The 121,896-nt window shown below is 31.8% G+C and overlaps 6 protein-coding genes across 8 annotated transcripts in view; 3 read left to right on the plus strand and 3 right to left on the minus strand.

The window, feature by feature from the left end:
• LOC143085248 (uncharacterized) overlaps nt 1-7,280 on the minus strand; it is an 18,785-nt gene extending 11,505 nt beyond the window's left edge. Inside the window, exons 1-4 of the mRNA XM_076261490.1 lie at nt 7,156-7,280; nt 4,399-4,612; nt 3,333-3,568; nt 1,186-1,381 (exon numbers count right to left, since the gene is read on the minus strand). Of these exons, the coding sequence (XP_076117605.1) occupies nt 1,186-1,381; nt 3,333-3,568; nt 4,399-4,612 (646 nt within the window). The 5' untranslated portion in view covers nt 7,156-7,280. The remainder of the gene's footprint in view (nt 1-1,185; nt 1,382-3,332; nt 3,569-4,398; nt 4,613-7,155) is intronic.
• A 12,297-nt stretch (nt 7,281-19,577) lies between these two features.
• On the minus strand, nt 19,578-39,803 carry LOC143085250 (cytochrome c oxidase assembly factor 5-like). The gene is made up of 4 exons (XM_076261493.1): nt 39,669-39,803; nt 22,672-22,786; nt 20,823-20,930; nt 19,578-19,753 (listed from the first exon to the last, which is right to left on the minus strand). Exons 2-4 carry the CDS (start codon nt 22,762-22,764, stop codon nt 19,715-19,717), a joined length of 240 nt encoding a protein of 79 aa, XP_076117608.1. The 5' UTR covers nt 22,765-22,786; nt 39,669-39,803; the 3' UTR covers nt 19,578-19,714.
• Nucleotides 23,396-28,872, plus strand: LOC143042981 (uncharacterized). Its single transcript, XM_076215481.1, has 2 exons — nt 23,396-23,421; nt 27,264-28,872. The coding sequence occupies exons 1-2, from the start codon at nt 23,396-23,398 to the stop codon at nt 28,765-28,767; spliced, it is 1,530 nt and encodes a 509-aa protein (XP_076071596.1). The 3' UTR covers nt 28,768-28,872.
• Nucleotides 39,804-39,892: 89 nt separating the features above from the next.
• Nucleotides 39,893-61,575, plus strand: LOC143085249 (kinesin-like protein KIF3A). Of its 2 annotated transcripts, XM_076261492.1 has the most exons (18): nt 39,893-40,028; nt 45,088-45,177; nt 45,737-45,905; nt 46,204-46,348; nt 47,328-47,412; nt 47,920-48,025; nt 48,914-49,053; nt 49,811-50,008; nt 52,251-52,425; nt 53,203-53,307; nt 54,001-54,169; nt 54,950-55,130; nt 55,976-56,086; nt 56,331-56,456; nt 57,350-57,469; nt 58,463-58,602; nt 58,970-58,996; nt 61,493-61,575. In XM_076261492.1, the coding sequence occupies exons 1-17, from the start codon at nt 40,023-40,025 to the stop codon at nt 58,974-58,976; spliced, it is 2,073 nt and encodes a 690-aa protein (XP_076117607.1). In that variant the 5' UTR covers nt 39,893-40,022; the 3' UTR covers nt 58,977-58,996; nt 61,493-61,575. The 2 variants fall into 2 exon arrangements, with proteins under 2 accessions (XP_076117607.1, XP_076117606.1); XM_076261491.1 differs by lacking the exon at nt 58,970-58,996.
• Nucleotides 61,576-67,202: 5,627 nt separating this feature from the next.
• Nucleotides 67,203-119,854, plus strand: LOC143085253 (uncharacterized). 2 transcript variants are annotated; one of them, XM_076261497.1, is made up of 3 exons: nt 67,203-67,254; nt 70,716-70,780; nt 73,598-75,648. In XM_076261497.1, the coding sequence occupies exons 2-3, from the start codon at nt 70,722-70,724 to the stop codon at nt 75,537-75,539; spliced, it is 2,001 nt and encodes a 666-aa protein (XP_076117612.1). In that variant the 5' UTR covers nt 67,203-67,254; nt 70,716-70,721; the 3' UTR covers nt 75,540-75,648. The 2 variants fall into 2 exon arrangements, 1 of the variants encoding a protein (XP_076117612.1); XR_012981284.1 differs by lacking the exons at nt 70,716-70,780; nt 73,598-75,648 and adding exons at nt 113,680-113,742; nt 117,774-119,854 and having other exon boundaries at nt 67,204-67,254.
• Nucleotides 100,156-106,925, minus strand: LOC143085254 (bridge-like lipid transfer protein family member 1). The gene is made up of 7 exons (XM_076261498.1): nt 106,799-106,925; nt 104,965-105,219; nt 104,481-104,651; nt 103,720-103,893; nt 102,999-103,127; nt 102,151-102,271; nt 100,156-101,142 (listed from the first exon to the last, which is right to left on the minus strand). The coding sequence occupies exons 2-7, from the start codon at nt 105,170-105,172 to the stop codon at nt 100,932-100,934; spliced, it is 1,014 nt and encodes a 337-aa protein (XP_076117613.1). The 5' UTR covers nt 105,173-105,219; nt 106,799-106,925; the 3' UTR covers nt 100,156-100,931.
• Nucleotides 119,855-121,896: the final 2,042 nt, after the last annotated feature.

The raw sequence follows: 121,896 nt of genomic DNA on the forward strand, positions 1-121,896 counted from the left end.
CAGGTTAGGAGAGGGTTTTGATCCCGCAAACATGTTTAACCCCGCCACATTCTGTAAGTGCCTGTCCCAAGTCAGGTGCCTGTCATTCACTGGTTGTCGTTTGTTGATGGGTTATATATTTGTTTTCCATTCATTTTTGTATTTAAAATATGCCGTTATAATTCATTTTGTTTGTTGGAATTATTTTATGATTGTTATTTCAGAGCTATTTATAGCTGACTTTGTTGTATGGGCTTTGCTCATTGTTGAAGGCTGTATGGTAACCTATAGTTGTTAATTTCTGTGTCATTTGTGCTTTTGTGAAGAGTTGTCTCATTGACAATTATACAACATCTTATTTTTTATATGGAATGCATATTCGTATAAAAAGAAACACACAGCACACACGACATTAAACAATCATAGACATAAAATGTATTCCCTCCCCAACAAAAATTGAACCGGAATAGTCACATGAGTCAATTTGTTTACTGTACCAAATACATTATAATAAATATTTATACAGCAAAACATGATCTGAACACTTTCAATAGTTTTTTTTCAATGGCAAATAAGCGATATCCGATATTACATTATCATAAATTTGACATTAATACGAATATTCCAATTCAGATCCTTTTTTTATTATCCTACTCCAAAACAATTGTTAGAGCCATTTTTAACATTAGTATAAATTAAGTCATCAAGGATGCCATGACTAAAACTATGTATGCCAGACATGTTTTATGGCTACAAAACACTCACCAGTAACACTTAAATAAACAAAGTTAAAGAACAAAGTCGAAGAGCATTAAAGGCAGACCAGATATTCCAGAAAACATTAATGTTGCCGAATACAGATCTATTCCAGCAATAGAAAATGATTGGTGTTTCGAAACAAATCATCTATAATTATGAACCAATTAATAATAACTCTCTTTAACACAGAAGTGCTTAACACAATTATTCAAATAATAAAAATAACTTTATGTGTATTTACACATTTTTGTCATTGAAATGTTGAAGAGCACTCAGCTTTGTAGTATTGCTAAATCGATGGTATTTTAAACTCTGATTTTCTAAGATACTGAAACATCGCAACTATACAAAGTGTTCTTCATACAAAATAATCCCACGTTTTCTAAAGAATATGAAAATATATAGATAGAGGAATTTGTAATAAGTTTAGAGTACTGAATCATCTACCTCTCTTGTGCACAGGCACAGGATCGACTACAACTGCTTCTACGTTTTGAACTTTGTCAGTAAGTTCCTTAAATCTGTCTTCATTGATTTGCTTCAGGTTGATTATCAAATCTTCCAATGACTCTCTGTCCAAACTGGCAATTTTTAAATCGGCACACTTCTGTTGAAACGGTGATCCACCAAGTCTTGTTGTCGCCTTTATCAGATAATAATATGTTTAACGTCAACAGATTTGAGATTTTGTTTTTTCTTGAAATGATGATAAAATAGTTTCTTAATGTGTTCTCATCAATAAGAACAGGTGTCTGTCAAAATCAAAACTAACGTTTGTGGTTTTTCTTACGTTTAGCTGTCCTTACTCCTAAACAGCATTGCCATAAATTATTAAACTGCATATCAAAATTTGAAAAGACGTGAACATACGCTATTTATCGTAATGTGACATAATAAAATGGAATTTATCAATCTAAGACCAAAATTTAAGAACTGCAAAACTGGAAAATTGTTATATTGAAAATTCATTGTCGTGTTCAGAAACAGCATCTCAAATTTTAAAAAGAATTGGTATTATCGATCTAAAGTCATTGCACTGACTAGAGAAAAGGTGTTATTTTTATCAATCAATGACTATTACTATGAACAACAGTAATGAAAGGTGTCCGAATAAAACTTCATCCAATTTTTTTAATCAGAACCAAGGTCTTAAAACTTGAAAATATTTCGTTAAAAGCTTTAAAAGGACTTTAAGAGTTCTTATAACGAATTCGAAGGAAAATTAGTCGGATCACATACTCAATCGGTACAGAATGAGAACAACAGACTCTATTGTGGATAGATGTTTCATTGACAATCATACCACATCTTCTTTTTTAACATCATAGATATTAGGATTGAAATTTATTTTTGCGCCAGACGCGTGTTTCGTCTATAAAAGACTCATCAGTGACGCTCGAATAAAACAATATTAAAATATAGAACGAGGTTAAAGAGGATTGAGGTAGAAAAGCCTTAGTATTTATTAAAGAGAGGCGAAATATACCAAAGGGCCATTAAAATTCTCATCTTGAAAATGGATTGACAACACCATGGATAAACGAGAAAAAACATTTCAGACAAACAATATTACACAAATTACAAAATAAAAGACTAAAGATTGTGTAAAAGAAACCCACCAAAAAAAAATGGGTGCAATATCAGGTGCTCCAGAAGGGTAAACGGATCTGGCCTTTACATTCGGTGGTACCCGTTCTTCTCCTCGTGTTAGTACAAACCCAGTTATACGTACGGTTCGGTAGGTCACAATTGGGGGAAAAGGGTGGGATTGTAGTTACGACATTTGGAATATATCCACAATCAACTATGAAACGGAAATTCCATAACGGGCAACAATCTCGCGACGGTTTCCGTCAAAAATACGAAGATTATTTCTACATCACCACTAGAAACTCTTGGTTTAGCTCCTTTATTAGAAGCAATCCTCTATCAAGGGAATCATGATAGGAGATACAAGCCCTTTAGTATCGTATGAACTGGGATATATATACTACGTATAAAGACACTGCTGGAGATTAGCTGCAATGAAATGTAAAGTTCACAATTGGAAAGCTGAAATCGTCTCGTTTGTCGTAAAGTTTTGTTTTTTACCCGGCCCTTATTGTAAATTTCTAGATGTATATGAAAAAAAAACAGCTTTAAATGATGTATTCTTTCTCTATTCTTCGATGACATAGATTGATTCACACTAGTCTCCAAAGTTAACATCACACGCATTCATTCAGATTTGCAGAATGACAACAGCGTTCGGACCGATGTCACAGTTTCAATGGCTGGATTATATGTATAGTAAACTTTAAAAAAAAAAATATATCTGAATTGAAGATGCTCAACAATCTAATAAATTTACTACTTTCCGGATGTGTAATAAATCTCAATTTTCATTGAGCAACATGTATGACAACTAGATTTCAAAGGAGGTTTTGAAAACAAAACAAGTATATAAATCATCACCACTCTCACGAATGATATATATGTCTATTGATATTGCAGTAATTGAGGTGTTCAACAAATTATATCACTGTGTCTTATACATGATAAACCAATCATTATTGAATAAATAACATAAATAAAAAGAATAACGATGGTTATACCTCAACAACATCGATCCAAGCGTCATGAAAAGTTTGATTCGACATTTTGCTGTCATCTGAATGTGCAATCATATTCCTGTAATACTTTATCCTTGCAAGATCGTCTGCTGGACTAACATCTGTTATGGCGGGAAGGACATCAAAACCTCTGGAGGGTTTGCCTATTTTTGAAATGTTCCTTAACAGGCATATCAGTAGCGTCAAGTCGAAGTTGATAGAAGTTACGTTTGTGGAACCTGTAAAATTGTATTTCAGAGAAAAATATTAATTCTTTAGCGATTTTTTTTAAAACGAAATCTAATATTTTTCCATCAGATTAAAAAAATGCTTCATTCAAATTTAGCTCGTACCTACATTTGTACTCTGTTTAAGATAAAGCAAATCAAATTGTTGGAAACTACTACAAATGGTTGTATTAACCTCATAATAAATAAGATGTGCCTAAATTACAAAGTATCAGATAAAGGCCGAATAATATGCAAATCTACTTTTTTCAAATGTATTCTACCCCTTGAGATGCTAAATCTGACACCCCAAGCGACACATTATATTTTGATGAAAAATTAGCTTTATAAACAAAAAGTGTTTTCTTAGAAGATGGATGGCATTTGGTTAAATTCCATGATAGGAATTCATTTTTGTATCAATCATACGGAAGAAAATCGTCAAAAGTAGGGTTTTTTTTATCTTGAAACTTACATATGAAACCTCAAAACTGCAACAAGAAAAAATTAGAGAGAGGTTTTTGAGAAAACAGAGCACTGAAACGAATGCTTTTACTTGATGGAAATAGAATATATTTCGGTTCTTGTCGTGCAATACATTAGATAGCATTGACAATTCTCAACAAATAAAATTTAAAACTTTAATTTTCCTTAATCGTTTCTCTCTGCAGCAAACGCGCCATCTCCTATTAAACATAGCCGACACCCCTGTATGTTAAGTTCTTCACGATGTGCACGAGTATGGTATATCATCATCATTACTCCGTGTATATTCTATTGATATTGCAACAAAACTTGATCTAGTGTATGACAATTTTATGTATTTTGCATACTATAATTACCTGTAGGAAATAAAAGTGCCCATTGAGACGAAGTCAATACGTTCTTCTTTTTTATCTTCATTAGTGCTGGGGTATGCGTATGTAAATCAGCAGCCAGATTTGCCGGAGGGAATATACCATCAAAATAGGTGCGCACTGCTTTTGGACAAACGCCAATTATCAATGCCACCATTCGAAGATAATTCGTTTCCTCTTCTGTCGAAAAGGTAGCCATCTATTAAGAAAAAGAAACTAAATTAAAAACAAAGTGTTCATAGAACATGAAGGTTTTTCAACATTAAATTTCTACTTAATTGATAAAAAGCTTAGCTGCACTTTACTCAAATATGCTACAATTGGTGTCGAATCATCGGTTTCTTCATATAAAATTAACTATGTGGTTTCAATGTTCTTTTGTCTGAAATAAGGGAGATAATTTGCGAGTACCGATTTAGAAAATGTCCCTTTTAGTCTCATATGACAGATTAAGTCACACTTTTCGCTTGAAATAAGTTAGAAAGATAACCAATACAGCTTAGTATGAGTATAAGAGGGGAAGGAACTCCCATCAAATGACAAGGCACCCTTTGAACCAAATTATGTATGCTACGACATGTCGAAAATATATTTTTAGTAAATAATTTTTTTTCGATATACAGTTAAAAGAAACAATATTAAGACAAAAAGAAATCTGAACCTTACCTTGATCTTTGACCTTAACCCCATTTTCGTTTTTGGTGGACCACTTATGGTTTACCAGTTGGCATTTACAATTACATATTGCTTATTTGAAATATTAAAGGAAAAAAACTCTCATTCGGAGACTCCGGACCGCTTCGGTCGAATGTTTTTTAGATCCTTAGGATATAACGAGCAAATTAGTGAAATAACTTTTCCGTAGTATTTAACGGTTACGAAGGACATCCGCCCACGTACACGAAATATAGTGCTTTTGGGTGATTACTTTTTAAAAGCGTTTGCCTTCAGTTTTAAAAGCCTAATAAATGTTCGATATCATATGCAACAGTCTAAGCGACATCTTGCAAAACCACAATATATGTGATGTTTTGATTATTGCACAAATGTGGCAACACTTGCACTTTTAATTAATGAATGGTTTCTAAAGAAAAACCAGGTGTAAATTGTATTCAAGAAATAGGTTTCCATTGAACAAGAAGAATGTTTGTTGAATTTACCACTTCAAATTTTGAATGAAAAGATCAAATGAACTCCGAGGAACATTCAAAAATGAAAGTTCATAATCAAATAGTAAAATCAAAAGTTCAAACACATCAAACGAATTGATAATTAGTGTATTTCTTATGTAGAAAATGGTGGATTGAACCTGGTAATATAGCTAGATAAACCTCTCACTCGTATGAAAGTTGCATCATATTCCATTATATAAACAACCATGCGTGAACAAAACAAACAGACATAATAGAAAAAAATGTCAAATATACAGCAGTCAACATTGTGTTATAATGTCAATCACTAAAATAACAAACCAAATATTTAACAAAGAAGCATACAATAGTATAAACAAAAATTAAAGATTAAAATACGCAAATTTGCCATTGTACATTTACACGTCATATATGTAACAACGAAACATAAAATGGCATATAGACAAAAAATAAAGCAAAAGACAAGTAACAAATAAGTTTTGCATTTGCATAATAAGGGGATGTATAAGCGATTATGCATCGTATATGCTTTTTAAAAGATCCAATTACACGACGAATTATTCACTTACCCTGCGTGTGCCTCTTAACCTACTTAACAATGGATACTTACACAATGATGACTCAAAATTATGACTAAGAAAGTGTCAGAATATATCTGTTTCCTCTTTAGATTAAACACATTTATTTTAGTGAATAAGGAAACCCTGCGTGTGCCTCTTCGCCTACCTATACAATGGGTACTTACACAATGATGTCTCAAAAGTAAGAATAGGAACCTGTTAGAATACATCTTGTTGCGTTGGGTGATAAATTTTAAGTGTCTTGTATTATCACTAGTAACCCGAATTTAACTTGAACGGACAAAAACGTGTTAACGCTATTTAAATGAGATTGATCGTTATTTGATAAAGATTGACAAAAATTAAAAATTATATTTAATTCATATCAATACATGTATATTGTTTTTGTTGTTTTAAAACTTCTCCCTGGTGCTAGTACGTATATACCAGTTTAATGGTAGTATACACTTAAACTCATTCTTATCATACACAATGAAAATTTTCCAGACCTAAACTATCTAATTCAGAATAGCCATAATTGTTTTGATATTTTACTTTTAATTTGTCAGGGCGTTTCCATTCTGATTAAATAATGTCCGTACTTGTACATTTATCTGAAGATGATTAAAAACAATAAGTATCGATCACCATATATCATTTACTAAATTAACAACAAAAGAGTTATTAATTTTTTTACTTTTGCAATCATTTACCATATTTGTTCTCATGCCAGGAACTCAGCAAGATATTATTATGCTCCTTTTAGGAATTTTAGGTTCTTTCTATTGTAATTTTTCCAAACACTTTATAGCAATATTTTTCATTTGCCAGAAACATTAAGGACATTTCAGGTCAAAGTTTACTTACCTAAACGACTGGTTAGAGCATTTTTAGCTCTACTAAAAATTGCTCATCAATATTTGTTTCTGCCTTTAAAACATATCAATGAATGATAGAGGAGATATTCTTACCGGATATATCATTTGTTACGATTTTTGTTATGCTTTGTATATTTTTGACAGCGTTCTTACCTTGTATAGTTACTTTTATTTTCTTTAATCCGTTCTGGATAAATATTTTCCTGTTGTCAGTTGGGAAGGCATATACAAAAACAAATAAGGAGATGTCGTTTATATTTGTTTATTATTACCGGAAAAGTTTTATTACATTGACATAAATTTAAAAGTGTTTATATCCTGATTGTCTGAATTTATTATTTTTGAAAGATAAGATATACGAAAGAGACAGTTCAATATTGAATGTCATAAAAAAAAACGAAAACATCATGGTAGAAACGGAAATCGGCGTAAAGACAAACAATAATCTACCAAACACTTACTAAGAATATTAAAGACTGAACAACACGGACTGCATAAAAAATATGTTGTAACTGCAAGTGTTCCGGAATGGTAGCAAATCCTGGTCCACTGAAGACATCTGTTAAAGGTTTTTAAAGATGTTCAAGAATAAACAAATAAATAATGTTGCGTGTTTAATATATAATGTACATCAATAGTAAGCATCATCAGAACATATTTGAACAAATCGAAGTGAAAATCTGGAATAAAAGGGGGGATAATTTAATGATGAGTCTTATTTATGTAGACGAAACGCGCGTCTGGCATATTAAAATATAGTCCCTGGTACCTTTGATAACTATTTACCTATAACTCCAAAATATTATTCGCTTTTGGTAATAAGATGAGATCAAATCTAAGCATATTTCAAGGTACATCTTAAACATTATTATTTTATTTTGCTTGAAACAAATTAGAGGTAATCAAAACAAAATGCATCCATTTTAGGAATAACAGTACCATTAACCAACTGCTTGCGACATAAAACAACATTCAACACCACCTCTAGAACTATCATAGAACAAAGGGCACGATATTTAGATTATAAATCAGCCAATAACATCTGTACAAAATTACAGCACCCATTTTGTTAGGATCTATTGTTATCAAAAGTACCAGGATAATAATTTAGTACGCCAGACGCGCTTTTCGTCTACATAAGACTCATCAGTGACGCTCGTACACTTTTTGGACTGACATGAATTATCATTGATATGGTTATATTTATAAATTAAGGCTCTTCTACCTCAGGCATAGATTACCTTAGCTGTATTTGGCAAAATGTTTAGGAATTTTGGTCCTCAATGGTCTTCAAATTCGTACTTTATTTGGCCTTTTTAACTTTTTCGGATTCAAGCGTCACTGATGAGTCTTTTGTAGACGAAACGCGCGTCTGGCGTATATACAAAATTTAGTCCTGGTATCTATGATGAGTTTATTCATATCAAAATAGTTATAAAGCCAAACAAGTACAAAGTAAAATATGGAACGTCTACACAACCACAAAACATGGGACAACAGACTACATACGAGGTTAAGAAGAATGACAAAATTTAAGTTTAATTTGCTCAGCCAAAACAAATATTATTTAGTTTAATTGGAATTTTGAAATTTGAATGTGAGGGTCATTATCCAGTACAGTAAAGCATATCTTGATAAATATGTTAATATTTTTGTGACTCAAAAGGCGAACCGAATGAAACAAATAGTTTATAGTGAAGTAATAGTTTATAATATTTGTTCACCTAAAAACGAAGGAAAGAAAGATAAGCTTCGGGAAAAAGTAATGAAAAGTATTGCTATTTGCTTTAAATAAAGTGTTCTATTGTGAATACTCCTTTTTTCTTTGGTTGGTTGGGGGGTGAGTTATTCATTGATCTCTTTTATCAGGTCAGATCAAAATCTCTCAACTAAATATCTAAATGCATTCTTATGCAACGCCTATTTTTTTCCTTTCTTGCTGTTCTTCATCTCATAGTGACCGTGGGATATAACGACCGCAGTTTTGAAACTTTGATTAATATAGTTTTATCATATAAAGGTAAACTAGTTTAATTCAAGTGAAAACCAATTATTTTCCTGATCAATGACTAGCAATAACCATTTAGTCTTTGGTAAAATTCTGAATTATCCAAAAATAAAACAAGTAACTTATTCCAATTTTTGTTATGTCACAGTAAGTGGTCATCAACCGATTTAGTTGGGTGTCCCTGTCTGCCAAAACTTAGTGTTTTTAAAGACAATAACATCCTAGTTGAGTGTTTAACCTATATTTAAAGTGTGTGTTATGTTAACATTTGAACGTATAAGGAGCCATATAAGTGATGCATTTCACGTGTTTCTATAGAAACCCATTGAGGTATAATCGCTGTACGTTCAATGAGGGAACATTATACTGTAAAATCGGTTTTATTTCCATTTTGACTATATGTGTAATAATTTATGGTTATAATCTCATTTTAATATTTTGAGAAGTTGTCCAATGGACCAAGTTCACCTAAATATGAGATTAAAATATTGCAACAATAAAATCATTAACATATGTTTATCTTAATGTGGTTTATGTAGATTTTCTGAAATTTCAATAGGATTATATTTGGGATAAATCATAACCAGGCCGACATTAATTTTATTTCATATGTACAATAATATTAAATTTAAAGTAATTGAAAATGGAATTAAGTTTAGTATTCTACTGAAAACTAAACATATAGTTAACACAAAAAGATGATCACATGTGGATTTTGATGAATATTAAGGATTCGTAGAGAACATGTTATTAAATTAATGCAGTAATAGAAAGAAACAAGAACTATCTTTAAAAAGATATCCGACGTATTTAAATTTGAGTATATGTTTAAAACTATCCTTTCGATAACATTCAGGAGCACAAAGATACCATTTAAATAACGTTTTCTCTGTTTGTGTTCAGTATTCTCGGTCCTCGTATCTTTCTGTTTACATTCACCAAAACCCCGCGGAAATCTCACATGCGTAGATGCGTTCTTAAAGTCATGAACGTTCGTACAACAAAGTTTACATCAAAAATTATATAATTGTCCCGAATAAACAGCTGTCACGGATGCAAAGAGCTATTGGAGAAACAATTATTTTAATAAAAATATAAATATTTGTATTAAAGATCTAGTTCAAATATTTATAGTTTTTCACTTCCTTTCCATCACGATATAATTAACGAGACGTTTTTTCAAACACAACCAAATCACCCACCATGACAGCATTTTGTCCAATCACAGAAAGGATTTTCGAGCATGCGTATTATGTTGCCATAGTTTAGCGTCCTTAAGTTCAAAGGGCACAAACCGAAACTATACCGACTACGTCGGAAAAAAAATATGTTTCAACGGAACCTCAAGCCTTTGTCTTTTGTTAATTTTCCGACCTATTTAAGAAACCATTTCCAATTTTATGACAATACCGATTGCAAGAAAATGATACATTACGTACAGTCAAGTCTATCTCAGAATTGTTTTACATGTCAAAATTGATAGTGGGGATCAGTTCAGTTACCGCTGAGGATATAACTTTTTGACAAAATCGATAATTTTATTTTTTCCATTTGTAAAATTTAATTTTTATTTTGCTAGTTTTAGTTAACAATCCCTTTTTTTGGAATATTACATTTGATACATTGTTCCAGTTCCTTGGCAATATATTTTTGAACGCTTATTGCAGCTTACAAAGTATCAAATGAGTCCAGTGTTCTTAAAAAATGGTAGCATTAAATGTCATGCTTACGTACGTTCATACAGAATAAAGGCGTCATCCAGATAACCTATATCATCTAATTGTCCTCTTATCCTCGTGCTCGTCCTAATAGGTAACTACGTGTTCCTTCTTGACATAAAGAAATAGTTGGTTATCTCTTAGAAGTCTGGCTCAAGTTTTAGTTAAGAGGTAATAAAGCCACTGCCCTAATCTAATTTATCAGTGTATTACTTTGAAAATTATCCATGTCATTTTTTAATTTTATTTTGGTGTGTGTTTTAATTCTAGCTTACTCGTCGTTTTCATGGTACTGTGATTGATGTTCGTCTTGTTTTTGAAATAATCAAACATGAACATTGTTTTTAAATATCAAAACATCTTACAGAACACGTCTTTATGTAAAAGATCTACATATCTATATACATGGTTATTTGTTTTGCCTTGGACCTGTTCTATTAGAGCAACACTGATGATACTTGTGTAGACGAAACGTACTTCTAGTTTATCACATGATATCCTGGTATCTTTGATGATTGTTTGTCACTGTTCTTCTACTTGGTATAACTGTACATGTGGTAAATGTCAGTCAAAAGCTTTCTTTTAACGACACAAAACAACAGAAAAGTTAATAATATGGGCTGGAACCTTTTTTACAAACGGGCGACATCATGAATATATATAAGATTATCCGTCCGCTGATAGTTAATGTGCATGAATATGAAAATAAAAAGAAGTGATATGGTAAACATAAAACAACTATCAACTTGTTATAAAATAAGATGTGGTATGATTGCCAGTAAGACTCCACAAGAGACCAAATGACACAGAAATTAACGAAGACCCTAATGACGTAGGTGTGAGTAAGATAAATGACCGTGCGTGGCCCTATCAACCAAACCAACCGCCTGATTATGACAAAAACGAATAACAAATATGACAATCAACAACAACCACTGAATTACAGGTTCCTGTAATGGGACAGACAAATTAAAATGTGTTTGGGTAAGCTATTTACAGTATTGGCATATGTGCATCGAGTTTTATAATATAGATAGCAAAGAGTGAAAGATAAGAAATTTGCTTCTTATGGAGAGAAAACACAACCAATTCTGCAAAGTTTATTAAACAGTAATGATATTTTAAATAGTTTATATTTTCATGTAGTTCAAAATAGATGTATCAGCTCTAACTCAATTTTATGTTAAGGGGATCTATAATTCAGCTTCAGACATGCAAACTGTTGATCTTTTTCAACTGGAACAAATTTTAAAATTCGTGATAAAATTGAGAATGGAAATGGGGAATGTGTCAAAGAGACAACAACCCGACCAAATAAAAAACAACAGCAGAGGGTCACCAACAGGTCTTCAATGTAGCGAGAAATTCCCGCACCCGGAGGTGTCCTTCAGCTGGCATTTAAACATGTATAACCCATTGATATACTAACTCCGTGAAATTGCACCACATTAATATGTTGACATTCCAAAATAATAGTGACCCATACCAGAGGTAACTGTGTATTTACTAATTTACTAATGACAAAGTTTGGAGTTATGGTCTAATAATGATATATATTGCATGTCTTATAAATATCAAATATGAGTCCAGCTCTCAGACTGCTTTAAAAAAAACATTAATTGAAATTATATGCTTTAAAATTATCAATAAAATCACTTGTTAATCCCCAAATCGTCCTGATTAAATTTGATGATAAAAACTAAATGTGTGACGTAAGAGCTGTAAGGGAAGCAGACTATGGTAGTGACTATCACTTGATCCGTGGTAAAATTTGGATGAAGCTAAGAAAAAGCAGTAAAAAATAGAACCAACAAGAGGCAAATATTCGACAAAGTCAAACTAAAACAACCTGAAATTCTGAGAAATTTAAGATCGAGCTTAGAAACAGATTTAAGTCATTTAAGTGTTAGAAGTCATAGTCATACAATGAGCACGCACTGCAGAAAGTTTAGAAGAGGGATGTATGAGATCAAAACTGTGTTTAAAGAATCATCAAGAAACACCCTAGGATTAAAAAAAAGTGAAAACATGGACAAGTTATGACACCTGGATAAGCATTCAGCAGAGAAAAGATATGAAGGCAAAACTAAATAGCACAAAATCATGACGAATCCAAACTTCTTTAAGATAAGAATATTCAGTCAAAGACAAAGGGGTAGACGATTTGATCGACATTATATTTGTTGAGTTTGGAGGATTCACATTTCAACAGACAGTCGGTATTCCAATGGGTACTAATTGTGTCCTCCTACTAGCCGATTTGTTTTTGTACTCGTATGAAGCAGAATTCATTCAAAACCTTCTAAAAGACAAACAGAAAAAGCACCTTGCGAAATTCTTTAATTTTACTTTCCGATATGCTGATGATGTCCTATCATTGAATAACCCATATTTCAGCCAATACTTGCATCTCATATATCCCAGTGAACTTTCAACTAAAGATACTACTGATGCTAGAAGGACTGCTTCATACCTTGATCTTTTCCTCAATATTGACACAGATGGACGACTTAACACGAAAATCTATGATAAACGGGACGATTTCAACTTCCCAATTATCAATTTCCCATTTCTCAGCAGTAACATACCCTCTGCCCCTTCGTATGGTGTTTACATATCTCAATTGATATGTTATTCTCGTGCATGTTCACACTGTACGGACTTCAAATACAGGAGTGTGCTCCAACAAAGTTATGAGGACAGATTCAAAATGACACTCCGTAAATTTTACGGACACCATCACGAATTGTTTGAATCATACAATGTATATTTGTCCAAACTAACCATCATGGACATTTTTTCCACGTGCTAGATTGTGGGTTTTTATTACGTCGTCTGATCTTTTTATTACCGAACGTGGCTTGTTCCCGATTATGACTGTTTTGCTGAGTGTGGATTCGCATTGCTATAAGACGTGTCACGGTACTTTTCAATCCCAAATTCATTTATTTAGTTTTGATGTTATATATTTGTTATTGTCATCGGATTTTGTCAAATGTCTTAACGTTTGTAGTTATACATTTTATTTCTTTTCTGTTGTATTCGTGTGTTATGGTCAGTACAATTGATCTTCCAGTTCATTTATTAGATTTTAGTTTGGATCAACGAAATTTACATTATATATTTGGTTTAAAGTTTGATTCAGAAGAACACCAACATAGCTTAATAATACAATTAATTATCTTTTCACTACTATAAATTGATATTAATTAGTATTGTAATTTTCACTGTTTATAATTAACGTTAGATAAGTCATACAAATCTAATCTTGAACTTTATCTAAATTCTTTCTTGGTTTTGGGAACTCGTTTTAGAAATTCAAATGTGCTGTAAATTTTTGTAATTTATCCGTCTTTGTTGTGTATCTAGTCACCACTTCAATTTAATCATGTACATGTAAATCTATTATATAGTCATTTTATAAAATTTACTGTTTGCAAAAGTATGTATTATTCTAAATAATAAGGATGTTCTTGTCCCAGGTGGATAACCCTGGCCGTATTGGTTACAACATTTTGGAACTTTTGGTCCACAGTGCGTTACTTTGTACTTGTTTTGGCTTTCAAACTTTTTTTATCTGGGCGTCGCTGGTTAGTCTTGTGTGGACGTTGCGCGGGCCTGGTGTATTAAATTTTAACCAAGTTCCTGTTGTTGGCTATTAATCATTTCTCTGTCCTATATTTCCTCCAATTTATTTATATTGTAGTCCTGTCATGTAATATTGTCATTTCAATGTTATAACTAACATTGCAATTAAAGCGTTGGCATGCCACAAAACCAGGTTCAACCCACCATTTTTATCTTAAAATGCCTTGTACCAAGTCAGGGAAATGGCCATTGTTATATAATAGTTCGTTTCTGAATGTGTTACATTTTAATGTTGTGTTTCTGTTGTGTCGTAGTTCTCTTATATGTGATGCGTTTCCCTCATGTTTTAGTTTGCAACTCGGATTTGTTTTTTCTCTATCGATTTATGAATTTCGAACAGCGGTATACTACTGTTGCCTTTGTTTAAGCCAACTTTCAGCCAATTTTAAGCCTATAAGATAAGGCAATATACCTAGTAACTTACCAATTAAAGCAGAGACACCAGTTTCTAAATAGGGCAATTAGTGCTGTCTATAAAATCACAACAGAACCAAGTGGTAAACACACAAGCCCTAGTGTCCCATGTAAGTCCAAGGATGGTAAAGTACTAGCCTCAGAAAGTCAACAACTAGAAAAGTAGACTGAACACTTTAATAACCGAATTACCGTTTCACAGATGATATGTCGTATTTACTTGATTTATTTAACTTGACTGGGCGGGGTTTAAACGGTTCGCTCATAATAAACCAGTACATCTATAGATAGGTGTTTTAGGATAAACTCATCAATGAAATGTCCAGTCATTCTTTTAATTACCTTGGTGACACTGACAGGTGATTAGTAATCAATAATAATTATAACAGCAATCATCCTTATCGCACACATCATCAAATAGACTGTCCTAATGCAAATCAAAACGTAAGCTCCGCCCGATCAGTTGAAATAACATTGGTAATAACTACAATACCATTTCCTTTTCATGAATGTGACCTACCGAATTAGCACCTAGGATCATCACCTATTTTGGTTGGGTTCGTTTTGCTGTCTTTATTTTTTCTATGTTGCGTCTGTTGTACTATTATTTGTCTGTTTGACTTTTTATTTTTAGCCATGGCGTAGTCAGTTTATTTTCGATCTATGAGTTTGACTGTCCCTCTGGTATCTTTCGTCACTCTTCTAAAGAAGCACTGAACACTGAACACCAGGGAGCTGTTCCAATTTGAAGTTCGGAATAGAACTAGATATATATAAATTTGGGAAGAGATCAGGAAGGCAATACTGAAGAATATGAAATTACTTCGTTATAACAGCTGAAATGCTGATAATATCTCCTGTCTTATTCATCACAGCAAAAGATTGGTGTATGAAAACAGCATTGGGAAATGTAGTCACAGGCATCAGATGGACCACGAATTACTTTCTAGAGGATTTAGACTTTGTTGATGATATCGGTCTACTTTGCAGCAACAGGAACTACTTGTAGAACAAAACCCCAAGACTAAATAAAACAGCACAAGGTATAGGCCTGACTATAAATGAGAAGAAGACCAAGCAAAAAGGTCATTACCATATAGTTGAGTACAACAGTCATTTGGTCGCTGATGGATACTTGTCTTATAGATCGAAGACAAGAGATGAAATATCAATTTCTTTTTGGTTTTATGTACTATCTGACTAAAAATGCTTAATTTGTGTATCTAGAAAACTTTACAAGAGGAAGTCACAATGACAAAAACCCGAATTTTCCTGCAGAGGTCAAACCATCAACAGTTGATCAGGTATGGACACTACATTTAAGCCTGAAACAGCTCTGAAATTTGATTGTGATTAAATATTTGATACAGCAAAGGTTTGTGACACAAAATGAATGTGGTCAAAGAACTGAAAATTTGAAATTGAACATTCACCTTTAATGGTCCAGTATCCAAAATATTATTACATTGTTATTATCAGCATATGAAGAAACCCAAACTTCAATGTTTGATGAAAGCAAACAAAAATTTAATTAAGGACCCTTCTGACCTCAATATTGATCAAATTGATAAAAAGAGCCAAACATCCAAAATCTCTATATACATGGCTAGAGGTTAAATTCAGTATTAAAAAGAATCCCATACATGCAATTTGTGTTGAAATCAAAAAAATTTGAATTTTGGATTCTGATTTGACCCAATTTGAAAACAAGGCCCATAAACAAATATTTTAAATATAGGTTTAGATTTATCATTTGAAAGAACCTAATATATATTCAATTTATGTTGAAATGAGTTTTAGCCATATATAGATGACAATGGACACAATGAACACCAAGTGATGGCATGAGCCAGGTAAGATTAAAAAGGTAAGGGGGAGATGATTATAGCAAAGACAAATTAAACATAAATTACTATAAATATAAAGAGATGCAAGATATCACTCCATGAGAACAAACTCAATGACACATGATATGGAGACCCAATTTTAAAGTGTGTGTTTTGATCCAAGCTAGGATAGAACTCCTGACTTGCTGCAATTGAGAAAAAAAAAACAATTCTTATAAGGCCACCATAACGATGCTTCTTGGAAGATTGTGGAAGCTCACAGAAACGTTTTTGTAAAGCATAGGTCATTTATTCAAACATTGACTGAAAGACTTCCAGATATTGATCAAAACTTTTCGTTTGATCTGAACATTTCTATAAACAGTAACCAGATGCTCCGCAGGGCGTAGCCTTATACGACCTCAGAGGTTGAACTCTGAACGGTTGGGGCAAGTATGGACACAACATTCAAGCTGGATTCAGCTCTAAATTTGGATTATGATTAAATAGTTGACACAGCATAGGTTTCTGACACAGAATGAATGTGTTCTAATGAACTTAAAATTTTTGTTTTCTCTTAGAGCAATTCACTTTGCTGTTGAATATTAATCCTCTCAAAAAAATGTTTGAAGAAATTTTCTTTTTTATTTATGAAATTTCAAATGAGAAAAATTGAACCCAATTTTTTTAATCACATCCCCCTTTCCCTTATTCCAAAACTAATCTCAATTAAAATTTCTAATGGAGTTTGCAACAATAACTACTCATTTAAATACATCATAAAATATTAAGATGTAAAAAAACTGCTTGTTATCACTGAATGGTAAAGATTATTTTAATTTATCAGTTGGTAGTAAAAAGTGAATATACATTGTATATTGTATATAACAAAGATTTAAGTTGATTCTGGACAAAGAAAGATAACTCCAATTAAAAAAAAATCTTACTATTGCACAATATTTTGCAATTAGATATTTCTTGCTTACTATTCTGGACAAAGAAAGATAACTCTAATTAAAAAAAATTTTGCTATTTCACAATATTGTGCAATTAGATATTTCTTGCCATTGCGCAATACTGTGCAATTGAAAAGACTTGCTAACCAAGAAAATGCTTATTTGGGCCCTTTTTGGCCCCTAATTCCTAAAATATTGGGACCAAAACTCCCAAAATCAATACCAACCTTCCTTTTGTGGTCATAAACCTTGTGTTAAAATTTCATAGATTTCCATTCACTTTTACTAAAGTCAGAGTGCAAAAACTAAAAAGTATTCGGACGACGACGACGACGACAACAACGCAGACGACGACGACGCCGACGACGACGCCGACGACGACGCCGACGAGGACGCCAACGACACGCCAACGTGATAGCAATATACGACGAAAAATATTTTTCAAATTTTGCGGTCGTATAAAAATCTAAGTACATTTTTAAATTCAGCATATCAAAGAACCCCAAGGATTCAATTTTTGTTAAAATCAAACTAAGTTTAATTTTGGACCCTTTGGACCTTAATGTAGACCAATTTGAAAACGGGACCAAAAATTAAGAATCTACATACATAGTTAGATTCGGCATATCAAAGAACCCCAATTATTCAATTTTTGATGAAATCACACAAAGTTCAATTTTGGACCCTTTGGGCCCCTTATTCCTAAACTGTTAGGACCAAAACTCCCAAAATCATACCCAACCTTCCTTTTATGGTCATAAACCTTGGGTTTAAATTTCATAAATTTCTATTTACTTATACTAAAGTTATGGTGCAAAAACCAAAAATAATGCTTATTTGGGCCCCTTTTTGGTCCCTAATTCATAAACTGTTGTGACCTCAACTCCAAAAATCAATCCCAACCTTCCTTTTGTGGTCATAAACCTTGTGCTAAAATTTCATTGATTTCTATTAACTTATACTAAAGTTATTGTGCGAAAACCAAGAATAATGCTTATTTGGGCCCTTTTTTGGCCCTTAATTCCTAAACTGTTGGAACCAAAACCCCCAAAATCAATCCCAACCTTCCTTTTGTGGTCATAAACCTTGTGTCAAAATTTCATAGATTTCTATTCACTTAAACTAAAGTTATAGTGCGAAAACCAAGAAAATGCTTATTTGGGTCCTTTTTGGCCCCTAATTCCTAAAATGTTGGGACCATAACTCCCAAAATCAATCCCAACCTTCCTTTTGTGGTCATAAACCTTGTGTCAAAATTTCATAGATTTCTATTCACTTAAACTAAAGTTATAGTGCGAAAACCAAGAAAATGCTTATTTGGGTCCTTTTTGGCCCCTAATTCCTAAAATTTTGGGAATATAACTCCCAAAATCAATCCCAACCTTCCTTTTGTGGTCATAAACCTTGTGTTAAAATTTCATTGATTTCTATTTACTTTTACTAAAGTTAGAGTGCGAAAACTAAAAGTATTCGGACGACGACGACGACGACGACGACGACGCCAACGTGATAGCAATATACGACCAAAAAATTTTAATTTTTGCGGTCGTATAAAAATAAATGACAATTTCTCAATATTCTCTATCATATATATAGAGAATATCATATGGCTTTTTCAATATCGCATCCGTATCAACCAGAGACACCAATATAATCCCAAGAGCTCTGCTCGAGGGATTATATTAGTTGAGGGTTGATACAGTGTGTGATATTGATAAAGCCATATTATATACACTTTATTATATACATATACCTCAAGTAGATGTTTTTTATGTAACATGATGTCATACAGATTATAGGTTTGACATGACGTCATACAGATTAGGGATTTGAAAGCCTTTGCAACAGTGACTGCAATTGATGACGTGACGTCATACAGATTAAAGGTGTGATAAAGCTTTTGCAACCGTGCTGATATAGATATCATCACGGGTGGCTGATACAGCACGCTTGCCAATGATTGTATTACACATACAATTTATCTGTATTTACTACTAAGTATATAATAAACTTTTTTATTTATACATATGTATGTGTTCAATAATACAAAATCACAGAAAACACAACTATAATATCCTTATCCACTGCCATACACAGTCACACATTGTTAAACATTGTTAAAGTAAATATTCCATGATTGTGCTAATCTTTAATACCTCTGAATCTTGCCCTCATGTCAATCTGGAAAAAACATAGATCTATTTTTCACAAACATTTAAAACATATGTACTTTAAAACTGACTGAACAAGAAAGGTTCAATGATAAGTTAATGAAATTGGGTTTTTTATCAGACATAAGAAATTAATAAACATGCGATAAATATATATAACATGAAAATCATTATTCAAAAACAATTCAATTAATTTGTATATAAGCATTAGAAAACCAGAAGTACAAAGCTCATTCTTTTTTTATATATACAAGCTATCTCGGACAGATGTAAGTCCAACAAATTATTAAAAACAGCTACATGTATTTGTTTTTAGTACATTTCTGGTGTTTTAAAAATCATTTCACAATTTTTAAAAATTAAATTTAATCTAATACTATTTAAAATCATGCATTTTTCCTATGATTTGCCCTCATCATTATGTACTCAAAATTGTAATGAATGTACTGTAAATTCAGAAAATCTGAAATTATTGCCAGGTTTTTATTATTGCAAAAAAGGCAAGAGTTGTAAAAACAATAATTTAAACTTGCACTTTGGAAATATTCAATATCATAATGAATTATAGAGGATTTTTCTCAAAATCGTAAAAATTAAAATAGCATTTAAGTCTAAAATGACAAAATCGCAATAATAAATGCATGCAGTAGTTTCTGAATTTACTGTTCTGTTTTTTTTAAAACTATTATACATATAGTACACACTGTTCATACAAATGTATATGTTTCTTTGCATCATTGACCGGTTCAAGGAGCCCTAACTCCCAGTTTGGTGGAAGTTTTAATACAGGTATTATTAATATCATTATTACTATTTTAATAATTCCAACTATGCTTTAAACCAATATAAACTATCTATTTTGCACAATACATGACATATACTTTTCTTCATTTCACTACTCTACATTACAGCATCTGTAATTGGGTAATTTTACTTCAATGCCACAGGAAGGAACAAGTATGACATAAAAAAGTGCAAAATTAAATTCCTACAAATGAAGCATGATATAGTATTTGTATGATTTATTGAGTAGAATTTTCCATCTGTTTCCCAACAATGAATTAATCTAAGTTACTTACTATTGATCTTTTACATTGAAAAAATCTGTATCTGAGTTCATGACATTCCATTGGTACTGTAGGATTGTGTGTTCCTAATTTTAAACATTCCCTGGGTGTCCTTTTATCCTACAAAATTACAAACAAAAAACCTGACACATGCTTTTATCTTAGGTATTTTTAACTAGATTGATTGATAAAGCTTAATGTAGTATCAGAGCAAAGAGGATATGATACATCAAAAATTTAAAAAGTTCAATGGTGGACAAAACTATTTGTAAACATAGATCATGAACATAAACGAGTGAAAAATAACATTCCTTATCGTTTGATATATAGACAATAATAGTGCATTGACTTGACATATCAACGATATAAGGATGAGGCTTAGAAACGGGGAAATGCGAGGCTGTGCCGAGCATTTTCCCCGTGTCGGGCCGAATCCTTATATCGTTGATATGTCAAGTCAATGCACTATTATTGTCTTTATACTGCAATCTAAAAAAACATTTTCAATTGTTGTTTATTGTGTTAATGTTATTTATTTGATTTAAATATTGGGAAAAATCCCCCTTTAAAAAGGCCTCATATCACACAGACGGAGAAATATAAAACACGATGAAATGTACATCATTACCGCAATCAATGATGAACGAATTCGTTGCAGACTAAAATATCATCAATAAACATAAAACATAATGATTTATAGGTTGCACACAAAAAAATATTAATAAGTGAAATATAAAAATAGCAAAACTTTGAGTCGTTAAACGCAGCGTTGTTTACATTGGAAACAAGAACAGGTTGAAGAGGTCGTATGAATAATTAAATATAATTTCGACAATTTCTATTTAAATATTCATGAGGAAAAGTGATATCAGGTCAGTGACCGTATATGGCATAGAAATATACAGTCAACGCATTTTGACTGCTCAAATAGAACGAGTGCAGTATAAAAATACATATCTTCAATGAATACTGATAAAAATACTTTTGTTAACAACATAAATTAATAATATGAAACTGTTTTGTAGTTGGATATATATATATATATATATAAGAAAAAATTCATTGATAATATAAATGCACAAGTACCTATAAATTGTGTTAAAGCATGTGGAAGAATATCTCAAGAACGTTTTGCGACAATACCGACAAGGACCAGTAACTCTATAATTGTTTTTTGCGGGAATATATGAATGCCTACTCGCATCTAATCTTTTAGAAAAATCTAATTTTTACAGAAAAGTGTCTCCACCATGCACTTGCATTGCACTATTATTAGAATAGTAGAATGGAATGATATACAAATGGATGGAAATCATATATACATGTGATTGTAATTTTAATATAATATATAACAACAAATCAGTCTATACAGTATAATAGTTATTACGGTGAAGTTGAATTTCCTGTGATTTATTCATCATCCACGCACCAACTAGTCTCAGAAAAAAGTACATCTCTGTACATTAACCTCAGTTTCGGGTAAAGAAATATGTGATTTTTTTTCTGAGACAAGTACATTTGACCATCCACAAGAACTTGTGGTCATCTGATGTTCAGTACTTCAGTGCTTTGATTTCCAAATTGTTTTGTTAAAAAAATAGGCCTTTTGTTTTCTCTATAACCTTTAAAGTTGTTTCATATTTTTCATGTCAGGTCCTTTTATTGCCGACTACATTGTTTGGGTTTGTCTTATTGTTGCAGGTCATACTGTTGCCTATAATTGCTTACATTCACTTCATTTCAACTGTGTTGGATAGTTTTCGCATTTGCAATCATACCACATCACCTTCAATATTTTTATATCTACTAGTTCATTTGGAAATGCATAAAAAAAAAATTAAAATCTACAATATTTGTTTACCTTTTGTACACAGTCACTGTATATAAGACAATCTCTTAGTTCATGTCGTAATCTGTCACATGATTTCTTATATTTACCATCATCATCAGCCATTGAAGAATTATCTTCCAATCACCTAATAGAACAAATAAAAGGAAAAGGTTATATTTCACATAAACGTATACTTTACACCAATTTGTTGCTATATTAAATTGCAATTGAAGAGCATTCTCAAATTTGTTTGTTTAATGTGAATTCAAATTTATACATCATTTTGATTTTATGTGTGACATATAAAATCTTTACTTCTTCATCTGATGAGTTCACTATTCAATCTTAATGTTTTTAAACTAATTGATTAAAGAATGTATTCTTCTGAGGTTTCGTTCAAGAATTATTTCAAAAACATGTGATACATCTGGAAAATAGCGATGAATTTAAAAAATGTTATAACCATGATAACCAAACTGAACTCTGTGAAAAAATTGTGTACTTTCAATTGGTAGTTTATGGGTAAAAAAAAATTAAAATTTTTATCACTAATCAATTCAGTTTTTTTAGTCAAAATTTTGAGAAAATGGGTGAGGGGCACAAGAAATTATTTTACCAGAAACATTGTTACATGTAGGCCTATATCCCAATCCCCTATAACTTTCCTTATACTTTATATTTGTATTTTTTCAATCATTTATAACCAAGAAGTTAAAATAATATGCATTTTGTTCTTAAAACAGAGAAAATTGACATGAAAAAGAGAGCTGTGGTATCATGGTTAGTGCATCAGACTTCTAACACAAAGGTTCTGGTTCGATTCCCGTTTCTGGATGAAAATTTCAGAGACTGAATTTTCGGCTCTCCTTTGACACCATTTGCTAGTATGGTCTTGAGAAAATGATGATAGTCCATCAGAAGGGGACGATAAATGGCTGACTAATGTAAAGAGAGAGCTATATTTCAATGTATCTCTTGCACGTTAAAGACACCCAAGGCAGCACTCGCACCCTCAAAGTGAAAAGGGATTAATATATAAGATGCAAAACTTGTTTCCCAATCCACTATAAATAAATATGTTTAAACTTAACTAAGACATGAAAAAGCATCAAAATATTAACACCTACCTAAAGTGTTTTTTTAACTAGATGTGTCAAAGCGACACAAATGGCCCCGTCTCAAAAAGTTGAAAAATTTCAATGACACATGTGGACACAAACATGATGGTGCATTGTACTCTCACATATCAAAATTCAGCTCAAAATCTGGAGGTGTATAGGAAAATGTCCATATAACTGATTTTCAAAAATTTTCAAAGTTGTAAACTCTTAATTTTGGCAAAAATTAGCAGAGTGGAACAAAACTTGAACTTGATCTGTAACTCATCATGGTTAGCTCATCACATACCAAAAGTCACCCCAATATCTGACACCATTTAGAAAAAAAGGTCTGTATAACTGTGATTTTTAAAAATTTATCTAATTCCAAAGCCCGAAATTTCAGCAAAAATTAGCCGAGCGGAACAAAACTAAAACTTGATCTGTAACTCATCATGAGTAACGCACATACAAAATAACAGCCCAATATCTGAAAGCATTTAGAAAAACAGTCTGTATAATTGTGATTTTCAACAATTTATTAAAGTCCAAAGCCCGTAATTTCGGCAAAAATTATCGGGGCGGAACAAAACTTAAACTTGATCTGTAAACCATAATGGTTAACTCACATACCAAAAAAATCAGCCCAATATTTGAAGATGTTTAGAAAAAAACTCTGTATAATGGTTTGTTGCAGAATGACAGAATGACAGAATTTCCGATGGATGGAATTATGGAATGACGGACAAGGATAAAACTATATGGCACTGACAACTTTGTTGCAGGGCCATAAAAAGTTAAATTTATTCAGATTGATCCATTTCATCTATATTAAAAGTATGAAAAAAAGTTTAATTGTGGAACTGTGGTCTTTTGCACGATAAAAGCCCAAAAATGGTTAAAAATTGATGAAAATGTGAAAATCATCAAAATTGAGTACATTTTTGTACTTACAAAGGGCCGTAGCAAGAAAGGAAGTGCACCACGATATGATTTTTTCTTCACCAATTATTTTTTAACAGTCTTATAAACCCAAACATCAGGTTAAGAAAAAATTTTAGTTCTAGAAATTGTTGGCTCCTCAGACATTGTCAGAGGCATTGTGGAAATTGCTGTTCATCGGTATGGTATGTAAAGTAGTTTTGTTCTGCGTTTTTTTTCCATATTACAGTAATCTACCTTGGTCCTAGCTTGTTTGTTAATAGCTTTCTTTCTAGAATGGATTGGCAATCTTCGACTTGGAAAAGGGTTTGTAATGTTATCCATATTGTAATGTACAAAGAGAGATCATATGGATGAAAGGGTTCGCTTAAACAAATTTGGACATCTAGACGAGTGTCGCCTTAACAAATTAACAAATTAAGACATATAGAGGAGTGCCTAGAGATTGTTGCTACATTGTAATTAGTACGCCCAAAAAAAGAAAACAGCCTGCAAAGAACCATATATTATTTGCATATCAGTTGATCTGAAAGTAATGCTGCTTTTTAATTAATACTTTGTGCAAGTTGTCCATTTTCTACATTTGAAAATACCTGTACCAAGTCAGGAATATGACAGTTGTTGTCCATCCAATTGATGTTTTATCATTTGATTTTGCCATTTGATTACGGAAATCCATTTTGAATTTTGCTCATAGTCGATAGAGTTCAGTATTTTTACTTAACCTGAACATATGAATTTATACTGGTTTCAATTTTCGCCGTTTACTACAAACTTAAAATTATTCAAAGTCTTTGCTGTCACAGTTAAATCTGACAGGTTTTTCAACAGATCCACTACTCTAACTGAAAAAGTATTAAGTTTTCAATTCAAAATATTTTATTGTTCAAATATCAAATGTACATTTAAACAAAGGGATTGGACAAAAGGCAGTGCCTATACAAATCCTTTCCCATACAAGTATTAAGTCTATGTGTCGTTTTACACTGTTTTTAAAAAGTTTAAAGGAGTGACCTCTAGTATTTATCAGATGGTGTTTACCAAATAGGCTCATCCAGTTGATATCATCTTGACATCTATTTTATATATACATTGTTTAATAAATATACATTATATACATTTACAAATGTAGTGTGTCTTTCTTTTCTCTTCATTGTAATCATTGATTTAATTGTATTCAATAGAGGGATGAAATTATCTCTCAGGGATATTTTTTAGACTTGATTTAAAGAAGAAGAATGGCAAAATTGAATGTCTAGTTATATTGGCTTTAATCTATAGCTTTCGGGTCGATCCGTCCCACGTCGATCCGGCCCATATGTAAAGTCGATCCGGCACCAATAAAAAATATATTTCTATGAAATATATATATATGAATTGTAATTCATACAATTCATAAATGTTCATTATTTTTATTATAATGTTAAAGGTGTACGGTAAAAAAAATAATATTAAAGGCCTTTGAAAATATTTTCTTTAGATGAGTTCAAAACAACTAGGTTGATTATGTTTTTATTACAAGTTTTCAAGATCATTGGGTATAATTATATTACAGGGGCGGATGCAGGAATTTTCGAAAGGGGGGGGTGCTAACCCATGCTAACCCAGGGCAAAGGGGGGGTGCAAAACATATGTCCCGATACAAATGCATTGATCGGCAAAAATAAAGGGGGGGTGCGCACCCCCGGAACCCCCCCCCCCCCCCCCTGGATCCGCCACTGTATTAAAACGTATATAAAAAAATTCAGACATCAACATTAATTAATCAGCAACAGAGACATAAAATACAATATAATCTCTGTCAGCAGTAATTCAAAGCATTTTCTTTCAATTGACTGTGATCCTTACAAGTTTTACAAGGTCCATTGTGTGAACTTAATAAAATAAAAATCGCCATGAAATTCAAAGTAAAAGTTATCATGGAAAATAACTTCATAATTTAAAAATGTAGAAACTGCGATACAAACAGACACAATAACACTCATTTTCGTATCGATTTAAAATAGTTCTTTAACTGGCCACTCCAATACTTCACTGACCTGTTGTCATCCATCATTGGACACTTTTTTTTCAAATTCCATTCTGTTAAAATTTGTGACAAATTCCTCAAAAATCAATATAGTTAATTCATATTTTATTATGGGGCCGGATTGACTTGGGGACGGATCGACGTGGGCCGGATCGACTTGGGCCGGATCGACTTTGGGCCGGATTGACTTGGGGCCGGATCGGTATGTGGCCGGAACGACCGGATAGCAATCTATATGTATCAATTTATTAATTGTGTTAGTCAGTTACTGGCAGTAATACTGCACTTTAGTCAAGTGCTATAAATTGGGATGCCAACTTTTCTGCTAAAATGACAGAACTTTCAATCTATTGTGTACCTATCTGAACACATTTGACCCCCCCCCCTCCAAAAAAAAAAGAAGTAAGTTAAATTAATACAATGAAAAAAAAATTGATAAAAATTATTTTAAAATTCTAACTGTCTGACAACATATCCAATTATATTACATTGATTGTTTAGAAATAAAATAATAAAATGACCTTTTTTATCATGTTTATTTTTATATTTTTCAGCACTGGAAAGAAATATTGTTGTGTCCCAGGATGCAGTCATACATCTGACAAGATAGGACCAGATGGAACAAAATTTATACTTCACCGTATTCCCATGTCAGAAAAAAAAGCCCATATTAAAAAACTATGGATTCAGAGACTTAAAAATGTGAGGGCAAACTTAATTGTTAATGACAGTACAAGAGTTTGTAGTGCTCATTTTGATGGACCATTTACACATGAATCAATTCCAACTATCTTTCCTTCTAAGCCAATGAAGAAGGTGACTACACGTCGTCCACTTTTTAGAAAAGAAGTCCATTCAGAAAATACAAATACTGACACAGCGGAGTTAGACGAAAATGAAAATATAAAAATACCAAACATTAGTACATGTATCATGAAGGATCTTAATATTGCCTCTGACATTGACAAAGTAAATACGTGTTCATTCAGGACAAGCTGTACACAAACTGAAATTACTACATTTACAACCAATGCAAGTACATGTACAACAACAGACAATATTGAGACAGATATCAAGATCCATTCTGTGAGTGTAGGCATTCAGACAGACTTGCCACAAATAACAATTGAAAATGTGAAACATGATAATGCCAAAGTGAGATTTTACACTGGATTTGTTAATTTTAGTGTTTTTTGGATGTTCTTTTCAGTACTACTTAAACATGGAGCAGATAAGCTGAATTATTGGGAAGGAGAATCCCGATCCATGGGTGAAAAATCCTACCAACAAGAAGGAAATTTAAAACCAGGAAGAAAACGCTTTTTAAGACCAATTGATGAATTCTTTATGGTTATGATGCGATTGCGACTAGGACTTCTGCAGGAACATTTAGCTGATATTTTTAGAGTGTCTGAATCCACTGTTTCTCGTATAATGAACACTTGGATTAACTTTCTATTTGATAATTGCAAATCATTAGTAACCTGGCCAACACGAGAACAAATAGTTTGTAACTTGCCAAAACTTTTCACTGGGCATCCAGATACAAGAATTGTGGTAGATTGCACTGAATTTTACATTGAAAAACCTTCATCATTAAAGGCTCAATGGATGACTTGGTCTGAATACAAGCACTCTAACACCTTCAAGGTACTGATTGGTGTAACACCAAGTGGCATGGTAACTTTCATTTCTAGACTGTGGGGAGGAAATGTGTCAGATCGTCACATTGTGCAACATGATGAATTTTTGCCAAAACTTAGCAAAGGGGATGTAATTATGGCTGATAAGGGCTTCACCGTAGAAGACCTGCTTCCAGCCGATGTGGGACTAAATATGCCACCAAGAGTCTCAACGAAGAAACAGATGTCACACCTGGAATTTTTTAAGACCAATAGCATTGCTTCTGCAAGAATAGTTGTGGAAATGAAAATGGAGCAAATAAAAAACTATAATATACTTAACTCTCGTTTACCAATATCTGAGGCTCATTTATCAGAGCAAATGATTTTCATTTGTGCCGCATTTACAAATTTGTTGCCTCCACTTCTTAAATAAAACATGAAAAAAATTACCTAAATCATGTTCATGTATTTTGCTTGCTAATCATGCCAATTTAACTTCCAAAATTTAAAACTTATTAATTAAGACCAAATAATGGAAATTCCAAGATATTCATATCTTTTGTTTTTAATGGTTGTACATAAAACAGTGTCAGGGATGCAACATAATCAGTTGAAATTGTTGTATACTTTTTTGTATGCTTAAAAGCAGAATCGATAGAAAAATATGACTAAAATTATACATATAGTTATTTTCAGTATGTCTGTCATGTCTGTCATTAAAAATAAAAAAATTTAAATCATGGGAACTCTTTTAAAAAAAATTAAAACACAAATTTATTTTAACAAAATTAATATATACTTGGTGTATTTTTGTCAAAAGAATCAACACTTATATGAAAAAAATAACCTTTACTTTAATTATCAAATGATTATATTATTTAAAAACTTTAACCTACATTTTATAATTCATATAATTTCTTTCAACTGTTCTGTCTGTTGTAAATGGAAAGTGTCTACTGTCAGGATCCCCCCGGAGTGCAACAAAATCTGGTTAAACACGGTGTTGATATACTATTTTTTTAAATTTATTATTATTGATATTTGAATAATTTTTTTTTGGTGTACGCCTTCTAAAAGGGTTACTCTTACATGGAAAGTAATTTATCTTCATTTCCTTATCATTTGTTATATCATTATAAAATCTTTTTTGAACCTGAGCCTCCAAAAAAAATGTAAAACAAACTGTATTTATGACAGAAACTAATAACTATATTTCCTGCAATTATTTGCAGAGCAAAAAAAACTGTCAATCTCGGTTTTGAATTCTTTTCAAAAGGTAGTAAGCAATGTGTTCATGTTATGTTTTTTTTGGTTATATCCTGTTAATAAAAATGATGAAACTTTTTTAATCATTTCTTGATTTTATTGGCCTCTTGGATTTTACAAACTTTAATTAACATAGAACCTAAAATTACCAAAGAAAAAGTATTTCAACTCGATTGACAAAAACATTCAGTTCCTGCCTCATTTATTTTGAATTCACTTTCATCCGCCATGTCCATCCTCAACATGCTCAACAGATGTGTATTTTGGAGAGAAATTTTAGGTGTAAACAGTTTGTCTGTCCATCTGTCAGTCCGACTTATCAGTTTCTCACTCTTTTTTATTTATTTGTTCATGAAGATATTGATTTGATATTTGGTAATGTATATAATTTTATAATGACTCGATTCCTTTCAATTTCGAATTTTGTCTTAAGTCTGATGATTTTGTCCAGAGTTATGGTTCTTGGATTTATGTTTTGGCATGACTTCTTTTATTTTTGTTTGTTTTCTTTATTTTGTACATAAATCAGGTCATTAGTTTTCTGGTTTCAATTGTTTTACATTTGTCAGTTAGCATGGTTATGGCCTTTTATATCCTACTATGCAATATGGGTTTCACTCACTATTGAAGATCATACAGGTCTTTGTAAATTTCTGTGACATTTAAATTTAGTCTCATGTGGAAAATTGTCTCATTGGCAATCATGTACCACATCTTTTTATTAATATTTATTTCATTTATACTAACCATGAAAACTTAACTTTGACTATTGAACCCTGCAACTGAGATGAACCGACCAGGCAGTCATGTATCATACAATCATTTCATTCAACAAATATAATAAGATAAGAAGAGGGGCTAAATAGTATGTACATGTACATTGTACCTGAACAAAGGGACAAGAGGTCAGTATCATGAGTCTATAGCTAGACTCAATGTTCTGATAGGCATACATAATCTGATGTACAGTAGTTGTCGTTTGTTTATGTAATTTATACATGTTTCTCGGTTTTTTATATACATGTAGATTAGACCGTTGGTTTTCCCGTTTGAATGGTTCTACACGTCTAGTAATTTTGGGGCCCTTTAAAGCTTTTTGTTCAGTGTGAGCCAAGGCTCCGTGTTGAAGGCTGTACATTGACCTATAATGGTTTACTTTTATAAATTGTTATTTGGATGGAGAGTTGTCTCATTGGCACTCATACCACATCTTCCGACATCTATGATAAACATGATAAAACACCAAGAAGGTTTAAATAATTTAATTAACAATAACACCTTTGATGAATGATGATAACCATGATAACAAATCAATTAATAAACAATGTCATACAGCAATAATAAGATTCTCATTTAAGTACAAAAATATGGGGGGAAAAAATATTTCTTACAATTTACAATAATTTGATTTTGGATGTAACGCATCTTCTGATTGGCTGACGTCGTTTTGTTTATCAGCCCATAGACATAATATAGTCATGTGACCGTGACATTTTTACATGATTTACTCCGGTTTAAAATGAAATTTAGAATTAAATTATAAGAAATAACTGTAATATTTTTTCTGTCTATTCGAAATAACATAAAATATGTGGTGTACACTTTAAAATAACCCGCTACATTTGTACGTGGTTATTCAGTCTGCACCAAATTTTTATGTTATTTCTTCATAGACAGAAAAAATATTACAGTTATTCCTTAAATGTCAAAATAATAAATGTTAAAACTCCTAAATCATAAAAACTTAATTTCAAAAAACTTAATTTAAAAAATCATAATGTAAAAGTCTCAAAAATCAAAATAATCCTCAATAAAAAATTTCCAAAGTAAATAAAAAATATGAATAAGAGCTCGAGATGAACTTTAATTTGCCTCAATGCTGCACAATCAACTGGTACATACCAATGGAAAGTCTTATATATAGGTCCAGTATAAAAGAAATGTGTAGTGAGAGGTTATTATTATATATATATAGTTTCTGAAACTCTGAAGCCTTTCCAAAATTTGAAAATGCTACTTATATTAAAATAAGAAATTAATCATTTCGACGACATGAAAATAAAAGTGCTTTGATCAAATAAAGCAAAATTGAAACTACATTAAACAATGGCTCTTCCCATAATGTTTTTGGTAAAACTTATACATCTGTCATAGCCCCATGCTAATAATATATATAATAACAATTCATGTTTACAAACAAATTATTTGAGTAAACGGACATGTCGAGTACTTGCAATATCATACATGTACATGCCATAGGCATGATAGGTAAAGATAATATTTGCCACTTACATGTAATATAAAACACCAACTCATCCATCAATGACATCTTTTCTACCTTAATAAAAGAATTACTCCATAATGCTTTATGCTATAAACTATTGCCATTAACATGATCAAAGTTTTTGGATGTTTTTATGTTTGTTTCATTTACATGTATACAAGTGCCAAAAAATGAGAGATAATAGTCATAGAAAAATTTGTTTGTGGTATGATTTAACCATGATAACTACCGTATAGTATTAAAAAGACTAAAGGACAAATGTGTGAATAATTACTAGGAATTAAAAATTATTTATAAGCTTCTCAATGATCAAAATTAATATTTGTCAAACTGCTATATATTCAATGATTTTTTTCTGATAAAGTGTGTGGTTAAAGTTTTTTGGAAATTTTTATATTTTTGTCAAAGTCATGAAAGTGTCAAAGTTAATATTTTGTAAAAATTTTATGAAATTAAATGAGCCAAATAAATTTTAGTCAAGGTGTTCAGTACCACCTTTTAAAAAAGTAAGGGAACATTTATTGCTGTTTATATTTATATCAGCTATTTTGGATATACATGTATATTAAAGTAGGTTTCTGATAGTCAAAATGGTAGTTAACAAGTTAAATTCTAATACAGTGGTTTCCCCCGTTCTACTCTCCTTGTAAATATTTCTGGTATAACACAACCAATATAAAATTCTTTGAGCTTTTGCAACATAGAATTCCATGTAGATTCATCAAAGTTAATTCTCTCTACACTGATACCTTTTTTAGTCCAAATTACAAAATCTACCCAGTTCAGTTCATACACTCCTAACTGACCCTGAACCTGATACATATAATTACTTGTGTCTTTTAATTCAAGTTGTCCATCTACTTCATTGCAACAGAAGTTGGTATCTTTGGCACACTCAACTGGAGTTTTATTCCTCCATGGTTCCTTTTTACTGTCTGAGCCATACGGACATTTTACTTCAACTAAGCCAACACCACATTTGTTGCAAGTGACCAGTGAATCGATGCTAGCCCCTAAAAAGGGATATTTGGGGTTGACTAATAGTCCACGAGACTCGACTGTAGTATTTCCACATTCCTTTGTATGTTTCTGAATGTACTGACTTACAGCAACCGATTCATATTTGCGTCCATACTTTATGCTCTTGACCCTATCTGGAACAGTCACATAGCCACAAATTTTTTTCAACAAATTGTCTGGCACAAGCTTTTTTCTTTTATAAACTTCTCCCATAACAGATGCTGTTATTAAGTTTTTTCGAGCCTTTATCCAATTTGTATTTACACTTTGACCTCTTGTTCCCTCTTCAAGGGTTTGACTAATTGCATCTGTAACTTTTAGGTTGTCAAAAAAGTGTGTGAAGTCTTTAACACAGGTATCATGTGTAAGACTTACAAAGTCACAAAACATATAGTCCGGGTAGAACAATTCCAAAAAAGGATCAATATTTGCATTTTCAAACCTAAGTGTCTGATATAAAACACACTGTGGATATGCATTCTCCAACCCTTTTAAAATGTCATCTAGAAAAGTCTCATTCTGAATCTCCTTAATAGGTCCAGCTTGGTATATTCCAGGATATGGTCGGACTTTTTTTGTTTGTGTTTCTTTTTCTGTCTTAGTAAAAGTTATATCGCAGACTCTTGCAGGACTTGGCTTTCGCTGCAGAGGTCTAGGACGATCCCAAGTACACTCACTTGATGTGCATGAATCTTTGGTTTTAACTAAAGTATACAGTAAAGCACCTACATGCGCACAGAGACCAGCCCCACCTGCCTTACAGTTGCATCTAGCATTGAAGATATTTCCAAATTTTCTACCTAGGCATACATTTAAACTATAAAATTTGGCAGTCATGCCAGATGTCCCAATACTAACAGACTGTTTCATAGAGGGTAAACACTTGGACTTGATATAGCAAAAGTCTGATAAATCACTATATAGTATATCTCTGATAAACCCTTCATTGCATAGTCGTTTTGCCTTTTTCATTTGTCGGTCAAAGTGCAATCTTGCTCCTGTTGTAGGGTTTTTTTGGTAGAGAAAATAACCGTCTACATCTTTTGAGGCCAAACCATTTGGAATGTCACTAAAGTCTAGTGTCTTCCAATTTGAAATCTCATGTACAGGAATTAAATCCTCACCTAAGCTCTCATCTGAGCTATCTGGATCTGAATCCATGTAACCAGACATTGCTCGATAAACCCGGTTTACCAATATTTCCTTTAATCCTGACTTTTTCAATTTGTGTTTTTCTAACCACTCTTGAAGTTTTGTCACTTTCCATAATTTTAACTCTGGAAGACTTGAATGTAAATCGGGTGGTTCCTCTGTTTCTGATTCTTGTAGATCTTCTGATAACATTTTCAAATCTGAAAGAATAAATATACATAAGAAAAAATATAATTTACATCAGGATACTTGTTACAGGTACATATTAACTAGAGGATCTAAAGAGCCTGTGTCGCTCACCTTGGTCTATGTGCACATCAAACAATAGAACACAGATGGATTCATGAAAACACTGTGATCTTGGTGATGGTGAGATGTGTTTGTAAATCTTACTTTATTGAACATTCTTGCTGCTTATAATTATACCCCCGCTTTAAAAAAGGGGGGGTATACTGTTTTACCTCTGTCTGTCAGTCCGTCCGTCCATCAGTCCGTCCGTCAGTCAGTCAGTCCGTCCCATGAAACTTTTGTCACATTGTTCTCAGGAACTACACATCCACCCTTTCTGTAATTTGGTATCAACATTTATATATGTCAGCCACATCGTGTAATGCGTTTTCAGATTCATCACTTGACAACTTCCTGTTTACCGAACACTTGTCTGATTTTACACATGATAGCCAAGTTGAAAATTTTCGTCACATTTTTCTCAGGAACTACAATACAAGGATTTCTGAAATTTGGTTTCAGGATTTATATAAGTCAGCTATACCGTGTGATGCATTTTCAGATTCATCACTCGACAACTTCCTGTTTACCGAACACTTGCATATTTTTACACTATTAATATTGCGGCGGGGGTATCATCAGTGAGCAGTAGCTCGCAGTTTCACTTGTTATCTCCATCTAAAATGAACTTTGCCCAGTAGTTAAAGAGGAAAATATTTTGTAAAAATTTACAAAAATTTACTAAATTTATGAAAATTGTTAAAAATTGACTATAAAGGGCAATAACTCCTTATTTGGTCAACTGACCATTTTGGTCAGGTGACTTATTTGTAGATCTTTCTTTGCTGAAGACTATTGCTGTTTACAGTTTATCTCTATCTATAAGAATATTCAAGATAATAACCAAAAAAGGCAAAATTTCCTTAAAATTATCAATTCAATGTAAGCAACCCAACAACGAGTTTTCCGATTCATCTGAAAATTTCAGGTCAGATAGATCTTTACCTGATAAACATTTTTACCCCATGTCAGATTTTCTCTAAATGCTTTGGTTTCAGAGATATAAGCCAAAATCTACATTTTACCCCTATGTTCTATTTTTAGTCATGGCGGCCATCTTGTTTGGTTTGCTGGGTCATCGGACACATTTTTAAAATTTGATACACCAATGATGATTGGGACCAAGTTTGGTTAAATTTGGCCCAGTAGTTTCAGAGGAGAAGATTTTTGTAAAAGTTAACGACGACGGACGACGACAACGGTGGAAGCCAAGTGATGAGAAAAGCTCACGGCCCTTCGGTCCAGGTGAACTAAAAATCATGTAAATTATGCAAATCATGTAAAACATGTTTAAGAAAACACATTTAAGGGGAGTCAATGCAGTTTCATATTGAATTGCCATGAAATGAAGCATATAGGATTTGTACTTGTTTTTGAGAAAATTAAGGTTAAAAATTTTGACATTCAGTTGTTTTGTTGAAATTTTATAAACTTAGTGTTTCAATTAGCCACATTAATTTTATTTAAAAGCAATACTGAAATTACATATGCATTAGAGACATATTTACATAAAATACATGTAGTATTTCCTACAAGGGGGCTTTGGCATGGTATGGCGCCCTGCCTTGTTTTCTAAACGCCCTGCCCTTTTCAGGAAAAACCAGGTAGCTATATACGACCCCAGTGGTCGAACCCTGAACAGTGTGGGCAAATTTGGTCACAATATTCAAGCTTGATACTGTCTGAATTTGGATTGTGATCAAATTTTTTACATAATATGGGTTTTTGTCACAAAATTAATGTGGTCAAAGATCTAACAAATCTATTGCACAATACTGTGCAATTTAATATTTCTTCTTGAAACTTTTCAAAATTTGAAATTTGAAAAAATTTTGAAAAAAAAGGAATCCCTTTAAAAATGGTAAACAAAAAATCCCCCCCCCCACTTTTTCAAACCCCCATTGGAGCAATAACCCTTAAACTCATTCCCATGCTTTCTTTTGTAGTATTGAACCTTGTAGTACAATTTCAGAGAGATCCATACACTTAAACACAAGTTATCGTCATGATTGTTTGGAAACTAGAAACATGATTCTTTTTGGCCCTTTTAAGGCCCCTAAATCCTACATATTTTGGGCAATTAACCCAAAAACTTAATCCCAGCCTCCCCTTTGTGATATGGTACGTTGTGGTACAATTTCAGAGAGATCCATACAATTACACACAAGTTAAATTATTGTCTGGAAGCTTGAAAAATGCTTGTTTTCCTAAACTTTGGCCCCATAACCCTGAAAATGAATCCAAACCTTCTACTTGTGGTTTTAAACATTGTGATATAATTTCAGAGCAATTGAAATACTTGTACACAAGTTATTATCCTGAAACTAGGAAAATGCTTGTTTTGGGCCCCTTTTGGGCCCCTAATTCCTAAACGGTTGGGACCTTCATCCCCAAAATTAATCCCAACCTTCATTTCGTGGTATTGAACCTTCTGAAAAAATTTCATAAAGATCTATTTACTTAAACTAAAGTTATTATCCGGAAACCAATGTGTTTTCTTACGACGACGACGCAGGCGACTTAGACGACATTATACCATTATACGATCCCAAATTTTTTTTGGGGTTGTATAAAAATTGGTGCCATACAAATTTCATGAATATACAAGTAGTTACTGTAGTTAATTATGGATCACCAGAGGATATTTAATGGTGGAGCTACTCCACCGTAAATTTTTCAGCTCAACCCTTACCTTGAAAATTTTTAACAATTTTTACTTCAAAAGTATAAATTCATGCCTTCATTACAATTTTTTTTACAACGGCTTTAACATGTTTAATTTCATTTTGATTATCTTTTTCCTAATTAACAGATAATGATCTTGTGTGATTGTAATTTCAATATCAGCACCACCCTGTTCTTATCATGCTTATACCTCATTGTTACATTTTAGTGTAGTTTTAATAAAATTAACGGTATCAATTTTCTTGCACCATTTAATGTGTATATTGTAACAGTGGTTTGATTCTGCCAGTGCACTTTATCCGGAGGAATAAAATACCTAGTGATTTTTATCCACCAACAAAAATTCTCTAGGTTTTTTTTTATCCTGGTCCAGTGTAAAACATCCACCAGTCACTATAACATTCTAAAAAAGCTTTTTTGAAGGGGAAATATATATAAAATTGGGCTTATTGATATTTTTTCATGTAATTGAAACGTGCATAGTTGATCTATGTAATAAATGGAGAGTTCTCGTCCAAGGAATGTTCACACTTTTGTTTCTGAACCAGGAATGATTACACTAGTGATTTTGTACCAGAATGATTGCACTATAGCTAGTTATTTTATACCAGGATTGATTACTCTAGTGCTTTATATCCATACATTGATGAAGTGTTTTAGTACTCATTATTCATTAGATTGACTCAGATTATTTAAACTGGTTCCTTGGAAATCAAATTTTATCCTTTTATTTATGTAAACAATAAATCGGTCTAAAATAAACAAAAACAACAATATCAAGATCGACCCTTTCACACTATTTACATCCAATATTCTCATGGGAAAAACAGCTACCCAGAATAAAAACATGGTGGAATGAAAGTACGCTTACATATATACATTGTGTACCTACTGATTAATGAAGGACCTGACTGTTTAGGTTTTTTAACGTGTTTAAACTTTCCATTCTCTATTTTAACTTTAGTTTAGACTTAGAAGTAATATTTTTTTTACCTTTAATTTACTCACAGTACAATACTTTAAATACCACTGAAGTGGGTGCTAGGGACCAAGGCCCAGCTTGTCAGGCAAATCAGCCATTGGATGTCAGAGTAATCTCGCACTAGACGCCTTCTTGACCTTGTTGTAGGGTATGAATAATTCATTCATTGTTGAAAACCCTCCAGGGACTATCAAGATAAAGAACGGGAATAAAAGGCCTGATCATTGATAATTTTTTTCCATGTACATGTATTGTGTGCAATTTTGACCCATGCACATTTACTCTTTTAAAGTCTATCTCTTTTTTTCTATTTACTACATTCATTGTCATTCACTTGGGACATACTCAGGTAAATTCCTACCTAGAACCCTGACAAATGTAAGTTTTTTAAACCATTGTGCAAAACTTATCAATTTGACGTTACTGGTCAGAAAATGAAACTGAAAGACAATTAACGGCAAACCCGGCGCGAAAAAAAATGTGCCAAAAAATGAAGAAATGTACCCTGAAAATAAAGAACGACGCATACAGAACTGTCAATCATATACTTACAATTATGAGAACTTCAACCAAGTAACTCAAACATCTCTACTTGAATGGTACACTGTATTGTGTCATTGCAAATCGTTGTTATCGGTAAAATTCATCAAGGTGTACTGCAAAGACTGCGTTCCTGAACGCCCCGGAAGTTGATTTCGAGATAAAACTAAAGATCGGAACAAACACGGAAATACGTCCGGAAAAAATATTGCGGAACAGAGCCATTGTAATCATTTTGTAATCATTTGTACCAAATTTAACTTGTGATTATTCTGCCTGTAACGGGCGTCTTTAATTGACAATAAAATATATTTGATTTGATTTTGATTTGTATAGGAATTTTCACCGTGGTTCAAGTTGACTTAATATGGGGACGAAGTCCCCAATAACAGTAGAAAATTCAATAAAAAAAAAAATTCGGGAAAATTTCCCGAATTTTTCATTGTACTAATGAACTCAAAATCGTTCAATTTTTTTTATGTCATGTTTTGAAATCCCGGACCTGCGCAGAAATGTACAATATACTTCCTTTTTCCGGTCTCGTTTGTATGAAACTTTGAGTAAAATATATATTTATCAGTCTAGTATAAAATAGGAAGAAACGCGCAATACCAATTTCATTTTTAATAATTCCTTGATATGAAAAAACGTTACCTGATGATAGCGTTTCTTTGTTTACATTGCATATGACGTCATAATTTAAATAACGTCACAACTAAAATCCTTAACAACAGAACCAAAATCGGAAACGTTACGGTATTTCCGTTTCTTTTTTTTTGACAAATAATTAAGTTACAAAAAAATAATTCATACAGACTTCGTCCCCATTTACAGGTAATGCCTGCCTCATATTAATTAATGGTGCGAGTTGTCATGAGTAAATCTGATACGAATTGGTTTGACTTGTCTTTGGGCCAAGTTGATCCGCATCATCATTGTTTTATCGATAAACATTTTCAAAGACAATAGATTTTTATTAGCAAGTGCCTGAGGTCAGATTTGAGTACTCATTGATATAGGAAGAAGTGGTGTGAGTGCTAATGAGGAAAAAATCCAACATGATGTGTTTGGACAAAACATGATAAATTGTAAATTGCTTAATCTTCATAATTCGTACCTTTACATAAATTTGAACTTATAAATTAGCAGAAAAAGATAACTATGCAATGTTCCTGTTATGAAACATGGGCGCTGACATCTTGTTTAGCTGCTTCTACAGCATTCAGTTCAAAACCAAAATAGTTTGAAGAATTAGGAAACCAGTATAATTAGCTTCTCGGTCTCCTCGAAATATTCGTATCTGTATGTGATAATTCTAGAGAAACTCAGATTATCCTGTAATTTCAACCAATCAGAGAGAAGAATAACATTCACATCGAATGTAATCAACATTTTTCTGACACTGAGAGCTGAACTGTTCTGTTTTTCTTCATTCTGGAAAATATATGAAGGATAAACCTCAAGAGAAAAAATGCCGGTAAAAATTATGAATTAGCCCGTCATGATCATTTGGCTGGTTGTTTTTCAGAATTGTTACATTTTTTACTAAATTCTATGACATAAAATATGACACTATAATATGAGGCAGAAATTACCTGTGAATGTGGACAAAGTTTGTTTAAATTATTTTTTTTGTAATATAAATATTTGTTAAAAAAAAAGATACGGAAATACCGTAACGTTTCCGATTTTGGTTTTGTTGTTAGGGATTTTACTTGTGACGTTATTTAAGTTATGACGTCATGTTCAATGTAAACAAAGAAATGCAATGCATCAGGTAAGCCCACCGTGTATAAAAGCCTAAACAGGATTCTACACGTACCACTACAGATACAGATACAGAACGTTTATAGACGTATTTACACTTGTATGCAAATTTGTCCGCCATTACGTAAAATCACACAGGTTCCCGTAAACTTTGACATTATAATTTAAAATATTTGACGTCACAATTTAAAAGTGATTGTTGTTTGACGTCAAAAGGTGATTCGGAGTAGATCTAAGGTCATTCGGAGGCAAGATTCAGCTAAATACCAAAAGTGTAAATACGTTTATTCATACCAAAGACAAAGAATGATTAAAAATGAAATATTGGTATTGTGTTCCTTGAGTTCCTATATTTTGCTAGACTAATCAAAGTCTCACGACAACAAGACCAGAAGAAGGAAGTACAGTTATGTTTTCTGCGCAGATCCGGACAAAAAAAAAAATTGAACGATTTTGAGTTCATTAGTACAATGAAAAATTCTGGAAATTTTCCTGATTTTTTTTTTTTTTTTTTTTTTTTTTTTTTATTGAATTTTCTACTGTAATAGGGGACTTCGTCCCCATATAAAAAAGAAGATGTGGTATGATTGCCAATGAGACAACTCTCCATATGAGACCAAATGACTCAGAAATTAACAATTTCAGGTCACCGTACGTCCTTCAACAATGAGCAAAGCCCATACTGCATACTAAAAAGACTCCGAAATGACAAATGTAAAAAAATTCAAACGAGAAAACTAACAAAAATATTTTTTTTTTTTAAATTAACAAAAAACAAATATCTAATACATCAGGGAACAATATACCTAACGGGAAATGAATCTGATACGCTTTTCAGTATAAAATTAAAAAATCTCGGACTCCCCGAGTTTAATGGATTTTGGTAGCGTCTGACTGAAAAACTATTGGAACTGCTCAATAAATAAACCATGTAACTCTATAATCGTAAATAAATACAAGTTTTATCATTTAGAAGATATATTTTGTCATATAAAATTACTTATATAAGATTTATTTATTTTACAAGTACACACCCGTGATATCGCGGGTCTGTGACTGAATTAAAGTATATAACTATGCTTAAGCCTTATTTTAGTAATTAGTATTGTCATCTGATAAAGTCATGTCGATTATAAGATACAAAGTTTTCTCTGCTTTCAAATCTTTCTGTTTGAACCCGTCGACCTGGAACTTATCAATTATTGGTAATATTAATTATTTGGAAAACAAAAGGTCTTGGCTATCCAGGAATGGAGTATTTTTTAATCAACAGCATTGTCCTATATTAGTAATCTTAGAAATTCTTGCTGATTGCTGAATAAAACTACAATAGGGAACAATTTGACAATGATTGAATTTAGTAGTGTCAGCCCTTTGATTATGACCCATGTATATAGCAAAATCCTAAATACACCGTTTGGTGGTGCGCCTGTCAAATGCGGAAAGTACAGATAAGGTAATAGCTAACAGGTGAATATACTATTGGTATCGGTACGGATTCGACCCGGAACTTGTTAATTATTGGCAGTATTAATTATGTGGAAAACAAAAGGGTCTGGAGTGGTGTAATTTTTAATCTACACTTAGTATTATCCTATATTAGTTATATATAGAGTTGAATTCTTTGATTTGTCCCGATGACGGCTGACAAATTGGACCTCGTAATTTTAGTATTATAGATGTGAAGTGTTTACTTTTATAATAGTTTAGGAAATTGTAAATCATTGCGGCAATGGCAGCCATTTTTTTTTATTGCCTTGTTTGCATTCTGCACAGTTCTGTGATGAACTGCTTGCGATTTTAACAAATTTGAAGTGGCAGAATACAAGTTTGATACACTAGCATCACCATGATCACTATAAAACTAATTTGAATGACATTTTATTGATATTATCAGAAATCTTTAGGATAATAGTGAGTCCGTTTTTAACACATGTCTGATACCGTATTGTATCTTTGTTTACAATGGCACAACAATAAAATCAACTACAATCAAGTAGTGTCAAGTCCCGTCACTATATATGTTCCTGAATACATCAACAAAGGACAACCACTGAATTGCAGGCTCCTGACTTGGGACAGGCATACATAATTAGATGTTGATTGGATCCCAATCCTCCCGCTAACCTGGGACAGTCATGACAGTTACTGACAGGTGTAACAGTACAACATATGAACGAAATTATATAACAGTAGAAAAAAAAAAAAAAAAAACAAATTGGTGAAAATTTCCTACTAATGAACTCAAAATTGTTCAATCATTTGCGCAGAACACAGAAATCTACTTCTTTCTTCCGGACTCGTTGTAGTGAGACTTTGAGTAGTCTAGTAAAATATAGGAACACAATACCAATATTTCATTTTTAATAATTCTATGAATTGACGTTACCTGATGCATTGCGTTTTTTGGTTTACATTGTACATGATGTCATAACTTAAATAACGTCACAAGTAAAATCCCTAACAACAGAACCAAATTCGTAAACGTTACAGTATTTCCAATTCTTTTTTTTTAACAAATATTGAAGTTGAAAAATAATTCATGTAGACTTCGTCCCCATTCACAGGTAATGCCTGCCTCATATTAAAATTCCGTTGAAAAAAGCTTAACTCATCAGATGGATACAAATACAAATACATCTAAAAAAAACAGAGTGGAAGTGGGAGGGTACTTGTCACATGGTTGTATATTTTTTTTATTGACCAAACTAGGGCCTCAGGAGAGGCATTCAAACAATATTATTATAACCAATAACATGCAATACACAGACAAAATATTTGGAACATGTGTAAAAAAAACTATATATATATGTTACAGGAAATAAACACAATAAAATAGCAATATGTAATAATTCAATTAATACGGGTTTGACATTGACTTAAGTGACCAGGTTAGTGTAATTTCACTTTATAAAGGCAAACAAGAGGCATGAGGAGTTTGTGCTGAGAAATCTCAATATACATTTTGTAAACAAAAATAAAAAGACACTTAAGTACTGAGCAGAGAGTACTGGTAGTTACTGATTACTAGACATGCTAGATCAAAGCCACTATAAACTAATAAAAAATTCATGCATCTAAGAGTCTATAAGACTAAATTATCAATCATTACACATCCAACATCCAACGGATTTAGTGTAAAGACGTAAAAAACAGTCAGAGAAAAACATGACCTTGTGTAACTACATGTAGTAATTGAAATAATTATTTCTGCCAAATTCTGGGATAAACAAATGAATTAGAATTAAGATGCACATCAAAATTGGAATATTTCATGTATTGTGTCAGTCTCTTGGATTTATTTGAGGAAACCTTAAAATAGCCTCACTTATAGTTAAAGCTCATGCATAACATATTAATGCTCTTGTCTGACCAAAATTAGAATACTGCTCAACCCTTAGGGGTCAACATCAAAAACATCAAATTTTACAAATTGAAAAAGTTCACAGAAGATCTAGAGCGACCCATGGCCACTTCCATAAGAAACACCAGCTCAGTAACTGAAATGATGACAGACTCAATTTTAAATGGGCACCCACTTAAAATTAGACGTCTAAGATATACAGACAAGTTTGTTATCTCCTACAAAATGATACACATAATTGTTGTAGTCACTACATCATGTACATTAAACCTGTTGATCCCACTAGCCCATAGAACCAGACATAGCAATCCACATTCATTTAAGCAAATGCAAACATCTAAAGACAGTTATAAACATTTATTGTTCACTTTTAAATTTTGCATCAGACATTTTCTCTTAGTTGTGACATCATTATTTTGGAAGAACAATAATGACAGACCTATGATATTAACTTATTGCTATTAGGCCAAACAAAAAAGTATGTGTTTTGTACTGTTACATGCTGATAAAAATAGGTCATGTAAGTAGGTAGGGATTTTTTTTATTTATGATATTATTTTTTACATTGAGTCTATGGAATCAAAATTGTGACTTTAACAGTGCTTAATCAAAAATAGCAAAAAAAACTTAATGGTAGGGAGGTGTACAGTCAACATATATACTTGTTTGTTTGGCCCTAAGAATCTGCAACACCTGCCCTCACGGTCATAAAACTTTCGAGCATGATTTTAGTACTCAGACTCGAAAATCAACCAATCAAATTGCTGGATTTCATGTTTCGAGCACGTTTTTTGTGCTCCGAGCACTGAGCAAAGTTTTATGACCTGATAATTTGAAACACTTTTTGATATCATACAACCATTGACAATAATCACTTTTCCTTTATTGCATCAAACCTTTTCTGTTGCAGAGTCAAAACTTTACAGGAACGATGGACAAAGAGCCATAATTATTTTAAAAAATTCTGTCTGCTGGTTATTCTATACACATATGAGCAGTAAATGTTACACAACAACATTGTTCTTTTAAAAAAAATTACCACAAAAAATTGGGAAAGAATTTATTACTCTTAACTGAGCCAAAGCTGTATGCATGGTTACATGTTACATTTGTTAAGTTCTGTAACCATAGCTCTTAGGTCCTACGGTTCCGCAGCTAACACAATTACATGTAGTACATTCATACAGTGGTTATGTTGAAAATTTCTAGGTACTGATCATGTTGATATAACCATTCTAACTAGACATGCTAGATCCTTAAAAAGTTTGAAACTCATGCCATTATTGATATCAGCTTGAAAATCACGCTTAAGTTTTGAATCCATATACAAATGAAGTTATGGGACTGAGGACCATATCCATCAGCAGTCCCTTGTCTGTACTGAAATTATCATTTTACTTTTTAGGAGAAGCAAGATGATTGTGTTAGAGTATGTGTAAGGTGTAGACCTTTAAATGACACAGAAGTTAAACAAGGATGTGTAATGTGTGTGAAGGTATGGTACCTTACATAATGTTTGTTTACTTGTATATCTCTATTTACAAAGTAAATTACATGTCAATGTACAATGTATGTGTGATACTTTGAATGTTTATTGTTTATATATAGCAATTAAATCTAAAAATTAAAAATGCAGCTATCTAAATAAATGACAGTTTAATAAACTATCCACAACAGATCTAAATGCTAAAGATATATAACATTATGATTTAAAATTTGTATTGCAATTTGATATACTGTAAATTCAGAAATTATTGCGAAAAATGTGCCATGCTTATAATTGGGATAATTAAAACTCTCATTTTGAAATAAATTACGTGAATTGATCAGGATTTTTCTCAGTATCGCAAAAAAACCAACATAGCATTTTAGTCTAAAATGACAAAATCACAATAATAAATGCATGCAATAATTACTGAATTTACAGTAGATGAGGGCAAATTATATTTTGAGAAATTCAATGCATGAAATATTTTACAATGCAAAAGTAAAAATATTTCAAAAGTTTAAAATAATTCTAATATGGCTAATTATCTAATTACATTTCTATTAAGGTTGATGAAGTGAGAGGATCCATTGAAGTGAACATTCCTAACAGTCAGCATGGAGAGCCTCCCAAAAAATTCACATTTGATATGGTGTTTGGTCCCAATTCTAAACAAGTGGACTTGTATAATCAGGCAGCCAGACCTATTGTAGACTTTGTATTGGAGGGATATAATGGTAAGTTAATTTAGTTGTTACATTCATATAATGAAAAGTATTTTATAAAGAGAGATCTTATTAGTTTCTGTCTTCCCTTGCTGGGTCAACAAAAGTTTGTGATGAGGTCACTCAAAGGGAACCGCTAATTAAAAGTCAATGATATTTGATAGATAATTGTATAAGCATTATCTTGAAAGACTAGTAAACTTTTTTTTCAGGGCTGCTGTTTCATTTTTATATACACTTGTATAGTTTATACAGAAATAAAAGCTTGACTCTATAGAATTAATGTATAGTTTCTGGTGGTATATTTTAGGAACTATATTTGCCTATGGTCAGACTGGTACTGGTAAGACTTTCACTATGGAAGGTGTGAGAGCGGTACCAGAACTAAGAGGAATAATCCCTAATTCATTTGCTCATATATTTGGTAAAATTGCTAAAGCAGAGGGAGACACAAGGTACGTCAAACAATAAACAAAGTATTTTCTTTTAAATTTTTAAATTGCCTAACTTGTTGTTTTTCGGATAAACTCCTTCCTGCAATTTTTAAATGATATTTTGAGTTGAGAATTGTTGAAAATTTAAAGCATCTAAAAAAACAAACATGATCTATTTTATTCAAGTGAAAAGCAATGAATTTAATTAATTGGTAAAGAATGGAAAGGATAAGAAAAATCAAGGAAAAGCATGTCTGCAATAAAAAAATATGTACAAATGTAAAAATTGGTTTATATTAAAAGTATTGACCAATATGAATGACGGAAAGGAGATGATAGGTATACATCATAGAAACAGCTACCCAATAACCAAAAGAAATAAAAGAACAACTGATTTGTAGTTAAGAGTCTTCAGTAACACACTGGTGTTTATACATTTTGTGAAATGTGAACACATGTAGCAAGGAGAACATGAAATTAAACAACTTATAATTTTCAATAACAGATCTATGAACCAACCTAAATTAATGTATAAGGTGTCAATATGGATGAAATTTGACAGCTGAAAATTAACAGAATACCTTTCACTTTGCACTGTATTAAAGGCATGGATATGCTGATACTATGATAGTATTATTATGATCACATATACATAGCACTGTGGATTCAGTAATAAATGTTGGATACCAATTTTCATGGATTTCGTGGGTACAGTAGAACCACGAATTTAAATGATGAACAAATTAAAAATTTTCCTAAGGAATGTATGCAGACTTTGCCAAAACCATGAAGTTAGATATCCACGAATATGCAGGTTTTCCTCAAACCACGAATTTCGGTACCCACAAAAATAAAGGAATCCACAGTAGTCTAGTGAATTTTACAGTTAAAACTGGCAGTATTATTTTACGCCCGTTTCTCTAAGTATTTATCAACACTTCAAATATTTCCTCTATAAACCCATTGAAAAAAAGTATGTTGATGAAAACTTTATTTACAGATTTTTAGTAAGGGTGTCATATTTGGAAATTTACAATGAAGAGGTCAGAGATCTGCTGCATAAGGACCAAAATCAGAGATTAGAAGTAAGTATAAAAATATGTCTAGTAAAATTAACTTATAGACAAATATAAAGAAATTATTTATGATATACCCAGCGTAAAAAAAAATCATAAGTTATCACGGGTCACAAAGTTTTAACAAATATATTGACTTTAAAAATTGACACATTATAAATTATTTTTTACAAGAATGAAATATTGTTTTGATAAAATCATAATAATTTGTTTCTGCAATTTTCGTTAAACCATGAATTTATGATACATGTACCAAGCCTCACTAGATAGATACAGATAGACAGAAATAGTTCACAGATAACTGTTGGATACAGTATTGTGTTTGTGTTGTTCCAGAATAAATGTATAGGGGTATAAGGGGCACTATATCAAAACCACCAATAAAATCAAAATTTTCATTTCATAATTCTTACAACCATTAATATTTAATGAATTTGTGTGTCTCCCATCTCACCACCTGATAACTTTGGGAACTGCCCTATTCTTTTTTACTTTTTAACCTGTTTTAATTTACAGGTGAAAGAGAGACCAGATGTAGGTGTTTATGTCAAAGATTTATCTGCGTTTGCTGTAAATAATGCAGACGACATGGACAGAATAATGACATTGGGAAATAAAAATCGTAAGAATTTATGTTAGAGTTACCATTGTCATTGTAAGGCCAAAATAAAAAAAAAAACATGTTTGTTTCCTTTCCCCCACCCGGGTCAAAAATTTATATTCCACAAAAACATTGAAATTATTTTTATTCCTGAAAATAATTTTCCATTTTGGAAAAGTGCTTGAAAGCAAACGGATTGATAATCTTAATAAATACACTCATATATATATATATATTGAGCACAAACAACTAGTAAGTAGCCTCAACAGGACAAGTCAAACCATTCCTGTGACGAGGCTATGACATCAAGTTAAAAAAAAAATAACCTGCCTTCCTGATCTGTTTTCAAAGGGTAGACCCGAGGAGGGAAACAGACATTCTTTTAAATGTGGCCTAATAAAGCAGTTGTTTTCTTACAGATAATTATTATTAAAGCTATGATTTAATCCCAACATAATTTCAATGGCTTATTCTATTTTGAATAGACATTTTTAACCCCACCTACAATAGCAATTCTGTTTCCTGGTTTCTCCATTTGTCAGTCCATCTATCCAACACCAAGTTCAAATGTTGGTTGAAGATAGTCACCTTGAAGTTTTGGTCAAATTTTTTTGAAAGTAAGTTAACATGTTTTGTTTTGATGTGAACTTTTTCAAATAATGCCAAATTAGTGTTACGACCATGGTTTTATGGTCCAGTGAACCACGAAATTAAAATGATAGAGTGAGCAGGGCATAGTGTCCTATATATGGACACATATTCTTGTTTGTTATTAATTTTACAGAGCAGTTAAACAGTTTCAAAGTTCTAATTTAAACTTAATGAAAATTATACTCTGTACACCTTTCCCTCTTGATTTTAGACTTGTATTGAAGGTCTGTTAATTAATGATTTTATGACTATTTTTAGGTTCCGTAGGAGCTACCAATATGAATATGCACAGCTCTAGATCTCATGCTATATTTTCTGTTACTGTTGAATGCAGTGAGAAAGGTCCTGATGGCAAACATCATGTCAGAGCTGGCAAACTTCACTTAGTAGATTTAGCTGTAAGTTACTGCATTCATATATTAAACAATTGAATTTATACAGATATTTACATAATTGCCATCAAACAAGATTTTTTTAGGAAAATGAGAATACCTGATTTAGCACGAAGTCCTATACGGTAGCAAAGTTACCATTTCCTAAATTAAATACTCCATTCACATCAAAAATTAAAGAAAGTAATAAGCAGGAGTAAGTCACATGACTGGAGAATTTGAAGTTTCAATTAAATTATATTATGCCCAAGATAATATGATTTACCATCTTGTTACCAGTAAGTATGACTTCTCTCTGACAAATCTTGTACTTACACATCTAATAAATATAGGAAGATGTGGTATGAGACAACTTTCCATCCATGTCACAATTATAAAAGTAAACCCATGATTTACACTTACCTAAAGACATTTGAAAAATTTGTATATGGAAAATTGATAACCACACAAATTGACAATGTCAGTGACCTTTAAAACATTAAAAATATTCTTATGAAATGTCATAACTATTTCATACTATAAAGCTAAACTGGAGAATAATTGAAGATCATTATAGGATAGCAGCTGTCTTTTCAGATCTAACGTATATTAAAGTTATGCTTTAATCTTCAGCTATAGTAAAGTGAATCTAGAATTTAGTAATTTTTAAACAATATTGCAATAAAAGCCAGTAGCCTTTTTCCACAATGCAAAAAATTTGGAAATAATTTTTATTCTGAAAGAAGCTTCAGGCATGAAAAAATTAAGAATATTTTTTTTTCAGGGTTCAGAGAGACAAGCTAAAACTGGTGCTACAGGTCAAAGGTTAAAAGAGGCCACAAAAATCAATTTGTCTTTGTCGACCCTTGGTAATGTAATATCCTCATTGGTAGATGGTAAAAGCACACATATACCATACAGAAACTCTAAATTGACACGTCTGCTGCAGGATTCATTAGGAGGAAACTCTAAAACTGCTATGGTATGATCAGAATTTATCATATTTTTAATTGTATTAATTAAAGTACATATATAAATATTTCAGCCAATAGAAATATGGTAATGACTTTTTATACGACCGCAAAATTTGAAAAAATTTTCGTCGTATATTGCTATCACGTTGGCGTCGTCGTCCGAATACTTTTAGTTTTCGCACTCTAACTTTAGTAAAATTGAATGGAAATCTATGAAATTTTAACACAAGGTTTATGACCACAAAAGGAAGGTTGGTATTGATTTTGGGAGTTTTGGTCCCAACATTTTAGGAATTAGGGGCCAAAAAGGGCCCAAATAAGCATTTTCTTGGTTTTCACACTATAACTTTAGTTTAAGTTAATAGAAATCTATGAAATTTTGACACAAGGTTTATGACCACAAAAGAACGGTTGGGATTGATTTTGGTTTCAACAGTTTAGGAATTAGGGGCCAAAAAAGGGCCCAAATAAGCATTATTCTTGGTTTTCGCACAATAACTTTAGTTTAAGTAAATAGAAATCAATGAAATTTAAACACAATGTTAATGACTACAAAAGGAAGGTTGGTATTGATTTTGGGAGTTTAGGTCCCAACAGTTTAGGAATTAGGGGCCAAAAAGGGACCCAAATAAGCATTTTTCTTGGTTTTCGCACCATAACGTTAGTATAAGTAAATAGAAATCTATGAAATTTAAACACAAGGTTTATGACCATAAAAGGAAGGTTGGTATTGATTTTGGGAATTTGGTCCCAACAGAATAAGGGGCCCAAAGGGTCCAAAATTAAACTTTGTTTGATTTCATCAAAATTGAATAATTGGGGTTCTTTGATATGCCGAATCTAACTGTCATGACTGTGTATGTAGATTCTTAACTTTTGGTCCCGTTTTCAAATTGGTCTACATTAAGGTCCAAAGGGTCCAAAATTAAACTTAGTTTGATTTTGACAAAAAATGAATCAGTTAGGTTCTTTGATATGCTGAATCTAAAAATGTACTTAGATTCTTGATTATTGGCCCAGTTTTCAAGTTGGTCCAAATCGGGGTCCAAAATTAAACTTTGTTTGATTTCATCAAATATTGAATAAATGGGGTTCTTTGATATACCAAATCTAACTGTGTATGTAGATTCTTCATTTTTGGTCCTGTTTTCAAATTGGTCTACACTAAAGTCCAAAGGGTCCAAAATTAAACTTAGTCTGATTTTAACAAAAATTGAAATCTTAGGGTTCTTTGATATGCTGAATCCAAAAATGTACTTAGATTTTTTATTATGGGCCCAGTTTTCAAGTTGGTCCAAATCAGGATCTAAAATTATTATATTAAGTATTGTGCAATAGCAAGTCTTTTCAATTGCACAGTATTGCGCAATGGCAAGAAATATCTAATTGCACAATATTGTGAAATAGCAAATTTTTTTTTTAATTAGAGTTATCTTTCTTTGTCCAGAATAGTAAGCAAGAAATATCTAATTGCAAAATATTGTGCAATAGCAAGATTTTTTTTTAATTGGAGTTATCTTTCTTTGTCCAGAATCAACTTAAATCTTTGTTATATACAATATACAATGTATATTCACTTTTTACTACCAACTGATAAATTAAAATAATCTTCAGTGATAACAAGCAGTTTTTTTACATCTTAATATTTTATGATGTATTTAAATGAGTAGTTATTGTTGCAAACTCCATTAGAAATTTTCATTGAGATTAGTTTTGGAATAAGGGAAAGGGGGATGTGATTAAAAAAATTGGGTTCAATTTTTCTCATTTGAAATTTCATAAATAAAAAAGAAAATTTCTTCAAACATTTTTTTGAGAGGATTAATATTCAACAGCATAGTGAATTGCTCTAAGAGAAAACAAAAATTTTAAGTTCATGAGAACACATTCATTCTGTGTCAGAAACCTATGCTGTGTCAACTATTTAATCACAATCCAAATTTAGAGCTGAATCCAGCTTGAATGTTGTGTCCATACTTGCCCCAACCGTTCAGGGTTCAACCTCTGCGGTCGTATAAAGCTATGCCCTGCGGAGCATCTGGTTAAAGTTATGTCAGTCATATATAGGTAAACAGAAAAGACTTATCAATTACTAAAGACTGAAGTTCTAATGATACTGTAAAAGTTAAAAGACAATTTGGGAAAATTAATCTCTCAGAATAGAAATAACTAGGTCAATATTAATTAATTACATTTTTGCTTTAAAATTATAAAAATAATTATAGACATGCAAAAATTACTTTTTTTCAGATAGCCAACATAGGTCCAGCAGATTATAATTTTGATGAATCTATCAGTTCTTTACGATATGCCAATCGTGCTAAGAATATCAAAAACAAAGCTAAAATTAATGAAGATCCTAAAGATGCTTTACTCAGACAATTCCAGAAAGAAATTGAAGAACTTAGAAAGCAACTTGAAGAAGGTAACATTTTTGTTATTCGATTTCAGTCTGTTTCCATAGTTTGATCTAAAATTGCTTTAATCTGCTTTTATATTGTTGTCCAGAATGTGTATCATATTTTAGTTTGATAGGAAAGGAATTGCCAACATTGAAGTTGTTAGAATTCAACTAATTTCATATATTTTTAACTCACCGGGCCCACACTTGGCTTCCATCTACAAATATCTTCTTCTGTTGTTCTTGATGTTAAACTCAGATATTCAAGTTACACTATGATGTGTATTTGAATAACCATATTTGTTAAGCAATCTATTTTACAAAAACTTACATACCATGTGCATGGTGTATGTATCTATCTCCTATAAAGAGACAGTGAAATACAAATTATAAACTATGGAAGATAACTCCCAATAAAAAATATATAATTTGTTTAAATGTCTTCCAAAAGTAATACAATTTTATGTTTAATTTTGATATAAGAATAGCAGATATGGTATAAATGCCAGTGAGACAACTTGCCACAAGAGACCAAATTTACACAAAAACTATCAACTATAGATCACCTTTTGGCATTCAACATTGTGTTAAACCCATTCTGCATAGTCAGCTATAAAAGGCTCAAAATTACAAATGTAAAACAATTCAAAGGAGAAAATTAACAGTCTGATTTATGTACAAAAAAATTAAGAACGAAACACAAATATAATATACAGCAGAAAAGCCAAATAAAGCCTAAATTTTCAATTGATTTTGTCAAAAAAATGTTGAATGGACAAAACAGTTATTTATTTTTTTTAGGATCAGATTACGAGGGTGGCTCGGAGTCTGAATCAGAGGAAGAAGTTGTAGGTGAAGACGGAGTTGTTAGACGGAGAAAGAAACAAAGAAGGAAGAAAAAGGAAGGTAGAAAAGCATTAAAAATTAGTTATCAATAAAACAATGATGACAAGGTGTTTTTTAATGACCTTGTTTACCCATGTGGAAAACATATAGATTTTAAGAACCTATAAAATAAATCAAAATCTGCACTATTTTAGTCATGTGTTATATTATAAATTTTTTTATATATATGTTTTTGTTGATGCTAGGTTACTGTTTCAAAATATTGAAAACAACACGTTATTAATTTCTTGCGTCCGAAGCGCTTTTCTGGATTTACCTTCATCAGGAACGCTCAAAGCCAAACATTTGAAATCCGAAGATGTATAAGTACCGAAACCGTTGAAGAGCTGTATGTCAAAATATACCTAAAATAATTAGCCAACTTTGCCTGAGCGAGTTGAAACCTTAGTTTCTTAATAATTTATAAATTTATAAACGGACAATTTTAGTAAAGTTTGTTAAATCATGTCAGTACCGAAATACTGACTACCGAGCTGATGATACCCTCGGGGACTGATAGTCCACCAGCAGAGGTATCGACCCAGTGATGTAAAATATTGAAAACAACACGTTATTAATTTCTTGCGTCCGAAGCGCTTTTCTGGATTTACCTTCATCAGGAACGGTTTACCTAAATTATGTTTATGAGCTGATAATTAAAACAACGTCAGCCAATCAGAAGACGCGTTACATCCAAAATTAAATTATTCACAGGTGGTGGTAAAAAAGGAAACCATATATCCAAAGAAAAGATGTCAGAAATACAGGCCATTATTGAAAAGGACAGAAAGTTACTGGAACAGAAGAAAGACATGGCTGAAGAAGAGAGAAATAAAGTTAAGAATGAACTAGAAACTAGGGAATCAGAACTTAAAAAATACCAGTAAGTTTGCATTATTTGTTTGTTTTAAAATGAACTCTCCTTAAAGAGTTTGGAATATTTTTTTTACGCTAACCATTAGAAATTCATTCTTAATGTATTTGTTTTATATCTACAATAAAGTCTGTCACTTGGAGTTTGTTTCAAAGCATACTAAAGATTCAGAAATAATTCTGAGCATTTATCATTGCGATTTTTTATATGACCAATGTTAACCCATTTGAGATTAATTATTGCAATTTTTATGAAAGCTGTATATCAGAAATCAGAATGCAATTGCTTAGTACTGCTATATTTACCCTGTCATATAATTCTCATTAATAAAAACCTTGTAATAATTTCTGTTTTTACAGTATACAAATTTATATTGATTATCAACAAAGTATTTTTGTTGAATACTTTGTTGGAGTATTCTATCTGTTAACACCTTACCAGTATCCACCTTTCATTGTTGCTTTAATTAGGAGACATGGTACTTGTATATCGAAAATCAGAAGAAAAAAAAGTTTCTAGATCTATTTGAAGTTCAATTTATAGAGCTGCAGCATATACAAGGTTAGTATGACGTCCATTATCACTAAACTAGTAACATATTTGTTTAGGGGCCCGCTGAAGGACTCCTCCAGGTGCAGGAGTTGCTCGCTGCATTGAAGACCCATTTGTGGCTTTCGGCTGTTGTCTGCTCTATGGTCAGATTGTTGTCTCTTTCACACATTCCCCATTTTCATTCTCAATTTTATATTGTAATGAAATATCATATGTTTCTACCTATTTTTTATTTAGAGAAGAACAAGAACAACTTCACCAGAAACTAGCAGCAATAGAGAAAAAGTTGATTGTTGGTGGTGAAAATCTGTTAGAAAAAGCAGAGGAGCAAGAAAGATTGTTAGAGGAAAGTGCCAAGGAATTACAGGAGAGGAAAGAAAAGGAAGAGGAATTGAGGACAGCTTTAGAGGAGAAGGAGGTATTACATTTAGACAACTTTCAAATTCCTTCATTTTTCTGTACGTTTACAATGTCACAATGCCTATATTAATGTGTCACAGTCTTAAAGATAGTGGTGAAAGATACCAGAGTGACATTCAAACTCATAAGTTGAAAATAAACACCATGGCTACAACAGTACACAAGACATAGAAAATAAGATCCAATTGTTTAATGCTTCATTTCAGCAGATTGACCTCAGATCAACAAATATAAGTCTTTCATTAAAGCTAGTTAAGGGAACACTAAATTTACTGTGGATTCATTAATTTTCGTGGGAACCAACTTTTGTGTATTTAGGAAAACTTGCATTTTCATGGATACTTGATTTAGTGGTTTTGCAAATTTCTGCATACAAAGCCTTTAGAAAATTCGTAATTCATTGAACATTTGAATTCCTGTTCACATGTATCCACGAAACTGTAAATGAACAGTTTTTATTTGACTTGAAAAAAAGATATTATCAACGGTTTGCTGATATAGTTAATCAGACAGTATAGATTTATACTGCAACTCAACCAAACATGAAGTCATTAAGGAGCATAAATTTTGTCTGATATGAAAAATATAAAGATAAGGAGATTGGTATGATTGCCAAATAGACAACTGTCAAACAGAGTTCAAATGCTGTTGATTTGAGTAATTTAAAGTCACAGTTTAGCGTTCAACAGTAAGAAAGATTATACAGTAATAGTCCCTTGGGATTTGACTACACGTTCAACTGTACACAATCTGTAAATAGCCTGTCTTTACTTGACAAAAGTTCTACACATTCCACCTCCAATGTAAGCCAAATTAATGTCGGTTTTTTTTAATGTCTTTTAGCAAGAAAGATTAGACATAGAAGAAAAATACTCCAATTTACAAGAAGAAAAAGCTGGAAAAACAAAAAAGTTGAAGAAAGTTTGGACCATGTTAATGCAAGCCAAATCAGAGGTAAGAAGAAAACAATAATAACATTATTGTGGAAAATTCGGTTTGAAAGCCTTATTTTGTGTGAATAAATATTTGATTCCGACCTCCTGAATGTTGGAATAATGAAATTAAGTACTGTCATTTATTCAATCCTCTGATCAAGTCCATTTAACATGATAAAGCATCAGATTTATTCTTTGTGTAAAAATCAATGAATAGTAAGGTAAAATGTTTTTCATTAGATAATATTGAGTTTTATTTCTAGATCGCAGATTTACAGCAAGAACATCAGAGAGAGATGGAAGGTTTGTTGGAGAATGTACGACAACTGAGTAGGGAGTTAAAATTACAGATGGTAGTTATAGACAACTTCATACCTCCAGAATATCAGGTATATTTGTCATAAATATTAAAGAGTTATAGATTATCGTTGATCATCTCAATGAGATTGATTTTCTCGCTTCAGCTGGTACGGCGAAAGCTAGAATACCACTCGAGTTGAGATGACCAATGATAATCTGTTTATCACTATTTTACCTATGACGACGTTGTCAATTTCATTAGTAATGCCACAAGCCTCCTAAGTTTCTAGCAATAATTTTCCATCTCAAGTGAGTAGCAAGATATGAAAAATTATCACAAAAAAAGATCAAAGGAAAAATGCACAATATAGCGATAAAAGTGGTTACTGAAGTGCAATATGGTGTGGAGAGAATAGTAAAAAAAAACCATACATACAAAAAATAAATGATATATTTATCCTATGGAATACTGAAAATTGGTTAGATGGAGTATACATTGAATTGCTGAGAAAAATTATAGATAAAAATTTGATGCATAGCAATTTCTGGTATTAATAATTTTCTAACCTATCTTGCAAAGTTTAAGAAATTTGCTTCATCTGAGTGAATAATGGTTAGCTTTGATGATAAAAAACTGTCTATGAAATATGAAACTGATTTCAAGTCCCTTTTTGAGAAAGCTTTTTGAGTGCTCTTAGCATTTTTCCACTGAAGGCTGATTCTGTGCATACCTGAACATTTGATATAACATAATAACCTTAATACAATTTACTCCATATTTATATAGATTGTGAAGTAAAAAAAAAATAACAAAAAAGATGATCTGTTCAAAAGGACAATTAAAACTTCAGGAGGATCCTACAACAACAAGAAAAGTTAATGGTCTACAGATCAACAATTTGATAATTTAAAGTTTGATAATGCACTGGTATTTGACTTGTATATTTTTTTATTTATAATGAATTGGATTTTTTTTTCTTAGGAAATGATAGAACAGCATGTCCATTGGAATGATGATATTGGAGAATGGCAGCTCAAATGTGTTGCTTACACTGGAAACAACATGATGAAAACACAACAAAAAGATCAGGATAAAAATGAGGTGTGTACTCAGGGCTTTCATTTTTATAGCATCAGAGACCTAATGTTCTGATTAAACCTGACAGGGAGAGGTATTCAATTCAATTCAATTCTTTATAAACCAAATGTTTTACAACATATAGGTACATGTATAATCAATATATACTAAATATAGATTACAAAAATATACGATCATGACAAAACAGACAGAAGTATTAAATTCACAAAAAAAATAAAAACATATAAATATAAATCCAAATAGCAAATATTTGTAAAAAATTAATTACAAATCATCTTACTGAAAACAGTCATTCCTGAGCTTTAGTGCTCTAAATATATATTTTCCTAAGTTACACAGGTCTTTTACATTAGTATAGTGCTTAATAATTGTAAAAGTTTATAAACAGATGGCTTACGCCAATAATAAGGTTTAATCAAACATTCACGCAAATTGAACATAATGGACATGATAAAATAAAGGTATTAAAACTAGAGGGAAAAGTTGTTTTGGCACATGATACTACAGGGTTTGCTTGCTATAGTATTGCCATTTTACCATTTGTATTCTATTTGTTTCTTGATGCTTCATGAGGATGTGAAGTAGGGTTGCTAAATATGTTAATTGGGAGAAGATTTAATTTAACTATAAAAATGAAGATGTGGTATGATTGCCAATAAGACAACTCTCCACAAAAGACTAAAATGACACAGAAATCAATAACCGTAGGTCACCATTTGGCTTTCAACAATGAGCAAAGCCCATACCCCATAGTCAGCTATAAAAGGCCCCGAAATGACATACACAGTTTGAATACTAAAACAATTATTCTATACGTTTTAATAGCATTTTTACTACCTGGGTAAATATATTCTTGAGACCAAATTAAGGGAGCAAAAGTTTCTTTATTTCTAAGACCTTAAAGTATGTTATATTTCTTAGAAATCAAAAAGCACTTATTGTTTCACTATTTAAATCATTTATAAATGTGTTGACATCTGATATTTTCAACTACAGTTAAAAGAGCCAGACTTGTCTAATGTATACCTAGCTTATACTGCTGAAGGGGCAGCGGAAGCCATGAAGCCAAAAGCAAGTAAATCTGGAAGACCCAAATCTAGTAAACCAAAGTCGGCTAGACCTAAAAGTTCCAAAAAGTGAGTAAAAATAGCTGAAATACAAATTATTTATGGGTATTGGTTGTGGGGTATTTAAAGGTGCTTGATAGGGAATGAACACTTATACTCTATGCACGTTATGTTTTTTAGACACACAGTAGTAGATATTTTAATTTTTGGATAAAAAGAATATCTGATAGGAACTTCATGCACATTTTCTTAAAGGTACTATAAAATGGATCCGAAAAAGCAAGAGACCTGAAGTTTGCACACAAGATAATCCAGAAAATGAATCACTTTTTATCAGTTTTTTTCAAGAAAGAAAATAGCTTTGAATTGTAATTTTCTTTGAACAGTTTAGCAAGGGTTTCAATGTTACTTCACAATATGTTTGATTTGATTACAGATATTGAAAAAAATGTTTTGTTTGAAGGTAAACTTAGTGAGCAGATATATACAACTTACATTTTATTGCTTAGTCTAGAAATATTAAAACATATGCTTTTATTAAGTAGAACAGGTTTTTATGCTACAGATGTATGCAAATCTTATCAGCATTTTCATGTTTATGAGTGAGTTATTCAAACACACATATATTTATGTATATACAATCCACATACAGAGGCACACATATACAGATAGACATTTAATAGTATTTATATAGCAATATTTATAGAATACATGTACAAGTTGCCCTGGTACCTATAGGTTCATAGAAAGAAAAAAAATCATCTCAAAATTCACTAATAAAAGTCTAAAAGCCTTTATTTTATATTTTGGGCAACTTGTCTTAGTAAACTATATAGCTTTCATTCTGAATGCAATGCTGTATATAAAAGCATGGTCATATTGAATGATAAAGCATGTTTCCCACTTATTTTTTTAAATTTAATTATGGTTTTAAAATTTTGTGAATTTTCAGGGCTGAATCAGAGTAGGTATTTTATACACTGAGTGATTTGATTGATTTAAATAGTTTTTTTTAATAATCACTTTTGTACTGTCAAAATTTGTGGTTCTCCGGGTAAACATGAAATAAATGTATATAATAAAGTCAAAATTGTGACCTCAAGCAAAAAATATATAGTCCACAAGCCAGAAGCTATATCTTTGGGAAAATTTTAGTTGGATTCTGTTGGCATGTAGAGAAATATTTTACAAGCCTGAAAGCAATATGACAAGCCTGAAAGTAATTTGACAAGCCTTAAAGTAATTATACCCCATGCAACGAAGTTGCGGAGGGTATGTTTTTGACCCGTCCGTCCGTCCGTCCGTCAGTCCGTCAGTCCTGTTTCTTGTCATCGCAACTCCTCTCAAACCACACAACAGAATTTCAGATAATAAGGACATACTATGTAGTTGTGCATATCGACGGGAAATTGCGATTCAATTTTTTTTCTAGGAGTTACGCCCCTTTTGAACTTATTTACTTTAATGTACTACTGCAACAGTTTGTCATTGCAACTCCTCTCAAACCACACAACAGAATTTCACGAAACCTTTTCAGATAATAAGGACATACTATGTATATTGACAGGAAATTATTATTCAATATTTTTTCTTATACAATTTTTTTTTTTATACTTATTTAATTTCTCCAATGACAATGTGGGGACATGGGGTATGTGAGCGTGCTCACTAAGGTTCTTTAATTTGACAAGCCTTAAGGCAGCAACCATTTGATTTTTCGGGGGGGGGGGGGGCTATGGATTTTTTCAAAAACTGGAAACAAACCTTTTTTTTCTAAAAAAATTCATAGCCCCCCCCCCAGAAAATCAAATGGTTGCTGCCTAAAGTATTTTTACAAGCCTTAAAGTAATTTTACAAGCCAATGCTGTAGGACTTGTGGTTGAGCTTAAAGACTGAATTATATATGGAATAATTTCATCTTTTTATAAAAAACACAGGACATATCTGCAGGTTACCATACAACCTCTAAGGGGCAACAACTCATAGTCTCTAAAGGCCAACAACTCAAACAGTCTCTAAGGGGCAACAACTATAGCAATGGAAGCTATGAAAATTCGGGATTCAAAAAAAATATATGATATGCATTACAACAACTGGACTATAGACTCTTTAGGTTGAAGACCCAATGCCCCTTTTCTTTCATACTTGCTATTTGGAAAATATTGTGATTGGTTGTTTTGATTTGAAGGTTCTGTTAATAGTACCTTTAGTAATAGATGATTTATTTATTTACTTTGGTGGGATATTTAACACTATTTGAGCAGCTTTAGATATTATGTATGTCCTAACTTTAAAATTACTGAATTTGGTGTGTATTTTTGCTAACATCTGCATAAACTTGTCTGTGGTTTTAAACACATGTTCATTTTATTCACATTTTTAACTGACTTTAATTTTTAATTTTTTAATCTTCTTTCTTTCTGTAAAACTTGTGCATTTCTTAACACTGTTTATTTTTTATTAGTTCCCTACCTAGGAATAAGGAGATGGTTTGCACTCTGTCAGTGCAGCAAATCAGTTTTCAATACTTTTTTTCTTCATGCTTCATTTGAAATTTGGTATATAGTTTTTATCATAGCAACTTACAGAATTCATGTCATATATAAAATTCCTTTATGCATGAATATAGATAAGCCATAAGGGAATTGGAGGTATATGCTAAAAAGACCGTAATCCTAAGATTCATATTTGCTTTAATATCTTTAGTCATTTATACAACTGTAGCATGTGTAGAATTCCTTAAAATTAGCAGCCATTTGATCACATCTATTTTTAACATTTCATTCAGTCAAATCAATTATGCCGACATGAAATTTCAAGAATTTATAGGTAGAACTGTGTGAACTTTCTGTTTTAAAAACCATGCACATCTTTTAAGATTTGATTTTGAAAAAAAAAGTATTATAGTTTTCAACACTAAAGTCATGTGAAGGTCATTGTATGTTTTTATTTTTTCCAGGAAAAGAGACCAGTCCAACCTTGATGAACTGTTACAGTAACTTTACACCTTAGATGCAGCTGTTGTTGTTATTAAGTTTATTACAGACTTTTCACAGATTGTATAATTATTTATCAATCACACGAGGTCAACCTTTATTGAATCATAAAATAATTTATGTTGGTCTTTTTTTTCTTACATTTTAAAAGAATATGTTATGCAATTTACATTAGTGAAGGAGGTAAATTATAGCTATACCTGTAATTTTGTAGTTGTTGATAACACAGCAATATTAACTGCATACAAGTAACATTAAAATAAAATTACATAAGAAATAAAAATCTCCCTGGAAATTTCTAAGTCTTGCACCCTGATTTACAATTAACTTTCCTAATTTGAACCTACTTATCTCAATGATTGAGTATCACAGTATTTTAAATGGTAGCTCTGTGAATGATCTCACAATGGTTATGTAAAGTTTGTTGGCAGGTAACTTTTTATAAGATAAGTAAGGTTGTTTCTTTTTAAATTAAGTATTGCACAAGATGTTGCTATATGTGTTGAACTGAATAACAAAAGGTAAAAGATTTTTTTTTCTTCTTTCCAAATAGTCAATGTGAGAATATTCTTTTGGATTCAGACATATTTATTGCATGAACTTGAATAGTGCTTTGAAAGGTTGTGATTCCTAAATGTGATATGTATATGGGAAACGAATTAGTTAAGTTATTTAAGTGTGTGCATGTGTGTGAGTGTATCTGAGAGATGTAACATATTTGCAAAACTTGTAATACATGTACAATGTTGTCCACATGACTGGAAACCAGAAATATAAACAGGCCTGGCTTCATTTGTGAATATTGATATAGTTAGTGCATGGCATTATTTACATCAATTGTGTTTAGAAAAGCATGTCTTACTCCCAAAGAATCCTTTAAAAACTACTAGAACCTCATGCAGATTTGTTCCCTACAATTTATGAACATGACTTTAAATATCATATGAATCCTTTATTGTGTAACCATGTGCAGAGTATATGCAAGATAGATTACAATGCAAACAAATGTCTAACTTTTATGATGTCAATCAATGCTTCTTCTGTGTCATATTTAAAGTATATTTTATATTTAAACATGAGTTTACTGAAAAATGTTCAGCAGAACAGTCGAGATATAATACATTTGTCAATTTTGTCAAGCTTACCTAACCTAGCAGTTGTAATAAAATATTGTTTTTGTACAACTGTTCTTAAGTTGGATACAAAGTTGAAATACAAGTGTCTTGAATTGAATTATAGGACTTATTACAGTGATTTAATGATTGATTTTCTGTAAACATGCACCCAACCATCATTTTATCTGTTTTACAATGTATATCGATGTATGTTTGCACTGATTAACTTAATTTCATATGCTCCTGTTAGATTTTCTTTAAGAAAGCATTTTTTAAAAAGATCTGAAAATAAAGCTTGTGAAGTGTTTTATAATTAAATGTTATGTTCTCTTTATTTCAGTTGTAGAGGCTTTATCTCTTCTCTTCAATCATTGAAGACCAGAGTATGACTAAATCCATCCATATTTTTTTTATTGTTTGTATATTTTATTGATATTTATTCTTTGTATACATTATTTTTTACATTATGATTTACGAACAAAGTCTTTTTACTTGTTATTGCATGTCTGTAGATTTATACTAAAGTTTTTGTTTTTCTTCTGTTCGTAAAATATTTCACCCAAATGCTGGTACTATTATTCAGATAATTGACCCTCAATTGTTACTTTCTAAGGAGTGTCTCGATTCAATAAGCATTTAGGAGTCATTCTTATTTATTGGATTATATTTTTTAAATTTCAAACTATGAATGTAATGTAATTTCCTAATATATTGTTTAATTAAACTAAGTGTGAAAAAAAAATCTCTTTATCAAAAGAAACTGTTGCACCTATTGAATGAATATGTAAAGAGCTGTTCTCCAAAATTGTGTATGGTAGTTCATCTTTTGTTTCAAACCTGCATTTTAGTTTCAGTCATAGAAAAAAAAGCTGGAAACAAAATTGCCTCTGAAATCACACAATGTTGTTACCAATTGCAAATTTCATTTTGGATGTATTAATGATTTATATTTTTTTATAATAAAGCAGTTGTACTTTGTTTTTGTGTATTTATGTATTGGAAGCAGATTTTATGATTCAAGGTTGAATCTCAGCCACCAGGAAATTGAATTTATAGACTTAATTTTGCACTTTGTAAATAATAAAATTGAGAATGGAAATGGGGAATGTGTCAAAGAGACAACAACCCGACCAAATAAAAAACAACAGCAGAGGGTCACCAACAGGTCTTCAATGTAGCGAGAAAATCCCGCACCCAGAGGCGTCCCTCAGCTGGCCCCATAACAAATATATACTAGTCCAGTGATAATGAACGCCATACTAATTTCCAAATTGTACACAAGAAACTAAAATTAAAATAATACAAGACTAACAAAGGCCAGAGGCTCCTGACTTGGGACAGGCGCAAAAATGCGGCGGGGTTAAACATGTTTGTGAGATCTCAACCCTCCCCCTATACCTCTAACCAATGTAGAAAAGTAAACGCATAACAATACGCACATTAAAATTCAGTTCAAGAGAAGTCCGAGTCTGATGTCAGAAGATGTAACCAAAGAAAATAAACAAAATGACAATAATACATAAATAACAACAGACTACTAGCAGTTAACTGACATGCCAGCTCCAGACTTCAATTAAACTGACTGAAAGATTATGATTTCATCATATGAACATCAGGCACAATCCTTCCCGTTAGGGGTTTAGTATCATACCCTCATAACATATATGAGAAGAACATAACCCGTGTCATGCCAATAACTGTTTTTAGAATAAATGTGTTGAGTTCCGATGCAAAGACCTTATCAGTGACTCAATATTAACGCCAAAATATGCAATCTTTAATGACTTGACAACAGTATCGTAAAGCTGTTTCTCAAACCATGCCTCTTATGGGGAGATATATAATATTGTGAGCCTAAAGCTCTTCTTTTGTAACATGGGTCCTATTTGGCACCACAAATTGCAGATATCAACAAAAGCTTGGCTGTGACAAAAAGATGTCTGCAGGACTCAAACTTTATTGATAGAACGAACATCATAAAAACTAGTACACAATCCTGAACCCAATAACTGTTACACTATTCATAGATAACTTGATTTGTTGACATACTGGTTCCCAGATATGTTCTCTATGTTTCATCTCATAGAAACATAACATGGGACTATAACCAGTATAAAAACATACAATTGTGGTGAAAAATGAATTCTGAAGTAGGCTAAAAGTAAAGAAAGGGGCAGTACATAATTTTAGTATAAGTTTAAACTCTAACAAGTTCAGGGCATGTAAATGTTGAAAATATACCACACAGCCCTATGTTTTGACCTTTGAATAAAATAGTAGTGCATATCAACTTTCCATTCCAGGATATAATTTTTCGCCAAACTTCATAGTAAAAGTAACATAGTTTTAGCCGCAAAGGGAGTTTTATGGGAAATTGCATTGTCTTTATTTACAGAAATTGCAAGTTTCAGGTTAAAGTTTTTTGTCAAGATAGTTTTTGATGAAGTTAAAGTCCAATCAACTGTAACTTAGTACACATGTTCTCTATTGTATGATCTTTCTACTTTTAATGCCAAATTAGATTTTTTTACCCAATTTCACGGTCCATTGAACATGGAAAATGATAATGCAAGTTGGTCATCCGTGTACTTTGGATACATTCTAGTGATAATCTTATAGAATGTTTCTTAGACATCAAAACCAACACCAAAGACAAAACCCATAAGTTTACATATTTAGACATCATAATAAAAGTACTGGATATGATTTCTGATTGCCAATGAAACAACTAGTAACTATGATCCACATTTAGAGCAGGATCTGCTCACTATTGCTGCACACTTGAAATCACCTTTGGTTTTTGTTTGGTTTCGTGTTGCTCAGTCTTTTGTTTTCCATGTTGTGTTTTGTATAATGTTGTTTGCCTTTTTGGTTTTTTTTCGTTAGTTTTCGACTCATGAGATTGGTTGTCCCTGTGGTAGCTTTAGTCTTTTTCAAAATGATGTAGGTATAAGCCACAACATTTGTTTCATACTTCCCACACATTTATTTTTTTTTTTTTTTTTTTTTTTAAATTATACATACTTTATTGAAAACTTTCACATTTGTTAGTTTGATACAGAAAGTACCGGTACCTTATCCCGGCCTCGTTAAACATTAGATTGTATATTTAGAAAAATTGTTAGTAATTGTTAGTACTCAAAATTACATAATATATATACAGTATATTATTGTGTATCAATTATTTCAATATTGATCAATAAAGTGAGAATTTTATTTATTATCCTTCTTACCAATTCTAAAAACTATGTTTTGCTGCTTCGTCACATACAAAAGCTTAACCCTTTCAACATCAAGTTTGACTTTGTTGTTATAAAAACCTCTTAATATTTTGGCATAGAGATATCCCTTAAATTATGAAAACACTGTCATTTCAATCAAAGTCAAATACTCAATATTCTATTAGGAAAGGGGATTGTTATAATCTTTAAGAAATGATTTCGAGTAGATAAGCTAACAGGCTGACACCTGTCCTGTACCTAAACTTTTTTTTTCTGAACTAATTGCGTAAAGAAAGCAAAAATAATATCAATATTACTTAATGGCTAAAATATATGATTCAAATACTATCAAAAAGTAAAACCACAAAAATACTGAACTCCGAGGAAAATCAAAAAGAAAAGCCCCTAATCAAATGGAAAAATCAAAAGCTCAAACACATCAAACAACTGTCATATTCCCAACTCATTGCCATTGTTTTTTCTAGATCTAACACTAGCTTTAGTTAGAAACATTACATGTTGAAATGGATTTGTCAGATATTTAGACTAACTTTTCTTTGCATCAATTCAAGACTAAATGCACTGTAAAGTTCCGAAAAGATACCTCTTACTTAGTTTAACAGTGTACAATATTCGTAAGCACTGTATTTGCTTTCATAGAAAGGCGATAACAATTTTGTTTATTTCATTTTTTGTTGTTGAATCCTAACGAACACAACTGAATTCCTTGTAGTAGCTCAGAAACATGCAACAATATCTTCAAACAGTACAACTGTCTCTTGTGTTTGCTTGTACTTTAAATGTATTTGCATGTTAAGAAATACCAAAACATGTCACGTAAACAGACCATGAAAGATCATGAAAAGTAATAAAAACTTGGTTTTTCCATTATAAAAAGTATAGGCAAAATTATTTTATATAGACGCATTGAGCTAAAAAAAAAAAAGTAAATGTTGGAGATCGTATAAGGACTTCTACATCACTTTTTTTTCGCTGTAAATTTTTATGGATATCTTTAAAGTGCAAAACTGGATTGTCAAGACACAAACAAATTAATGAAGAAACATAAATTATGACAATCGATAACATGTATACATATTGTACATACTACGAGGACTCTGAGGGTACATACAATGGTAGTGTATATGTTAAGTATCAATACAAACCAATAAAAGAGATAAAAGATGTATAGAATTTTGTAATTTATTATTTTTCCCCTTCTATATATTTGACTGATTTCTACAAGCATGCATGCTTGCATGTAATTCAAACCATTTTCTGAAAATCATTGGTGTCATCTATAAATAGAATTCCTTTTGATATTGCATTCATATGTAGTTCAAGCCACGTTTGCAATTGATTTATTCAATCTACATTTCATTATATCAGGTGAGTCGATTTGATCTAAAATGCATACGAAAACATTAAAAAAAACCTGTTTAAATGTACAGTTTATCCACGGAGATATATGGTTACTATGTATACATGGTTTACGAATAAATCCTTGGTTTATCTAATAACGAAACCATCTGTCGGTGATATTGAGAGCCTCGGAATTTGTATTTCTAAGAAACGAAAGTAAAAGTATTTTATACAATTTGAAAAGTTATTGCGTTTGCAAAATTTTATTTTCTTAAACACTAACGGTCAATGAAAGTGATGAAAAACTTTTTGTTATATGAATTAAATACACAAAGTCTAAGGACTTTTAGGATGAACTTAGGTGAGAAGAAGAAGCTCCACAGAAGCTCCATAACAAATACAAATACAAATATTTTATTAGCACAAACTCATCAACAATAAATGGTTAAGGCTCATGGTATATCAATTACATAGTTGGTCAAACATAACGGTAACCTATCAATATTTTTAGCTTATTTTGTTCCTTAACTAATGCTCTTTCGACTTATTAGTATGAGTTTTAATTTCTATACTTTACAACTTCATAAATGTATTGTCATCTGTTGAATAAACAGTAAAATCAGAAAAATACTGAACTCCGAGGAAAATTCAATCGGAAAGTCCCTAATCACATGGCAAAATCAAATGATAAAACACATCAAAAACGAATGGACATCAAGCGCATATGTACCTGACTTGATACAGACATTTTCAAATGTAGAAAATGGGGGCTTGAACCTGATCTTATAGCGATAACCCTCTCACTTAATTGTATGACAGTTGCATCAAATTTAATAATATTGACAATGATGCGTGAACTAAACAAAAAGACACAATAGGTAAAAATGCACAAATAAAGGTAAAAAGTTCAATTCGGTATGTCACATTCGTGAAAAGTGAACGGGATTGTAGTTACGACATAAGGAAAATATCCGATATCATCTATATAACAGATATTCCATAACGGGCAACCAACTCGTGATGGCGTCCGTAAAATTTACGAAGTGATGATTTCAATTTGTGATATAAATCCTAATCAACTAGCAAACTCAATAGCTCAAACACATCAAACGAAGGGATAACAACTATCATATTCCTGACTTGGTACAGGCATTTTCTATGTAGAAAATGGTGGATAATAATTATGTGTGATTTTCAGTTTAGAAATTTATTGTTTTTATTATTTCTTTATTGTTTTTTTTTTTGTTTTTTTTAAAATCTATTTGATAATTTTCTGAAAATAGTTGGGATAAACCTTAAGTTTGAATATTCAAGGCTATTTTTTCGTGTCTTTTAAAAACGAATACAAAAATGGAATATTGTAAAACTATACGTCATAAAAGGTCAGTTTGATTCAATTTCGTAGGGAAAACAATCCCATAACTAAAACATTATTTAGCTTCAAGACAATAGTTTGACCGAATTTGAATCTATATGCATGCATCTTTTTTATTCAACCTCTGATGGAGTGGTATTACTACTTCGACTCATTAATCAAAACTATTATTTCAAAAATGAGAAACGTACGTGCGTAGGTCATGAAACATTACTTTTTTTTTTTTAAACTGCACTGATTCCCATAGTAAACACGCCTAATATAACATTAAAAAAAGAACATGTTTGTAGTTTAGCTACGGAGCTATATAGTTAATTTAGGAATCTTTGGTATCTCTCATTACGAGAACATCTGTCGGTGATAGTGAAAGCCTAGGATTTTTGTATTTCTAAGAAACGAAAGTAAAAGTAAAAGTATTTTATTTAAATTGAAAAGTGATTGTGTATTCAAAATTCGATTTTTTTTAAACATTGACGATCAATTAAACTTTGTAATATGAGTTAAATTCAAGAGGGCTTTTCAAAGACTTTAAGGTACATTATCTATGATTTTGACAATACATTGTACAAAATGTTGTATATATAAAAGGTTAATCACAGTTTTAACGCATTATAGAGGGCTTCACTTTACAACTTCATAAATTCATTGTCATCTGTTGAATATGTGTGATTTTTGGGGAATTTGATGATTTTATCACTTTATAAATATCTATTAATTGTATTTCATAATTTTCGGAAAAATGGTTGGGATACCCCTTTTATCTAAATCAGTTGGAGACGATTGCGCATGTGCATAGTACATTTAGCCATTAAAAATAAGATCAACTAAAAACATGAGAAAAGGTCAAACTGGTAAATTGATCTCGTTGACTGTGCAACGTGTACACCAGTTCACTTGGTATTATTGATATTGTTGATATAGAAAAAATCGTTACCAGTTTAAAATTTGATTCAAAATGTTGTGTTCACAAATAATTAGATTATATTTACCAAGTAAACATTGTTTCATTAAATAATATCAACGTACTAAAAATCTGCCACTGCTATTGCTTTAACAGCTAAATTTATCCATCCTTGCATTCCAATTTTGCATGTTTTTGGTGGCCGAGTGGTGTAAGAAGTCTAACTACTAGTATTATATCACTATCCAGTCAATACTGAAGTTGTTTGTTCGAATCCCGATGGTGACAGTTTGCAATTAAGAACTGTACAAACTTTTTACAAGTATACCAAGATCAGACACCGACCTTGCTGCACAATATTGCAATATCTAGTAATCCAGGAACCGCAATACAACCACGTCTTAGACTTAAGATGAACTACAATGTACCAGATTTATAGTCTTTAAATATATTGAAAAAATAATGTTTTCTTGGATTCTTAGTTTTTCATCTTAGAATCTCTTTGAACGCCTTCTACCTCGTACTTGATCACAAGTTAACCCTCAAAATCAATGGTTGTTACTATGTTTTAAGCATCTCAGTACTATGACCTATAATAATTTTCTTTTTAAACGTATATAGTGACTTGGATGGAGAGTTTTTTCTTAACACAAATTTAATAAGGTTATTCGTAAACTGACTTAACTTAGACCAAGTAAACATCACAACTGGGTCGAATCACCAAAAAATAATAGTTATAAAGACGGTTGTCTATAAAGGTTACAGTTAAAATGATGATATAACTTGTTTTTATTACTTTTGAAGAACCGCACTGATTCCAATAGCAAACACGTCTCAAATGACAACATATTTGTTGAGTTGGTGGACAAATAAGCTTATGAACAAAAATACCGAACTCCGAAGGAAATTCAAAACGGAAAGTCCTTTATAAAATAGCAACATTAAATCCTCAAACACGAAAAACGAATGGAAAAGAACTTTCATCTTTTTGACTTGGAACAGGGATTTCCATATGTAGAAAATGATGGATTAAATTTCAGCAGACAGTCGGTATTCCAAAGGGTACCTCTACTGACTGACTTGTTTTTGCACTCATATCAATCAGAATTAATACAAAACTTTCATGGGGACATAAAGAAAAACCCTGATTTATTTTTCTGATTTTGTTTCGTTCATGTACTTTGATTTAACTTTTTGTATATTTTGTTTCAGAAAAAAATGTATGTGACTGTTTTCTTTCACATCATTGCAGCTGTCTCTTTTACTTCAATTTACAGGTAAAGTATAATTTCATATAATAAATATCACTTTATAAATATTGTGCTTCTGATTCGGTTTTCTGTGATAACCTTCAACAGGAATGCTAAAACTATAATATACCTTTTCATCAACTCTCGACACCGACTAATGACACATACAATAATGAAGGAGTGGTCTCAAAGACTATCATATTGATTATCATTTTGTATATATATGTTGTCTCTTTGACACATTCCCCATTTCCATTCTCAATTTTATATTCGATTTGGCTGTTATATACTGTATTGATTATATAGCTACAGAAGATATATCAAACAAATAATTAAATAAATATATTTTTCTGTCAAACTATATTCTGATAAATGTATTAACATAGCATTTAGCATTGACTTGATTAAACTTTTGCTGCAAGCATTTTGCATCCAGATCACCTTTCTCGTCAATTACATGATTATGCGTCAGCGAGTCTTCCATTAAAAGAGTGTGCCGCATGCCAATAACAAATAATTTGTTTCTGTAAAAGTTTTTATCAAATAGTGGAAATTTTTAAAACATTATTCATAATTTACTTGACTGACTATCCGTCCGTCCGTTACACACTTGTAAACATGAATGAGTTGTGTTTTTCAACCGATCTTCACCTTACTTAATATACTTATTCATTTTCGGGAGGGGTAAAAACATATTGATTTCAAAGAGCTAAGGAAAAGATCACATCGCTACTTCAACTCGTTAGTTACAACTAGTTGGCATTGCAAAGTCTTTTTGGACATCAAATTGGTGATGTGAAACAGATATCAGGTATAAATTATGGAGGCACCCAAGGCCAAAAATAAAAATATACATTTTAAGAACATGTGCCGCACTTGCCAACAGACATAAAACATTGTTTAATTATACATCAACAATACAATACATTTTTTTTCATTTGCCAATTACACCAAGAAGCTCAACGTTTATAAAAGATGAAATGTAACTAAAAGTCTATCCTTTTCTCTATACTAAATTAAAATATCCACTTCATTCGGACTCGGAAAGCTGTATCTTTGCCAATTAAATAAATTTTAATTTTCAATTCAAATTTTAGGACGACCCCTCTTATCTTACCTGTCGTAGTCGTTCGCAACTGTAGGTGAAGACAGTTGTTGAAAAGGTCTATTATAAAAGAAATTTTGAAAATATATTATTAATTATGTCAGTACAGAAGTTTGGACTGTTGACTAAATATGTTATATATTACCCTCGACAGCAGAGCGAGCAATCGTTGTTATTAAAGATAAGAGTCGAATACACCTCGCCACGATCGGGAGATGTAAATGCGTAAGGTTCAACCATGTACAAATCAATCGTGATGTGGATATTCTCGATATCGATGATATCGATACGATATCGAACCAAGATTGATGAATTTATACAAAAATGATATAATCAATACATTTAAAACTTTAGAAATCTTCTCAAATGAATCTAGTATAAATTTTGTATTTTATTTCCTTGTACGTCATGAAACATAGACACTAATGCTAATTTATATTGAAAAGCATAAATAATCATTGATGAAATATTTAAGCAAACAAATAACAAGTGAGCGATTCAGGCTCGTGAGAGCCTCTTGTTAACAATGTCGACGAATATTTATAACGGTGATATTTCAAGCTGAATATTTTAAAATAGACCGAATTCAAAAAATGATATAGTACATCTCCTTGTTTGAAAGTAAAAAACAAATTTTACTGATAAGCGATTTTTTCTTTTGAATTTTTTTGTCGTTAATTAATATACGATCTTCATATCTATCATTTTCAAATTCTAAATGATATGTATTTAATCAAATCATCCAAATCATGGACCATGTAGAGTAATTAATCAATATAAATTTGTAATCATACCACATGCTCTTAATTTTATATATAATATTTGCCACTGGACAATAAACACCAATGAATTCATTCATATTGATTTTAAATGTCTTTATATGTTAATGTTTGGTTTGTCGAATTATTACATAATTGTACTTTAAAAGACGGGTTGCAACTTCGTAAAGCTATGTTTCAATCTACACATAATTGTTTATGTTTTGCTCGTAATGTTTTCATGCTTAAACAATTTGAAAATAACGAATGAGTTTGGATATATTCAGTTGAAGTTGGTATATTGTTACTTAGGCAGGGGAAAATTATGTTCAGATTACATTTAACAGTCTTTGTTCTGTGTCATTTGGTCTTTTGCGAAGAGTTGTCTCATTGACAAATCTTTTTATTTTATATTTGACTAAGGAAACAAAATAAAATTGTAAATACACACCAAAGTAGACTAAATATTGTTGTCGTTGTGAATGGCTCAACTGTATTTCGAACGCCACTATTAACAAAACGGGTTTCTGGTGAACCAGCTTCTTAGCCTGGTATTTTTAATTACTAGATAAAGCACTATTATATAAAACCATTATTTATTGGGGTATGCCCAGCCTACAAAAAACCACTTCCGTAGGATTAGTGAAGATTGGCAATTATCATGATATATATAAAGTTGTAATTAGTTTAAAAAGGGTTGTGACTACCAAAGACTTAGTTGAAAGCCTTGTGCTGACTCTATCATATTGTCTATCAGGTGTCTTTCTCTGGTTTTAACTAACAAATTTTCCGACAGCAAAATGCAGGTATTAATTAAAAGACGTATTGGAAGAGATTGCGAACTGTATAATCAATTTTATTCAAATGGTTTATATGACATGTTGAGAAAAGCTTTTTGTATTATGTTGTATTTCAATCAAGCAAAATTGTTAACTGGTCTCTAATATAAATTGCTATTTATTCATATTATAATGGTTATAGGATCAATGGGAGTTCTCCATCAAAAGCAGATACATGCGATAATAGTGATATTAGAAAACAAGCCAAGGAAATAGCAGAAAATGAGATAGCTCCTTTTTCAAAGTGGGACAGCCTACTGACATCAGCACCTACGTCTATTGCTTTAATTGGTCAACTTATGCTGATAGCAACCGAAAGTGATTTTACATTACTTGAAAATGCTCCGAAAGACGGTTTTAAATATTTGAAGTATCCAAATTCCTTCAGGGCTTCATTGGTTCAGTTAAGTAATATGGGATGGGATGCGTTCAATGACGCACATCTGAATATGGATAGCATAAGGTTACACACTACCAACCTTGATAGTCATGTTCAGACATTATTTAAAATAATGAATGATGGAACGAACGACGAATTGGAATTACTTGTTCCTATGACACTAAGGAAAATAGAAAATATTGCAGATGAATGCTTGAAACTTTCTGTAAATACCGAAAGCAGTTTTGACTTATTCATGAAAACAATCAGCGAACTCAATGAAGCAAGCACAATTGCAAAAGGAGTATATGAGGAAAAGTATAAAGATACCGAAACGGCGATCAAATCAAGTGAAATAGAGCAGGAAAGCTCAATATCAGAAAGGGAAACTATGAAACAACAGATAGAGGATATGAAAAAAGAAATAAAAGACATGCAGAATGATTTTGAGGAAACATTGGATGAAATGCCATCTAGTACGAAATTGCTAGGATTATCTCTTGTTGATGGATTTATGGGTGTAGCTAAAAGAATTTTTCGTGGCCATTGGGATGATATGTTTGAGGAAATTCAAACGACAAGAGAAGAAGCAGAAACGCCAGAAGATCGAGCAAACAAACGAGCCTACAGATTTGCTGAGGAAATAAATAGACATGTGCATACATTAGTAGATGTCGCAACCTCACGCCTTGAAAAAGGCGAAAAGATACCTAACTGGAATGAAATTGATTCAGTGCGCTCTGCAAAAGAAAGTCTTAAATTAAATTTAAGGAACATAAATAGAGATCAAATGCAATCTGAGGTTCATATGAGAGCCATACAAATTTGTGAAGATTCAATACGGTTGTGTGAACAACTTATAGCGTTACAAAAAGACTTGAAACTAAATGACGACAGAGTAAAAGCATTAATTATGGAAGTAGAAGATATATTACTTATTTCAGAACGATTTGCTACAGATGCAGATACTTTTTTGCATAGTAAAGGTCCTCGTATGAGTTGGCACAAATCAATGTTTAGTTCTAGTTTAGTGCATAACGAATTAATAAAAGCTCATATTAAAGTCGATTCTGCACAGGAGGTGTTGCAAGGTTCAAGAAAAAAGCAGGAAGAAATGTTTCAAAGCCTTAGAAGAAACAATGCACGAATGGAAGATACCCTAAAGGATTTAGCTAAATTTAAGGTTGAAAAGGTTGACTTTGAAGAAATCAGAAAGACTTTAATAAAAGGTATTGAAGCCATACAAAATGTTCGTGAAGAATGGGGAAGAGTTGTGAGATTTTTTAAAACGATATCAAAAATGATAAAAATGAATTTTTATGTCAATGTGAATACCTTGATAGAACATTCAAATATAGGAACAAAACTGAAACTGAAAAACGATGCTTTTCCTGCTTTAACGCGTAAACTTGTTTCTGAAAGTATGTTAAAAGTAAGTGCATTATCGTATGCAGTTCATGAAATAGCATCAACCTACGTGGAAATATCGGAAAAGCATTTACTTGATCAGATGAACGCATTGGGCGGGCTGGCTGCTTTAGATCCGAAGACCGAACAAACGAAAATCAGTGAGAAGAGGGAACAGCTGAATGAAAATTGCCAAAATGCCTTAAATGAAATAAGCAAGATCGTAATGAAAAAAAGACAGGAACGTCTAGCAAAAGTTGAGAGAAAACTAAATGAACTGACATATGTTAAAAACTAATTTAAAAAATCGTAAGGGTTCCGCGGAACCCAGTATCTCGCCTTCTTTTGCTGTTAATCGCAGACTCAACAAAAATGAGGAAAAACATCAATAAAAATTTCCCTCTCAATACTGTCTTTTGATTGAAAGAAGCTTCCAAGTTTGGTAAAATTCCAGGATAGTTTATGAATCTAATAAATGTTTTATAAACTTTAACTGCAGACTGTATGTAATGTTAACTAAGTCCATTTATAAGTAAAATACGGAAAAAGTGGAAATTTTGTTTTACAAAATTTACTTCTGTATAATATCTAATGACCAGAAACAAGGTTTTGTCCAAGTTTGGTAGAAATCCAGGACAGTTTAAGAACATTATAAAAAATTTAAAAACTTAAACCACAGAGTGAATGTTTTGTTTCTGGCAAAAAAAAAATAAGTCCATTTATAAGGAAATTTATTTTTACAAAATATTCTTCTTGATACTATCTTATGATCACAAACAAGCTTCTGTCCAAGTTTGGTACAAATCAAGGATAGTTTATGAAAGTTATTAAAATTTTAAAAACTTTAACCACAGAATGAATGTAATGTTTCCTCGCAGAATAACTAAGTCCATTTATAAGTAAAATACGGAAAAAATGGAACTTTATTTTTACAAAATTTACTTCTGGATACTGTCTTATGATCATAAACAAGCTTCTGTCCAAGTTTGGTAGAAATCCAATATAGTTTAAGAAAGTTATTAAAATTTCAAAAACTTTAACCACAGAGTGAATATTTGTGGACGCCGCCGACGACATCGAAAAAAAACTTTACACTATTATAACCATGAAAACGATTAAATTTACATATGGATACGACATATATACCCCTTTCTACCCATAAGAAGTAAGATTGAGTTCTTAGCTTCGCCTTTCGGATATTAAGACAAAGACAACGTTTTGTCAAAAGTAATACACAATAAAATGAGCAGAATGTGATCATTTCTACCGTATAAAATAGTTACAGTTTACTTCTATCAAAACTTCAAAGTCTATCATGTTTTCATGACCTTTATGTTTTCTTATTCTGGATTTTTTATATTAGGCGGATGGTCTAGTTCTATAGAGAAGAATAATACGTGTAGACCATTTTACGAGATAAGAAATATTAAAAGACAATAGTTTACCAATGTTCAATTTTAATAAATCGATGAAGGAGATACAAATCAAAATAACTAATAAAGTAAGGAATTGCATGAACTCAAAAAGGATGAGACGAGGTGTCTCTATATGATAAGCGTCTCCTGCTATGAGTGCACAAAGAATTATAAGAAAGAACGACTGAAATCCACGCGTCATCAATGTGACTGTGTATCCCTCAACTCATTAATGACTATTTACTGCCTTGGATCTTTAGATACCAGTATAGTCGCCTGATCAAATAGTTTACCTATTATGTTCTATTCTAGATTGAGATGTTTTGATTGCTGGTGACGCATGCATAGAAACACATATCCTGTTGATGCGCCCATTTTTAGCCCCTTTAGCAAGAGTGACTTACATTCTTAAGTAATTTGAGACTTATTAATTTAGGTAATTACCTGATAGAGTACATTACACTTTTAATCTATTTGACACTATTTTATAAGGAAATACACACGTGGCAGTCATTTTTTGTTAAAACTAACCTATACTTTTATTGACATGCAGACTGGAAAAAGAATAGATCGTTTACAAAACGCATTAGCTATTAGAAAGTACTGAACATAAGCAAAAAAAATTGCAGAATTTTTATTCGCGATTGTCATTCATCCGCAAAAAGAAGCGAAAATAAACATCCTGCGAAAATAACACTCTATACTGTATTATATCATTGAAAGACTAATAAAAGTAAAACTTCAAGTTATGTGTAGTAGGGAAATCAATGACATAATACACTATCGCTAAGTTATAAATCGTTTTCATTCATTGAGTGCACATGAGGGGATATCTCTTGAATTTTGAAAGCAAAGAGGCAAAGAAATACTAATCAAAGCTTAAAAATGACACTGCCATTGCAGAAAACGAAAGACGACCAAAATTAATATATATATATATATATATATATATATATATATATATGCAACTCGTCTAAACATCAACCCAACAATGTTAGATCTGTAAATTTGCTTTCGCAAATTTTTGGTTCTTCCCTCGCCGGGATTCGAACCCATGCTACTGTGATATCGTGACACCAAATCGCCTGCACTGCAGCCGTCCCGCTAGACCACACGACCACCTGGGCTCTCAAAAAAAGAGCTTTCGGTGGGCATGTGTTACCTTTCCACGTCAGTTTTAATCTAGCGGCGTACTACAGTACATGATATATAAGGCATGAAGATGTTATTGTTACAGATCAGCTAAATTATCTATAGTAAAGGATCCTACAAATTAATGTAAGATACAGTCACAGAAAATAATTATATTCATAAGTACGTCTGAGTCAGTGACAACCCTACAACAGATGTATCCATCGGATCGCCATCCATGATGGTGATACATGGCTGTGTACATAATGTATATACAACTCGTCTAAACATCAACCCAACAATGTTAGATCTGTAAATTTGCTTTCGCAAATTTTTGGTTCTTCCCTCGCCGGGATTCGAACCCATGCTACTGTGATATCGTGACACCAAATCGCCTGCACTGCAGCCGTCCCGCTAGACCACACGACCACCTGGGCTCTCAAAAAAAGAGCTTTCGGTGGGCATGTGTTACCTTTCCACGTCAGTTTTAATCTAGCGGCGTACTACAGTACATGATATATAAGGCATGAAGATGTTATTGTTACAGATCAGCTAAATTATCTATAGTAAAGGATCCTACAAATTAATGTAAGATACAGTCACAGAAAATAATTATATTCATAAGTACGTCTGAGTCAGTGACAACCCTACAACAGATGTATCCATCGGATCGCCATCCATGATGGTGATACATGGCTGTGTACATAATGTATATACAACTCGTCTAAACATCAACCCAACAATGTTAGATCTGTAAATTTGCTTTCGCAAATTTTTGGTTCTTCCCTCGCCGGGATTCGAACCCATGCTACTGTGATATCGTGACACCAAATCGCCTGCACTGCAGCCGTCCCGCTAGACCACACGACCACCTGGGCTCTCAAAAAAAGAGCTTTCGGTGGGCATGTGTTACCTTTCCACGTCAGTTTTAATCTAGCGGCGTACTACAGTACATGATATATAAGGCATGAAGATGTTATTGTTACAGATCAGCTAAATTATCTATAGTAAAGGATCCTACAAATTAATGTAAGATACAGTCACAGAAAATAATTATATTCATAAGTACGTCTGAGTCAGTGACAACCCTACAACAGATGTATCCATCGGATCGCCATCCATGATGGTGATACATGGCTGTGTACATAATGTATATACAACTCGTCTAAACATCAACCCAACAATGTTAGATCTGTAAATTTGCTTTCGCAAATTTTTGGTTCTTCCCTCGCCGGGATTCGAACCCATGCTACTGTGATATCGTGACACCAAATCGCCTGCACTGCAGCCGTCCCGCTAGACCACACGACCACCTGGGCTCTCAAAAAAAGAGCTTTCGGTGGGCATGTGTTACCTTTCCACGTCAGTTTTAATCTAGCGGCGTACTACAGTACATGATATATAAGGCATGAAGATGTTATTGTTACAGATCAGCTAAATTATCTATAGTAAAGGATCCTACAAATTAATGTAAGATACAGTCACAGAAAATAATTATATTCATAAGTACGTCTGAGTCAGTGACAACCCTACAACAGATGTATCCATCGGATCGCCATCCATGATGGTGATATATGGCTGTGTACATAATGTATATACAACTCGTCTAAACATCAACCCAACAATGTTAGATCTGTAAATTTGCTTTCGCAAATTTTTGGTTCTTCCCTCGCCGGGATTCGAACCCATGCTACTGTGATATCGTGACACCAAATCGCCTGCACTGCAGCCGTCCCGCTAGACCACACGACCACCTGGGCTCTCAAAAAAAGAGCTTTCGGTGGGCATGTGTTACCTTTCCACGTCAGTTTTAATCTAGCGGCGTACTACAGTACATGATATATAAGGCATGAAGATGTTATTGTTACAGATCAGCTAAATTATCTATAGAAAAGGATCCTACAAATTAATGTAAGATACAGTCACAGAAAATAATTATATAATTATATATATCTATACTGTAAAATGGAGTAAAAGGGACATTTTTATCATTAAAAAGAAAGTAACAATAGAAAATAACATTTCTTGTTTTAAACAAATACTTGAGCAGAGTTTTAAGCCGAAACGTACATAGATGTTGTCAAAGAGAAAACTAACAACTTGTTTTGCCTCATCACAAGCTTAGTATTTATTCTTATTGGAGTTATATTCGTTTACGTTAATTAACATAATCTGGTTTATGTCGCATTATCTGACAAGCATTAGTTTAAACCGTACATGTAAAATGCAACGATTCGTTAGGAGCAACAATAACACAACGTCACAAATCACCAAAATTTTTTTTAGAAGACATCATCTTAACTAGCTATCTGAACCACATGTTAAGGTCGAAATCACCCTGAATATAAAACAGTAGTGAATAAATGAAACAGAAACAATTACAGGTGTAGTACCACAAAATCATGGTACGTCACATCCGGTTGTAAACGAACATAGGTCGGGAAAAAAATTCCCTTGAATTTGACAGTTGTAGGTAATTAATCCTGCATTTTATTGCAGCAACACATTTCTGTTTCATCAACATATGTCTTGGGTATTTTAAAGCACCATTATTTTTAACTCACCTGGCCCGAAGGGCTAAGTGAGCTTTCTCATCACTTTGCGTCCGGCGTCCGTCGTCGTCGTCGACGTTGTCGTTAGCTTTTACAAAAATCTTCTCCTCTGAAACTACTGGGCCAAATTAAACCAAACCTGGCCACAATCATCATTGGGATATCTAGTTTTAAAAATGTGTGGTGTGACCCGGCCAACCAACCAAGATGGCCGCCATGGCTAAAAATATATCATTTTATAAGATTTTGGCTTATAACCCTGAAACTAAAGCATTTAGAGCAAATCTGAGATAGGATAAAATTGTTAAGGTAAAGATCTATCTGCTGTGAAATTTTCAGACGAATCGGACAACCGGTTGTTGGGTTGCTGCCCCTGAATTGGCAATTTTAAGGAAATTATACCGTTTTTAGGCTATTATCTTAAATAATATTATAGATAGAGATACACTGTAAACAGCAATAATGTTCAGAAAAGTAAGATCTACAAATAAGGTAACATGACTAAAATGGTCAGTTGATCCTTAAGGAGTTATTGCACTTTATAGTCATTTTTTACCAATTTTTAGTAATTTTTTCTAATCTTTTACAAAAATCTTCTCTTAAACTACTGGTCCAAATTTAACCATACTTATATTTTTTTCTTGACCATAATTATTATTGAGGTATCTATTTCAAAAAATGTGTGCGGTGACCCTGCCAACCAACTAAGATGGCCGCCGTGGCTAAAAATATAACACAGGGGTAAAATGTAGATTTTGGCTTATAACTCTGAAACCAAAGCATTAAAGGGAAACTTCGCAAAAAAATCAAAAATTGATATTATGTTCATTCTGTATAAAAATGCTCAAATTCATAGATATTAAAGTTTTATTCCGCTAGATAAGCGATCACCATCGATTTTAAATTTAGAGTATCAATTCTCCGAGATCCGCCATCTTGTCTTCTTTCCCGATGAATAAAAACGATATGTCTATAAACCACAAAGAAACAAAACTACAGTAACCGATGTAGTCGTAATTGCGTGTCGATATCTTGTCAATCGTACGGTTGTTTAATCCGACTAACTAACTTGATACGGAAAATATTCTTACTTTTTTTTAAAATACCATGGTCTGTTGTTTTTAAACTGTTGATATTGGAATTAGGTGAAAAGTCAAAGTTGAAATCATAATTAAGTGTTCCGTGAAAATTGTTTTCGAAAATCAAATTTGTTCATAATTCTTTAAAGTAATAAACTTTTTTCAAATATATTTTGATCTTCCCTCATCTGATCACCAGCATGGCTAAAGGTATTACTTCCAAAGGTATTGTGAGGGGTGTGAGGTGACACGTCCAGGTATTCCAGCGATTTCCTGTCGGGCTTGCAAGTTCATGCATCGTTTCACTTCTGCAGGTATTGATCAGTGTACACGGCTGATAACTTATAACTTTCCATTTTGAACTATCAGATGTATAATATACAACTCTGTCTTACTTGTCATTACTAAACTCATACGCTTGTTTATAAATAACATTTCTGGTGTAAAGAATATAATTCATAAAAATATAAATAATACCCAAAAAATAAGATTTGATGAAATTAAAATCTATTTAAATATTTTTTCCAAGGGTGAATTTGGGAAAATGTAATATATAGTCATTGTCAATAGTGAAGGACAGATTGGAACAGACCAGAAATATTGATTTAAAAAAATGTACGCACTTGCCGACGATTCGTTTATACGACTGGATAGAAAGTTACGGAACTATAGCGCAATTTAAAATATATACGTGTATACATTGAACATAAGAAAAAAACATATATTTTGAATAAATAGGGGTAAAAGTGTTGAAAATAGACTAGTCCACGTATGCCAACATTATGTAATCATCGAATGTCGATAGACTACACTTGTATACCAAAAGAAGAAGAGAACCAATTTGATTTAAATACAGGTCGATGTATAACTTTTGCTTTGGTTCATTGAAGCTGTGGACCTAGAAAAATCACAGATTTATATTTCAATAAGATTGTTCTCAAACAAAGGAAGGAGTTCGTCATCACAATTGTTATATATGCCACTGGACGAACACTAATTATCCCCAGGGGATGTGAATATTTTGCTGGGAAACTTTTGAGTATCAAAGTTTCAAATTAATTTCGGGATTTATTTTCTTTCTTGGTATTCAATAACAGAAAAAAGAATAAATTACTTGTTCGCTAAATAGGGGTATTCTTGTCAGATAAAAGAATTTAGTTATATTTAAAAAATAGGGAAATATGACATTAAATTGGTTCTGTCTTTTTTTAAACATCGTTCAAACGATGTGTGTCTAAGGTGAACGCCACAAGAACCCTGTAATACTAGTACGAGAGTATAGCATGTAAACATTCCTTCTCAATAATATAGTTGTATTGGAAATCTTTTCATACAGATTGACAACTCATTGTCCGATATGCATGTAATATTTGCCACATGACGCCCATAGTTCTTTCTACCATCTTCACCTTATTCTTTGATATTGCTGTAAACATCGATGGTTCACACCCAAACAAAATTGGAGTAATGAACCTTCAGAGCTTCTCCGTGTTATACACTTGTGAAATATATAGACGAAATTTCTGTATTGAAATGAATCTACATCTCACAAACAGGATTTTCAAATAACGATTTTGAGTAATCACCTTACAAACCAATATAAACGTATGGCAAGATATAACCACGAAGTAATTTAGTTTTTGTCAGACGCAAGAACTCATCACTATATCATAAACGTATACGTATATATATGCATACAGTTTCAAATATCAAGAACAAGCGGTCGATGTCGATAGTCTGTTTTCTAACTGTTCAGAGTTAGACATGTCACTTGTTCATTCTTGGAAGCCTTCATATTCCCCGTCTAACGATGGGAACTCTTTCTGATTGTGTTGACTATAAATGCTTGTATGGTAATTCTGTCGTTTATCTGTACAAGATATCAAACAGATGTACAATGGTATATCAAATTGGGTAATATTGCATTTAGTTTTTATTTAAGATTAAAACTACTATTTTTTGCTTCATATTTGAATCTTCACGCCAATTACCGCTAAGAAAGTAATCAAAAATTGTTTCCTTTTATTTTTATACACTTTCGGAATTACGAATCAGAATTTTATTTTCAATTAATTTACACAATTTAATTATTGTATCTTTATTCTCATCGTGTATTAAATCTTAGTGTATTAACATCATGGCAGCATATACTCTTTCTAATTCTTTCTGTTTATCCTTTCCAAATAACAACATTTATACCTGTGTACGCTTGAACTCACACCTGCGGCTAAATAGCTACAAGGTAAACGAATTGACCTCAAGCCGAGAAATATACAGTGACCTTTACAAAATAATATACACACTCTGCTCACACATTAGTTGCATTGAAATGATTATCAAAACAATAACGGTAAAAAGAATTGAAATATTTTCAGTTCAATATCAGTAAAAATGTTCAATAAATATTTTATGAAAAAAATCTCAACAATAATTAATTAAATTTATTCAAAAACATTTACTAGAGATAATTTTATAGGAGTTTAATTCAATCAATACAAAACGGTATATATGTGCATATTCACTTTCGTTCATTCTTAAATTGTGGTTAATAACTTCGACCATTCGTCAGCTGTGCGCTTTTAATTACGTATATTGTCGATAAGCTATAAGAGTTAAACAGATTTTATTTTTTCCCAGAATGCAATAAATCGGGCTAATACGTCACGACCCACTCGAGAATTCAACCAAAAAAGTTACAAATACTTGATTTTCTCCGTTATTAGAAGGACTATAAATTTAAAACTTTGCAAATGTGTTTTTTATGTTAAGATGAACATAATTAGATGATAAGTAAAAAATCGCGGAATTTCCCTTTAAGAGCAATTTAGACATGGGGTTAAATTGTTTTGCAAGTCAAGATCTATCTGCCCTGATATTTTCAGATAAATCCGACAACTGGTTGTTGGGTTGCTGCCCCTGAATTGGAAATTTTTAAGGAAATTTTGCTGTTTTTTGGTTATTATCTTGAATATTATTATAGATAGAGATAAAATGTAAACAGCAATAATGTTCAGCAAAGTAAGATACACAAACAAGTCAACATGAACAAAAAGGTTAATTAATAGTAATGTATTGGTGGAGTCTTGTTCTGATGGCGGGTTGTTGATGTATAAGAGACAATTATCTACCTTTCTACTTTTCTACCTCAGGCATAGATTACCTTAGCTGTAATTGGCAAAACTTTTAGAAATTTTGGTCCTCAATGCTCTTCAACTTCGTACTTTATTCGGCTTTTTCAACTTTTTTGGATTCGAGCGTCACTGATGAGTCTTTTGTAGACAAAACGCGCGTCTGGCGTATATACTAAATTTAGTCCTGGTATCTATGATGAGTTTATTTACAACCACTGGGTCGATGCCACTGCTGGTGGAGATTTATTTCCCGGAGGGTATCACAAGCCTAGTAGTCAGTACTTTTTGTGCTGACATGAATTGTCATTGATATGGTTATATTTAAAAATTTACTGTTTACAAATTTTTGATTTTTTTGAAATACTAAGGCTTTTCTACCTCAGGCATAGATTACCTTAGCTGTATTTGGCAAAACTTTTAGGAATTTTGGTCCTCAATGCTCTTCAACTTCGTACTTTATTCGGCCTTTTCAACTTTTGGATTCGAGCGTCACTGGTGAGTCTTTTGTAGACGAAACGCGCGTCTGGCGTATATACTAAATTTAGTCCTGGTATCTATGATGAGTTTATTTACAACCACTGGGTCGATGCCACTGCTGGTGGAGATTTATTTCCCCGAGGGTATCACAAGCCCAGTAGTCAGATTTATGTTAACAATCAAAATATCACGGTCGGCGCTTAAAGTAAATCGGACATGTAACGAAGAAATGTTTTAAATATTATAAATGCCTCTATTTTTCATTTCATTTCATCTGGTTTCTTTTCTGTTACCAACGAAGAAAAATGATAAAAAAAAATCACGAGATACATGGACTTCGTTTAAAAGTTGTTATATAATTATCTATTACGGCAATGTATAAGTGTTGTAACAACGTAGTGTACAGGACTGGTATACATGTACCAATACCTTACTTGGGTGGTAAACGGCTGTTTGGCGTATTCTCCTCTGGGGGGGGGGGGGGTTACATTATAACAATAAAGAGGTGGTGGGCATCACTAATGCAACAATAACACAGCGACAGAAATTACAAAAAACAAACATCTAGTGGATAATCAATGTCTTTGATAATAGACAGCTAACTATACTATATGTAGTCAATCTGTAAATCGTTCTATATCTTCAATAGAATTGAATAAACTTAGCCAAGACTGATTAAGGTATATCATCAGCAAATACTCAAAATAAGATATTTTTTTTAAAACATCAACCTATAGCATAAGGCAACCTTCATTTCAATTTGTACTTGTTTTCTTTAATACAGTTTATAATTATGATCTATATGTATAATGATTAATAGCGTCACGTACGGCGTAGACTCAATCTTTTACAGATACTTCTTTTTTAACAGAACATGAAATAAAGCACAAGTATTAAACTACGATTATATCACTCCAAATATCCTCCACCAATGAACAATGCCATAAGGTGCATGTCAAGGTACAATATTAAGTATACAAGATGCAACAGGATGATTTTGACCTTGAAATACAGTCACTTATTATCGACGATTAATCATTAGCTTAAAAACTAACATATATAATTTTAAATATGATATTCAAATATGTTGTATGTTTTTGGTTTTAGATAAGGACGCAAAGATAGTTTCGAGGTGTTCGTTTGATTCTTAGGGCAATGGAGACGTCAATGGTAAACTATGACTCACTTATTATTGTGCACGTGACACCACACTTCGATACCGGTATCCATAATCTTCTACTTGCATACCAAATAATTTCTAATGTCTATATCGAATCTGACAAGCTACTCTCTAAAGATGAGATGCAAAATACATATGATTATATACTTAAAGCTTATACGGAATTTGAAATAGCAGACGGTTATTTATCTAGACTGAAATCATATGTTAACGATGAATTTGAGAAGTCCATGTCGACAGAAAAGGAATTATCAGACGAAATAAGTAAATTGAAAGTAGAGATTAAAAAGGCGAATCTTGAAATCAGTCAAAAACGATATCAAATTGAAGATGCCCAAAAGGCTGTTCGCATTGAGCAAGAACATATTCAAACGGCTACAAGGAAAATAGAAAGAGCAGAGAGTGATTACCGCCGTAAACAAAGAGAAAGAGAAAGTGGAGTCTATGCCATTCCTTTGATTGGTGGAATTGTAGCATTTTTTTCTGGATTGAGTGATGAAATTGAAAAAGCCAGAAATGAAAAGTACTTTGCATGGAGTAATTATAGATCACATCAAAATTCTCTTACTAGTAGGGAACACGAATTCGAAGATTTACGGTCCAATATTGAAAGATTGAAAAATACTATTTATTTTAAAGAAAATGATTTAAGGATGCAAACGATAAAAGTAGCAGATCTTAAGCATTTTCAAAATATGATAAACGAAAAGCGCGAAACCTTCGGGTTTTATCTACGCTCAGTTTCTGCTCTTCTTAAAAAAACAAAAGTACTGAAGAGCGAAAGCAATGTAATTTTGTATGTTGAACCTTTGGTTAACGTTTTCAATGACATTGTAAAATATTTAAAAGGGTCATCACAAAAACTGGTACTGCTAAAGGGCGAAACATTCAAAACATTTTTACTTGAGGCAGATCCAGAAAGATTGGAATTTAGACGAAATGGCACAATTTAAAGTTGCATTTAGCAGTAATTCTATATTTATTTGTATCAGTTTTATTGTGTTTGATAATTGCCTTCTTTATATTTGAAGTTAGGCCAGTATTGTTATATGTAGATGAATTTGGAAACCAATTATTTAATGCTTATATGTTTTAGAAATTATACAATTAACTCAATCAAAATCATGTGTGTTGCCTTGGTTTTTTTCTGTGTTGTTGGAATCCATTTCCTTTCTCTAGGTATATATTTCACATTTTCTTCCTTTCATATAAAGCACATACATGTTTGATTACCCCTTAAGTACACCACACTGACCTACATCTTACTGTTCAAAGATTACATGTATAACACATTGTTGACTGCTGTACTTCTAATTTGACGTTTCAACCTATTATGTCGGTTTGTATAGTTCACACATCGTTCTTTATATAATGTGATTTTATGTGAGATTTATCTTGTATAGAATTACTAAATTAAACGATATTTACCTTGGTTAAAGTCGAAGTTTAATTTGAATTCTATGTAGTCATAGAATCAACACATCTACATCAAAACTATAAGAATTTATAATTCTCTTGTTATAGAAAGTTGCAAAAGTATTCACATTTGTCCAACCCGCTTTACTCATAATATCAGCTAAAGAAACATTGTACAGTTTAGCTTTAGACGTAGCTGCAGATCTCACTGAATGAGCACTAAATTGTCGAGTGTCTTTACCCGATTTTTGCAAAACTACTTTAATCCAACGGGAAATAGTGCTGCAAGTCAACTTGTTAGTGTGAACACGCAATATTTCAGTACGTTTAATATATTCTTTCAAAACAGTATATACACATAAACCTTCTGTCTGGAGGAAAAGCTCTCAGTTTGACATCTGGATTCTTATATCCTGGTCTAGACTGTTTTAATAAAACATCTAAATGAAAAACAAATTCATCCCTCAATTTTTTCATGCAGTCAATACTTAAAAACTTCAGTGTTTGTACACGAGTAGCATTTGTTAATGCTATCAACATAACGAGCTGCAAAGTCACTTCTTGTAAAGTTAACATATTTACAGGTGAAAGCTTTCTCAAGTAGTTCAAAACTAATGATACATCCCATACACAAATGTTCTTAGATTTTGTTGGTCTAAAATTATAAACTCCTTTCATAAATCTGACTACTAAAGGATGTGCTCCTACAAGGACATTGTCTATCACTAAACCTAGTACAGAAAGGGAAGATCTTACTGTATTTATGGAACTGTAGCCAAGACCATTTTCAAATAAAATAGTCAAATAATCTAGCACTATATTTATAGAAATTTGAACTTCACTAAATTTCCTTTCACGACAGTAAGAAAACCACTTTTTGAAATAATACTTTGTACTGTTTTTTAGTGCTTTTTCTCCAAGAGCATAACATGATGCTGGCAGTTTTTGCCGAAATTCCTCTGTCAATAAACTGTTTCCTGATACATGACATATCATTAGATTCAATGTTTTGTTCAATGGATGGACAGTGTCTTTGTAAGGAAGAGTCAGTAGATCTTTCCTTGCCATAATCAGTATAGGTGTATCGATTAACATCTGCATCACCAGAGTAAACCATGCTTGAGTCGGCTATAACGGCGCTACCAAAATAACTGTTGTCTTGTCTTTCAAGATCTTCTGTACACATCTGCCTAGTAAACTGAAAGGAGGAAATAAATAGCATTTAAAGTCACTCCAGTCTATAGAAAAAGCATCTATAAAACTAGCATCAGGGTCAGGTTTCCATGAACAAAACCTTTTCAATTGTGAGTTGAGGCGAGATGCAAATAAATCAATATGGGGTTCACCCCACAATTCACATATATCACAAAAAATGTCTTTGTTTAACTGCCATTCAACTTGATCATTGAACTTTCTAGATTCGGCATCTGCAATAGTATTTTCAGTTCCAGCAATGTGACTAGCAGTGAGCCACACATTTTGTTTCTTTACCCAAAATCAAATAGATTTTGCAATAGTGTTACAACATATTGACTTGATTCCACCCATTTTATTGACATAGCTTACTGCTGTAGTATTGCCAGTTAATGTTTTCACATGTGTAAAACATTTTAATTGAGATTCAAATGATTTCAAACCATACAAAATTGCAAGTAATTCTAAATAATTTATATGATATTTTGGTTCATCAGGGGTCCATCTACCTCCTGTTTTGTTGTCAAAAAGTATTGCTCCCCAGCCAGAGAGTGAAGCATCAGTTTGTAAAATAATTTGTGGATTAACTCTGTCCAAAGCTCTGGACTGTGTATAAATATTACATGACCACCAAAGAATTTCTTTTTTCATTTTATCAGTTATTTCCATATTGACATCAAAATTGCCTTTTGCCATCTTTAAAGCATGTATTTTTTTCTATTTCAATATCTCTATAATACAGTTGACCATAATCAACAGCAGAAAAACTTGAGATTATCAAGCCTATATAACTAGCAACTTCTCTTATTATAGAGTTTTGTCTTGAAAGTAGACTTTCTTCATGTATCATTTCTTTTTTGTCTTGTGTTAAAGTGACAATCATTTTTTCAGAGTCTATCAAAAACCCTAAAAATTGAATTTTCTTTGTTAGTATAAGAACAGATTTTTTCTCATATACTATGAATCCCAAATCAGATACCAATTTCACAGCATCTTGCTTATTCAGACTACACTCTACAATTGTATCTCCTATGAATAAGGAATCATCCCTATAACCTAAATTGATATGACCTGATCTGCGGAGTGTAGCATATACCACTTTCATAAGTTTTGTGAATAAACGTGAATAAACGTGGTGCACTTGCCAACCCATTTGGTAAGCTAGCATATTGATAAATAGAATCTTTCCAAATAAATCTCAAATAATCATCAATGGGCACTGAATAATAAGCATGACGCAGATTGACACGAGCCATGTAACAATTTTGTTTTATCAAATGCAATGCCATTTCAAAAGTGTCCATTTTAAAATGGTGATACTCTACATGTTCATTTAACTTTTTTAAATTTAGTATCATCCGATACTCACCATTCTTTTTTGGTGTCACAAATATTGGTGAAATGTGTTCTCCTTCAATAGATTTTACCTTTTCAATTACTTTAATATTCAGTAAATTTTGAATTTCTGCATCTATTATACTAGTATCATTATTATTTGCAACTATATTTCTGATAGTTGCTTGATTTGAGTAGGATGTATACCATCAATAAACTCAATGGTACATTTATGAGCAATATCTAAAATACTACTATCTGAAATAATTTCTTCCCATTTATTTATAAAATTTTTCATTCTACCTGCTACAAAATTTATACTCACAACATCAGGTTTTAATATCTGTATTTGTTGTGAGTCCACCTGGAGTTTTTTTATTCTCCAGTTTTATCTGAGCCTGCACGAGATGCTCTACCACGGCCAGTGCCTCTACCAGAGATCCTAAAATATCAAGGTCTACGACCGCCTCTAAAGCCACTGTTGAAACAACCCCTTCCTCGGATTTTATTTGATATTCTACTACACTTGTCAATATCATCAACAGTTTTGACCACATCACCACCAAATAGGTGTTTATCATAAGGGACTGTAGCATTCAGCAAATGTCCATATTCACCAATGATATCATACTTCATGAGAGTTATTCTCATTAAGCATACCAATCTGTTAGCATGCCCCATCAGAGCGACTTAATCCATACAATCGTCTAACATATTACTATGCTCAGTTTGAACAGTAACGAGGCCGTCACAATTTTGTGGTCTCTGATATTTCTTATCTTTCATGAGATCTGAAAATCTCTCAGAAGAAATCCCATTTCTAAAAATATCAGTTATATTATTTGCCAACTGTTCATTAATAGATGGTGCATACTTTTCACCAGACCGAAATTTTTTGCTCATGCTAGCAAATCTTGTCTCTTCACAAGAGTCAGATTTTTGTTTCTTACTAGGGGGTTCATCCCTTTTGTCATTATCTGCTTGGACATCGTCACAAGCGTCATCATAACAGTCAGAATCATTTTGATTTTCATCATCATAATGATATTCATCATCATATAGATCGTCTATTCTCTTGTTCATGTTATCAACCCTACAGTTGGTTTTTACTTGTTCAGATCTTATCTGCTTAAGAATATCTAGCATTTCATTGTTATTATTAGCGTCACCACTGACACTACTAGACTTTGCTTTAGAAGTGGACGGCGTACTCGAGGAAGGGGGCTTACCCTGTGCAGCAGACTTGGAAGTTTTCTACCTTGTTTTAGACTCCTTTACATTTAATGATGCTTTTTTAAGCAAACATTACTCACACCACATCTTCCTATATCTATTACAAGGGATAATCAACAGAAACATACTTCATGTAATATAATTTTAAATTTCACAAGATTCCGACATCACTGATGGGATTAATCAGTAGATAACAAGCTATTTATATATAGTGTATCAATTTGTAAACAAAGAAAATGGCGGTGAACTATGAAAACCGGTACCAATTATCTGAACTGAAAAACATATATACCTTACCATCAGCACCTTATAAGAAGGCACAAAAAACTAATAAAATGCTCATACCATTCGAAAAAATAGATCTGTCACTGTGTAGGAAAGCTGCATATTGTCCAATATTTATTACATCTCGTGAAAGAATGCATTTCTGGCTTCATGCATTAGGACAATCGATAATCATAGGTAACAAAAATAACCCCTCAGTCAAAGTAGATTGGCACGACTCTACTGCACAATGCATAACAGAAAGAACTGAGTTTGAAGTACACTCTTCCGAAAGTATTGGGGATTATGAAGGGGATACATTAATGTACAAAGTTATTGTGTACCTGACCACAGGTAAAATAATGATTCAAGGGAAATTCTTTCAACAGTGGTGCTCAAATGAATTTGAAAAAACATTACAAATAGTTGAAAACTTGTCATCTAGTTCTGAAATGACCACTCCAAAAAGTCTTCAATTTGAAAACGGAGAAGATGATATTGAGTCCTCCACGAATCACCATACCATTCGAAAAAATGCACCTGTCAATGAAATCATGGAAATTCAGTCTAAAAATTCAGAAACCCTTTCTACAAATTTAGAAATCGTATCAACAAATTCAGAAATTTTACAACAAGGAGATCAGATCAAACTTAAAACTCCACCGGTACTGCAGACAAAAAATGAAAATATCACTATCAATACAGACTCAAACAATAGTATATCAAATGATCCACATTCAGAATCCTCTCAGATTCAGCAGAGGTTTACTATTTTAGAAGAAAGCACGATTAATATGTCATCGGAAATTTTCAATGCACATTCAACTATAAAAAACTTTGAAACGTTACTCGGTACGAATCTCCAAGGGCTTAGAAATGATATCGTCAAAGACGTGCTAAATTTGATGAATAAAGTTGAAACTTCTCCCGAGTCTATAGAAACACTAAAACAAGTCCATGCAAGAGAGCTTAAAATGCTACGTGAAAAAATACAAGAAAATAATTGAAAAATTTGAGATAGAAAAATGTCAACTCATGAGTAAAGCAAAAGAATTGGAGAGGAATAGTTATCACACAAAAGAAGTGTTTCAAGCAACGGAGGAAAAGCTACAGAATAAGATAATAGTTCTCACTGAAAAACAAACTGAACTAGAAATTCTTCTCCATGAAAAACATGCTAAACTGCAGGAAAAAGACGCCACAATTGAAAAATTACATGATAGGCTTCAAACAGTTAAAGAAGATATATTAGGAGGCCAATGGTCAGCTGTGAATTGACAGCAATCCAAGAATGAGTCATGCTTAGAAACGTCTGGTTTCAAACACCAGTCAAATTTGCATCACAATGCAAAGAGTTCAGCATCAAGGGATTCAGTGATTCAGGAGAAAGAAGTGTCATTCACTGATTTTTCCACTCTCAAACAAAACCCTGTTAAAAAAAGGGTAATCTTTCATCATAGTTCCATTCCAAAGTTCATTGATATCAGGCGGCTGACAGCATCTTTTCAGTTGGAGGGTCTGGCTAAAAGAACCGCCACATTAGCAGACCTTGAAGGATATATTCAACAGTATGAAGATCTGACTGACAGTATCGTAATTTGTCATGTAGGAACAAATGATATACGACATTCACCTGATGTGGTATATTCCGCAGTGGATAAATATGTAGAAATAATTGAAAATCTTGAAAGACTTGGCGCAAGAATCTTCATCTCATCGCTTTTACCATGTAGGACAACTAGGCTTGCTAGAAATATTTGCCAGTTCAATGAAACATTGTACTGAAAAATAAGAGACAACAAAAATGTTACATGGTGTGACAACTCTAACTTTTTTCTTGACAGCACATCATATAATGTCAAGTTGAATCTTTATGACAAAGATGGTCTTCACATTAACATTAACGAAGGAACAAGAGTCTTGGCAGGAAATTTGAAAAAGACCTTACATTTTGTGCTAAAAGGGAAGTGGCCTTCTTACAAAAAAAACAACAAAGTAACAATCAATAGTACATTCAGTAAAAAAAGCTACCAAAACCATGGTTTCTATGATGGCTATGCTAAAGATCAAATGAACAAGCACGACATGAGAAACAACAATGTTAATAACAGATTTGTAGATAACAAGGAAATGAAAATGATCGAAATGGTTGTAAACACTGTTGCAGCCCTTCAAATGTTCAAGAATTAACAAGTCCCACCATATTTATGTATAACTGTCATATATACACAATGATTATATAGTATTGTTTATTGTACCTATGATATATTTTATTTTCATTTTTCTTGTTTTGTTTTCATTTTTTTATTTTTATTTTATTTTTTATCTAGTCAATTGTCTTGAATTTTTCTAGTCATAATTTGTTCTCTCTCGTTTTTTTTTATTTATTGTTTTTTTTTGTTTTTTTTTTTTTCAAAATTTAAAGGATACACATTAAAAAAAAGTTTCTGTTGAATCCCTTATAATTCAAAGAATGTTAAAAAAACAAATTAACAATTAGTTCTTCGAATGTTCATGGTTTGTTTTACAGGGAAGATGGTAATAGATATTGCAAACTTAATGACCCTGATTTTTGTGAAAATATAAATTCTGATATTATATGCCTATTAGAAACAAAGGCTGATAAGGATGACAATCTTTGTCTGAAAGGTTAGACCTTATTAAAAAAGGTCGCTCGACCCAGGAAAGGTAAAGCTATTCATGGAGGCATTGCTTTATATGCCAGAACTAATGTTAGTAAAGGAATTACATTAATCAAAGGTAATTCATCTGAATTTTTGTGGGCAAAACTAAGTAAAACTTTTTTTTCACATTCATCTGATATATTTGTATGTTTTGCTTACAACTCACCAATACAGTCTAGCTATTCCAAATCTCTAAAAAGTGAGTTAACAACACTAGAAAAGATAGAACAAGACCTGAGTAAGTTTTCAAATTCAGGGGAGACTATCATTATGGGGGACCTAAATGCCCATATTAATGAAAATGATTAGGATTTTATTTCATCTGATCACGTTAAAAGTTTACAAGATATACTTCCTAATTCATATTTGGCAGATAATGTACAGTATAGGAGATATTGTACTAAAAAGAATATTAAGACTGATGAATACGGAAAACGTGTATTAGAGCTTTGCATATCATCTAGAAGCCGAATTCTAAATGGAAGAACTTTAGGGGATACATTAGGTAAACCCACTTCCCATCAATATAATGGTAGTGCTGTTGTTGATTATTGCATTGTTAGTAATAATATGCTAAAAAATGTATGTTTTTTTACTGTAAAGCATTTTACCGTCCACTCTGATCACTGTCCTATAAATGTATGTTTATCTTTAAATTTTTCTCAAGTACAACAAAAAGTTGGGAGACCAATACCTAAGGGTTTACATTGGAACAATGAGGTTCAAAAATGTTATACAGAGATGATGTTATCAAAAGAAGTTGAATCTAATGTAAAATCATTCTTAAGTAAAGACAGAGTACCACAAAGAAATGGGGTGGATGAAGCCACCAAGGATTTAACAGATATTTTTAACAACACTGTCGATAAACTAAGAAGTCATTTAAATCTTCCTAAGGGTAACAGGTTTAAATCTAAAAAACGTAAACGAAAGAAATCTAGTTTAGGGTTTGACAGCGAGTGTGAATCAATGTATCGTAATTTAATCCAATCTTCTCGTTCACTCTCTAAGGGTTCTGTAAACGAAAAAAAATTGAAGAATTACTATGGGCTAAAAAAGCAGTTCAAAAAACAAGTAATATGTACTTGGTGCCACTAAATATGCTCCTAATATTGCCAGTATGGCAGAACTTGGTCGTTATCCAATCTCTATATTTGTTATTTTGCAATCTCTTAAATACTGGCTATATTTGTATAAAGACCCTCTTTTGAATTTTTCAAAATTAGCATATAAGTCAATCGAAGAAGTTGATTGTACCTTTCCATTTACCTTCAATAAACACATTTTTAAGTTTCTAAAATTAATTAATTTTGACCATGTTTGGAATAATAAAGGAACTATGTCAGAAGGAAAACTCATATCTGCAGTGAAAAAGATATTAAAAGAAGATATGGAAATTATTTTTTCTCATGTTTGTCAGGTGAAAAGCAAAACAAACTACGCACATATTACAAGTTAAAAGAGGAATATAAACCTGAGACTTATACAAAGTTAAATATCCCAAAACAATATGTTAGACAATTATGTAAATTAAGAATTTCTAACCACAATTTACACATTGAAAAAGGCAGATATAATAAAACGCCTTTGGATCAAAGAATATGTACACATTGTATTGATAACAAAATTGAAGATGAGTTTCATTTCATATGTGTATGCAACCTCTATCACGAGGAGAGGGAAAAGTTTTATGATGACATTGTTAATATTATACCATGTTTTTGCAATTTAGATAATTTTGATAAATTTAAATATTTAATGAACTGTTCGGAGACTGATGTTCTCACCAGATTTCTTATATATATAGACAAATGTATTTTGATTAGACATTCATCAGTGGGAATAATTGCATAATATTGAAATGTGAGTTTTGTCTCTTGCTTGTTATAAGTGTCAAAATTGTTGTCTGTTATGTTTATTTTTGTTTTGTATATGTTTTTTTATATGTGTTTTTGTGTTTCAGTGATGATCCTTTTGTACTGGATTTTATACTGAATAAAATTAGTTAGTTAGTTAGTTAGTTTACATAGACAAAACGACTTAAATTTCAAATTGATTTTTTAAAAAGTGTCAACCTTTTCTGCAAATCAAGATAATCTCTACACCTTAGTTTATTATAATGTTCTAGATATGATAAGTTTTACACAGATGTCTTCATTTGAAAGGGTGATAAATAAAAAGATACTAATAAAAATACTTCAACTTTATCTGTATTTTGACAGGTAAACACAATACAAGTACACCTTACAACTGTTTCACAATCCAAATGTAGTGGACATATAACCCATCATGAGCAACTGAGAAACCAACCTTTAGAAAATAATTGAAACACTGAACTGATTAAGAGATAAGTCCAGGTGACTCTGTCACGACAGGCATGAAAATATTGCAAAGGTTCTATGGCAAAAACATAGTCTCCTGATTGTTTTAAGAAAACTGACATTACCATTGTCATATAAGCAGACATATGTCTTACATTCTGTGACTTCCAATGCAAGGGATACATTAAATCCTCATAACAATACTAGTTGCTCTTTTGCATTTTAAGTATTAAACTTTGCCTGTTGGATATTTCCACGTCTTTCATTGTTTTTATCCAATAGATAGTAAGTGATATTATTATGAGGAGTCCAAAAATTTGAAAATGTAACTTTGTAATATTTTTCAAGCCACAAAGGCTTGCATACGCACACTAACAACACAGCAATGATGGACTTTTAAAAAATCAAAACAATCTATTTCATGTGACAATGTTTATTATTCTGGAATCTTTGTAACAAATAACAATATTCTACAGATGAAATTTTAAACAAATGAAAAAGTTTCCTCCATATTTAAAAAAAAGCTCCCTAAAAACCAATAACAATAATATTATTATAGTTATGCTCTTTCAAGCAAGCAAAGATGTAGAAATTATGATACGCAGTTAACAGATTACCATCTAGAATACTTTCTTTTAAAGCTTCAAGCAATACTCCAATGGCAAAACCAGATTCTTATCATAAAAAATTTAAATAGAAAAATCTTTTCCCCTCCAAATTATGCTACCTTTACAGATAAATTCATCACACACACTGTCAATGTTAAAATCATAAAAATTCTGGAAGAAAATTAAATAAAATAACAAAAAAATTAGTATAAAAAAATAATGTTAACATAAATGGGACAAAATAATTGCATTCTGACAATAAAACATGAGCATTTGTCACACCAATAACATACTTAAGGAAGAAAGCAGATTCAGTTTCTTTTCATACATAGTATTCCAACACCTCAGGTTTTTAATCTCTAATCACAACCTGTTGCTACCATGACCTTTCAACTTTTTGAAAAAATCAAATCAGCTCTAATGAATATTATCAGATTTAACATATCCATTGCCTCTGAGACTCTCAAGTTTTCAGTAAACATTTTTAATTAAATTTCCCAATATGTGTGACTGTCCCTCCGGTATCTTTCGTACCTCTTTTTTTTAGAGTCACCATTCTGGGAAAAGCACATTTCTAATACTGTTATGTACAAAATAATATATTCAGGTCAAGCAAAAATAAACTGAGAAAATACCCTGTTTTCCAAGACTCTTGTTTAATACCTATTTTTTTTCAGTTGCAATTTTACATCTGTATATACACATAGGTATGATAAGACCCAATATGTTGCCCTTAAACTTATGAAAATTGAAATTCTTTACAGATACTTTATTATTAAAGGAATGACTGTAAAATTTTTTGCTGTCTATGAAGAAATAACATAAACAAGAATGTGTCCTCAGGACACGAATGCCCCACTCGACTATCATTTTCCATGTTAAGTGGACCGTGAAATTGGGGCAAAAACTCTAATTTGGCATTAAAATTAGAAAGATCATATCATAGGGAACATGTGTACTAAGTTTGAAGTCGATTGGACTTCAACTTCATCAAAAACTACCTTGACCAAAAACTTTAACCTGGAGCGGGACAGACGGACGAACGGACGGACAGACGGACATTGAATATGGACAGTAATACAAAATCTTACTGTGAGAATAGTATGTTCAACATATCAGAACTAATGCTTTGAATAAAAACATAAGTCTGAATGTATTGATTCCTTAAAACAAATGAAATGATTGTCTAACATTAAAGGCATACCATTTTCCATGTATTACAGCAGTATAAGGAATGACTGTCTGTATAACAGATATAAGATATGCTAACAAAGACTTAGCATTAGTAGATCAATGACATACACACATGTCTGAAGTTACTGAGGAACATAAATCATAAAACATAATTTCCATACTTTTTTTCATAATGGGGAAAACCATAAAACAAAAATAGGATTGAGTTCTGATGGTATGTTTTGAGTCAACTACCAATACATTCCTTTAAAAGTTGCATTTCATTTAATGAAAAAGGCTGTAGTTTTAACATCAATGTTCATTAATCAAAAAGCACATCAAAACAAAACAAAAAACATTTTAGTTTCATGGAACAGACTGGAGCTACAACTGCTTTTATACATGTATTTACAATTTTTCCTCAGTATAACCTTCAAAATATGCAATCTATCATCTAACACTGATGTATTGACAGTATTCTGGGTAATATTTTCAAAAGCACTTGCCAAAATGTTGTGATTGGCTAACTACATCCCAACCAATGAAAATTTGACCAATAATCTGACATTATTTTCATTTTTAGATAAAACAATGAAATTACCTATTGTTCTTTTGATTTTGAAACAGGGAATATTAAGCCTGAAACTATTCCTAAGACAATGTTTATTTTTTAACCTGACTACCAGCAATGAAAATTGATCTTGCCTTAAAATGATGAACTTCACTGTGGAACATTCTACTTACATTTTTTTTTACAAATAAACTACATATAGATACAATATAGTTGATGTTTGTATATACACAGATACTGACTTTGGAAAATGATGCCCAAAACTGACTCACCACAAAAATGTAAAAATAGTATTACTAGACACTAATATAATCTAGATAAATATGTATACATTGTAACGTTTGAAATAAGTGTACTATATTTATGTAAAATCTATAAATTCAAATCTCAATAAGAAGTTCTAATTCAGAAATGATTTGAAAAAAGATAAAAAAAAAATCCTTTTACACCCCTAGCATGCTTCCAGTGTTAGAAGCAGATACAGAAGCTAAAGTAGGAAATATTCCCAAAGTATAAGATCTTCCGGTAATTTTTTTTTTAATTTCCCCATTTCTTTAGAAATATATTAAATCAAATTAATAAATATAATGCCATTCATTTCATATAGAAGCAATCTTTGTCAAAATGCCATTATCATATATCATAAAAGGTATTGTTTTAAAAGTATTGACATGATTAACAATTACATTAGCAAAAAGACCAGCATTTCATTGTGCAAAAAGGTTGCACCTTAATCATCTATCACAGAAGAAATAACTCACAACAAAAATATGAAAACCCATGCCGTTTTTCAATGTCAAGTAGATTTACTCTGAAACTTTTAAAAATTTGTAGTTTTGGATACTTTAAACTACCCAAAATAAAAAAATGGATTATTATGGACCCATTTCATACTGGCCATACAATTAACACTCTAATGTACAGATACAATGGTAAAGATAAATGCTATCTACAGCTCTCCAGGTAAGCATATTAAATCATACCTATGAAGATCTGATCTATATATCTAAGGTAATTCCATCAATCCTATAATGGTATTGCTTTAGAGTAAATTTTCATGTAAAAATTATATGTTAAACACTTTTGTTTTATCATCGTAATGCCAAACCCATTCAGCCTCTTGGTTTGAAATAAACACAACATTACATTTATCCACTGATAACAGAGACTTGACCTTTGCACCAATAATATTCCTATTGACTATTTGTAAAATCTTTACTGAGCACTTTTAAGAGAGAAAGAAGACACTGTGAAAGGAAGAACACACATACATACATGATTATTTAATGTAGATTTCTCTGTAAAACTGTACACATCATTAAAACAACTCAAAATAATCTGTATTTTAGAACAAATAAAAGTTACATGATTTGATAATTTCATATTTATAGAGTACATAGAATGTGTTACCAAAATAATACATTCATTTAAAATGTTGAGAATTCTTCGTGGATTTGAACCCTGATACTTATACATTGAGTATACTATATATTTTCTTTTGTTTGTCTTGACTAAATAAATAAACCAACTTTAATTATAATACTTTAGTTTTCCAATATATCTAATGTTTTAAACCTGCAACATTTACTAAACGTTAACTATTGTGAAAACGATATACATAAAATGATCAATATACAATAATGAATGTTATTGAAAACAAATATAATAAAATAAACTGATAAACAGCAAGGGTTAAAGAGACATGGAAATAACTATAGGAAAAAAATGCCATATTACAGATGAAACACAAACACGGTTTATTCACAGTCTGGAAATAACATAATTAAATATATATAAATATAGGTACACACTTTCATGACTAGTATAAATATACATATTATATTCCAAAAATCTAATGTAGTTTTCATTGTGCTCAATATTAATCTCTATATATTAATAAATTATAAAAGGGACATAATTCAATCACTAACTCTCTCCTTCTGTCTGTTCTTTAGGTTTCTCTCTTAATACTGTAATGAGATATTCGATAAGTATAGATAAGAATTTATCTAGTGGGTCCATGAATCCACGCTGCATCCATTTGGGTATAGTGACTCTAGCATGAGTAAATCCTAACTTCTGTAGCACATAATCCACACCAACAGGGTCTATTTCTTTACTGGCCCAATGGAGTAATCTAAAATAGGTAAATTGAAATAGTAAAGTCTTGCCAAATAGCCTTATTATGAAAAAAGCCCATATTAGAAGGTTGTATGGTCAATTTTTTGGAAAGCCATAAGTAGAAAATATTAGGATTTCAGCATGAATGTGCTGTCCATTATCATCCATAAGCAAGAATTTAGTTTCTTTTAGGAAAAAAAACTTTATTAAAACTCATTGAGGTTGAGATAGAAAGTATAACTATATTGGAATCTGCAACACTTGAACTACTTACCTCATAGAACAATCACTCTTGTATGGAAACATTTTCCTCTCATGTCAAAATTTTATTTGAACTTCTTGGTGGCCAGTTAAGTAGGAAAAATAGATAGAAGGAGTAATGTGTTGTGAGACTTATAATTATATTTCATTGCAGGAAAAAGTAATAAACTTTTTCAGAGTGCATTTCTGATCCATATTATAGGTTTTTAAAATATGTATTACTACACAATTAATAACAGTGCTTATCAAAAAGTCATTATTTTATAAGATTTAATCAGAACAATACTGACTTTGGGCAATTCTACAAAAAAAGGCATTAATATCAGTTTCTCAATCAAGAATTAAGTACTTATAAGTAGTTCTAAAGACTAGTTGACTCAAAGTATTGTAAAGGTGTAGGATTTTAAACTTTTCCCTGTATATTATATAACTGATGACCTAGTGTTTTAGAAATTAATTTCACATGAAATTATTGCAGTATACTTTACCCAGGAATCATAGTATTCCATTGCCAACAATGTAAGTAGCTATATATACTGTAAATTCAGAAAATATTGCGTGCATTTATTATTGCAATTTTACCATTTTAGACTTATGCGATTTTAATTCTTATGATTTTGGGGAAAATCCTGCTTAATTCATATTAAATATTTTAAAATGTGAGTTTAAATTTTTGCGTTTACAACTCTGTCGCAATTTTCAAAATAATAAAAACCTCACAATAATTTCAGAATTTACAGTACTCTCTTAATGAACTACCTACCTAGCAGTTGGTTCCAACTTCCAGAATTTACAGTTAAATTCTCTGCCATCTTCCTTCAATGCTGCTGTTGGGTCAGTCACTTTCTTCTTCTCTGTATCTGTCTTGTAAGACATTCTACCATCTGTACAACAAATACAAGATGTAGTGAAAGTGGCAAAATAAAATTAAAAAAAAATAAAATTTTAAACCTATTTTTTTTAATCTCTTAGGCCAAGTTCACTTGAAACTCTCAAGTTAACTTTATTTACTCTGCTTTCAACAATACAATTGTACTTGAACCACTCAACTTAACCCAGCATGCCCTGGTTCTAACCCTCACCGAGCCAGGGTTAAACTCGAGAAACTCTTGAATGACGTCAAACTAATGAGAATATTTTATTTTTTGTACTTGGTCAGGGCCTTACCCTTGAGTTACTTAGAGTTGTTCCGAATATCAACTCTGGTGCGTAAACGTGATAATCTATTAACTCTGAAGTCCATTGTAGAGTTTCAAGTGAACTCGGCCTTTTTTATCCCAGAGGTAACAAAGCAAATGCTATGAAAAAAGTAAACAACAAAAGTAGCAAACTTCAAGGAAAATTCAAAAATGAAAATCCTTTATCAAACAGCAAAATCAGAAGTTCAAACACATAAAACGTATGGAAAACTATTGTCGTATTCCTGACTTGGTACAGGCATTTCCTTATGTAGGAAATGATGGATTAAACCTAGTTTTACAGCATGCTAAAACTCTTACTTGTAAGAACCACTGCAAGTTGACAGAGGATAGGAATATTTTTTAAATGTATGCTCTTCATATGTGTGGTTTCATCATTATTCATAATGGAATAAAAATAGTAAATACTGACCTTTATCTTTCTCTTTGATGTACAATGAAATGAGGTCATGTAAGAAAAGGATGACCTCAGCATCCATAGCAACATAGATATGGTCTTCAAACTCTGTTACAAAGGTCACCTCAACTACTGGTCTCTCATCTGTAACATAAATATAATATTATCAAGTTTGACATGCAAGATTTTTTTTGAAAAAAAAATTCAACAAAAAGAACATACTTGGTAATATGACAAATATGGCATCAGAAATATACTTTTAACATTTTCTTTTCGTTGGTACTTTTATGCATACAGCTCTTTCTAACCAACTTTGAGACTAATTATTTTAACAGTTTTCTTACTTTGTTGATAGATTCATAAATATCCAAGTTTGACATCTTCATTGATGATTTGTATTTGTCTTTATTTTTCTACTCATGAAAGTTACAATTTATTAAGTGGTTTAGTGTATCTTCTACCACAATGCTTAAAACTCAATGTGTTTCTTAGTATTTATGTGAAATAAGCCCATGGTATCTTTTTCATACAATTGTGTACAAAGTGAAGAATCAATATCTCTGTTCCTGAGGGATGGGATCATTATCTTATAATTGGATTCTTAAAAAGTGGCAGGAAACAGTTATCTTCTGGGTTTGTTTTGTGTAACTTAGTTACTGTTTTACCAAAAAATCATCACTTTGAAACTGCAAGTATTATGCAAGAAGGTTATGCTATTCTACATGACTATATTTACCATCAGATTGAGGCTCATATTCTCCTTGTTTATGAATAGATTTGAGGCACATTTCTAATGACGGCAACACAAATATCATCTCTGTATCATGGAAGTAGTCCTGTGTACGTCGACGTCTGTGGTCCTTTGGACTCTCAACACCATACCTTTGCATGGTTGGAAAATTATCTAGATCTGGGAATAGAAAAATTAAAATATAATTCTCAACAAGCAGAATGATAAGTTATTTTTGAAATGCTCTGTAATAATGTATGAACAACTTTTAAAACTCTGTTGAAAATTGACTTGTAGATTTTTGGCACTCATGGCATTATCATGGCAGCCAAAATGAATGTTATGATTTGGTGGAGAAAAAGGAGAATCCAGAGAGAACCATTATCCTTCCAAAGGAAAACTGTCATTTCTGTACAATAAAGGAGACAATCCCACCTTGCCAAAAGCTGGTTCAGACATTTGAACTCAAAACCTTAATAATAACAGGTAAGTGAGCAATATAGATGAACTACGTAAAAGACTCAGTCATCAAGGCTGAACTCTTCTTGAAATATAGCAAGAAATCTAAATATGAATAGGAAATATAATACTATATTATTACATTTATAAATATATGCATACAACTGATAGAAACAGTACTGAATATTCACATTATATTTCTACAGATAACACATTCACTTACATTTTTAAAATGGGATTTTAAAGTGTTTTCTCTGGCTATAATATGTTCAATTTAAGGAATACAACATTTTGAACACAGCAATTACCTTTAATTTCTGAAGTGGCAAATGCATAATGGAACCATTCCTGTACACTGGTAAATGTTGGTGGCATTGTGTGACCTCTTCTTATCTTACAGACAGAAGCCATATTCTTTCCTAGAGTGTGTTGTGCTTCACGGCCAATATTTAATTTCAAATCTTGTACTATATGGAGATCTGAAGAAAAAATTGAAACCTGCATTTTTCAGTATAATCATTTTAATACTTCAATTATATTTGAATTTCGAGGATAAATATTTTTGAGATGTTGAAATAGGAACAATTTTTAAAACACCATATTCCTTTAACTTAATGACTACTTATCAACAGTTTTTTTTCTAAATTCTAAGAATAAATACTTGTTTTCCATTTCATCGTTAATAAGATATCATGAGTGGGCAAAAATAAAATTCCTCTGTTTATTCATCTTTCAGTTCATCAACAACAAAAGATACTTTTTTTAAAATATATTTCTATTCTATGAACTAACCTCCATCCTGTGTTTTTTTAGCTTCTGTAGCAAACACAATAAAAGCTTCATTCAAACAGAACAGTGCCCATGATTTTGATCTGAAGTTGATACCATGGAAACAAGCCAAGGTCATGTTGTTGCCATGTAAACTAATGTTGCCACCTAAGATGGTACCTTCTTTAGGAATCATGGAGGGTAACATGGAGAATTTACAATCTGCTATCATCTCAAACGCCTTCTGCCAATGTCAGTGATATTTAATGTCCCATAAATCTGAAATAAATTTAAATGTCTTGTTTGGTTAGTGAATAATATTGGTGTTCACTGAAAACAAACAACAATCAAAGAGTGCTACAATTGTGCTCATGATACATGGTCTCACACAAAAAAAATCTATAAACTAAACAAGAGTGCACACACTGAAATGTCTCACCTTCTATACTAATCATTGATATTATGTTGATAGTCCTAAGTATAAAGCTAAGCTTTATTACAACTTTCACATAAACTTAACATTAACCAAGATAACTAAACAAAGACCATTGAACCTTGAAAATGAGGTCAAGGTCAGATGAACCAAGCCAGGCAGACATGTACAGCTAACAATGCTTCTATACAACATATATAGTTGACCCATTACTTATAGTTTAAGAAAAATAGACCAAAACACAAAAACTTAACACTGTGCAATGAACCGTGAAAATGAGGTCACAGTCAAATAAAACCTGCGCAACTGACATAAAGATCATAAAATATTTCCATACACCAAATATAGTTGACCTATGGCATACAGTATTAGATAAAAAGACCGAAACTCAAAAACTTAACTTTGCATGACCACTGAACCATGAAAATGAGGTCAAGGTCATATGACATCTGCCCGCTAGACATGTACACCTTACAATCATACCATGCAACAAATATAGTAGACCTATTGCATATAGTATGAGAAAAATAGACCAAAACACAAAAATTTAACTATAACCACTGAACCATGAAAATGAGGTCAAGGTCAGATGACACCTGCCAGTTGGATATGTACACCTTACAGTCCTTCCATACACAGAATATACTAGCCCTATTGCTTATAATATCTGAGATATGGACTTGACCACCAAAACTTAACCTTGTTCACTGATCCATGAAATGAGGTCGAGGTCAAGTGAAAACTGTCTGACAGACATGAGGACCTTGGAAACTTCGTAACATGAAGCACCTATATACAAAGTATGAAGCATCCTGGTCTTCCACCTTCTAAAATATAAAGCTTTTAAGAAGTGAGCTAACACCGCAGCCGCCGCCGCCGGATCACTATCCCTTTGTCCAGCTTTCTGCAACAAAAGTTGCAGGCTCGACAAAAATTCCATGCTGTAGTAATTTAAGTTAAAATTTCTAAAATAAAACTTACTTGAAATAAAAAAAAAAAATTGTCCTAAGAAATGAAATAACTGTGAAGAAGGCATCTGCATAGATACTATTAGTTCCCGTTTATAAACTATGAAATTATTAAGAAACAGAAGGTTCCACTTCCATCAGGCAAAGATGACCTTTAAATAATTTTCAATGTTGTGTCTTGTGTACTATTATTTGTGTTTGTCTTTTTATTTTTTAGTCATGGCATCAGTTTATTTTCATTCTGGTATCTTTCGCTCCTCTTTTTTGCTATTCCTTTTTAGAAGTCCTTTTTGGTCATAAAGCTAACATTGCAGCATATCTAGCATCTTTAGCTTTAAAATGTTTAGGTTTGTGCCTTCCTGATAGAAGCAAATCTAGAATAGCCGTTTTGAAGCACCAAATTTGTTAAGTCTTTCTTTCATTCAAATTATTTTTAAATGCAAGACTACTTTCTTACATTCATCTTCATCATTTTGTTTCTGTCTATCAAGAGACCTCTTTGTTCCTATTGGTCCAATAGCTGACAAGGCCCGCCTACTGCTATTGAACTGCATAGTTATGAATTCCTCTATCTTTGCCACCATCTTAAAGATATCAGGAGTTGTAGATCTTGATATCATTGTGTGAAACTGGTCCCAACCAAGTTCTCCATGTGCAAACATTAAACCAGGTCTAAAACATACAAAATATTAGTAGTTAATTCATATGCCATTATTTGAATACTATCATTAAATCAACAAACAAAGGGTTTATATTTCTTTTGTGAAAATATCTGTGAAGTTTTTATCATATCTAAGATGATAAATGAAGAAGAATTAGCCATAGCGAATCATCCAAATGTAATTTTATATGTCCTGCTAAAAACAACGGTCCTGGGCGCATTTTAGTAGGACCCAAAAACAACAACTTTTTTTATTCAACACATTTTTTAGAGTCTTTTTCATTGTTTGTGTTAAACTGTTGAGATAAAATCAACCCAACAACAAAAACAAAAAAGCGTATTTAAGCATTGACACTCATATCACATTTTATACTTATATTTGGAAATTGTCATATATTTTGAGCTTTGTCCATTATTTTGGTAAAAAGATTTTGTTGCAATACTGTCTTACTTGATTTCAATCCCATACCTTTATCAAACTGCTGTCACTAAACCACAAGTTTCACACTCATTCTTATCAACTTTCTATTTTAGCATTCTTTATTTCACCAGTACGTAAAACAGTAAATTCTCCATCTTTTTGCTACTGATACATTTCTTACCTAGTGGTAGCCAGGGGACCGTCACTTTCACTTTTGTCTTCTACATGCCATTCATCCTTGATTTCAATGTCTAGTTTACTTAGTCTTGTCATCAGTACACTGGTACCCATATAATCCATACGACACTCTATAGCAAACAGTGACAGGCCTAATCTATGACTGGGTTCCTTTCCAATTATTGGATCTTCATTTACTTCAACTGGAATAGACAATACTATAATTGTAAATTATGTAAAGCTGACAAATGTTTTTTTTTCTTTTTAACCAACTATATTAAACTTTATTGCACTAATAGTTGTTCTCTAAATCCCTTAGTGCTAAAACAATGATAGTAAGGTTCATTCCTGTAGTTTACATTGCATTTTAAACCAGGGGATTTAGTTATCAAAAGTTTTATATGTTTATATATTCTGTTATTTGCATTTTACAAGTTTCTACAAATTTTTTTAGTAAAACATTTAAAATCAACACAAAAATAAACAAATTTGTGTTTACTTTATGTTTAGATTTTTTATCCATAGTTTCAAAACCAAAGATTGTATGTGCTATTTCTGGAGAGAGAAAAAAATGTTCTTTTGTAAACCGACTACAAACTTCTAAAACAAAAACAACCAGATGCTCTGCAGGGCTCAGCTTTATACGACCCCAGAGGTCGAACCCTGAACAGTTGGGGCAAGTATGGACACAACATTTAAGCTTGATACAGCTCTGAATTTGGATTGTGATTAAATAGTTGACACAACATAGGTTTCTGACACAGAATGAATGTGGTCTAAGAACTTAAACTTAAAAACTTAAAAATTTTAAATTGGACATTTACCTATTATGGTCAATATCCAAATGCCTAACATGAACCAGAAGTCCCAAGGTGGCTATCAAAATTATTCATTGAACAGGACCCTATGTATTTACTATGATTTTCAATGCGTTCCAATGGGCAAATAATTGGGTCCCCGTTCCTGTCAGAGAGCATGTTTTGAACACTTCAATCTGCAATTGTAAGCTTAATTTTGAAGTTTCATGGATGATATTTGGCTACAGGCTTCAAAATTCAATAAGGAAAACAATGGTGTAATTATTTTTAAAATTTGAATTAAACTTTTTAAATTCATGAAATTTAAAAAAAGTTTGTTTTTCAATTTAAAGTTTAAAAGGGGGTCACAGAAAGGTCATTTTGTCTGGAATATGTATTCATACACTTGCAAGTTAAAATGGAGGGATTTTTGAAAAATATAAGCAAACAGTATTAGAAAGAGCCACAGGGCAAGACATAATAAATGTGTTATATGGGATCAGGGACAGTGAAAGATTGAAAATATGGGCTTATTTCTTTCCAGTATCTTATTTCTGTGACCTGGGAAAAGAAAAGAACCCATAGTTTCAGTTTTAGGTTTTTTAATAAGTTTTTGATAAATTGTGACTATTAAATAAATCATTTTAGTGCCACCGTTCAGTTATGAAAGTTGTTTGCGAATCCAGCTCACATTTATTTAGAGCTGCATCACACAAATAACTACATTATATTGAGTAAACTCAGAAACACTTGCCAGGGGCTCTCTAATTTTACATTTTTCGGAAGATATTTAATATAGCTTATAAAAGCAATTTAAAGTAAATGAACATCAATTTTAGACTTCCTTTTAAAGATTTTGATGGTCCTTAAAAGGATCTTTAATTTTGTCTGTATCTATTTCAGCAGTAAATGAATGGAGCTATATCTTCCTTGTATAACCAGCCTAGTAGTCAGCACTTCGGTGTTGACATGAAAATCAATTATATGGTCATTTTTATAAATTTCCTGTTTACAAAAGTGTGAATTTTTTTAAATACTAAGGATTTTCTTATCTCAGACATAGATTACCTAAGCCTTATTTGGCATAATTCCTTGGAATGTTTGGTTCTCAATGCTCTTCAACTTTGTACTTGTTTGGCTTTATAAGTATTTTGATCTGAGTGTCAATGATGAGTCATATGTAATCGAAACGCGCGTCTGGCGTATTAAATTATAAGTCTGGCACCTTTGATAACTATTCGCTATATACAAGAACATAATGTCTTTATACAAACAAAATATGAATATGTTGTACGCATCTTTCCCTTTAAACTATAAATAATGGATACACAAGATATAATTAGGATTTCTTATATCTTGACTAACATAAACAAAAATATAATAACGGTCGCTAGTTGAAAAAACTGTACGACAAAAGAGATTATGACCTTTGTATGTCTATGTAGCATATTTCCTAGTAGAAACGATATTCCGTTATTATGATCGAATGAAATTTACCACCGATAATGTTTTTACCTTGCACTGAATCTGATTATCATTTAGTTTCGTTGGATTCGGGTTGCTCAGTTTTGAGTTTTCTATACATATGTTTTTTATACTGTTGTTTATGTTTAATCGATTGTTTTCATGGCGTTGTAATGCCAATAAATTTCTAATGTTTTAGCTCCAATATCATTGTCACTGTATGCACTTATAAAGTAGGATGGATGTTTTTCCATCAGATAACAGTGTACGATTATTTTATCTGCTAGTTAATATTATTTTTAATCACTTTTTTCTTAGAAAATCTGCAAATTATTTGAGGACAAAAATATCAATGTTCCTGTTCTCTTTTCAAGATATTAAAATTATATAAATGTTTATACAAAACAATGCTGTATTCTTGGTTAACCAAACGTTTCTTCAATTCATTATTTAAAATTATTGAATATCTATAAGCAAACAAACATTGTTTAAGAGTTTTCAAAGCAAAAAATAACTAATCTGGGAACTATGTGAATCAGAAAATTTGAAACTAAAGTCAGCAAGATAATTAAATTCCGCTTCTTACCATGTTTTCCTTAATTTTTTATAAATCTGGCTTCAAACATGAATTTCTCACAAAAAATAACAAAGCTTGATGTTTGTTCAACTATATAAATGACTGTTGATCACATCCATTCCAATTGTATTTGAAATAAAAGGTAACAAAAACACAGACGTCTATATTAAATTTTGACTTGCATAACAAAGATCAGTTCTTAATGAACGATACAAAAGGGGCAATTTCAATTTCCTCATTGTGAACTTTTTACTTCTCACTTGTAAGATTAAAGATGAACATGCATTATGACTATATATACTAGGATATATTTAATCATTTGCGCATCCTAGTAATATCTTTTCCTTGACAGAGGAAGATAGGGTATTAGCTGATCACGAAGAAGTTATTGAACAAAGGGTTCGAATTGATAAAGTCATTCCTTTGAAAGATTTAAGAATGCCAGAATTATTTGAATCACCATTAAGTGCCAGAAGAAAACATTGTTCCATTTGTCACAGTCATCATACTATTATCGATTTTGTCTTCGCCGAATGTGACGTATCAGTGAACTGTTGCTTGCAATCAATAACTATAAGGGTGACCTTAGTGGAGATGCGACTGCTAATCGATCACGGATTGGGGTCGCTTACATGCATTTATACCAACAAATTATCTATTTATAAGAGGCCACTAGACACTTATTAAATTGGAATGTTCTCCCGTCTATAAGAAAATCTATTGAGGTAAAATATCTCTTTGATTGTCCTCATTTCATATATACAAGGAAGAGTTTCCGTTTTTGTTAACTTTTTTTTTAAATGTTTATTTGACTATGGTATATATAACTCATGAAAATTACCAATTTTAAAGCGAATATGTATCTAAATGAGTATTCATGAAAGAGTCAAATGTATGTACCTGTTCAAAACTGTGTCCCATTCTGGAAGGACGCTAAATAAATGTGGCCCTGTGTTCAGCCTTTAATGTCTTTCTTTTTCCGAGATGTGTGTCCTGTTACGGTCTTTGTTTATTGAAATCCGTGTTTTTTCTATCATTGTATAAAAAAAGTCATATGACACATATATATTTGTCATTTCTTTTGATGAGTTCCTTGCTTATATGAAGACCCCGCAAAAAGGATTAGAACGTAGTATGTAACTTTATTTCGCACCCTGACAAGCAACTATTTTGACACTTATTTTTTACTTCTCACTTGTAATATTAAAGATGAACATGCATTATGACTATATAAACTTGGATATATGTAACCATTTGCGCATCATGGTAATATCTTTTCCTTGACAGAGGAAGATAGGGCATTAGCGTGTTAGCGTATAGGGAGCTACGCGCCTGGTTGTGATAGATCTACATTTTAATTCGATTGTTGTCTATCATGGAATTTCATGCATTTCCCTTTCGCGCAGGAATTAAATCCATAACTAAGGCAAGCACATTTCATGGCAGGCATTTTACTTAACTATTTTATATTATATATTATCGTTTTTACATATTTGTTAGCCCTTTCTAATTTTTAATGTGTGTTCTCTCAAATGAGATGTCAATGCACAACAATTATTTCTTTAATAATCCAATGATCACAATAATGATAACATGTGTTTAGTTCTTTCACAATTTTAAAATGTAGTCAGAGATTAGATCACCTTTACTATGTTCGACTGTCAACAAATAATTATCCTTCCAGAAAGTAAACAAACTAGTAGGTAAATTTCAATAAAATAAGTCAAAGTCAAAGATTCTACTGATTTGAAATGCAAATTCTGGAAACCAACATTAATCATGACAATCAAAAATATGAACATAAAATGATAGCATATATGTAAATCATATCAGATTCAATACAAAACAATAAAAAGGGTTAAACAAAGATATATTGAATTGTGTATTTTATCATTTTTATTTCCTTCAATCTATTTGACTTAATTCGTCATGTTAGCATGATTAAGACCGTTTTCCGAAAATCAAATATGTCATCTATAAATAGAAATCACTTTGATATTGCACTATTATGTAGTTAACGGTAACGATTGTGTATTGAATATTAACATGTGCACTTATACCTTAATATTTCAAGATTGCATTTGAATTATTCATTCTACTTTCATAATATAGGTGAGTCGATTTAATTTTAAAATGCATACAAAAAGTTTTGTAGTTTATCAAAGAACCTATATAGACTCTACATACAAATCCATGTTTTATCTAATAACATGAATAACTGTGATAGTGAAAGCCTCGGATTTTTGAAATTCTAAGAAACGAAAGTAAAAGTAAAAGCATTTAATTTCAATTGAAAAACTATTCTGTTTGCAAAATTTTATTTAAAAAAACATTGACGATCAATGAAGGTGATAAACAAAGCAAAATATTATATTTTTTTTAAACTGCACTGATTCCCATAGTAAACACACCTAATATAATCATATTCAAAACAGTGTGGCTGTGACCATTGATTGACACGACCTAAATTATCCCATTGACTGGAGCAGATTATGTGGACGTTTGTCGGTAACGATCACTGCTCACTATATACTTGTTAAAGACACTTAAACTGTGGGTCACCCAAGGTTCTCAACACCTAAATAAAGTAATTTGAAAAACTAATCAGGAATAACACGATGTTTTGATTTATATCAATAATAGAAATCAAAACAGAAAGGTTATTCCTTATTAATTTTTCGAATTATTTTATTATTAAAGGCGTTGAGAACCTTTAGTGGCCCCACAGTTAAATTATATAATAAGTAAGAAGTGAACAGTGGTCGCTACAGACAAACGTTCACCTAATCTGTCCCAGTCAATGGGATACTTTATGTCGTCAATCAATGGCCACAGCCCCACTGTTTTGAATATGATTCTATGATATCCTCGAACTGCTGGATATTTTGATTGACAACATGTATGTTGTGTTAGTGGACAAAAAAGTTAACTTACAAAAATACCAAACTCAAAGGGAATTCCGTTATAGAATGTCAACACAAAGCTCAAAAATATCAAATGAATGGAAAACAACTGTCACATTCCTGACCTGGTACAGCTTTGTTTTTATGTAGAGAGTGGTGGATTAAATTTCAGGTGACTTTCGGTATTCCAATGGTTACTAATAGTGAACCACTATTGGCCGACTTGATTTTGCAGAATTAAAACAAAAGCTTCTCGAAGACAACAAGAAAAATCCTTATTCTTTTATTTTTTTTCAATTCATGTTCTTTGAATAAATTTTTTGTACACTTTGTTTCAGAAAAATGTATGTGAAAGTTTTCTTTCACATTATTGCAGTTTTCATCATTACTCCAATATACAGGTAAGGTATAAATTTCTTATTTTGCAGATATTCTTTTTAATTTTTAGATAACGCAAAATTTAAAATTATAATTGTTACATTTGACTTCTACAGTAAAGAAATTTGAAATATTCAAACGCGTTAAAAGGACTATAATTGAAAATTGAATAAACTCACACACGTAATATAATAAGCACATCAATGCACTCTAGAAGAAATGTATGTAATCATTTTTCTTAACGCTTACAATTTTAACAATATTGGTCATAAGCTTCTATTTACAATCAAATTCACAGTTGACATGTTGTTACTAAGGAGTAATCCCCCCATATTGACTCTTTTTTTTGTAATTATTTAATTTTTGATGATGAAACATGTGAAATTACATACTACAGTATTCGATACACATTTTAAAAATAAAGTAATACTTGATAAATCAATTAAGTCATATGGATATAATAAGATATATATATATATATATATATATATAAATATTACAAAAAGATTTTGTTAATTAATCAATAAATTAAATAAAAGCTGCTTCTAACATATGCCATTTCTGATCCATTTTTACTTTTTGTACAGGGGTTAAGAAACAAACAGAGTATTTTTCTATATTAATCCAATATTTTAAATATTCTACCCCACCATATTTTGTGGGGGATATGTTTTACATCTACATTTGTATATATAGTATTTGAATTACAACAAAATATCGTTAACTGTTTTACTGTTAACAAAATCCTCAGACACACCTAACATAACTTCTTTTGCACTGAAAGGCAGGAGAATGCCATAATTTTTAATCAAATCTATAACGGATAGCCAGAAGTTTTGCGATACATTACATTCCCAAAAAATGTGAAAAATATTTTCTTTAAATTCTGAACAAAAAGTACAAAGTTCAGTTTCTTTTAATTTACATTTCAATAAAAATGAATTACATGGTAGAATCCTATGAACAATCTTAAATTGAAAGTTTTGCAAAAAAGAGTTTCTGGTTATAATGAAGGGCATGGAATAAATAGCATTCCAATCCTCAATCTGCATATTTAAATCTCTTTCCCATTTTTCACGGGAAGATAAAGATAATACTTTATTATCCTCCAAAAATAATGTATAGAAAAATTTACAAGATTTTGGTTCCTTTTTAACTTTATCTATTAATTTATTTTCAATAATTTCCAGTTTTGAACTACCTTCTATTATACTTTTCCATCTATTTGAAATCGCACTTAAAATACTATAAAATTCTACAAAATTAGTACTGATATCATACTTATTTTTAAATTCATCATATGAGAATAATGTATTATTATCTGACATCAGATCATTAATGAAGAATATACTACTTGTAACATATTTGAACCTCAAAATCATCTTGCCATCCATTTTGATGTTCGGATTCAGCCATATGGACTGGGTCAAAATTTCAGTATTGTTTTCAGCTTGAAGCTTATTTTTTAACTTGGAAAAATTTACCAGGATATCATGCCAAAATGGATTTACTTTTTCTGCTAAATAAAGTAAACCTTCTTGACTTAAGTGTAAAATCTTGTCCCCCCCCCCAAATTTTTGTATATAACTTAGTAGCAAGACTTTCCAAGGAGAGTAATTTTGGGGATCTAATAATTTATACAGCCAAGACATTTTTACACTATAGCAAAAATAATAAATATTAGGCATCTTAAAACCACCATCACAGTGTTCGGACATTATCACTGCCCTTTTCACTTTATCAGGTTTTCCTTTCAATAAGAAGTTAAAAAATATATTCTGAATCTCCTTCAAAACCCCTTCTGGGGGGTTAGGAAGGACAGTCAGAACTTGAACCAAAATGGGAAGTGCTAAAGTCTTAATAACGACAACCCTCCCAATATATGTTAGTTCTCCATAAGCCCAAGTATTGACTTGTTGAAATCAATAATTGCCCAATTTATGCTTAAGAATCGAAATGAAACAACTACTGTATCTCATATTTCATTTAAATGAGATGTTATCAGTTCTAGTTAAAGAGTACATGTAACTGAATCACCCTCAGCTTTAGAGTTTACATTAGTATCACGTCATGTTCTGTCACGCTACTGCTGTGAAATCATTTATGATATTTCTAGGAAAAGTATGTGTCATATATTTTTTCAAGCTTTATGATATTTTTTTTATAATGCATAACCATATGAATAACTGCTCTGTACTTTTCTAAATTTCAATTGATCCAATGCTTGCAGATCGCACATGAATAGATCAAAATTACATCGACATAATGTTTTCATGGGTTATTGCAAAATGAAGTTTCGGCAACATGTTTTTATTTACTTGTAAACCAAAGGAAATAACTGTAAGGGACCAATCCTATTTAAGTATTTCAGTTTAAGAGATGTATAAATCGTATACTAATTATCACTTTATAAATATCGTGTGTCTGAGGCGGTTTTCTATGATCACCTTCACCAGAAATGCTAAAACCTTATCATAAATATCAATGCCGATACGCACTGATACGCATGTGGTTAGATTTTAACGCATACGAATAATAAAAACCAGACAATTACATTTGATTGTTTGTTTGTGTTCAACGCCAATATTAGCAACCTAAGCTTTATCACAGTCGTAGCCGGACAGAACCCTCGACATTCGATAGCAGAGCGAGCAATCTGTGTTATTAAATAATGGAATTGAATACACATAGCCACGATCCAGGTTTTCATGCGTAAGGTTCAGTCATGTCCAAACCAATCATGATGTCGATGTCGATGATGTCGACTTGATATCGAACCAATATCGATGAAAATATACAAACGTATAATAGCGAAATAGCTATTTTATTCTATGACAAAACCAATGGAAAACCCGATGTAGATATCGTTGATATTAGCAATGTCGACTATGATTTATAACAGTGACATATCAAGCTGAATAAATTGATAAAGACCGAAATGATATAGTACATTCCCTTGTTTAAAAGCAAAAAAAAAACGAAACTGATAACCGTTCTTTTCTTCATGAACGTAAATGGAATTTTGTATCGTGAATTAATATACGATCTTCATTTCTATCCTTTTCACATTCTAAGTGATTAAACAAAACAACCAAATCATGTACCATGTAGGGCATTAACAATCAATGAATATAAATTAAGAAAAAAACATGTTCAGAAAACATTATACAATCTTTAACAAAACAAAATAAAATTTAATATAGATATAAACAATATAGAAATAGAAGTATTTTTATCATTTTTAACTGATGAGTCTTACGATGACTAAACGGGCTTCTGCTGTACAAACGTATAAGCTTGGTATCTTTAATGTCTAGATACAGTATTATTGTGTAAACTTTTATTTATTGGGGTATAGCCAGTCTGCAAAAAGCACTTCAAGTTCCTATGTGTGCCGGATAAAGATTGGCAATGAATATATAGATAAAAGTCTAGATAGTTTACGAAGAGTTGTTACAATCAAAAACTTAGTTGAAAGTCTTATCCTGGATCAAACATAATGCCAATGATATGTATTCCCCGGCTTTAACTATCAAGCATTCCAGGTTATACATTTGGTTACGTATGTCAACAAATTGCGAACTGTACAACACATTTTGTTCAAATGGTTTATATGGTGTTTTCGATAACAAAATGGTAGTCTTATTTGATAAAGAAGATGTTCATGTCGTTCTCGTGTGTTCCTGTGAACTGATTAACGAATTATTTTATATTATAGATATTCATTTATAATGAAAACAAATGAGATCAGGATATCCAATTGATGTACATTTAATTCTCTTTTTTTCCAAACGCATTCATTTTAAGGGTGATTGGCCATTAAAAGTTATGTGAGGTATTGCAATCACATAGCACACCCTGTCTATGTCAGCATTGAAGTTCCATCATATTAACTTTTTTTTAAATATTTTTAATGAATGAAGAATTTATTTTATTGATATGGCTATCGTTGAGGAAAAAGTTGCGTTTTGTATTGCATTGTATTTTGAATAGGTGAAATTGTTTATGGCTGTTTAATATAATTAATTATTTAAACATGTTATAATGGTTATAGGATTTACGGGAGTTTTCCATCGAAAGCAGATACATGCGATAAAAAAGATATAAGAAAACAAGCCAAGGAAATAGCAGAAAATGAGATTACACCTTACTCAAACTTGGACATCCTACTGACATCAGCACCTACATCTATTGCATTAATTGGTAACCTTATGTCGCTACAGAAAGTGATTTCACATTACTTGAAAATGCTCCTAAAGACGGTTTTAAGTATTTGAAATATCCTAATTCCTTTAGAGCATCGTTGGTTCAATTAAGTAATCTAGGATCAGATGCTTTTAATGACGCCCATATCAATATGGATAGCATAAGGTTACACACTTCTAACCTTGACAGTCACGTTCAGACATTACTTAAAATAATGGATGTTGGAACGAATGACGAAGTTGAATTGCTTGTCCCTATGACATTGAAGAAAATAGAACAAGTTGCAGATGAATGTGTCGAACTTTCGGAAAATACCGAAAGCAGCTTTGATTTATTCATGAAGACAACCAACGAACTGAATGAATCAAGCACAATTGCTAAAGGAGTATATGAAGAAAAGTATAGGGATACCGAAACGGCGATCAAATCAAGTGAAATAGAGCAGGAAAGCTCAATGTCAGAAAGGGAAAAAATGAAAAAAGAGATAGAGGATATGAAGAGAGAAATTAAAGACATGCAAAATGATTTCGAAGAAGCATTGGGTGAAATGCCATCTAGTATGAAAGTGCTTGGGTTATCTCTTGTTGATGGATTTATGGGTGTAGCCAAAACAATTATTCGTGGCCCTTGGACAAGAGAAGAAGCAGAAACACCAGAAGATCCAGCAAACAAACGAGCCTACAGATTTGCTACGGAAATAAATAGACATGTGCATACATTAGTAGATGTCGCGACATCTCGCCTTGGTATAGGGGATAAAACACTGAACTGGAACGAAATTGAGTCGGTGCACTCTGCAAAGGAGAGTCTTAAATTAAGTCTAAGAAACATGAAGAGAGATGAAATGCCAACCGAAGTTCATAGGAGAGCCATACAAATTTGTGAAGATTCGATACGACTGTGTGAGCAACTGATAGCGATACACAAAGATTTTCAACTAAATGATGACAGAATAAAAGCATTGATAATGGAAGTAGAAGATACATTACTTATTTCAGAACGATTTGTTACTGAAGCAGATTCTTTTTTATTTAGCAGAAGTCCTCGTATGAGTTCGCACACATCAATGTTTAGTTCTAGTTTAGTGCATAACGAATTAATAAAAGCTCACATTAAAGTCGATTCTACACAAGATATGTTGCAAGGTTCAAGAAAAAAACAGGAAGAAATGTTTCAAAGTCTTAGAAGAAATAATGCTCGAATGGAAGATACCCTAAAAGACTTAGCTAAATTTAAAGTAGAAAAGGTCGACTTTGAAGAAATCAGAAAAACTTTAATGAAAGGTATTGAAGCCATACAAAATGTTCGTGAAGAATGGGGTAAAATGGTGAGATTTTTTAAATCGATATCAAAAATGATGAAAATGAAATTTCGTGTAAATCTTAATACCTTGATCGAACATTCAAATATAGGTGCAAAACTGAAATTGAAGAATGATGTTTTGCCTGCTTTAACATGTTTAACGCGTGAACTTGTTCATGAAAGTGTATTAAAAGTAAGTACAATATCGTATGCAGTTCATAAAATAGCATCAACTTACGTGGAATTATCGGAAAATCATTTACTTGATCAGATGAATGCATTATGCGGGCTTGCAGCTTTAGATCCCAAAACTGAACAAACAAACTTCAGTGAGAAGAGAGAACAGCTGAATGACAATTGCCAAACTGCCTTAAGCGAAATAAGCAAAATCGTTATGAAGAACAGACAGGCATGTCTTTCAAAGCTAGAGAGAAAACTAGTTGAACTAAGCTGTGACAAAAACTGAGTTCGTTTGAAGTGTTTTGTTGACGCTGAATTGTTTATAATGTTTATTACATGTTATAATATTCTTTTTGTCATTGTATATTTGTAAACTTTACTGGTGTGTTCATTGTTGGTAACATCTTTTTGGCATTGCAACGTAATAATACATCCCACTTTTGTGCTATTGTGGTAGTATTATTTTTAAATTCTAGGCCTCTATTTTTGCTTATGTGCTTTGTCTACATTCCATTTTGTTTTTTTCTTTGTTATATGTGATACCCTATTTTGGGACATTTTGAGATGTTTTGTTAGCTATAAAACAAACCAGGATTAATCATCGTTATCTCCTGTATAAAGTCTGGAAAGTAACAGAATTTTTTCCTTTCGCTTTATGTGTTTTAGCTCGAATTTACTCATAGTTTTGACTTGACTTTGTATAGAATCCAAAACATAACAATTTACATCACCGTTGCTGAATTATTAAAACCTTATCATGTTGATACTTTCTTAAGGGTTGAAATTGAAATAAACAGGAATTTCGTATTAAATTTTAAATATTTTTCGTGTTTAACTCACCCTTTTTCTCGGAAAACGCATGTACGATGTCGGTTATATGGCAGTTGTTTTCAATTGTTCCGATGATTCATAGCGTTTATTTTGGCAATGTTGTATGCTTCCCCTTGAATTTGTCTTGGAGTTTGGTATAATTGATATTTTTATAATAGAAAAGTAGACCCAATCGAAAACGAACTGACAAAACACGACCGTAAAATGAAAGAAACGGAGTATTGTTATTCTGAAAAAAAATTTGTTTCTAGACTTTCCAATGTGACACTGAAATATACAAAATCCATTAGAAAAACAGTAAGGCTAATAATGACTACTATATGACTGAAACATAGATAGATACAAAGGAGAAAATTAACAGTTGAATTGGCTCATCCAAGAACATGTCCCCTAGTGTATCTCGAATATTGTACTTCTTCATTATATAAATCGCTGCAAATAAAGTTTCTTACAGATTTTTCTAACGGAACATTTTATACTTTGCTATCCAGCATTAATTTATATAGTTATGATGTTGTTTTTGTAATTCTGATCGGATACTGTTAAATGTGTTATCGTTTGTAGTTGTAATTTCAATTTTTTATATTCTATTCATATGCAAAAGTAAAGATATTAGTCACCAAGTTCATTTACAACCTTTTAGTTTTGGGCAACTTAACGTATACCATTTATTTGTTTTATAGTTTGATTTAGAAGAAATACCGACATAGCTAATTAATACAATTTATTATCTAATTACTAACACAATTCTATTAAATTTTAATTGTTATACTAGTATGATACATCAAATAACATACTTACAAACTGATTTTGAACTATATCAAACTAACTTCTCTTTGTTCATTACTTTAGGATTATTTATCAAAAAGTAGTATTTTAATATTCAGCCCCATTCATCTATTTAGTCAGACGTCAGTCGCTACCTTGATATACCCTATCTTTTGTGAAATTTGTCGGGTAATTTATGACAAAAAGCGTTTGACGTCTTTAGCCGAACAGTTTTTTTCATTTTTACACAATTCAATTTACTGTGTGCTGGTTGATATTCTGGACGCCAGTCTTTGCTCCTTGTAATAAAATCTACATACCAAAAACAAATATGAAGCTTAGAAATGGAAAAATATTAAATACTAAACTCGTTTAAAGGGTATCTACACGTCTCAATCTTCAAAATCGCTTATCTAAAAATACTACCATCGCTAACATTTTTAACAATAAAAATCGTGGTTACCCTTCTATCGATAAGTGTCATGCCAAAAAATGACTTATATGTCCCCGTCTTTCCACTAACAGTACGGTAAGGTCAACGTTTAATGGTCGCACATTTTCTTTAAATTTTGAAACTGATATTACTTGAAAAACAAACAGTATTATTTATTTACCTACATAAAACAAACCGGGATGCGGTATTCAGTACGTAGGTGAAACTGGGCGATATTTATCTAAACGCACGCAAGAACACCTGCATCGTTTTAAAAGACCCAATAAATTCAAAAGTTTCATTTATCAACATCTTAAGAAGCACAATCATCCTATTAAATATTTAACAGTTTAACCTTTAGAAGTAGTAAATAAGCAGCCTGGTGAATTTCATTCAAAGTTTGTACGATCACGGAAAATAATTGAATTAAATTGGATTAAAAAATTACAGACAGTCT

Source organism: Mytilus galloprovincialis, chromosome 8 (genome assembly GCF_965363235.1).
Source record: "Mytilus galloprovincialis chromosome 8, xbMytGall1.hap1.1, whole genome shotgun sequence".
In the NCBI taxonomy this organism is placed as follows: Eukaryota; Metazoa; Mollusca; class Bivalvia; order Mytilida; family Mytilidae; genus Mytilus; species Mytilus galloprovincialis.

Excerpts from the sequence above, each read along its gene's own strand:
- LOC143085250 (XM_076261493.1), bottom strand. The coding sequence starts at position 22,764 with ATGGCTGATGATGATGGTAAATATAAGAAATCATGTGACAGATTACGA. Across the intron at positions 20,931-22,671 it reads ACAGTGACTGTGTACAAAAG|GATAAAAGGACACCCAGGGA; the intron begins GTAAACAAATAT and ends GTAATTTTGTAG. Across the intron at positions 19,754-20,822 it reads TTCAATGTAAAAGATCAATA|ATTGACATGAGGGCAAGATT; the intron begins GTAAGTAACTTA and ends TGTTTTTTCCAG.
- LOC143042981 (XM_076215481.1), top strand. The coding sequence starts at position 23,396 with ATGAAAAAGAGAGCTGTGGTATCATG. Across the intron at positions 23,422-27,263 it reads AAGAGAGCTGTGGTATCATG|CACTGGAAAGAAATATTGTT; the intron begins GTTAGTGCATCA and ends TATATTTTTCAG.
- LOC143085249 (XM_076261491.1), top strand. Across the intron at positions 54,170-54,949 it reads TCAGAACTTAAAAAATACCA|AGAAGAACAAGAACAACTTC; the intron begins GTAAGTTTGCAT and ends TTTTTTATTTAG. Across the intron at positions 57,470-58,462 it reads AAGATCAGGATAAAAATGAG|TTAAAAGAGCCAGACTTGTC; the intron begins GTGTGTACTCAG and ends TTTCAACTACAG.
- LOC143085253 (XM_076261497.1), top strand. The coding sequence starts at position 70,722 with ATGTATGTGACTGTTTTCTTTCACATCATTGCAGCTGTCTCTTTTACT. Across the intron at positions 70,781-73,597 it reads TCTTTTACTTCAATTTACAG|GATCAATGGGAGTTCTCCAT; the intron begins GTAAAGTATAAT and ends TAATGGTTATAG.
- LOC143085254 (XM_076261498.1), bottom strand. The coding sequence starts at position 105,172 with ATGATAGCAGATTGTAAATTCTCCATGTTACCCTCCATGATTCCTAAA. Across the intron at positions 103,128-103,719 it reads ATATGAGCCTCAATCTGATG|ATGAGAGACCAGTAGTTGAG; the intron begins GTAAATATAGTC and ends TTTATGTTACAG. Across the intron at positions 102,272-102,998 it reads CATCAAAGAGAAAGATAAAG|ATGGTAGAATGTCTTACAAG; the intron begins GTCAGTATTTAC and ends TTTGTTGTACAG.